The sequence below is a fragment of the Triturus cristatus genome, chromosome 3_2 (genome assembly GCF_964204655.1).
Source record: "Triturus cristatus chromosome 3_2, aTriCri1.1, whole genome shotgun sequence".
NCBI lineage: Eukaryota > Metazoa > Chordata > Amphibia > Caudata > Salamandridae > Triturus > Triturus cristatus.
Window position 1 is genome coordinate 298,608,498 of NC_140584.1, and position 144,179 is coordinate 298,752,676.

General features: G+C 48.4%; 1 protein-coding gene across 10 annotated transcripts; it reads right to left on the bottom strand.

Annotated features, from left to right (window-relative positions):
• Positions 1 to 11,522: 11,522 nt before the first annotated feature.
• Positions 11,523 to 100,537, bottom strand: MED18 (mediator complex subunit 18). 10 transcript variants are annotated; one of them, XM_085647677.1, is made up of 5 exons: positions 100,316 to 100,452; positions 33,501 to 33,601; positions 26,826 to 26,942; positions 13,775 to 13,858; positions 11,523 to 12,677 (listed from the first exon to the last, which is right to left on the bottom strand). In XM_085647677.1, exons 4-5 carry the CDS (start codon positions 13,845 to 13,847, stop codon positions 12,124 to 12,126), a joined length of 627 nt encoding a protein of 208 aa, XP_085503803.1. In that variant the 5' UTR covers positions 13,848 to 13,858; positions 26,826 to 26,942; positions 33,501 to 33,601; positions 100,316 to 100,452; the 3' UTR covers positions 11,523 to 12,123. The 10 variants fall into 10 exon arrangements, with proteins under 10 accessions (XP_085503803.1, XP_085503805.1, XP_085503802.1 ...); XM_085647679.1 differs by lacking the exon at positions 100,316 to 100,452 and adding an exon at positions 58,985 to 59,097; XM_085647676.1 differs by lacking the exon at positions 100,316 to 100,452 and adding an exon at positions 58,891 to 59,014.
• Between the last annotated feature and the right edge of the window lie 43,642 nt (positions 100,538 to 144,179).

Below are 144,179 nucleotides of genomic sequence, written 5' to 3' on the forward strand. Positions count from 1 at the left end.
TGGCGCCACTGCTTGTCTAACTCCTCTTGGATGATGCGACTTTTTAGTCTGCAGAGAGGGATCAAAGCGATGCAGGAGGACGCCATTCCCAGAAAGGATTTTAATATGCGGACTGAAACTGACTGCTTTGCTGCGATGGAGCTCGCAAGCTGTTGAATCCGTTCCTGACGTTCTGCTGAAGCGAAGGCCATGGTTGTGCTCGTATTGATACAAGCGCCGAGAAAAGTCTTGCACGTAGTCGGCGTGAGTTGAGATTTTTGCACATTGATCGACAACCCCAGGGACTGAAACAGATCGAGACAGCGCTGGGTATCGAGGGCCGCCTGGTGAGAGGATTGAGCTTTGATGAGGCAATCGTCCAGGTAGGGGTATATCTGAATACCCTCTTGTCGTAAGTGAGCCACCACCGGGGCTAGGAATTTTGTAAAGACCCGCGGGGCTGAGCAGAGTCCGAAGGGTAGGACTTTGAATTGGTAGTCCCTGTGGCCCACTCGAAACCGTAGGTATTTCCTGTGGCGTGGTAGAATGGGCACATGGAAATATGCGTCCTGCAGATCGATCGTTGTCATGTAATCCTCCTGAGAAAAGAATTGGAGGATGTCCTTCAATGTGAGCATCCGAAAGGACTGAGTCTTGAGAAATTTGTTGAGCAATCTGAGATCGAGGATCGGACGCCATTCCCCTGATTTCTTTAGTATGAGGAAAAAACGGGAATAGAATCCCAACCCTCTTTGATGTTTCGGAACCACTTCGATGGCACCCTTGTTTAACATTATTTGGATTTGTTTGAAAAGTTCTCTGAGATGGGCGGGTGGTGGCCCGGATGGCGGTGTGCGTGGAGGAACCTTCACAAACTCTAGGGCGTGGCCCCTTGAAATTATATCCAGGACCCAGCGGTCCGAAGTGATTAAGGACCAGGTTGAAAAGAACTGGGAGATTTTTCCTCCAACAAGAACTAGAGGACAACTGGGAAAAGGAAGTTCTTTCCGTACAGAGTCACTGCTTCTTGGTTGAATTTCCTCTGTAATTCGATTTTCCTCTGTATGACTTGCTATTTTGCTGTCTGTAGGACTGCTGCGGTTGTGAATAGTAGCGCTGTTGCCCCTGATTGTACGAGCGGTATTGGGACGAGGAGCCACGAAAGGATGATGATGAGGAGGTGCCGCGGCCGCGCGCACCTCGAAAGGGCTGCTTCTTAAACTGTAGAGTGCCGAGGGAACGAGCCGTATCCGTATCCTTTTTAATGGTTTGCAAGGCATCTTCTACATGCTGGCCGAATAATGACTCCCCGTCATATGGCATGTCCAAAATCTTAGCCTGGACCTCTTGCCGAAAAGAGGTTGACCGAAGCCAGCCCTGTCTTCTTAGGACGGCTGCTCCCGCCAATTGGCGAAAACCGGTGGATGCGATGTCAACAGAGCAGTCAATGATCTCGGATGACGCCCTTTCTCCCTCTTGCAGGATTTTCTGAGCTTCCGCTCTTGAATCCTCCGGTATAAGTTTGACCAATGCAGCCATGTCCGACCACATCTGTCTATCATAACGGCCGAGGATAGCCAAGGAATTCGCAGCCCGGACCGTTGTTGACGCCATGGTTGAAAACTTCTTGCCTATAGCATCCAGGCGACGGCCGTCGCGGTCCGGAGGCGCCGACATTGGAGATGATGGATTCTTGGAGCGGCGCTGTGCCGCTTGTGTGATCACTGAGTCCGGCTTAGGTTGAGACACCAAGCAGGCTGGGGAAGAATCCGGAGCTTTATATTTTTTCTCCAGGCGTGGGAGCACCGCCGGAATAGAATTAGGTGTCTTCATCAATTTTAGGCCTTCATTCCATATGAAGTCTATGATTGGCACAGCTCGTACTTGTTTCTGAGGTTGGGACTTGAAGTCATATAAGAAACAGTCCTCTTCCCTGACCACCATGGGAAGGTGAAAGCGTTGTGCTGCTCTCTCCATCAGCTGATGGAACCCTGTTATGTCGACAGGTGGCGAGTTGACTGGTGACCTTGGCGGTGATGCGGGCGAATTGATTTGGTAATCATCCCAGTCCGCCATAGTGTCGTCTTCTGGGAGCTCGCCCTCTTCCGTATCCGGATTGTCCATATTATCATCCTCTGCATTGAAAGGCAGTGCAGATGTGGAGGGCGTGGGTATCGTTGGCAATATAGGAGGTGGAACCTCAGATGGCGCTTCACGTGGAGTATTTTGAGGGGATGCTGGAAAACGACGATTATAGTCCTCCAACATATATTGGAGGTTGGAAACAAGCTGCACAGGAAGCTGCATCATAGGAACCGGAGCAGAGGTATTTTGCTCTTCTTCCTGTTCATAAAATTCATCCTCCTCAGACTCTTGGCATTTTATATGGAGCTCCGAAGGACTATGAGCATCCCGAAAAAGAGACTGATCGCCTTCATCCGAATCGTCCTCATCCCCTGAGGGAAATAGTTGACGAGGTGGCCGTGGTCCAGGTGGTAACATCACTGGGTCTAGCATGGCCTTACGACGAAGCATTAAGGAGCTGTCCACAGACCCCGGTGCTGGTGTTGACATTGGCACCAATGGCATTGTCGCAAAATTTGACCCTACCGTCGTCGAGGCGACCGTCGACGAAGCAATCGTCGACGGAGCTGCCGTCGACGAGGTTGTTGCCGTCGACGGGACTGTCGTCGACGGGGTGGCTGTCGTCGACGGGGTGGCTGCCGTCGACGGAATGGCTGTCGTCGACGGAATGGCTGTCGTCGACGGTGTGGCTGTCGTCGACGGTGTGGCTGTCGTCGACGAGGCTGTCGTCGACGAGGCTGTCGTCGACGAGGAAGATTTCCTCTTCTTCTTTTTACCCATCGTCGACGGAGTTGTGGACGTCAACGGAAGCGCCAGCTTCCCAGTCGTCGACGAAGAAGTGAGTGGTATCGTCGACGAGACAGTTCTAAGAGACACACATACTATCGTCGACGGAGAAGACGTCGACGAAGTCAGTGTCGTCGACGAAGGATATCTACTCGATACCGTCGTCACCGTCGTCGACGAGGCTGATGAAGTAGCCGATCTCGTCGACGGAGGGGCCGTCGACGGGCCCGTCGACGGTTTTGAAAGTTTCTGACTGGAAACATGTGCTGACGGAGTCACAGGCGCCTGAGAGCTACGTCTCGGGGGCGCAGACGTGGAGACAGAGACCTTGCCTGTAGACACTTCCTCAAGGTGAAGTCTCTTCTTTTTCAGAAAAGGAGATGGCAAGTCCTGGACACTTCCACGCTTTGAGGAGACTCCTGTTTTGACAGAGGCTACACTTTCCACCTCAGAAAGTGGGTTGTCTGTGTCCTTTAGTTTTTGAAGCCATATCAAAAGGCGACCTTCTCTATCTTTCAAAGTTTTGTGAGAGAAAGTTCTGCAGATCTTACAATTAGCCACCTTGTGATCAGGATACAGACAATAAATACATTTCTCATGGGGATCCTCAGAGAAAAGTCTTGACTTTCCGCAAGATGAACAAGGACGGAAAAGAGATTTCTTACTTGCAGACATGATGAGAGATAAAAAACCTCAAACCAGAAGAAGAACTGAGCAGAGCTCAGGGAGACTCCCTTCACACGACGTGCGGTAGAAAATCTGAGGGCCTGAGCCTCTGAGGAGAAGGTTCTAGAGGGTGCTAGCGCCTGATTGGCTGGAGTTTGGACTATAAAGTGACAGTGATATGTTAGCAAAGTGATTCTTTTTCTCAATGCTTTCCTATGTCTCAATGCTATCCTATGGTATTTTAACTTGATATGTTATTTGAACTATATATAGATGTTTATTTGGGTATGTATATACTCTTATGTGGTTAGGTATGTGTATACGTATATATACATGATACTTATTGCTTTTTATATATACCGTGGGACTCCCACTTCGACGACGGGGAATATTCAAGCATGTGAATCTATGAAAGACACCCCAAATACTGGAGAAAATGTGCTTTTCTTTCTGCTGTGTTCCAATTGATATAGCAAATCAAATACTCTCTGAATACTTTCTGTGACATTGTTGGAACGAACCGCGCTTACCAGTCAATATTCCCGGTGTGGGTATAACTGAATTGCTTCTATCAGTAGGTGAGCTGCCATCCTTACTGCAGATTTTATCCAAAAGTGCAATACCTTGAACTGGTAATGAAAGACATTCATGCCAAACCTGAAAAACGTATGATACACTGGATGCATGGGAATGTGAAACGAAGCATCCTTATTGAGTATTATACAGGCCTTGAATAATCTGCTCACTATGGCAAGCCAGGTTTTATCTAGGCGAGCTATCTTTTTGGCCTACTCGCCCATTCTGGCAAGAAAACTTGAGCTGGCAAAGAACATGTGTTCTGTTCATTTAGAAAGTGAATGCGCAATAAAGATGCCTTTAAATCTTATTTTTATCTTGTCACATTTGCTGTGTGTTCAAAGACAGAAGTTAAATGTTAGCTTTCGTCTTCTTACAAATTGCGGCTTGTTTTATCCCGGGAATAGGTGTTTACCTTTCTTTCTTAGACTGCAAACTTAGAGGATTTTCTTAAGTGAACTGTCTGACAATCATGCTGCCGAACTGGAAGTGCAAAACAAAAAGCTGTAGGATGTAAGTTTTATCCTAACACAGCATTTAAATAACTTGTAAATGAACAGTACACATATTTCAAAATATATATGATGTGAGGGAGGCAATTTTTTTGTAATTCAGAAGTGTGATGGAGAAAAAGGTTTTAATATGATCAAAATAAATCAGAGCACTTTACTTGTTGAAGTGCAAATGATAAACATATGTTGAATCTTTATTTCAAGATATCATTTGTAAGCTATATAGTTTTATCAGCAAAACTGAATACCAGTAGGACATTTTATGGCCATTTCAATGGAAAACGTGCTGTCAGTACATGAAAATGTGCTACCACATCATGCTTTCGCGAAAAATGCATTTAAAGTGAGAGTTTTTAAACATGAACTGAGAAACATTCCTACCTAAAACCTGATGACGATGCTGTTAGTGAACTGAAAGGGAAGTCAGAGGTCATGTGTACCCTATATGTGGACTAGATTCTTATTATACATGGAGCAAAAAATAGTTTTTTGTACTGCAGACATGCTGAGTTCAAATATTTGAAGATGTTCTAATGTGTGATAATGAGAAAGGAAAATTCTACTTACCAGTATGCATCTGTTCTTGGCATGTAGAGCTGCAAAATTGTATACTTGTGCATAGATTGACATCTGGTGCTGGGCTCGGGTGTTTTCACTTTGTTTTCGTATTAGAAGAAGTTCTTTGTAGTCACAAGATAGGTGACTACTCCTTAGGACGATAGTGCGCATGGGCATCGACTCCATCCTCAGATTGTTTTTCACCATAGAGGGTGATGATGGAGTTTGTGAGAAACAGAAAGAGATGTCCATGTGTGATGTATCTAATTAAGATAGCACTGCAACAGATAAAGGTACCCGGGGAGTATATAATTCTGCAGCTCTACATGCCAAGAACAGATGCATACTGGTAAGTATCATTTTCCGTTTGAGGCATAAGAGCTGCAGAATATATACTTGTGCATAGACTCTACAGCAGAATTCTCCCTAGTAGCGGTGGCCACCTGTATCTTTTGCAGTGGTTTGAAAAAGTGTCTTTAGTACAGCCTGGCCCACACTAGCCTATTGTTTTGTCTGCACATCTACGCAATAGTGTTTCGTGAAAGTGTGCGGTGTAGACCATGTTGCTGCTTTACAAATGTCATCTATGGGAATGTTCCCTAAGAATGCCGTAGAAGCCCCTAGTTTGCGTGGTAGTGAGTGTTGAGGTTGAAATTTTGTTATGAGAGCTTGCATGCTGGCTATCCTGGCTGGGTTGGGGTATGCAAGGGCTTTTAAAGTATCTATTTTGGCACCTAGATAATGTTGGACAGTTGCAGATGTGATCTGGTGAGGTTTATTGTGAATCGTCAGTCGTGCAGCAGCTGGATTGTTTTGTGCGTGTGGTGCACACAATCGCTGCGTGACTTGGCTTTTATGAGCCAGTCGTCGAGGTAAGGAAACACATTGATGTGTTGTCTTCGCAAGGGAGCTGCTACTACTGCGAGACATTTGGTGAAGACTCTGGTTGCTGCAGTTACTCCGAATGAGAGAACTTTGAACTGGTAGTGCTGACCATCTACTACAAACCGTAGATATTTCCTGTGAGCAGGGTGAATAGGAATGTGAAAGTAGGCGTCCTTGAGATCTAGAGTGGCAAGGAAATCACCTTGTTGGAGCAATGGGAGAGCCTGTTGGAGAGTGACCATGTGAAAGTGGTCGGATTGTATGTACAGGTTTAACGTTCTGAGGTCTAATATTGGCCTGAGAGTACCGTCCTTTTTTGGGATGAGGAAGTAAAGGGAGTAAACCCCTGTGCCTTGATGGTGTATGGGAACCGGTTCTATTGCATGCTTTTGCAAGAGAGAGAATCTCTTGTTTTAGAGGCGTGAGATGTTCTGTGGACATTGGACGTTGTTTGGGTGGTATGTGTGGAGGAGCAGAGGTGAGTTCCAGGCAGTAACTATACTGGATAATTTGTGTCACCCCCTGTCTGTGGTGATGGTATTCCAGACAGGTAGGAACTGTGATAGTCTTCCCCCGACCGCAGTGGAATGGTATAGGGGGAGTGGAGGGCAGTCACTGTTTTGTGCTAGGGGAGGTGCTGGTGATATTACCGTGGCCTCTTCCGTTGTTATTTCCTCTATAACCCCCTCTAAAATACCCTCTGTTAGAGGAAGTTTGAGTGGGGCTTTTGTAGGAAGAAGAAGTGTTGTCTGTTTCAATGGTTTTGGAGGCGCCCCTATAAAAGGAGCGGCGAAATAACCTCTATTTGGTGACTGTAAGGCCCCCGTGGATTTAGCTGTTTCAGTGTCTTTCTTCATCTTCTCTAAATATGTGTCTACCATAGGCCCAAACAAGTGTTCTTGATCAAAAGGTTGATTAAGAATTTGAGACTATACCTCTGGTTTAAAACCAGATATGGGTAGCCATGCATGCCTGTGCGGTAAAACACTTGTGTTAACGGCACGAGATGCTGTGTCCGCTGTATCAAGAGCAAATTTGATACAGGTGTTTGTAATTAGTTTTCCCTCTTGTATGAGGTCGCTAGCTTTAGACCTATATTGTTCTGGAAGATGTTGCATGAGTGTCTCAAGCTCATCATAATGCACTCTTATCATACCTGGCCATCAAAGCTTGGGCGTTGGCAATGTGCCAGAAATTTGCCACCAGTGACGCAACTCGTTTACCAGATGCGTCCAATAATTTAGATTCTTTATCCGGAGGAGGGGCATCACCCGTTGTTTGGTAATTTGCCCGTTTACGGGAATTTGACACTACCAGAGAATCTAGAGGGAGCTGTGCCTTGATATAAGCTAGATCATTTGGAGCTGGTTTATATTTTTGTTTTTCAACTCTGGGGTTCAGAATTCTAGCCCTGACAGGGTCTTTAAACACATCAGGGGCATGTTTGATCATATCTTTTAACATAGGTAAACTACTTGTTGACTTTTGTGAATGTATAAACGTCTCTAATACAAAATCTTCCTCCAAAGGATCTGAGTGTGATTCTACCCCATGAGAGGTAATGACGCTGCGATGTGAAGTCAGTGTGTTCCCACCCCCTTTTTCATAATTTAAAAGGCTCCCTCGAGCCGCTTGAGCTGACGAGCTTGGGAGCGCCTGCATGCCCAGAGTGGAATTGTGCCTGAGAAAATTAAGCGGCAGCATGTCCAGCAACCTACTATTTTTTCCCTACTGATGACGGAGAAATCCAGAAACACGTGTCTAGGGATACGCTTTGAAAATTATGGTATTGAGCCAAGAAACTTTTCGAACTTTGTCCTGTGCCATAAACAATGAACTACATCTACCACGATGCTCAGAGGTAATGACGCTGCGATGTGAAGTCAGTGTGCTCCCACCCCCTTTTTCATAATTTAAAAGGCTCCCTCGAGCCGCTTGAGCGGACGAGCTTGGGAGCGCCTGCATGCCCAGAGTGGAATTGTGCCTGAGAAAATTAAGCGGCAGCATGTCCAGCAACCTACTATTTTTTCCCTACTGATGATGGAGAAATCCAGAAACACGTGTCTAGGGATACGCTTTGAAAATTATGGTATTGAGCCAAGAAACTTTTCGAACTTTGTCCTGTGCCATAAACAATGAACTACATCTACCACGATGCTCAGAGGTAATGACGCTGCGATGTGAAGTCAGTGTACTCCCACCCCCTTTTTCATAATTTAAAAGGCTCCCTCGAGCCGCTTGAGCTGACGAGCTTGGGAGCGCCTGCATGCCCAGAGTGGAATTGTGCCCGAGAAAATTAAGCGGCAGCATGTCCAGCAACCTACTATTTTTTACCTACTGATGACGGAGAAATCCAGAAACACGTGTCTAGAGATACGCTTTGAAAATTATGGTATTGAGCCAAGAAACTTTTCGAACTTTGTCCTGTGCCATAAACAATGAACTACATCTACCACGATGCTCAGAGGTAATGACGCTGCGATGTGAAGTCAGTGTGCTCCCACCCCCTTTTTCATTACCCCATGATATTTGGCTGCTCTATCTATGAGTTGCGCAAAACCTATGTTGTCGTCTGGAGCGGATGGTTTAGATGGGTATGAGTCAGGTATATCTGGGATGTTATTATAATCGTCTCAAGGGTCTGGTGGAGGGATACTGTGGATATCATCATCAACATCATCCCCTAGTGGTTCTACATCCCCAAGTCATCTTCCTCATCTTGTGGTGCAGGTGAAGAAGGAAGCAGTGGAGAGTGTACTGGAGAAAGTGGTATAGTTGGAAGATTTGGAGGGGAGGAGGAGGGTCTGAAAGATAAAGTTGCTATGTCTTTCTTCTTTAAGGGTATATCAGGTGCCTCTGAGGTGTCCAATTTCCTCTTTTTAGGTGGTATTGTTGTGACATGACTGGTAACAGGGTCAATGTGTAGAGTTTTTTGTTTCTGATCCGAAGGATCTGGTTGAAAAAGTTCCTTTGAGCTATCGTCTTTCTTTGGCACCGACGACTTTGGTTCCGAGTGGTGCTTTGGTTTAGGCTCTGCAGCTTTAGGAGGGGTCTTGGTCTACTTATGCTTTGTTGGAGTTTTCGAGTCCGAAATTTTTTTTTTGGCTCCAAAGATTTGTGGAGTTTTTTCAGTTACGAGGGCTTGTCATCAACGTGTTTCGGTGCCGAAACGCTCGGCGTCGAAGCAGTCTTCGGTGTCGATAGAACAGGGCGTGGCACTGTCTGTGGTTTGGGCTTTTGTTTCGGTGCCTGAGATGGTTTTTCGGTACTGCTATGTGGCTGGCTCGATCCCGAGCCGCCTGAAGGCTTGTCTCTGGACTTCGGAGCCGAGCCCTAGGGTGGGACATCTGAAGTATTATCACTGTGTCGACCTGAGCCCGAAGGCATCACCGGAGCCTTATCTTTTGTTTTAGATGGGGCAGGGGTCTGGATCTGGGTACTCATGATCTGTTGACCTGGAGTAACCATCTGATCTTCGGCATCTGAATCATCGGCCTCGAAGACGCGGATGTCTTCATCCTCCGGTTCTTGTTCTTCTGGAACATCGGGGCCTGCATCGAAGATGTCGTCCGGTGCCGAGGTAGTTGATCAAGACGTTATGTGACGTCGAGCCCGACGATCACATATGGTCTTCTTTGATCTGAAGGAAGCACAGGCCCTGCAGTCTTTGTCCTCGTGTTCTGGAGAGAGGCAAAGGTTACAGATCTCGTGGAGATCAGTGTGTGGGAATTTTGCACCACACAGGGGGCATTTTTTAAATGGAGTTCTTTTCGTTGACTGCAGGGCCTGATGGCGCAGATAGGCCAAACGGCCCGCGTCGACGACTGGAATCGATGGTCTTGAAGAATTTTTGGATGTGTGTCGAAGGAAAACGCGATCGAAACAATACCATCGAGCAGTGAGGGATTGCGCGTCGAAGCGGGATCGAGTACGAAACCGACCCGGTGCACAGCAATTTACAACCGAACCCGATGGCGGAAAAAAACAATCTGGGGATGGAGTCGATGTCCATATGCACTATCGTCCTAAGGAGGAGTCACCTATCTCGTGACTACAAAGAACTTCTTCCAATACAAAAAAAAAGTGCAAACATCCGAGCCCAACACCAGATGGCGATCTATGCACAAGTATATATTCTGCAGCTCACTAAAATTAAATATTTGCCCAGGATCACACACATGGAGACCAATTTATGGGTCAAGAGCATACCAATAGGGTCGAGTAGACTGCTCAGGTGTGTAGACCTGCAGGTCTGGTAACATTTTAAGATGTTTCGAGGCCTGCCAGAGCCAAATAATCATTGTCCTCCAGTAGTGGAATACCTTCTTGGAGAGTTATCGCTAAAGTGAAGTCCTATTTTGTCATCAGAAAGTACACTCCTGTATCATGTTTGAGAAGTGGTCATATTTTACATCCTTAAGTAGTAGTTACTGAACTTCCTGTTGCAAGACTTGTATATGATCGCTTTTGTAATGCAACTTCATTGGTTTTATTGAGGAGTGGTGTCCTTATGAACTATATGCAATATCCAAATGTTATCACATTAAACCCCCACTAGTTATCCACGTTTTTCTACAGTCATTTATTTTGCCCAATACTGGAATTATGTGCGGTTACATGGAATGAGAATGGCACTTAATGACAGGTAGGTCCAGGTTTATAATATAGATCACTCATATTTCCCCTTCCTCTAAAGCTTAGCCTGTTTTTCGTGGTTTGCCACCGTGCCTGCTTATAAAAGGGTCTTTGAGTGGATGCTTTTTCAGGCAATGTTCTATAGGGACGCCTACCCTGTACTCTTCTGTCAAACAAAGCTCCTCTGGGAAAGGAAAAAAATATTTCCAATGTTTCTATTGCTGTCTTCTTTGCTTTTTCAGTGTTGCAGTGAAATTCCATGGTTACATGTCTCTGGATTTAAGACTTCAGTGCAGGCAAATGTAATCAATACTCCTTCAATAGGAGAACATTTATTTGGACCTAAAGTCGATGAAAGGTTGGAACACATGAAAAAGCAGATGTATGTGACAAATTCAAGTTTTAAATACAGTGATGCCAAAATATTTCCCACCACAATATGATGAAGGTACGTACATACAGGTAAGAGGAACAGAGCCCTTCTTTGACCAGCAGAGAACACCAAGTGATTATGAACATTTGACATCCATAATTGGCACGTCACCAATAGAAGAATGTTCAAATTCATTGTCAGCTTTTTTTAGAATAATAATTTAAGTTTTAATCGAAAACTGCACATTATGACTTTGTAACACTAACGTTATCGAGGTTAATGCCTCAATCAACAGCTTGTGAAGCCGAAGGCAAACCCTTGAATGGAAGCGGTCTTAAAAGTATTCATGCATGGGCTTTTAGCGCCATTAAAAGAACAGACCACAGCACTAGAACCTGCCACAGTACTGTCACTATTAACAGAGGTCGAGGCACAATCTACTGGAAGATTCACAAACACATCAGCAGTTGAAAAATATGAAAATAAAACTTTAATTGTGAGAACACATGTCCACACTAGGTCATGCTCAGGCACTGTGAGTCTCTACATCATTGCGTTGAGCCACATTTACAGCTTGAAAAGCATTGTTAAACATGTCCTTGCTCTTCCCTTCATTATTTTCAATATTCTTCAGAAGGCTAAAGCTGGATTTAGTCAGTGGTGGTTTTTAATCATTCACAAGGTTCCAGAACACTCCACTGAGGTACTCTTCAATCTATTGACTAACCCTGTGTCACAATTGGATTCTCCCCCCTAAAATCCATGTAATTCCCCTATACTCCTGTCCTTGCTCCCTTTTGACTTGTATTGTTCCACTATCAACTTTCTTCACCCATGACTCATACCATAACATGGTTTGTGTTCCAAAAGCCTCTTCGCCCAAGGCGTGCACCATTTTCCCTTACCTCACATCTTGTATTATTCCCATCCCCACAGTTTATTTTCCCAAATCACAGCTCACTACTTTCACCACCCCCATGGTTAATGATCTGCTCCACTGGTAGTGTAGTTCCATTGCAAATGGTATCCACCCTTCAGAGAGGATATCCTCTTCCTTAGCACCTCCACTCACATTACTCTTTTGGGGTCAATCTTCTCGAGGTGAACAAGAGGTTTCAGCTGCTCTGCGAAATTACGCATCTCATCTGAGAGGACATCTTGCCCAGCAGGGGCCACCACACTCACTTCCACCAGATAAGAGAGGGACAGTGCCTCAATGCTGTCTGTGCTCCCTGGAACTAGCAAGCGGAAGATCTTGTACACCACAAGCTTCATGCTGCCCCGCCGGTAGATATGCCCCTGGGCCACAAACTCATGATCTAGGCGGAAGCCCATCTCCAGCAAGAACTCTGTCAAGTTGTCTGATGTGGCAATGTCGACACAGTTGCGCACTAGTGCATGCCGGCTCTTGTCCCCCATCTCAGGCTGACCCAGATAGCGGAGGTGCCAGGGCATACTGGGTTTATCCATGGAGCGCCTTGCCCGCAGAACAAAAGGACTGCCCTGCTGGCCCTTCAGCAGAAAAACCATTTCATGGTCTTGGAAAGTTTCAGGCTCCATGTTGTCACAGAGGCCGCGAAGTCGGTGCAGGAGGCTCTCAAGGCTTTGATCCAAGACGCTTCCTGATGGAACAGAAACGACAATCCACTTTATTAAAGTATATTCACATTCATATTGAAATGTTTTTTTCCAAAGAAAAGATTAAGCTTTCTCTTAAAAGCGAGGGGTTTGAGTGGGTGTGTTTCTTAACATCTTTCACTGAAGCGGTTATAAACTAGAGGACCACTAATAGTCTAGCGGTAAAGTGGTAGGATGCAGAGTTCTACATTACACTTATCTGCTTAACCAAACTTATGCAACTATACAAAAATCACTGTGTAACAATGCATCAATTGCCTCAAATACACAAACTAGATGAGCTCGGAGGTAGTATGAAAACCACTAATAAGTGCTACACAACATTTTTCAAAAGAGGTAGTGTTTCTGTAATCCTTTCTAGTTATTAAATCATGCATACAAAAGGATTAATTAGTTACCAGTGACAGTGCCTAAATTTAATAAAATGACCCATCGTTACAGGCTGGAGACACAATTTACTTACTCTCTTTCCATCTCTGCTCCCAAAGATTCCATTTATGCTCAACCGTTGAGCACCTCAGAAGCCCAGAACTACATTTGGCATATTCAGAGATAGAATTAATATCTAAATCAAGACAGAGCGACAGCACACAGAGCCCACGAGGTCCTCACAATCCTGCATTTTTTGCCTTGTTTTCATACACGGAGCCAGTATGGCCTCAAACTTCAGGCTGATTTCTCAGGGTTTCAGTCTTGGGCTACATCTTTAAATGTGTTCAGTGTTTTGGTATCCCCAACCTCTGTTGGTAGTCTATCCTAAATGCTTTTACCCATTTCCATAAGCCACCATCTCCAGCCTTTTATAGTGGCCTTGAATTATAGGTGCCAGCATCTTTTTAAAAATGGAGTCTTTTTACTATGGTTATCTTCTTTTTCGATCTTTAAGACATCTATCTAACTCGCCCTCCACTCCCCCCATCACTGTGAAACATGCAAACCTTAGATGGACAGGAGTCATAAAAATATGCAGTGAATTGCCACAGTCGGCTAAATTAAGGTTTAGAAACTTGGCAAGCAGTAAAGGATCCATGAGCCACACTCATGTGGACGAGGATGGTAGGAGAGCAAGGGTATCGCTTACCTTGTAGTAAATATTCCATCATGTTAATGGCACCTCCAGATACTGGCATCACACTTACAGGGGGGGCCTCCATAGTGTATATGCCTGAAACAGAAAAGGAAAAACAACGTAATAAATTTAAAGCAGAATTAAAACAAAAAATTTAAAAAAACTTAATCTCCATGACTATGATTGATAATAGATCAATATTTACTGAGGTATGGATTACATTTACTTAACTGTGCCCTTCCCCTTTAAACTGTAGTAAACTATTCCATTATCAACATACACCTCAGGTATTAAAATCCGAAAGATAAAGACCAAAGATTTTTACAATGTAACTAGAGCAGGAAGATCCCAGATCCTTCCACGTTCTCTTTTTGGGAAAATATATTAGTGTCTCTGGTTCATTAGGGACAAGTACATCTGGTTGTCAAACAGCACCTATCACTTCCCAGCATCTGCAAGATCTTTTAAAGGTCGAGCCCTTAACTCACTGATTGAATGATAAGTTCACATGCAAAAGACCTTCCATGTGACCAGAAAAAATAAAAAAAATATTGTCAGGAGTGGTTTAAGGCCACTCAGAAGCACATGTATCCCTAGCCAAAGGAACAGACATTTGATGACAAAATATTAGAGCACATTGTTACACAACTTAAGAGCAGGGCTCGAAAAATCCACTCGCCCACTCACATTTGCGAGCCAGATTCAATTAGGCCGAGCTATTTTTAGGTCCTACTCGCCCTTACTGGGGAGTAGAAAGGTAAACTGACTTTTGACCTCTGTCTCTGAAAGCAGAGAAAATGTGACAAGACAGCAACATTTAAAGGCATCTTTGTTGCTCACAAAATGAATGTGCAATAAAAATGCCTTTAAATCTTGTTAACTTGACAGATTTGCTCCACTTCCAGAAACTGAGGTCAAGTGCATTTCAGTTAGGTCGAGTAAATTTAGTTAGGTTAGTAGACCTGCAGGTCTAGTAAAAATTAAATGATTTTTCGAGCCATAAAGAGTAATATGCAGGAACTGAATTGCAGAAGCGAGAAGCCACCTTAGCTATATGGTGAGTTTTTTTAATGAGAAATCAAAGGACTCCTTAAATGTTGATTCCACTAGTACCCAGTCAGCTCCCCGCCTCCCTATGATTCAATGGGTACTTCCCCTAAGGTACATGGTATTTATCCACTGATACAGCTACAGGAAGCCGCAGTAGGATTTGAGAATCCTTTGAAGTTGAGACCCCTTCACAATCCCCAAAGGGATCCCTTAAAATTGCTCCACAGATGTCAAAACCAAGACACACGAGTATTCCCAGACAGTAAGTAAGGGTGGGTGACTCTCAGTTTTCAGGACACTTAGAAGCGCGATTTACACTGTATTTAGAACCAGCTTCTCCCCAGGAGGGCAGAGGTGAAGAGCAGGAGACAGTGACGATCAGTCGCATGTTTCATCAGGCACATTGCATCTCTCTTCCGTAATAGATGCAACAGGAAGGATAGCTAGGGAGCTAATGTCTACTCCACAACGGAGAGATGCAGATGACGCTAGATGGAATGACTATGTAGACAGGGCTGTTAGTATGGCCAGTATCCCAAGAAAGAGATGAAGATTTTAGAAGAGCTAAAGATAATGTACCACCTTGGCAGAAGGGGAGTGGAATAGTTTCACCAGAAAGCGTTCAGGAATTGGTATAAAAAATTGAAGACAGAAGGGATGTGAGGGAAGTGAGGAGAGAAAAACATTGTGATTATCTTTCTGGACAGATTCATGAAGTGTTGGGATGATGTCAAATAGGGTAGAGTCAATACATAGGCGTGTAGACAACATGGGTGAAATACTTCGATCTCCAGAAGCTAGGTGCTCTATTTATGATATTAAAATTCAATAAAGGCCCCTTATTGATTTTAACCATACAAAGGGAGCTATGGGATTTCCTAATCGCACCAACACTAGAGGAGGAGAACAGAATATGTTCTCTAGAACTAGGAAACCCCGTGCAACTGAGCTTGAGCGGTTGCGGTTTTCAGGAACCTAGCCAGCCAGCCCCCAGGATGGGGTCTTGCAGAGATAAGGGAGGATTGACACTACATATTAGACCAACATATCAGATGAGTGTACCATCAGTTTTGCACAGCACTGATCTCACCCCTACTGAGATAGTTGCTGAAGGAGAAAACTGCTGGTACAATGTTGTACCCTATATAAGGGAAATTTAGCAGGATGGACTGAAGGTTTAGCTCCACAGATGAGCACATGACCACGAGAAGGAACCTTTGATCTACATGACATGGCACATGCTGAGCACTGCATTCTTTATGGTGAAGGAGATCTAGATTGGTATTACCCCTACACGAGGAAAGGTTTGCACAGATGACAAAAATATGCCAGGCAGCACAACCCCCAACATTCTGTCACTCCCATATATCAGATGCCCCTGATACACAAGGGACCTCTGGCACCTCATTATGTTCCTTGGCCACAAATGGACAAGGAGTATCTTAAAAAGTTATTACCACCACTTACAGAGGGAACAGGGAAAGGGATTAGAGCTTTTGAAAAGCAAACGGCAGGCATTACCTTGGTAGTAGGGGACAAAAGGTTTACTCAGCTCCCTTATAGGAGATGAGACTAAGCCTGGAGGAATGTTACACTCACTGATACTAGGTATGATGGTTCCCCATTCAACTTATATATTTTTTTTAACTTATTTTTATCTCGAGATACACTTACAATATACAGTAAGAGCATATACCTCATATATACAGTACATAATTTTAATTGTAAACATATGACAGTTGTATGCCAGAGCATGTATTACAGTCAAAATGCTAAAAAAAAGCTACACATTCCTATTTTTAGGTAAAGAAGCCCAATAAACACATAACCAACAAGCATTGGCATAGCCAATAGGTCTCGCCTTTAGGACCTTATAAGTGTTTAGCCATGCAACAGTTGATGTTGTTGCATCAAGGATATTGTGCTGAATAACTAAACACTTATAAGGTCCCAAAGGTGAGACCTAATGGCTATGCCAATGCTTGTTGATTTACCTAGCAGCCTCTAGAGTTAGGTCTTTCTTGGTGTTGTGGACGCTTGGGTTTGGCACCTTCTCCTCCACTTCTGCTTGGACACTGATGGTTCCACAGTGTGTTTGAGGTTTTCTTCAATAATTGAGCAGAGTGTTTAAGATGGAATGACACTCAGGGGTAGAATTTCAAACATTTTGCGCTGGATTAGTGTCACAAAAGTGATGCTAACCAGCACAAAATGTGTTTTGGGGAATTTAATTTCCAGCGCAAAACTTGTTTAGCCCTGTAAGGTACCCTAAAAGTAGCGCAAAGCACTGCTTCGCGTTAATTAGCGTCAAGGGAGGTGGTACATGGACGTAAATTGTAGTCCTAAATTACCGTTGTTCTGCTCATCTCCAAATTAGATGAGCAGTGCCACCATGTGGTGGACTGTTCTAAGTATGGTATTGACAATCCGCCTAGTACATGCCCACCTCATCCGACACAAAGTTGACATTTGTTTCCTCCAGGAAACCCACCTGTTACCCCTGACTGCTGCTAGGCTTCACTCTAGACATTGGGGCGAAATTCCCTCCTCCTTCTATTCTAGTTACTCAAGCAGGGTATCCAGCCTCATGCGCAGGGGATTTCCCTGGCACACATCCCAGGTTATTGCAGATCCCGAGGGGCGCTTCGTCATCCTGCATGGCACTCTCCTGGCCCAACCCCTGATCCTGGCAGCGGTATATGGCCCCAACTCCGATGACCCTGACTTCTTTGCGCAAGTATGGCGACATATCTCTTCCCTGGGCCCCGCAGCGCGGCTTTGGGGGGCGCGATTTCAACATGGCCTTCTGCCACTCTTGATCGCTCTGGACCTCGTGCTCTGCACTCGCGCGATACATCTCTCCTGCATTCCATACTATCCGACAACTCACTGCTTGATGCGTGGCGGCACACTCACCGGGAAGCACGCGAGGGCACTTACGTTACGGGTTTTCTAGGCTGCTGGTCCCGCCTGGACCTCTGGATCACCACTCAGGATGCTTTCGCATGGGTCACCTCTGTGGAGCACATGGCGCGTACCCTTTCTGACCACGCTTCAGTCCGCCTCAGCCTGCTCCCCCCCCCGCACTCCCAGCAGCGCATGTTTGCCTGGCAGCTGCCCCCCAACACGCTCCGTGATTCGGTGTTTTGCGACGAGATCCAAACCGCTATCGAGAACTATTTTGATCTTATCGCTGGTTCCGTTGACTCCCCTTACACATTCTGGGAGGGTTTCAAGGTGGTGATTCGGGGCGAGTATTTCCAAGCAGGCTGGCATCCTGCGCTCTATTCAGGGTACCCTCGAACGATTGGAGGGAGAAATTAAGTCTCTTGACACTTTACACTCTCTAAGCCCTTCCCACGACATCCTTGTGCAGCTCTGGGGTAAACTTTCCGATTTTAATGATGAGGCCGATAGAAATTCTCCTTTCTGGGCAGGGAGGCGAGGGTGCATTGCTTTGGTGAGGGGGATCGCCCGGGCAAGCCTTTAGCCAATCTCCTGCGATGGCCTCATGCCGCCTCCTATATTACAGCGCTCCAAGACGAAGGTCCGGAACAAACAGCCTCTCCTGACGAGGTGGTGGCTAGGTTCACCGCCTTTTACTCTCAACTCTACACTGTTGGATTTGTCCCTTTGCACGAAATCCTTGACCAATATTTCGACACTCTAGAGCTCCTCTGGCTGGGTAACAGCCATCGAGAATATCTCAACGAACCCTTTACTAAGGAGGGAATCCTTGCAGCGATCAATAGCCTAGCCGGTGATAAGGCCCCGGGTTCCGACGGTCCACCTGCGTCCTTTTACAAAACCTCTGCGCCTCTTCTCGTTTCATACCTTGCCGCTATGTATAACGACTCCTTTGAGTGTGGCTACTTCCCTCCGTCACTACGTGAAGCGCTGCTAACATTGCTCCTGAAACTGGACAAGTCCCTCGAGCTCCTTGACTCTTACCGCCCATTATCGCTCATCAACACCAACAATAAGATTTTCGCCAAGTTGCTGGCCTCCTGCTTCCTTCCTCTCATGCCCCTGATAGCTCGCCCAGACCAGTTCGGTTTCATCCCTGGCCGTGCCATGTCGCATAATCTCCGAAATATATCCGCTGTTCTCTACCAAATCAACCCCGCTCTTCCGGCCGTGGCTGCCCTTGTAGACACCACCAAAGCTTTTGACACTCGAGTGGCCCTTCCTCTTTTACCTTCTCCCTCGCTTAGGCTAAAGGCCTGGTATTTCTGCGCAAAGTCCACCTCCTCTATTCTCTCCCTACAGCTCGCCTTTTGATTAACCGCCAGATCTCGGAGCCCAGCTTGCCCTCTGCCAACGCCATGCCCATTGCATACAACCCAGCATTCCCTTCACTACATATGGCTGGGATGGTAAAATGCGTGACTGGCCTGGGGCTGTCCACGCTGTCAGACCTCTCCCCTGCCGGCGACTTTTTTTCTCTTCCAGCCGAGTCCGGCCCCATGGACACTAGCATGGTGAGCAAAAAAACGATGGATTTAGGCCCAGATCTCTGTACTGGGGTGAATGTATGACATTGTTCTACATTCTGTCCATCAATAGTTCTTTTTGCATTTGTCACCCCGAGTGGGACGGGTATGCTCAGACGTGAGTCCTGTGCTCTCCATGCCACTGGAATCAAGCTATCCTGGCTGAAGAGGGGTGAAACCCCGAAACTGGTCCTAGAATGCTCGTTTCCAGTCCAGGGAGGACCTGGCCTGGCAGTTCGGGGTGGACTGTTCCCATTGGGCACAGAGTCAAGACTGATTTGCATATGGCTGGGTCCAAACTGGAATGGCATGGTGAGCAAAAAAACGATGGATTTAGGCCCAGATCTCTGTACTGGGGTGAACGTATGACATTGTTCTGCATTCTGTCCATCAATAGTTCTTTTTGCATTTGTCACCCCGAGTGGGACAAGTATGCTCAGACGTGAGTCCCGTGCTCTCCATGCCACTGGAATCAAGCTATCCTGGCTGAAGAGGGGTGAAACCCCGAAACCGGTCCTAGAATGCTTGTTTCCAGTCCAGGGAGGACCTGGCCTGGCAGTTCGGGCTGGACTGTTCCCATTGGGCACAGGATCAAGACTGATTTGCATATGGCTGGGTCCAAACTGGAATGGCATGGTGAGCAGAAAAACAATGGATTTAGGCCCAGATCTCTGTACTGGGGTGAATGTATGACATTGTTCTGCATTCTGTCCATCAATAGTTCTTTTTGCATCTATTACCAACTTAGAGCGGCCTGCCGGGAGCTGCACCCCACGTCTCCCCAGCCCCCTCCTTCGATGGCTGCCCTCGACCTTGCATACACTTCCGCCTCCCCCGCAAATTGGTCTCCAGACTTTATGCTCTTACACTGGTGGTATCCCCGATTTCAGCTGACCGCACGCGCATGGCCTGGAGCGTGGACCTAGGCACCGATCTCTCTCAGGAGGTCTGGCTGTATTGTTGCAAGCAGACCAAACGTCTGTCCCCTAACTACCGCCTGCGCCTCATACATTTTAAATATCTGCATAGACTGTACCGCTCCCCTGTTCAGCTGCATAGAATAGGTCTCGTTTCTAGCGATAGATGTCTGCGATGCTCTGCCCCCGCTGCCTACTTTTCTCATCTGGCCTGGATGTGCCCCAAAGTCTCTGCTTATTGGCGCGAGGAGTGCACCGTCATCACTGAGATCACCTCCGCGCCTGTCATGCTGGACCCACTGATCTGCCTCCTAGGCTTTGTGAAACACTGTCCTGACGCCTCCAGTTGGCTCACTGCTATGCTGCTCGTTCTCGCACGAAGCAGGTTCGCCATGCATTGGGGTAGGAGACCCGCACCCAAAGTCAATGCTTGGCTTGAGGATGCTGCGCATTGCCAGGCGCTACTTTTCTAATTTTGGGACCGGACGCCGGCATTTTGCCGGCCGCTTGACATCTGGGGTCGCCTTGTTTCATACCTCCTACGTCAAGGCACTCTGCCCTCTCCGGCGCTCCCTGCTGGCTCATCGCCCGCGGCGGCCGTCGGTGCTGGCTCATGGGAGGATTATTTCCCCACCTCCGCGCACTGCTGGTTCTCTGCGGCTTTTCCCGCCTGCACCCTGCCTCTCCTGGGAGCTACTCCATATCCTTCCCGCCCCATCTCACATCACGTACTGTTGTGGGCTACTAATGTACAATATGTTCCTATGATGTGTGTAACAGATGTGGTTGTTCCTCTTTATTTGCGGATCCCCGCCTGCATACCTTGTAACTTAATGTGCAAGTTTCTCAATAAAGGTTTTTGAAAAATAAAACATAAAAAAGTATGGTATTGACAATTGGGTGCTTGTGCTGAGCACCGGAAACCAATTATGTGCCTGTGCTGAGCACTGGAAACCACCAGCTCAAATTAAGCACTGGACTGTGAGCAGCTGGACACTTTTACCATTGTAGGTGTGAGCACACTTCCATTCTGTAATACTGAGCCTTCATTCACTGCAGAGAATATCATGCTTAAGTAAATGCATTTTCACACATAATACCACCTCTCGGGAATGCCAAGCTATGAATTCGTACTTTTATACCAAATCATCTGTTGGTGCAAGTTAAACATCCATGTGCCAATGGCTTTGTGAATGGGACCTACAATATGTACTTCATGGGATGTTATTATTTTAAATATTTCCTTTTTTCGACATGCTAAAACAGGTTATTGCATGCTGCTTCTCACCAGAACAGACTTCCTGTGACTTCTGGCTTTGCTTTTCCCCCATGATCTACTTAGGTTTAGCACTTGGTTCAGAGTATGTGAATTGATGAAGAGCTACAATTCGACTCACTACTTTGTTAATTATGAGAATTTTAACTAGCTGAAAGAGTGCACCCTAATCTGATAAATGCCTTTTAATACTCCCTTCAAACCGTGTAGTATCTCTTCCTAGATGTGGGCGAGGCACTGCAAGCTCGAGTCTGAAGCTGGCTCTGGCTCAGCTCGACGTTCTGTTGGAACCTCGAGCCCATAACGAGCCGAGCTTTCATGTGGCTTCTGACTGCCTCCCTCGCTCTACCCACAATGTTCCATTATATCTAGAGCTGCCAATTTTGGAACTGGGAAACCAGGATTGAGTCTCGGTGTCAGGTCAACATCCTGTGATTTCTGGGCAGATCACTTAATATTACCATGCCTATAATCAGTGAAAGTGACCATGTGTAACATAACTGGTTCTCATGTAAAGCACTCCAATACCTTTGGGTTGTGTTAGTGATATATAAAAAAAAATGCCCTAAGAAATAAAAACAAAGCCTTAATACAAGGAAAGAGAAATGGATACCCATTTACTGGTTGATTTAGATAAAGTGAAACCACAAAACCTGGATAAATTGCGGCTTCCCCATTTAAAACGTTTGATCTTTGGCAAATATTTTATTTCACAAAAACAACTTTTTTTGATCCTCACGTATGAAAGCACTTTCAAATACACGAGTTAAGATGTACAAAAGCCGATGGTGTTTGATTTAATAGACTATATTGTTGCTCTGTGATAATCTGAGCCAGGACAAGGCTTACTTGACAATTGTCTTGCCTCTTAGCTCACTGATAGTTCATGTATGAAATGTAATAAGTAGCTTTTAAGTACTTTACAGTGCAGTGCTAAAATATGAAATTGATGTCAAAGCTATCACCTGTTACTTAAATACATTTTTTAAAGTTTTGGAGAGAGTGTCTCATGTTTTATGTGATGTATGTTGTATTATTGACATACCAAACATTTTCAGGGCGGGCTAGTGCACGGGCTCTAATAGCCTACCCAGTGCCTTGGCTAGGCTCTGGCTCGGCTCTCCAGCCCATCTCGATGTCCTCCAGCCACAAACAAGAAGAGGAGGGCCCAGAATGTAGTCACATGGCGCCCTTTTACTGGTTATCAGACTTCAGCACACGCAGGGAATATAGAAGCATACCACGTGGCTGAATCACCGGGGACTTGATTTCTTTATGGGAATGTATGTGTCCCGAGAAGCTTCGGAGCCCAAGCATAATACATTTTTGCTGTTGTGGTGCTCAGTTTTTTCTAGCAACAAAATCACAGCTGAGGCATTATGATGTAATCTGGTGCACCCTTGTGGTGAAAAAGGCTGCCTACTTGTCCTAATGTAGCACGAACGCCGTTTGGAAGGCACGAGCCAGCTACGAAACTATAACTATCGGCGCGTGAAGGTAATTTATTTTTGTACTTTTATTAAGTGCGAACTTGACCCAGAGGCATTAGAGCCTTTAAATAGGGCCAGATTACATTTAATAAAATATGATTTTTTGGGGGGTATTACGTGATTTGCGCAGAATAACAGGTTGTTGAATTGACGCCGGGACTCGAACCTGGTCCATCAACTCCAAATTCAATAGGCCTGGCCAATCGGCCGTATCAACTCACGATTTAAACACTTTTGTGTTTTAAAGCAGTAGTCATGCGCACTCTGCAGGCGGGGCAGCTCGAAAGGTAATGACTTCAAAGCTACCGTTCTAAAGTGCCGCAAGAGAATGCATATGTATATACATTTGCTGCGACGGCAACCTGCGCTTTCTCATAAGAGACGCATTACATACATCAAAGTTCCACAGAACTGGCATCATTAATGGAATTTCAGTGAATGGAAAGAAAACAATAGTTGAAATACACAGAAAGGCCCTACAGTAATCCATCAAACATGAACAAAATTGCCTGGTAAAACTGCTGACTCGTGACTGAACACAGTTATTCACTGGAAGTAAACAAGCGCAGCCACGCGGCCGCTAAAGTGAAAGCGACCATGATACAGAACAGATGGCACCCCGCGCGCCCCTTCTCGCTTCCGCAAGCTGCAGGCCGCCACACGTACGAGTGAAAGTCTGGAGTGATTGCAAGAGGCCCTCTCCTAGTGCAGCGCATGCGCGCTGCGCTAGGCGAGACCTAAAAAAGGAGAAAAGACAAAACTGGGCAGCAGTTGGCAGAGCAGCACTCCTCTCATATCTTCTAACATCAAGGACCAATGTGATTTTACAGTTATATCCATCCAGCCTCCTCCTCTAATGGGACTTTGGTGTACCTGGTAACGAAGTACCAAGGCCATGCCCCTGTGTATCCCCTGTAATGTGAAGTTGAGAGGCATCCTAGGCCATAGGAGATAGCTTGCTCATCCCATTCAACTTAGGACAGTAGTATGGGATCAGTAGAGGAAAAGTTATCCTGAAAGGCCAGACATCAGGTCCCTCATGGCTCAATCAATAAAGCCGAATAAGGACCCTGCTCAGTTTCTTGGCGGGATGAAGGAAAAAGCATTGGCATAGCCAATAGGTCTCACTTTTGGGACATTATAAGTGTTTAGCCATGCAACAGTGAATGTTGCACCAAGGATATTGTGCTGCAGAATTAAATACTTATAAGGTCCCAAAGGCGAGACCTATTGGCTATGCCAATGTTTGTTTTATATGCTGGTGAAACCTTATTGCACACTGGGGTGAAGCTGCATTAATTAGTATACATTGGAAATAGTGTGAGACCACTCAAACAATACATCCAGTAACATCACAGAGTGATTAAAAATGGTAACTTCGAGCTATCTGCTGGCAACACATTTTCAAGAAGTACATCCAAAAGGATGCACATTTTGGTTTCATTTAGTTGAACATATTGCAGCCCATGAAGGTGGAAGCAATAAGAGACTATGCCTAAGGCAAGGTGAAGTATTGTGGATGTGCAAAATGAGAATTATAGAATTTGGTATAATACATATTATAAGTCACATTACTTTAAAAGAATTTGTATATGCTAACATTTGTTGAATACATCAAAGAACATGTTTTGAATGACTCTGAAATGCTGTCATCTTATAGTTGAAGAATTAGTCATTCATAAGTGCTGCAATGTTTGAATATATCAGGATCACACAAGGAGAAGGTGTGTTTGAACAAAGCAGGTCGTTAGGACTGCCTAAAATGTAACTTGAGCAAGGTAGAGACAGTTCTCTCGTTTGTCCTCAATGGTTTGGTATTTTGGATAGGATTAGGAAATATGAACTTTAATAAATGATAAAGTAAATAATATCAATAGGTACAGAAAAGATCAAACAGCGGAATGTTGTTCACCGTTTGTAAACCATTTGTAATGAGTCAGACTGGGTTTCGCCAGATGATAGGACGGAAAGAAGGGGACAGGAAGGGAGGAGAGGGAAGAGAGGGCAAGAGATGAAGAGAAGAAGAGGGAGGGCGGGGCAGAGAGACGTACTGAAAAGCAGGAGATGGGGTGAGGAAAGAGGTGGATTGAGGGAAGGACTGGCAGAAAGAACTTGATTTTATATAGTGTCTCGGACTATACTGCAGTTGTTTCTAAGCGCTGTAAATAATGGGTGTTACAATTATACAATTAATAGTACTCAAAACAGAGCTTCAGGAGCAGAATGCAGTGGAAGTATAGGGCACAAGCGTAATTTATAGCAAGAGTAATGTGAGGTAGCGGAAGAGGCTGGGGAGAGGGAGGAAAGAGGAGAAAATGGACAAGAGCAAAACCAGAGGGGAGAGTGACGGGGCTGAGCATGCCAGCCAATGGAGACTGTAGAGTAAAACGATGCGCTATGAAAATGAAGCGTGGAGAAGATGAGACAGGTGAGAGGACAAGAGCTAATGGAGGTGCGTAGATTAGAGGAGTTGGAAATTATGGGCGCCAATGACCTGGAGAAGCAGGTACAACTAAGAAAGGAGGACGCGCGGTAAGGTGAAAGGTCAAGACACAAGGGAAGATAAGAAGGAGAAGGTGTAAGACAGAAAGAGACGTAATAAAGAATATATAGAGAGAAGGTGACTCAATGAAGCGTCTGGTGAGGGAAAGTAGAGAGGGAAGTTAAACGGCGAAGAAGAAAGTAGGCGAGAGTTGAGAGAAAGGGGAGGGGACAGTCAGAGCGGAAAGAATACAGAAAGGAGACAGAACAGGTAGAGGACAGAAGCCACAGCACAGGGGAGGGGGGAGAGAAAAATGATCCACAGAGGTGTGACAAATTATTTTAAACTATGACTTAGAGCAAAGAAAGTAGAGTGGGCAGAGTGTGTTGAAAAGTGACAAAAAGCGAAGAGGACAGGAAATGTTCAGATTGGCAGGGAGTGGAAGGGGTATGGAACAGAGATGGCAGTGTATGAATAGAACGGGCTGTGTGTGAGTAGAAGGGGTAGAAAAGGAAGGCAGTGAATGAACAGACTGGGCAATGTGTGAGCAGAGAAGGTAGGGTTTGTTCCAGGTGGGTACAAAGAATCTGTGTATGAATAGTAGGTGCTGGGAGCCGAGAGGAGTGTGTGACGAGAATGGGCAGAAGACAGTGAGTGTTCAGAGAGGGTAAGGATAGGAGGACCAGTGTGTCTACAGAAGGGGCAAGAGTGCATGGGGGAAGAGCAAAGATTTGGCATTTAAAGGCATTGATTATTCTTAAAATGAATGGAAGTGCATACAGTTCACAAGTGGATTAGCCGCTGCATTCCAGTAGCATCTGTAGTTCTACACAAGATATATTTGAAATGGGGTTATGCAAACTGTATCGGATCAATAATTGTCTGAACCTGGCTCCCATGGTAGTCCGCATACTAGCAGAGTGGGATTAAAGCTTTCCACTCGTGATATGAAGGTAGTAGGACCGGTTTAAATAAAAACAGGGAACATTCCCGTCTATAAAACATCTCTGAGGTAAGGGAATACTCTATTGTTTTAAGAGCATGCCCGTCCTAAATATCCATACTTCATTAACAGATGTATTAGTTGGATCTCGATTGTGCAAGTATTCTCGAGATTCCAAAGATTTCCCGTTGCAGAACGTGGAAATCTTAGAACCTTGACCTGGTCCCCAAGGCAGCGGAGACGGGAATGTTCCCTGTTTTTATTTAAACCGGTCCTACTACCTTCATATCACGAGCCCATTTTAACACGGATACATAGGATGGCAGATTAAGAGGCTTGTACCCTTATGTTCCCTATGAATCTATCGTACTCCCGCAAAGAAATATAAGGGAAGGAATCTACGAGTACCTACCGTTCGGATGTACTGGCTAAAATATAAGATTTTCTATACTTTGGGAGATCATAATTAACTGTCCTGAAGAAGGTGGTCTTCTATCCTTAGTTCTCCACCGAAACGCGTCGACGCAACCTAAAAGGGAGACGATAGATTGGAATGACATCTGTTCTCCGAGAAAATCAAACATTAAGTATCCATTGTAATGAGAATAGTTGATCTAGGTCATTTGTCTTCCTTTTGTATTTTGATTAGAAAACATCTTTCTTACGTGTGTTCTCCCTGTGTTTACAAATGGTTTTTAGGATGAAATTGTTTTAGTGTATATTTTTACTGTATATTTTTTTACTGTACATTCTTTATATTCTGATGTGATTCATTTGTGTACTGTCCAACAAACACAATATCAGGCGCCGACTTTATTGTCTTGTGATTACTATATAAAAATGTTTTTATTATGTCATTGTTTCTAATAAAATATAGAAATTTTTAATTACAACGAGTCCAGATTTGGTCAAGATTATGGTGTTTGTTCTGGTGATTGATTGTTTGGTTGTGAGTAAGAATCTGTGAGTTTACCTGGTGACGTGCCAAATAGGGGAATTCTTCTCTTGACTTTTGTCTATTGGTGCTCTACCCCTATTTGCGGCAGAGAGCCCCTCTCTTTTACGTTGTTATATCACTATAAGGAAACTACAGGTGGCACAGAATTGTGCAGCCAGGCTGCTGTATCACACCCCCTATCGGCAATCAGTCAAGTCAGTCCTAAAAAAACTTCACTGGCTGCCAATAAACTAACGGATCAAGTTGAAAGCTTTCTGCATAGCGCATAAAACACTTTGGGGGAAAAGGTCCCAAGATAAATCACTCTCTTATGACCTTCTACCACCCAACAAAATGTCTCCGGTCAGCCAGCCAGTTTCTGGCAGTGATACCAAAAATTAAGAGAGTACGATCAGGTGGTCGCACATTTTCTCACAACGCTGCCAAACTATGGAATACTCTTCCCGTCCAGCTGCGTGCAACTATTCACCATCTTTTCTTCCGGAGGCAGCTGAAGACTTGGTTTTTTCAGAGTCTGCCTTAATTAGTTCATCTTTTGCTCTGCTTGTCACTGATCGCGCGGGGATGCCTAAGGGTAGCCAGGTGCTCTATAAATATTAATAATAATAATATCCATTGAGCCAGGTAAATGGTTGGGGAAATACTGGATGATGAACTGTTTGATCATGAGTCCAAGAAAACAATTGTAGTCTTTCAGGATGACATACCGTTGAGGACAGTATTGGAAGTAAGGACACCCACATGAGGTACAGCTTTTGATTCTGTTAGGGATGCAGATCTTTCCCATGTATCAGACACCGTATGGACTAAGGGTCTCCATGGTGTAGGCCGTATTTGTACATATACACCATTCAGAATTACACTAAAGGAAGGTGCTATTCTTCCTAGCATGAGACAGTATCCTTTTTCTAAAGAAGCAGATGAGAGCATCGCAGCTACTATACAGGCCTCACTAGAGCAAGGATTGACTTACCCTCGAGTATCTCCCTGTAACATCCCAATTAATCTGCTAACGAGGGTAATACCTGGCGTACGTTTCAAGACCTTGGCTTCCCTGAATGATGTAGTAAAACCAGAATTTCCAATTGTTGCCAACCTTTCCATCATTTTGACAAATATTCCTCAGGATGCAAAATTTGTCTTTGTTATAGATCTCAAGAATGCCTTTTTAGCATTCCTTTCCATCCAGACAGCCATTATTTGTTAGCTTTTTCTTATCGTGGGACTCAGTATTTGAGTTTAACACAGTACATTGTAGCAGTATGTCAAAAAGCAGTGTAGGAAAGATACCATGTCTCTTTTGGTTACTCTCCCATAGACAGGTTACAAGGTAGCAAGCGAGAGACAAAGTTCAGTATTGTCAGGAGGAAGTCCATTACTTAGGACAATTACTGTCAGCTTCTGGTCGACAAGTGACTCCTGAGACAGCAGCATCTATATGTCAAATGACTGACCTAGAAACTGTTAAGGGAATGCAGAAGTTTCTTGGTCTCTGTAATTATGTGAGACAATGGGTCTTTGGTTACAGCACTTTAAATGGCGCCTTAGCTGGTTTCTATTAAACATGTGAAAGACAGAAACAATAAGATAATGTGGACACCAGAAATGAGGGAGACTTTCCAAAAATTGAAGACTGAAATAACAAATGCCCCAGTTTTGGGGACTCCTGACTACACCAGGCGTTTTATCTCTTTTGTCGTTGCAATGGTCAAGTGATGACAGCTGTCCTTTTGTAGAAATATTCCTTAGGGCATAATCCATTGTATATTTTAGTGGACAGTTGAATTCAGTGATGAGAGGACATTATCCTTGCGAGCAAGCTCTTGCAGTGCAGAAGAGAACCCCATTGTTAAGGAGGCACCTTTGACGCTCTATGTAGAACATTCAGTGTTTGCTATCATTCAGAAGGCTAAGACTACTCTAACTACACAGTGTGTGTCAGGATATGAGGTGATAATATCACTACCATCTTTGAAGATTGTCAAGTGTCATACAGTGAATCCTGCTACATTCTTTGCTCATCCTATATTACACTCTGAGGATGATGCGGATGACTGTGCAAAGTATATTCCTAAAGAATATAGTCAGGCAACAGAGGATCCTATTCCAGATAGCATAGTCTATTTTGTTGATGGTTCTTCCAATGTTGACCAAGATACAGGAGTAAGACATACAGGTGCAGCAGTAGTCAGAGCACAACAACATGATTTTCAGACACACTCCACATAGTAGAGTAATTAACACTACCAGCACATTATTCTGCACAAGCTCAGAGTTCATAGCCTTGATAACGGCTGATAAGCAAGCAGTGGTGGATGGAGACATTTGAAAGTGGTGGGGCGTAAAATGTTTGCCGTACTGCACTGCGGCGAACGAGCGAGCCCGAACAACCTACATGGGGTAAAAAGAGAGGATAAATGGTGCATTTTCAAGCAAATTTGAGGAAGCAGGAAGGTTAATAAAGCAATGACAGGCTGCTACAGTTTGTCTCAAACCCTTGCACCAGCTTCTCGAATGGTCACAGGAAGGTGGTCAAAACATGCTGTCCATCTGCTCTATGACAATCAAATAAGCACGGCTTCCTGTGATCAAGCCAAGGAGGTGGTGTTACGTTTTGCCTGACTTCGAATTTCATCGACAAATATCGATGTGTACAATGAGTGGCACCTCTAAAGTTGAACTACAACACATAATGCATAAAAGCTGCGAAGGAACGGTAAATTATTAAGTTCACCCAAAAAAACGTCAGAATGCAAGATCCAATCCACACAATGTCCTGCCAGACAGAATTGACTCAGGCGCATGGTGGATCGATTGGACTATAGCTCACGGCTCAGGTAAACAAAATCTTCGGAGTAAGCAATGCCACAGTAGAGCCACTCACACATGGTGTGTTGCAATCTTATAGTACGCTCAACAGTAAAATGGCGATGCAACAAGTGCACTCACCCTTAATTGTCTTCAGTCAAGTGTTCTAGACAACATGGGTCTGAGTAGTAAATATCACTGTATACGTTTCCTGTATGCACGCCACTATGTCTGTGTATTTTGTTCATACTCATCAATTAACTAATCAATCGAAGAGACCTGCACCACCGGAATTCCACTTTATTAAGTTTCACCCAGTGACTCACACTCCTACCAGCAGCTGAAATCTTTCGGTAAAACACCTTGGGCGTATGAGAAATTACCAGTGGAATCAACCTAGGTATTCCTGATTCCCACGGCAAATCCTCATTTGTCAGTAGAGCCCCAGGGTTCCACTTGTACTCCTTGTGAATTCACGACCAGAGTAAGCAGCACCTTAGTATCTCTAAACTGAAAGTAGGGCGCAGAGTTACCGGGTGAATTACCAGAGCACTGGGAATGAGGCTCTTTGCAGTCTATCTAACATCCATGAGATGTAATACGAGGAAGCCTAATGTGATGGTGCCTCTCTTGGCGGTGAGCATTCTAATGCAAGCTATTACCTAGCAGGCAATGGAATTAGCAATTGCAGAAAAAGGAAATCTTGCTCTAATCGTTCAGGAGAAGTCACATGCTGCCATTTAGCAGCCAGCAAAGCACCTGGAAAACTGTCATGGCGCACCGTAGACCTGCCAGAGTTCTAATGCAGCACAAAAGCCTCTTTTGAATTCAGATTTAGACTAAAATAAAGAGCATGAATTTTACGTATTTTGGATTTCTGTGGTGAGAAAGGTAGTAACCTTGTAGCAGACACTGCTCATCAAGGCCTGCCTACTGCAGCAGGCTGTTTTTCTGTTCTCTCTAGGAGTCGCGCTCGCAGGGGGTAGCTGTACCCGCTGTGGTGTAAGCATCCTTCGTTTGGCAGTGGTTAAAGTGCCAGTAGGGGAGCATTTGCAAGGAAGCCTCCTCTGACAGAGTGTAACTAAACTGCGCAAAAAGACGCGTGAAGCTGGGGTAGGGCCACGGACTGAGCAGGACAAATATCAATTCCAGCCAATGACAGGAAGAATACGACCATAGGCCATGAAAAAGAAATACACACTAGGATGAAATCAAAATAAGTGACAATTTTCATGCATGCTGAAAAAAGGAAAAGCGTTAAGCATACACATAAACATATGACCACGGCTAGTGATGGACGAGCTTGCAAATCTGAATAAATATCACACTGAAAAGATCCTTTGTGTTGTATACACCCTGTGTCTTCCCAACTGCGAGCCTGGAACTAGTTTTTGGAAGTTGCAGGATGGCTGCTGCTTTTAGCTAGGGCGATACTCACTGCATAAATGGAGGAGAGCGAAAACAGCTCAGAAGGATTTACACTGCAGTGAAAGTTGTAGGACATACATCTCAATTCCGCAAAGGATAGTCAAAGATAACATTATAAGAGGTTGCATTGCCCAAAACACACAATCCTACACTACAGCCGCGGCCGACATGCTCGCCGGTGGGGGGGATGTTCGCGGGTGGGGAATAAAAAAATAAAAATAAAACATACCTTACCGCCTGGTATCGCGACGCCTCCGCTCCTGGCCGGTGTAATGGTGCAGCAGGGGCCTGCACGTGTTCCTACTGCTTTCCTGCAGGAACAGGAAGCAGCCAGCCAGCCTCCCTCCCCTACCCTAAGCGAATCACAATGCTGCAATGGCAGCGTTGTGATTGGTGTGGCGCAGCAGAGAGCGCCCCAGCCGTTTGGCTGTTGGGTGGCCATTTTCTCTCTGTAGGCTGCATGCAATACTATCTCCAAATGTACCACATTAAGACACATAATTTGCCTTTTCTTGCCACATAATTTAGTCAAACGTGATGCATAATTTGTTCTTCAGCTATCGCATAATTACAGTGGCCCTGACCTTAAGTCTCTTTCTTAATGTCTTTCGAATCTAACCTGTCCTCTCTTGATTTTTTCAAAATCATGCAAACGCTCTCACGTAGGGCATTTCAGAGACTCTGTTTTGGTTAACTTTAGGATTCTAATAAAGAGCTAGAGTGCTAACTTACCTAGGAAAATGTGGCAGTAATGTGATATATAATGTTGAACAGACTAGCTTTAAAACGCTTGATCTGGTGGATAGTGTCATCATCGGGTCTTATCACTTGAGTATCCTGTTTAACAACCATGGTCCTGATGAAAGCTGCGAGACCTGCAAGGGTGCAAATTTGCCGAAACATGTCGACCTGAATACCAGGTGTTGTGGACTACTAATTTGCCCATATCAACATCAGATAGCTTTTAACCATACCCAGTTTTTATTAAAACATCTCATCATTTTAGACACATGCCACTGTTGTTACACAGACAGTCTCTCTTCTGGTGGAGCATGTAGTATCACTTGAAGAACAGGACACTCGAGTGATAATACCCGAAGATGACGCTATCCACCAGATCACGCAAGCAGAGATAAACACACACTGCAGGTCATGACAGCGTGGTTGAGGGTCTCAAGAACCCTTTTTTCAGAGTCTCTAGTACCAAGACACGTGTGGTTCATTCCCCCCTCTCTGCTTTATGGTTTTTGGTCAATATATGCAGGAAGTTGACTGGACCTCTGCTTCTCCCTCCCTCCGTCTTGATTTGAATGATAGCTTTAAAATGTCCCACATTCCTAAGCAGCAAAGATTCTAATCAGAGCGGGTACCAGGTTCCAGAAATAGGGGAGGCAGTAAAAACATATTCTGTGTGATGTTAGACAATAGTCATTAGAATTTAAAAACTAGACAGCTGCCAATTGGCCCATGTCTTCTGTGGCAGCATTAGCCAAACCTTGCTTTTAAATCAACAACTTCACATGGAAATTACCTGAGCATCAATCTATACAGCACTGCAGAACTATTTGCGATGTTCTCTCCATCACTGCAAAGATAGATCACCTTTGGGCACAGTAACACATACTCATTTGTCCTTGGTAACGGTTAGCCCCCTTGAATGAAATGCATCTTTTATGTCCTCAATCAATATTCTCCCCATATTTTATGATGTGCTCCGGTTGACTGGAGGACCTTCCAATCTGAATGTGAGCTATGTCTGGAATCCTGGTTTTGGGCTTGCGACAATGAGTCAGTGACACAGACACAGCCATGTGGAGTTTCCAAAGCAAGGCAAAACATACTGAACAAAGTTTATGTAAAGAATGTGTGACACCAGGTCACAAAGAGACTTACCTTAAGACCAAATTCTGATTCCTTGCTACGTGGTCCTGTTGTCTATCATGCAGATTTTGCTCTGAGTTTTTCGGCGGCAGCCTAGATACAAACCTTTCTATCTAAGAATAAGAAAGCACTACATTAAAAGTTCTAGTAGGCACTTATCACTCTAACATGAGTCCCAATTCACCAGTAAACAATACCAGCCAGCATTAGAAAGCCCTAGGAGTGTATACACTTCGAAATACAGTTGAAACTGCACCACCCACATCCAGGAAACTGGCCCAGAAAATAGTCTCAACTCAAGCGCAATCCTCAGCTTACAACCCACAAACTGCAAACAACTCAATCGGCAAACTGCTTTCAATATACAGGTAAGCTAAGAGGGGCTGACCTATGGTTAGCCATGACACTATATAGATATGCACTTCCATAGATCACTGTACTGGCCCAAAATAATACTAAAACCATAATATGCAATGGTCAGCAGCAAACTGTAATTTACACCTCTTAACTTCACTAAGGTCATATCTACCATGAGGGTTGTCAATAGTCAGCACTGTACAGCCAAAACAAAATAGACATAAAAAAACAAGCATGGAATAACTGGAAAGATCAGTCACACGTTGTAACCTTGTAGGACTTTAATATAATCAACCACTGCAGGTCCTCAATATCTATACAATCTGACAGCTTCTTTGCATTTCACAACAAGCATTGGCATAGCAAATAGGTCTCACCTTTGGGACCTTACAAGTGTTTAGCCATGCAGCAGTTGCATAACTAAATGCTTATAAGGTCCCAAAAGCGAGACCTATTGGCTATGCCAAGCAGCCGCGAAAGTGATCGCGATCAAACATCAAAGCGGCTGCGAAAGTGAAAGTAATCACGGTCAAGCGCGGCGCACGTACCCGCGCACATGCACTGTAGCTCTAGGCTGGCCTGGTAGCACTTTTTTTGGAGTCCTCTCAAAAAGTCTTGCCAGACCAGCGCATGCGCTGGGTCAGGCGAGACCTAAAAACACAGATATGGGATGAAAATTAAAAAGCCCATACCAACAGCACTCTCCAGTTCTCTCTCCCTCCAACCATGTCAACTCTGGACCACAACTATACACAAAATCTCAGATTAGACACAGTCCAAATGGCATTTTATATGATATATTGCAGGCTATCTCATATTAAATACCATAAAGGGACCAGCAGAGCTGCTCAACAGTACCAGAATACTGAAAATCATAAAACTGTGCATCTGTCTCTCAGACTTCATCATCCAACACACTGATACGCCTTGCAGCGCATAAAGCGATACCTCGCTTTGGTGTAATGACGCACGACATTTAAACACTTCCCACATAGGATCAAAACAAAGAAAACATCCTTCCAACCACACACCCTACACACTGTACCATGCTATTCATGAAGACAAGCACTTCAGCGCCCCCCTTTAGCACTATTTAAATGCTGCAATACCATACAAGCATGCTACCATACAGTTAAATACTCTTCACCGCTCATAGTGCATTTGAGAGATAGCATTTGTAAATTAGAACATACAAATTCAACCATAAGGTGATTAGAAAGGATTCCCTTTAAAAAACTAAAAAACTTCCTTAAGTTCTTGCCATTGTACACAACAAGAGACCCTTTTCATTTTAGTCACTATACTGTGTTCATAGAACAGCGATTCAAGCGAAACATGATCCAGAATTAACAGACAATAGCAGTTTGAACAAACACTGGTTTATCTGATTAGTTGCAGCTTGCAATAAACTCACACTAAGTTTCAACTGGTATAAACAGATTTAAATTGTTACAAATATCTAACTAAGTAATACGTATTGTTTAACACCATAACAAGGGAGAAATACCAAGGTGGCCTAGTAAAGATTTGAAGCTGACAGGTTACAGTTACAAATAGCCAGCTATTTACAACTTTCGATAGCGCCCTCTACATGTCCCCTGGCAGTCGAGAGCATGTGCATGCACAGTTCTTTTTCACTGTGGCCGTTTAGTCAGAAGAAGCAACAGATGGAGGCAGAGACTTCCCAGTGTGCAGTAAACAAAAGCCTGGAGAGTGATTACTGCAGCTCTTGCAGGCCTTTCAGCAGTCATGTTAGATCAAACCCAGAACACTCCATCCAAATGGGACTGGAAAGCTTCCCAAGACCCACTGGTCCTGAGGAGAATGGGGTGGGGTTAAGGGGGCACAGAGTCTCCTGGGTGACTACAGATGCCCTCCAGTATATTTAGGCTGGTATCCTCGGTCCGTGGCAGTAACTTCAGGGGAGGAATAACTTCACAAGGAAAGTACTTTAAGACAGCTGAATTATTTTCAGTATTGAAAGACCTCAAGATGCACAACCAATACATTGCTAATCAAGGTAAATTTTATTTAACTCTGATGGACCCCATTAGGTCAAGAAAATGGGGATGATCACACAAGGCTCTTGGAAGTGGGGGCCTTGATGTGAAACGTCTCGGCAAATGATGCATGGCATGCATTTTGCGGGCTGTTTTAGTAAGGCCTTATTTAACAAGCTTACCAATACACTTCCAGGCCAGGAAGGAGGACAGACTAATGAGGAACTCATCCCTCATTTGGGACTCAAGCAGCGTAGATGGTGAATGGTTCTTTTCGGTCCTTTTTGAACAGGTACCAGTTCAGGGAGCTAGGCTCTGGGGCTCCCCTTCTATGCATGGGCTCCGGTATCCCAATCCACAGCTATGAGGCGTCTTCCTTCAAAGCAGATTTGGGCAACGCCTTAGCTGTGGGTGACATAATGACTGACACTTTTATTAAAACATCTGGGGCCGGTCTCTATGAAAAGTTACCAGAGCTTAGAACAAAAAGTTCTTATGCACTGGTAGTCAGTTCAGTTGCATTAGGTGGTCAGAAACAGAAGTATGACGAGGGAGTTTGAGTACCAGTCATGCTACTGCATGTTGAACTACCTGCAGTCTGCTGATTAAGTATTTAGGTAAACCTTTTTTATTTTGTTATTATGAACTGCAAGCACAACATTTTCGTATGCAAACAGTACAAGGGGTCATGCACAGAAACCATCACACACAAAAATTGCAACATAAAGTGAATACCATTACACAGCAGTAAGGCTCATAGGTACGTGGCCACACAAATTAGAGTTGAAAATCTTTTGCCCAAAAACACACCACGGGGGCAGGAACTGGAAAATAAAGGAAAGGTGAAGGCCTAAAGCGTCATGGAGTGTCAAATAAAGGGGAAGTTATACATAGCATGACATGCATCGAAAACCCGAATACAGCTGTGGAGGGACAATACAAGGATTTAGGTAAATCTAGATAAAGACTTTTCCTTAATCAATGCACCACTATTTTAGGGGTCTCTAGTGGAAGAAAGTCAAGCAACTTCTACAATTACTTTTTCAATTAAAAACAAGTTCCTGTCACAGCAAGCATTTGCGAGTGAAAATACAAGTCCTCATCTAATTTCAATCCTAAATTCCTTGCTGCCGTTTCCCATGGGATGAGGGGTTGGCTAAATCCTCTGGACACCAGTCAGCGGCAGAGAATGCATTATTTCTTGCAAAAAGTACAAACTCCGCTTTATCTACATTACGTTTTAAACGGCTAAGATGCATGTATTCTATGACTTGAGTTAAGCATTCGCTAAAATAATTTCCTGTTCCTGCAAACATTTTTGTCAAGGGATAGAATCAACTGGGTATCATCATCATAAAACAGCAGTCCTTAACATTTTGACATCTGTGGACCCACAAATGGGTCACTACTGGAAGTTGGGAACTCCCCCCCCCCCCCCCCCCCCCCAAGCAATTTCTCTATTTCGACCCTCAAAACTATAAACCAAAATACAGCAACAGTATATTCGAAACAGTTGTGAATCCCCCGAGGGGTCCACAGACCACAGGTTAAGAACAGCTGGCATAAGAGATAACTGTGATTCCAAAGGATTCTATGAGTAAAGCTAACATGTTCATATAAATTCTAAATAGGGTAGGTCTTAAAGATGGACCCTGAGGCACCCCATACTCAAGTAGTTGGTCTCCTGAGTTAAAAGAGGAGACTGTCATCGCCCGTTTTCTGTTACAGAGAAATGATCAAAATGATTGCAAAGCGGTGCCACAGATTTCAAGGTCACTAACAAAAGAGCGTGTGACACCATTTAACATGCAGCCAATAGAGCCATAATGGTCAGGGCGGCGTTCTGACCTTTATCTAACATTCTGATGGATTTAGATAATTTAAGGGAAAAAACTACTTAAATGCAGTGTTGCGGTCTAAAGAGTGATTGGGAAGTGTGAAGTAAACAACTATTTCAAGACCTACTTAATTATAACATACCATAACATACTCAAAATCTTTGTGTTATGTTCATTTGTTCAATTATTCCTATAAAGTGTCATGTTAACTTCCACAAACGTAGTTATGAACGTATTAAATGCTAACTGTTGCTTTCTATTTGCTTGAAGCTTGCTCGGACATTGAAATGCTTGTAAAACGTTCAATGAATTAGCATTAGCAGGCCGGAAGCCATGTCTTGTACTTTGCACATTTTCTTAGAGTGTAGCTATGTTTTCAAACTTGGAAAGGTGAGTGGGATTTGTGAGAATAAGGAGACCAGTACTGTACACATAATGTATACCTTCCTCTCAAGCCCGTTCTGCACTTCTTTGAGTGTGAGATCCTGACACCTGCACGTTAAATATGTTTTCGCTGAGTGGCAAGTTTCTATTATGTGATCAGGAGACTTGTTTTGAGAGAAATTGTATATGTATACCAGCTGATCTTACATGAATTTTAGTTTTAACTGACCGTTCTCCATCAAGAGCCCTGGCGACTTGAAATGACAGTTTTCTTTGATCTTTTGCTACATGCCCTTTTGCATTAAACATTAGCTGGATGTTAGACCCGGCCCTCGTAACATAGCTAGACATGACCCCTGCACCTCACACCAGCCCCCAAACCCACGGCCTAGCCGATCCTCCCCACCAGAACTCACACGCACCCAACCCAGACTTCCCGTCCGTGGCCTTCCTCCCTTCGGCCACACCGGGCCCGCGTGCCCACTTCATGCATCAAGATGGCCGCCCGGCCCCAGCGCGACCCGGGCCTAGAGGCGCCACTCCGGCTGGAGGACACCACGCTCCCCTTGGGATGAGAGAGGGAGGAGCAGTTTCTATCACACCTCTGCGCTTCCCTGGGACGGTGGGTTTCGATCGACCTGCCGGCCTCCCCGAGGGCTGGCTCCACGCCTGCTGGGCGTCTGGGACTCCTCCCGACCCAGCCCTGAAAGGATCAAAAGACAATGGCAGGAAACCCCAACGAGCGACCCCCAGGTGACAAGACCCCTGCCTGCACAGACTCCGGACATCAAAGAGGAGTCGCCCTATAACAAGGGGTGCTCTGGGACTGTCCGGCAGATTCGCCTTGGAACACCTGAGCCCTGCTGAGTGACTCGCGGCTCCCTGAAGATCGTAAGACCTCCGAACTTGTGCTTGAGCCCTGCTGAGTGACTCGCGGCTCCCTGAAGATCGTAAGACCTCCGAACTTGTGCTTGAGCCCTGCTGAGTGACTCGCGGCTCCCTGAAGATCGTAAGACCTCCGAACTTGTGCTTGAGCCCTGCTGAGTGACTCGCGGCTCCTCGAAGATCGTAAGACCACCGAACTGGTAACCGAGCCCCGCTGAGTGACTCGCGGCTCCCACAGCACAGACTCTCTTGGTCCCGCCGGACCCCACGACGACAAGCGTATCCCCCAGCTCGAGGATTGTGAGCTGTGCGCCGGGTACGCTCCTGCATTTTGATTCTTATCCACAAAGACTGTCCCGCTACCTCCTGAACCCCTTCCAAGACTCTGTGAGCCCACGCTCTGCTTGTATATATTTGCCTAGCTGATCATAAAGATCTTACCACTTCGATTTGATAAAGATTTGCTCGTAAGAACTCTTCGTGTGGTGTCTCTCTGTCGTGTGGTGCAGAGTGTGCGATCCTAGATACGAGGTTCCTCCCCTGAGGAGTCTCCCGCCAGTGCCCGGCTACGATACCTCGAGGGTGGGTCTCAGGGCAGTCAGGGCCCCCTCCGGGCCCCTCTGAGGTCGCCTTCTAACATTGGTGGCAAGCGACGGGATTCGGGCCCATAATCTAGAGACTACCGACAAAGATGGCAGAAGGAAACGCCGTGGTTCTCGTAGAAAACGACGCCAGTACCGTGTTCCAGGTAGAACAGCTGGAAGAGTACACTCACAAGGAACTAAAACAATTCTGTAAGGAACTCAGAATCGCTACCACTGGTCTCAAAACCAAAGAAGATATGCAAAAGGCCCTGAAAGCTTGGGTGGATTCCGGAGCCTCCTGCCCAGAAGGAGCGGGGGAGCCCCACAACGAAGCGGAACCCTCCCAAGGAGAACGCAACAGCAACCAGGTGCGAGGCTTCGAACCAGACGGGGGCCTATCCCCGGAGGAACTCGCAGACAGAGAAAAAAGTCGCCATCACGAGCTCGAATTAGCCAAACTCAAAATTGAGGGCGAGTTGAAATTAGCCGAGAAAAAGCTAGCAGTAGAACAGTTGCGAGTACAAGGAGAACTAGAAGAGAAGAAACTCCAACGAGAACACGAGGGAAGGAGACTTCAACTGGAACATGAACGCAGCCTGAAGGAGATAGAATTGAAAGCGAGAAGCGAAGAAACGCGGCCCTCGGGGAACCGGGAGGCGGCCGCGCCGACGGAGCAGAAGGTCCACATTCCCAAGGATGTGGTCAAAGAATATTACAAGAATGATGACATTCAGCAGTGGGTCCGGGCCTACGAGGTCGCCATGACCTCCCATCGGGTCCCGCAGAAGGATTGGGGGGCTGAGTTATGGGGACGATTCCTGAGCGAAGGAAGAGACACCCTGCTCGACCTACCCACCTCCATGCAAACATCCTATGAACACATGAAAGCGGCCCTCCTCACAAGGTACGGCCTCACCCCGGAGATGTACCGCCAGCGGTTCCGGGACTGCAGAAAGATCCCGGGTACCACCTGGGTGGAATATGTGAATTTCTTCAGCCGCGCCTTCGATGGGTGGATCAAGGGCAGCAAGGTATCCACCATGGAAGAACTAACCGACCTTATGTTGTGGGAACACCTGGCAGCCAACTGCTTTGTGGAACTACGCCAGCATCTGCTCGACAGCAAGCTCACGGACCCAAGAAAGCTGGCTGTCGAGGCGGATCGCTGGACCAACACCCGGGTCTCCCGGGGCCTTGTAGGAGAGTACCCCCGAGCCAGTCAGGGACCACCCCGCCAGAGAGGGGGGGGGAACCAGGGAGGGCAGAGAGAGTCCCAAGCTAGTCCACCGAAGTCCCAACCTCCGTCTTTCCCGGCACTCCCACCAGCTGTATCCGGCCCCCCCCTTAGACGGGGGCACCGGGTAACCATCACTTGTTTCCGTTGCCAGAAGCCCGGGCATTACGCCAACGACCCTGAATGCCCCATGGCCCCACGCACCACTCCGGCAACACCCCCTGCTAGACAGATAGCCAATGTAGCCCTGGGGGAGGAGGTTGAGGAGGCCGAGGAGTGGGAACCCGCAGCTATGGCCCTAGTATCCCTGGGAGATAGGGAGATGGTCCCTGGGAGCCTCCTGCCCTCTAACACCAAGAAATATGGGCAGCTCGTAAAGATCAATGGCCACCAAGTAGAAGCCCTCCGTGACACCGGGGCCAGCATCACCGGTGTCCTCAGCCACTTAGTACACGAAGACCAGGTCCTCCCCAATGTCTTTTGCCCTGTCATCTCAGCCGACAACACAGAAAGCCTATGTAAGGTAGCCCTGGTGCCCTTTGAGTGGGGAGGGGTGGTCGGTAAACTAAAAGTTGCAGTGAGAACCTCCCAGCCCGTCGACTGTCTCCTGGGGAACGACCTGGAAAGTTCCCCCTGGGGACAAGTTGAGCGCAAGACCCACCTAGGGATGATGGGCCTCCCTGAGTGGGTGTGCGCCACCACTCGATCTATGACGGCTCGACTGACCCCCCTGAGGGAAGTCGACGATGCCCCGATCTCTGAAGATAGGATGGTCCCAGCCGAGGGTCCCCCCATTCCCCCACCAGCAGAGCCGATCGCCAGTGACGAACACCCGCCTTCCGACTCCACCCCAGTCACCGAGGTAGGCGACCTGCCCGAATTAGCCCATTGGCGCCACGAGGGGGGCCCCTCCCGAGAAGAATTCTGCCGAGAACAGGCTACCTGTCCCTCCCTGGTCGGGCCCCGGCAACAGGCAGAGGCCCAGGCCGCAGGCGACCAGACGGGGACGCACCGGGTGTATTGGGAGAATGACCTTCTGTACAGCGAACAAAAGTCGGTGGAGTTAGGGTCCGGCCGGGTGCTGGTGGTACCCCTACGCTTCCGAAACCTCCTCCTGGGCTTGGCCCATGATGTTCCCCTCGCAGGCCACTTGGGCCAGGACAAAACATACATTCGCCTCGTGACCCACTTCTACTGGCCCAGAATGAAAGCAGATGTAGGAGCCCACTGCAAGTCCTGTCCCACGTGCCAGGCCAGTGGGAAGAGTGGAGGGAAGAGCAAGGCTCCCCTCCAACCCTTCCCTGTCGTCAGTACCCCTTTTGAGCGGGTCGGGATCGACATTGTAGGGCCCCTGGACCCCCCAACTTCCCAAGGGCACCGGTTCATCCTCGTACTGGTGGACCATGCCACCCGTTACCCTGAGGCCATCCCCCTGCGCACCGTCACGGCCCCCGTGGTGGGCCGGGCGTTGATGGGAATCTTCTCCCGCATGGGTTTCCCCCGCGAGGTCGTGAGCGATCGCGGTACCAACTTTATCTCCCGATACATGAAGTCCTTATGGCAACAATGCGGGGTGTCCTATAAGTTCACCACCCCGTACCACCCCCAAGGAAACGGCCTGGTAGAGCGGTTTAACCGGACTCTGAAGGGGATGATCGCGGGCCTGGAAGAGCCCCTCCGGCGTAAGTGGGACATCCTGCTCCTCTGCCTTCTATTCGCATACCGCGAAGTTCCCCAGAAATCCTTGGGGTTCAGCCCCTTTGAGTTACTCTACGGGCACCCCGTCAGGGGGCCCCTCAGCCTGGTCAAGGAAGGTTGGGAGGCGGCGCCCCGAAGCCCCCCCCAAGATGTGTTCCGTTACGTCCTGGCCCTCCGGAATCAGACTAGAAGGTTCCTGGAGATGGCCGAGGCCAACCTGGAGGCAAGTCAGGAGGAGATGAAGCGCTGGTACGACCAGAACGCCACTCTGGTCGAGTTTCAGCCGGGCCAGCAGGTATGGGTCATGGCCCCCGTGAAACCCGGCGCCCTCCAGGATAAATGGACCGGGCCCTTCAAGGTGGTTGAGCGGAAGAGCCAGGTCACGTACTTGGTGGACGTCCAGTCCCCCTGGGACCCCCTCCGGGTCCTCCACGTGAACCGCCTCAAGCCCCACTTTGTGCGAACGGAGCTGAGCCTCCTACTGGCCACGGATGATGGGTCCGAGGAGGAGTCAGATCCTCTCCCGTATCTCCTGTGCACCAAAGAGAAGGACGGCTCCGTAGAAGGAGTGAACCTCGCCCCGTCTCTCACTCCCCAGCAACGTGAAGATTGCCGCCAGCTCCTAGGGCAGTTTTCGGACCTTTTCTCCCTGGTCCCTAGGGTCACCGACTGGTGTGTCCATGACGTGGATACCGGGGACAGTCCGCCAGTGAGACACCGGGCCTACCGAGTCCCTGATCGGGTCCGGTCCTGCATCCAAGCCGAAGTCTCGAAAATGTTGACCCTGGGCGTGATCGAACCCTCCGACAGCCCCTGGGCCAGCCCCGTGGTCCTGGTCCCGAAAGCAGCTGCCCCCGGGGTCGCGCCAGAACTCCGCTTCTGCGTGGACTACCGGGGACTCAATGAAGTCACCCGAGCCGAAGCCCACCCCATTCCCCGAGCCGACGAGCTCATTGACCGGCTCGGGGCTGCTCGGTTCCTCAGCACCTTCGATCTCACCTGCGGCTACTGGCAAATTGCGCTCACAGAAGGAGCCAAGGAGCGGTCCGCCTTCTCCACCCCGGATGGGCACTATCGCTTTCGCGTAATGCCCTTCGGGATGAAAAATGCCCCGGCCACCTTCCAGCGACTGGTAAACAGAGTCCTGGCCGGGCTGGAAAAATTCAGTGCCCCGTATCTCGACGATATCGCAGTTTTTAGCTCCGAGTGGAGTGAGCACCTCCAGCACCTTCGGAGGGTGCTGACCGCCCTGCGCCAGGCAGGCCTCACCGTGAAAGCCAGTAAGTGCCAGATTGGGCAAGGTTCGGTTAACTTACCTGGGGCACCAGGTTGGAAGCGGGCAGGTCGCCCCTCTACAGCCCAAAATCAACGCCATCCTAGCCTGGGAACCCCCCACTACCCAAACGGAGGTCCGAGCATTTCTGGGCCTCACGGGCTACTACCGGAGGTTCATCCGGAATTACGGCAGCTTGGTCGGTCCCGTCACGGGACTCACGTCCAAAAAACAGCCCAAGAAGGTGCAATGGTCCCCTGCCTGCCAAGAGGCGTTCGAGGCCCTGAAAAAGGCCATGTGTACTGCCCCCGTCCTCCAGGCCCCCGACTACTCCAAAGAGTTTGTGGTACAGACTGATGCTTCCGAGCATGGCATCGGGGCAGTCCTCTCCCAGGTAAATGACCAAGGCCTAGACCAGCCCGTAGCATTCCTCAGCCGACGACTATTGCCCAGGGAACAGAGATGGAGCACCATCGAGCGAGAGGCATTCGCCGTAGTCTGGGCCCTCAAGAAACTACGCCCTTACCTGTTCGGCACCCATTTCAAGGTCCAAACCGACCATCGCCCCTTGCGATGGCTCATGCGGATGCGAGGAGAAAACCCCAAGCTACTGCGGTGGTCAATCTCCCTCCAGGGGATGGATTTCACCGTGGAACACCGCCCTGGGACTGACCACGCCAACGCCGATGGCCTCTCCCGGTTCTTCCGCCTCAGCGAAGAGAACCCCCAAGAAGATGGGTAGTTCTCTCTAGCTTTCAGCTGGGGGGGGACGCGTGTTAGACCTGGCCCTCGTAACATAGCTAGACATGACCCCTGCACCTCACACCAGCCCCCAAACCCACGGCCTAGCCGATCCTCCCCACCAGAACTCACACGCACCCAACCCAGACTTCCCGTCCGTGGCCTTCCTCCCTTCGGCCACACCGGGCCCGCGTGCCCACTTCATGCATCAAGATGGCCGCCCGGCCCCAGCGCGACCCGGGCCTAGAGGCGCCACTCCGGCTGGAGGACACCACGCTCCCCTTGGGATGAGAGAGGGAGGAGCAGTTTCTATCACACCTCTGCGCTTCCCTGGGACGGTGGGTTTCAATCGACCTGCCGGCCTCCCCGAGGGCTGGCTCCACGCCTGCTGGGCGTCTGGGACTCCTCCCGACCCAGCCCTGAAAGGATCAAAAGACAATGGCAGGAAACCCCAACGAGCGACCCCCCAGGTGACAAGACCCCTGCCTGCACAGACTCCGGACATCAAAGAGGAGTCGCCCTATAACAAGGGGTGCTCTGGGACTGTCCGGCAGATTCGCCTTGGAACACCTGAGCCCTGCTGAGTGACTCGCGGCTCCCTGAAGATCGTAAGACCTCCGAACTTGTGCTTGAGCCCTGCTGAGTGACTCGCGGCTCCCTGAAGATCGTAAGACCTCCAAACTTGTGCTTGAGCCCTGCTGAGTGACTCGCGGCTCCCTGAAGATCGTAAGACCTCCGAACTTGTGCTTGAGCCCTGCTGAGTGACTCGCGGCTCCTCGAAGATCGTAAGACCACCGAACTGGTAACCGAGCCCCGCTGAGTGACTCGCGGCTCCCACAGACTCTCTTGGTCCCGCCGGACCCCACGACGACAAGCGTATCCCCCAGCTCGAGGATTGTGAGCTGTGCGCCAGGTACGCTCCTGCATTTTGATTCTTATCCACAAAGACTGTCCCGCTACCTCCTGAAACCCTTCCAAGACTCTGTGAGCCCACGCTCTGCTTGTATATATTTGCCTAGCTGATCATAAAGATCTTACCACTTCGATTTGATAAAGATTTGCTCGTAAGAACTCTTCGTGTGGTGTCTCTCTGTCGTGTGGTGCCGAGTGTGCGATCCTAGATACGAGGTTCCTCCCCTGAGGAGTCTCCCGCCAGTGCCCGGCTACGATACCTCGAGGGTGGGTCTCAGGGCAGTCAGGGCCCCCTCCGGGCCCCTCTGAGGTCGCCTTCTAACATTGGACTTCAGGCTGCCTGACGTTTTGTATTTTATTTTTAACTCTATCAAAGTTGTGTCATTGAAGTCCTAGGGATAGTGAAAAATCCAAGTGCTACACAAAGAACAAATAAAGCAAATGAGCCATTTTCATTCAGCAGAAAAGTGTAGGTGAGTACTGTATTCTGTGGTGCGTTTTGGAGCACATCGTCCCAAATAAAGAATAGTATAGTAGGGTACTGCCATTGACATAGACCACATTTCCCACTAAATTTACAGAACAAATGCTTTTAATTGCAAAACATATGATGCACAAATGCTAAAATGTAAATCGGGTTTCAACGCATAGTTATCCTTTGTACAACATACAAGTAAAATGTCTTGGATTGTTCGATCCTATTAAAATTTTTCTTTCCATCACACTTCAGAATTACAAAAAAGAAAAAAGAAAATGTTCTCATTTCTACTTTCTTTGATGCAGATACATTTTTAAATATCTGTATAGTTTATTTACATCTATTTACATTTTGGTGTGTATTAGCAAACATTCGACATCTTACAGCTGTTCCTTTTTAGCTTTCTGTACCCCAGAAAGATGGTCACTTGGTTCATATCACATAGTTCCCTCACCTTACAGTTCTAGAAAGGAAACGTAAACATCAATCTTTGTCAAAAAGCGATGTGGCAATTTGTTAGAAAACATTTCCAGACATTTGACCTCTGTGCATGAATGCATATCAAAAGTAACAAGATAAATACTGAACTGAAATCCTTCTTTCTTCCTCATTTACCTCCTGCAGTGTAATTCTGGGAACCTCTATTTCAAGGGGCCCTGACTTTGGCTGCCCCACCTGACCTCTGAACTGTGCTCTTGGTCTCAATACAAGTAATAGGAAGGCCTACAGTAATCTTCCAGATTCGTTGTGCTCATTAAGGAAAAAATCCCTAGGCATCCAGTGATATTTAGTGACTGCCACCAGATCGAAAGAGGGCTGGGGAGCACATTCTCCAGAACCATGCTGGGGACATTTCCATCCCAACTTATGCTAAAAAAGGCAAAGTATTTAATTTTTTTCCAAAACTCTTTTTATGTATACAATTTTCAAAGCAATGGATACACATAATCTTCCACATATTGAATATCAAGCAGGTGGCTATTACATGTGAGTTATAAAACAAGAACATAAACCATTCAGGACCATAAACGACAGCCCCAAACCTTTTAACACACAGTGTCACAGATTGTAAATCAAAACTCCCGTTATGCCCTGTCCGCCCAATGACAAGCCCCAGGACCATTGAAACTAAAACAACGACCCGTCCTACCCCTCTATGGGCCTTATGTAGGTAAATTACATTTACCGATTCTTAAATACCGAATTTTACCGATTCTGTATTTATGAATCGGTAAATGTAATGTAGGTAAACAAATACCGATTCGGTAAGTGTCAGTATTTTAGAATCGGTATTTACCGATTCGGTAATGGTAACCTGTATCTCATTGATTCCTATGGGCCAGGAGGCCCATAGGAATCAATGGGAAGCCAGTTACCATTACCGAATCGGTAAATACCGAATCGGTAATGGGGGGAGCTCAATCAAGGGTGGCAGGGTGTCACATTGACACCCTGTTGCACCCCTGATTCCTGCATGTGTGCACATGTGGCACACATACATGCCCTGAGGGCATGTGTGTCTGCCACATTGCACACATCTAAGGGCCAAATTATGCATTAACAGAGACATTCGTCATTTACCACCAACTTTCAGTTGGTGGTAAATAACGAATCCCCACACCCACCACACACTCCCCCTACATCTCATTTCTGTATTCGGTATTTACCGAATTGGTAAAATTACCGATTCGGTAATTTTACCAATTCGGTAAATTACCGAATACAGAAATGATCCCCCTACATCTCAAAAGCCTAAATACCGGTCGGTAACGGTATATTTACCGAAAATCGGCCGTTACCGACCGGTATTGGGTTACCTACATATGGCCCTATATGTTTTCATTGTCCGCAGGAGGTGGTGGCTCCAAATCCAGACCCCTAAAATCCACCCAACGTTTCCAGATTTTATAGTGCTTCTGAGGGCACCCTCTCACCTTAAAAATGGGCTGCTCCTGGCCCATGCTCCAATTGAGACCAGCCCTCCAAGCGCACAACTTAGGTGGGCCCGGATCCTTTCACCCCAGAGCAATATTCCTTTTACCTAGGGTGAGACCCAAGAATAGTAAATGTCTTTTGTAGATATTGCCCCCTATCTCATCCGTAATATGCAAGAGAATTAGCCTAGAGGAATGAGGTACTGCCCATCCTAGTACTTCAGAAAGACAGCTGATAACCCCTCTCCAAAACCGGCCCAGGGCCTCACAGCTCCAGGTTGTATGCAGTAATGTACCCTCCCCTCTGTTGCATCTAAGGCACATGGGGGAATCTATCATCCCTGCCCACCGAAGCCTATATCTAGTGAAATATGTGCGTTGCAAGTATTTAAATTGATTGAACCTGGGATGGGAGGCAATCGCTGCATATCCCGGGGATTCCAGGGCTTCTCGCCAATCACCGCTATCAATGGGGCCCAAATCTGTCTGCCATTTATCCCGGAGGGGATCTAAGGTAGCGGAGAGATTTGTTGCTAGCGTTTGGTATATCTTAGCGGTTTTGTGATCACCCAAGCCCCCCATAAAAACTTTTGCCTCGATCGGGTTGAAATCGGGAAGGGAATCTAGTTGTGATATATAAGGAGTTAAGGCAAGTCTTAACTGCAAGTATTTGTAGAACTGAGCATGCGGCATATCGTATTCGAGCCTAAGGTCCTGAAAAGATTTCATTGTAGTGCCACGCATCATGCTACCGAGCATGGAAATACCAATGGCGTCCCATCGTTTAAATCCAACTAGCACGGTCACCTGTGGCATAAGGCCACTCTGCCAAAGTGGGGTCTCCCTTGTCAACCGCTGCAGCCATCCCACCTGGCGTAGTGAGTCCATCCACACGCCAAACACAACCTGAGTAGCTGGCGGCAGCCTGTGCTGCTCTTTCCGCGCGTATAGCAGTCTGTGTGGCAGCATATCCCCCATCAGTCATTTCTCCACTCGATAGGCCGGGTCGTTACTAATACCATACCACCAATCGTTCAAAACCAAGAGGTGAGATGCCGCATGGTAAAATTGGAGATCAGGAGTCGCTATACCCCCACAAAAGGTTGACTGGAAGCACGTCTTGAGGGACACCCTAGCAGTCTGGTCCTGCCACAAAAAGCGGCTCAACCGGGTATGTAACTGTCAGAACCAGGAAGGTGCTATCTGGAAAGGGTGATTCTGTAATTGGTAAAGGAGACGAGGGAGGGACATTAGTTTAAAGATTGCGGACCTGCCTAGAATAGATAGGGGCATCCGCGACCACACCTCCATCTCCGCCTGTGTGCGCGTCCAAATAGGGGCGATATTTTTATCCCATGATATCGATGGTAAATCCGAAATATAGACGCCAAGATATAGATTTCAGACCGGTGGTAGCCACCATCATCTCCACCGTCCAGGTGCCCATATCCGCGCCCACACGCACGGGCCAAATAACGGATTTCTTGGCATTCATATATAAGCCGGTGTGTTGGCCAAAGATCTGCATAATGCGGAGAATACGTGGACCTGACTGGCGGGGATTCGTAAGAAAAAACAGGACGTCATCGGCATAGAGACCAATCCGATCCGAAAACCCTCCCAGCCACTCAAGGCCCATAACCTGTGCAGTGCATCAATACGAACCCAGGCGGCTAATGGTTCCATAGCTGAGGCAAACAAATAGGGGGAAAGGGGACAACCCTGTTGAGTACCCTGTCCGATAGGGAAAGGATCGGACACTGCACCAGCGATTCTGACCGAGGCCGAAAGGTCAGTGTAAAGAAGTTTAATATAGGAGATAAGGCGTGGACCGAAGTTTAACCATTGCAGTAGCGCAAACAGATAGATCCAACCCAGCTAATCGAACGCTCTATCAATATCCCGCAGGGCCCTGAAGGCGATCGATAGCTGCAACCGCGTCATGTACATGTCTGATGTTGGGATGGTTAGCCCGCTGGCGCATGAAGCCGGCCTGATATGGATGAACCAGTTCGGGCATATAGGGAACGATACGTTTGGCCAGCACTTAGAGCCAACAATTTGGCCTCAAAGAGTAACAAAGAGATGGGGCAATATGAGGAGTGCTGATCCGGGGGCCGGCCAGGCTTGGGAAAGACCGTGATTTTCGCATGCCGCCAGTCTGGGGGAAGCTTCCCTTCTTCAAGGACGGCATGTACCGTTGCCAAGTAAAGGGGAGACCGTGATTTTGAAATGATTTGAAAAATTCGCAGGGGAAGCCGTTCGGCCCCGCTGCTTTCCCAGACCACAAGTCGATCAGGGACTCACCTAAATCGTCGATCGTCAACGAGACGTCTAAATCTTCCCTTGAGCTGTCCAAAATAGCCTTAGGAGGCAAATCATCAAGATATTGGTGGACCAGAGGTTCGGGGAGGGCGTCCTTGGGAGCATATAGCTCCGCATAGTATGCCGCAAAACTGGCAGCAATTCAGGCAGGGTCAGTGAGCGTCCGGCCATCCCCATCAAGAATACCCGGTATGCTCACTGGGCGGTGCGCTTGTTGACACAAGTGATGTAGAAGCGAGCTCGATTTGTCTCCCCACTGATAAATTCTACTACGGGATGCCAACCAAGCCTGTCTGGCCTCAAAGTGAAGGGTGTCCACATAAATTTGTTGTAGAAGGAGCAATTGACGGCGGTGTGCCCCGCCATGTTCATCCCTGCATTTCTGTTCTAGGAGTAAAATCTGCGCCTCAGTCTGGCTCAAAGCCTCCCGGTTCCTTTTCCGTTGGGCGGCACAGTAAACGATGTCTACTTCCCTGATGGTGGGCTTCATTACCTTCCATAACATGGCCGAAGAGTCAACCATACCAGAGTTCTCAGCGAAATATGCCGTTAAGGGCTTGTTGTAAGTGGGACGTGTACTGTGGGTCTTGGAGATGCCACGGCGACAACTGCCATCGAAAGGGGGGACGTGCCACCTCCAGGCGGAGAGTGAGGGCCACTGGAGAATGATCGGACAGACCTCTAGGTAAGATATCTGTCTCTGTGATCCGAAAATAGTAGGAGTTTGGTATAAACACATAATCCAGCCTAGAAAACGAATCATGGACTGACGAATAATATGTGTAACCATATGTAGCTGGGTGCATATGCCGCCAAGTATCCAGCCACCCCATATCTCCCATGAACATGTGCAACCATGTGGGTCTCGATATCTCAGCTGTCCCATGCCACATTTGCCACATCATTCCAATCCCGGCCAAGAACCGAGAGGCCCCCTGGTATCTCCAGCAGTTTTGCCGATAAGCACTCAACAAACGTGTCCGAGAGTGGGGGAGGTGCGTAAATACTGCCCAGTGTAATAATTTCCCCATGCAATGTCCCTGAAATAATAACATATCTACCATGGGGGTCAGACCATGTATTGGAGTGAACATAGGGGATTCGACAGTAAATAAGTATGGCAACCCCCCCCGAGAACCCCTGTTAAACCTTGCGTGAATAACTTGTACATATCCAAAGCGAGCGAGACACAGGGCTTTAGAACCCAGCAGATGAGTTTCCTTCAATAGAAGAACATCGGCTAGGGCCCTCTTGGCATGTCGTAGGACCGCACCGTGTTTGACCTTGTTTAGTGCCCCCCCCATATGTTCCAGCTTACGACACGGAGCCTACCTGCGGGGTCAGTTACAGGACTGGGCATCTAATAGAAGTGTGAAATTCAGGGCATACAAACTATTGATGGAAGCAAAAAGGACACAGTGTAAACAACAACATTCAACAAACCCATCCTCCCCCCCCTCACCCACCACTCCCAATACCTCACAACAACTGAAGCATCTGTCGCGGCATGTGACACGCACTAACCCAACAGGAGCAGGGCACATCCCCATACCAAAAGTTCCCCACAGAACAGTCCCCAAACATTAAGAAAATTCTCAGATACTGAGAAAAGAGTTATGGGGGTTAGGCCTCCCGTGGGCCCGGGCACAGTAGACGCCGCTGGCGCAGCAACCATTGTTTGGAATGTTTTCCAACCTTAGGTCAAGTCGGCGACGGAGTTCGCCGAGTCTCCTCTATCCGCGATGTAGATGCTCTCCGTTATTTAGAGTGGCGTCTCGAGCGTGACCTCCAAGTCAGTTTCACCTTAGGCCTAACCATCTGTCGCGCCGACTTTCTGGACAATTGTTCAGGGTCGAAGAGCGGCGGAGAATGCGGCCTATGTCTCTGTCTCTCGTCCGTCCAGGCAAAGACCTCCTCCGGAGTATCGAAGAAAAGGGTGCGTGACTTGTATATGACTCTTAATCTGGCCGGGAAGAGAAGTGCATATTGAATTTTAAGATGCCGCAACCAGGCTTTAGCGGCAGTGAAGGATTGGCATTGTCGTTGCACCATGCGCGTATAGTCCGGAAATATCAGGATATGGTGAGAGTTGAAGGGGAGCTTACCAGCCAACCTGGCCTGTGAAAGGATGGCATCACAATCATGGAAATTCAATAATTTCGCAATAACGGGCCCCGGGCGTGCCCCAGTTGGTAGTTTTTGCATGAGAGCACGATGTGCACGTTCAGTTATGAAGCATGGTGACAATGACGTCCGGGTGATCCGGCTTGCGATCCACTTTGTAAGAAACTGCTCCTTGTTGTTGCCCTCCAGAAATCCTACAAAGCGGAGATTGTTCCTCCGAGCCCTGCCCTCCGCGTCTTCCGCCCTGATCGCCAGTCCCTTCGTGATGGATTCCAGGGAGGTCACCCACGCCTGGAGGGACGTGGTGGTATCTTCCACGGTGGAAACGCGAGTTTCGGCCTCAGTGATTCTATCCACCGCTTTACGCAGATCCTGACGGATAAGGGCGACGTCCGATCCAATCTCTCCATTTTTGGCCTCAAGCGCCTCCCGGGACAGGGTTATCGCCGCCATCAAAGGGGCCGAGCCTGACCTCTCAGGTGCGTGAGCCCCCGGCCCCACATATGGATCCAGGGTGCTCTGCATCGAAACTTTGTCCCTGGTCATCGTGAGGACGTCAATTAGGTGAGGGCCCAGCAGGGCGAGCTACGGCAACTCCAAGGAAATTCAGCCCCAAACTCTCGGCTCCGGTCAACACACGAAAGCAGCGTCCACCACTTCGTCCCGTGTCGATGAGAGGAGAAGACAGGCCCCGAGGCAGTCTGCACCCAAGGCACACCGGGACTAACCAGGTCGCCTCCAAGCACAGGTGCCCCAGAGCTCCCCTAGTGGGTGTCACCGATCCGCCTGTCCGCCCCAAATGTGCTGCAGCAGAGTCAAACGGGCGACATCAAACACCACCACTCCTCCGACTTCCCCTGGGGGCCAAGGCACTCACTGCCGTGTAAGTCCGGGGTCCACACTGGCTCAACCGCGGGAAATCAAAGTTTGCCGCCGGGGACAGGCGGCATCCAGCGCCCCCACTCGTGCTCAGCCAGGGTGTAGGAGCAGAATTCCTGAAGGGGGTCCGGCACAGATTTCAATCAGGCCCCCTCAGCCACCGGCCGCGGCGCAGTCCTGGATGATTTAAAATGGACGCCCGCCCTGGAGATTAATATCTGCCCGGCTGGCCTCAGCAGGTCTTCAGGGCGTGGGGCACGGCCAGTGCCAAATCAGCTGACCCCAGCCACAGCGATGAAGGATTAAGGCGGCCCGAACCGCCAGGCGCTCCTCCTGTCCTCACACGAACTCCAGGCCCCCGAGAGAAACAAGACCTAAGCGGCGGCCGCGCCGCCACGATTCACGGCAGAGAGACAATCTCAGGATCGGTGGCCGTCAGCCTCCAGATGCGGGCTCCCGGCTGCTCTTCACTGGTTCCGGCTGACCATGGGAGAGTTGGAGGGGGCTATTTCACGGCCAGCGACCAGGATAGCTAAAGGATTATGTTTGAGCCCACGGAGCTCTTCTAGGAAGCGTCCGCCATGTCGGACCTCTTGGCCACCAAACTGTTAAATTTTTTAGGTCTCGCCTGGCTATCGCGTAAGCGATCGCTCAGCGAGACTTATGTAGGGGCTTCAGAAAATGCTCCCAAAGGCGGATCGGGTGGCGGTTACGCGCACAACAACGCGCATTCCATTTGCCACCAGCTACTTCCTGCGCATGCGCTGCCTCACACATTCAGAGAGATTTAGTAAGGGGCACAAGACCTTAGGAATGCGGTTTATGGCCAGTGCATGTGAGGCATTCAAGCGCGAAGCTGGCATCGGACTTGAAAGCAGCAGACTGCTTTCGCCAGCGCGCGCTCGGCCTCACTTCCTGCATCCCCTCTTACAACAATTAACTTTCGTTATAACTCACACCCCATATGCTAGTTCTCTCCCACCCTTCCTTTGATGTCCGCTTTTCTTGTTGTTTTCAAACCACGCCACACACTGCTGCACGCCGCACACTGCTGCACGCCGCACACTGCTGCACGCCGCACACTACCGCACGCCACACACTGCTGCACACACTGCTGCATTACACACTGCTGCACGCCGCACACTGCTGCACGCCACACACTGCTGCACGCCTCACACTGCTGCACGCCGCACACTGCTGCACGCCGCACACTGCTGCACGCCGCACACTGCTGCACGCCGCCACACACTGCTGCACGCCACACACTGCTGCACGCCGCACACTGCTGCACACCGCACACTGCTACATGAAACACTGCTGCACGCCACACACTGCTGCACGCCACATAATGCTACACGAAACACTGCTGCACAGCACACACTGCTGCACGCCGCACACTGCTGCACACCACACACTGCATTACTCACTGCTGCATGACACTGCTGCACACAGCACACTGCTGCACGCCGCTGCACGCCACAGAGTGCTGCATGCCTCACACTGCTGCACGCCACACACTGCTGCACGCCGCACACTGCTGCACGCCGCACACTGCTGCACGCCGCACACTGCTGCACGCCGCACACTGCTGCACGCCACCACACACTGCTGCACGCCGCCACACACTGCTTTTATGCGAGTTTATGCTACTGACATTGTAAATGACAGTGCCTTTTGTTTTAAAACCAAAACATAAATAAAAGGCTGTGAGACCGGCCTCGTGGCGTGGGCCCTCCCGACCAGCAAGTCACACTACAAACACGCCGAACCTCGTGTGCACGGCCTTCCGGCTTCCGTGGACCAACATCCCGAGGGCCGACCAGATCCCCAACACGCATGCCCGGCCGAGGGAGAACGAGACCCCCCCAAACCAGACCGAGAGGCGCCGACTCTGTCACACCTCTGGTCTCTTCCCCGAGGGAGGTTTCGATCGGCCACCAGGCCCCCGGTGAGCGGGCGCCTCTCCTGCTGGGCGTCTGGAGTCCCTCCCGGACACATCTGAACAGATCAAGGGGCTGAGTGACAGGAAACCCCGACACACCGCCCCCCAGGCACCAGACCCCTCTCCGCGAGGACTCCGGACTTCAAAGAGGAGGGGGAGTATAACAAGGGGTGCTGAAGGGACGAGAGACAGAGAAGACCTGGACTGACGAGAGCCTGCTGACCTGGTCGCGGCTCGATCGCTCACCGAACAGAAGAACGCTACCCGAACTCTGAACCATCCGAGCCCTGCTGACGCCGTCGCGGCTCCCCGAACGCTGAACCATCTGAGCCCTGCTGACGCCGTCGCGGCTCCCCGAACGCTGAACCATCTGAGCCCTGCTGACGCCGTCGCAGCTCCTCGAACTCTGAAACCATCTGAGCCCTGCTGACGCCGTCGCGGCTCCCCGAAACCTGAACCATCTGAGCCCTGCTGACGCCGTCGCGGCTCCTCGAACTACGGACCTCCGGTGCCTGCTGAGTGACTCGCGGCCCGCTCCTCCAAGAGAATCGGCAGAGATTGCCAAGAGAAGCAACATCCCCTCAGCTCGAGGATTGAGAGCTGTGCGCTGGATACCTCGCAGAGACACTGATTGAAAAGACTGTCCCGCTACCCCTATCCCTCCATCACGAGATCGCTGCCACTTGTGGCATTAATATTGCACCTGCCTGCCGGATCATAAAGATCCCAGACAACTACCGATAAAAGTTTATTGCCTTATAACGACCTACTGTGTGGTGTCCCTCTATCCGAAGAGAGAGTAAGCGCAGCGCGTGCGATCCTAGGTGCGAGACCCTTCCAGGAAGGGCCTCCCTGCTCTTGCTCGGCCTAGATTCTGGGAAAGGTGGGCCTCAGGGTGGTCGGGAACGCATTCCGCAGCCTCCCCGGGGAACGCCTTCCAACAAAGGCATTGTAATTTTACAATGCCAATAGCTCAAACTCTTATAACTGTGAGACCTATTGCATTGCAAATGCTTGTTACTAGAATAACAGCACACATTTATCAGCCTCAGATGAAGGAATTTGGTAACATATGCAAGGATTCAAAGGTATGCATTTGAACGTTATGTGGAGAGGTTTGCAGCAAGCTTATAAGCCATTTAACTTTGTTTTACTATTATTTAAATCAGAACTGAAACTGTGACTTCCACGCACAAGGATCTCTGCATAAACATTTTAACCCACTGAGCTATCTTACCAGTACCCATATTGCCCCCATATTATAAAATAAATATAATTAAGTTTACAAAAAGAACTCTTATTTATAAGCTACAAAATGATGAAACCTGCTGTAACAAGCGCTACACAAAATAATTATACATTTGAAAAAGGAAAGAAAACAAATATTTCAGTGTGTGACAAGGTTGCAACAACCAAAATAAATCTCAAACTTAAACAAATTCATCATTTAAGGTGCTTTACTATAGGCATCAAACAAATGCCTCAACTCTCCCTAAATAATTCATGAAGTTGTGTCATATACTGAGTAACACTTGTGATTACTCAGATTTAGTTTAGGGTTTAGTTAAAGCGTGCATAATTGTTTTATTAAAGAGCACCTTAACTGAGTGTTTCAGGAAGATATATTTTTTAAGAATTGTGTTCTGAGCTCAATGTTCCTCTAACTCCAGTTCAACACTTTGGGACCGATTATCATGTGGCCTGTAAAGGCTCCAACCAACGGTCGGAGCCTTCCGGGCTGCATTGTATTCGGCCCCTCGGTTTACTTTCCAACCGCCGCATTAAAATGCTGGCAGTCGGAAACTTAAACCAGCCCATCATTCCGGCTGGCTTCCGACCAGCTCAAGGAGCCCGTCAGAACAGTGTCGTAATCCCAAAGGGCAAGCCTTTCCACCCTTGGTATTACGATGCATGGTTTCCATGCTGGCCTGTCGGACATGGAAACTATGTCGGAAAGTGTGTGTGGGCTCCAGCTGGGGGCCCTCCTGTTGATCCCTTTGTGCAGCTCCCATTTCCTTATGGGAGCATGTATTACGGACGGTTTACGGCCGTAATTCAAGCTCCCATAGGGAAATGTAGGAATGCGACAGAACAGTGTTCAGTCGCATCCTAACTAGGCAGTCGGGACTGCCGACCAGAGGTCGGTCGGTCCCAGGACCAAGATGGTGTCGGGTGGACTTAAGTCCGCCCGACATCGTAACCAGGCCTTTTGTATTAAGTGACTGATAATTATGTACTGCATAATACAGAGTTTTCCGGTCTGAACATTTTTCACGTTTGTTTAGTACAATGTAGGTGCAAGAAAAATTTCATGATTATGTTTAATGTCATTTGACTTGATAAATATTTATAAGTATTCCATAAATATTCTGTTGTGCAAATACTCTGTGAACACGTATTTGTTAAAGTGAATGTGCATACCTTGGTTTTAATGCACCTTCTGTGGTGCAAATGTAAATTCTAAAGTTGAAATCTACTTTGTTGTTTCAAATACACATTGGTTAAAATGAATCACTGTACACTTGACCTGATGTGCATACATTAGGGCAAACATACATTTGATCAGGCTTAATTCCATGTGTCTGAAATGTCTAAGGTATTTCGTAACAGCATATGTAATTTTGATTGGAAAGTGACTGAAACCGGATTCAAATTGGCTTTGTACACCGTGCACGTCACTTCTTGGGATACTTACTGAATATGGGTTGCTCCGTTTAAAGAAATGCCCTGGAAGCATTCAAACTATTTAAATTTACCATTTTAAAAAAAGCCACATGGACCTAGTAGATTATATGTGTACAATAAATTGTTTCATGCAAATTGTATTGCTGAAATGTGTACTTCAAGATGAACCCACGTTAGGACTAAGCTTTAAAAATCTAACTTAAAAAGGCGTGCTTTAAAATAGGAAATGCTCGATCAATGTTGACAAACTTCAAAATGTGTAATCACACGTGCTTCCAATGAGGCAACAAAAAATGTGGATAACTTAAGTCAAATATTTCAAAAGCTATTGCTAAGTGGGTTTTTAATTCAACACAATAAATGTACCTTGATCTTACGTATAGCGACATTATTTTGTCAATAAAATATTCAAATTAATGTGCATCCAGAAGAGCAATGATCGGCAACTTATCTATAACTTCCCCTAAGAGTTCTGGTGGCATGATAATCAAGCATAGTGCGCAGTTGTTTATAAATGTTGCCATAGCCTGTAACACGCTTTCTGTTATACATTCGTTTTTAAATATTATATCTTTTAAATAGGAATACATGTGTTGCAAATAGAACTACATAATATTGCTGTAGTATACACTCAGGCTTATCCTAAGTTAAAATCAATAATTCAAAGTAATAAAGTTGTTGGAATGTACGATAAATATAATTCGTTGAACTGACGTTATTCGCCTGAAATACAGGTCCTGCAGTCACTTCGTGGTAATGGTCCAAAGCCTAAATGGACAGTGGTTTCTCAATGTGTGCTCAGTAGCAGTACCATAGCACCCACTCAGTCACCCCTTGTGAATTTTAGAGATGTCTTATCCCTGCCTTGCAGATAGTACCTGGTTAACACGTAGGATATTATTAGACGCGTCAACTCAAAGCCAATTGTTGCAAGAAAGGGTTTTATGCTACTTAGCAATATCCTGTGATTCAAAATCGGAGAGTAAAATTCATTATTCAAACCTTGCGTTATAACTCGGAATGATACGTGCAAAAAAGTTATATTCTACAAATATATGTATCCAAGCCACTGGATGTCAACTACTACTATGGTGAAATAAAAGCGTCTATCTAACTGTAGGCTACTTACAGACACTGAGCGTCGGACCATCAGCCTAACTTCAATTGTCTGTAATTTTAGTACTTCCGGATCGCATAACAACCAATCGTAATTTACAGCTTACTTTGAGAGTCTGCTTGGTAGTAGAAGGTAATGCTGATGTATAAAGTGAACTGTGATTGGAGCACCCGTAAAACCTCAGCCAATCATAGTGTTCCGCACAGGATTCCAACGCGAGTACACAGTGTAGTCCGGATGTGACTATTGAGGCCGCGCTGCTTTTATCCAAGACGGTGCCACTGCCAGCCCGGCTAGTTTGGAGCGGGCTCAGTCTGCTTGATGGCCACCTGGGGTGAATTAATTGTAGTTCAGTCGATGGCACCCTGTGTCAGCCCGGGCCTGCCTAACCAGGCATCTGTAGCCTACGGTTGGGGAGCATTGCTGACGCTCGGTGGTCAGAGTAAGAGATATTTGGACTCTGTGCAGGGTCCAGTGGAATTACGGACTGTGTTCACAGATTATAGCTGACTGGGGAAGCACTGTAGGCTGCTGCACAGTTCCCCTGCCTTAGGCCACTGCACGTCGCTGTACGTGCACAACGGCACAAAGCAGTCCGGGGTTGGTTGGCAGCTCGATAAAAGGCACAGGAGAAATTTTTAGAATTTACAGAAACGGAATGTATCCTGGTCACCTCGAACTATGCCGCTGACCGCGGACCCCGCAGGGGGCCACTCGGCGGTCGGCGCCTTAGTGGCCCCGGGGCCCCGGTCACCCCTCCCCACTCTCTCCTTGGGGGGGGGGGGGCAGGGACTCAGACTGGTGCCACCCCTTCCGTGTCAGGGCCGGAAGTGACGCGCAAGGCGCGTCACTTCCGGGCCCAGGTGTGAGGGGGAGGCTATTTAGCCTTCCCCCACCCTCACTGGCGACCTCTTTGTCGCCCACCTCGCTTTTCGTCGGACGCCGAACCGTCTCGCGGGGATCGTCGTCGCCTTTGCTCAAGAACTGCGAAATACTTGGTGAGTTGCCGGATTGCCCCCTCGCCCCGGCCCTGTCCCTGGGCAGTACCAGGTGACGGGGCCCTGTGGTCGGAGTACCACGGGCGGGGGGGGACCGTGCACAGAGCATGGCTCGTGTTTTAAGTTTGCGGGAACGTGCGATGTTGAGGCAGGTGGGCGCGAAGAGACGATGACGGGACGCAACCCGCTGACCATCCCCCCCCCCCCCCCCCCCCCCATAGCTGGCTTCCATCTTAGGTGTGGGGCATAGCATGTTTCTCCTCGGCGCCGGTATGTACTTTATATATGTTGCGCCTAGGTTCCCTGGTTCGATATTCCTGTAGGCGGCGGGTATGGGGAAATTGTTCCGGGGGGGGCCCCACGTTATAGGCCCGCGTCAAGCGCCATATGTTACGGGGTGCTGGTTCCACTACTGGACCGTGCGTCTCGTTCCGGCCGATGCAATCCGGGGCCCGCTGTGCATTATGGGGGCTTTGCGGGAAGAGCAGCGTGTTTTCAGGTAGTTTCCCCGCGTGGGGTCAGTGAGAGTCCCTGTCCGGGCACGTGTGGACGAGGAAGGCGGACTGAGCCCGCTGCATTATGGGGCTGCGCTGGGACCGAGAACGCGATCGAATTACCTCAGCAACCCTCACCAGCGCGGGTGATTTTAGAGCGCGATTCGGGTCATCGTGTCCACATATGTTTCCTGGGCTCCTGCTCCCCGTCCCTGAATGCGTAATGTAGAGGGCGCGATTAATTTACCAAATGCGAGTGCGCGTGGGTACTATTACGCTAAATACGGTAATTAGGAAAGTAAGTTTCCCGCGTTTGGGGCCTCTGGTGGACTCGTAATGTGTAGCGCTCTCGGGGCATCGGGACATCGTGTCCATATCCTTTTCCTCGAGCTACTGCCCCCCGTGCCTGAATGAGTACTGTAAGGCGCGCCAAGAATTCTCTAGCTGCGAGAGCGCGCGGTACAATTGCTTTAAATGCGGTAATTTGAAAGTCCTTTTTCACACGTTTGGGGGATCTGGTGGAATCGTAATGTGTAGTGCTTGAGCTCCTGCCCCCCGTGGGGTAGAGGCAAACAGGGTGTGCGTGGTTAAATGTGATCTGTAATAACAGCGCCCCTTTTTCCTGTTTGCCTGTTTGCCTATTTCTTGTGCTTATGCTGGTTTCTCTTTCAGTACATTCGTCCGCTTGCGGTGACTGGAGGTTTATTAAGTGGCAACAGGGAGACGCGAGCCAAAACATCCTCCGTATTCGGGGCTCGGACGGGAGTAAGTACGGGCAGGTGGGGGAAGGGGGTACTGTTCGGAGTAGCATGTGGCACTCTGGAGCAACGAATCTGCCTCAAAGGGGGCGAACAGGCGGTAATTTTCTCTCTTTCCCAATTGCAGATAAGAGAGAGCAACTGTTAAGAGATGGACAGCCAAGGATTATCCCCCCCCCCTTTTCACACCAGGGACACAGGTTGAGGAGTCCGTGCCGGGCACTTCGGAGGAAGCCCGGATTGCCGCCTTCTTGGAGCTGACAAGGGCCAAGGGTTTAGCCTGGGCAACTGAACTATTGAAAGCCAGTACCCCCCCAGACTCTGGGATAGCGATGGACGTTCCATCTACAGATAAGGATGTAGGGGAGGGTGCGGGCCCGTCTCGGTCGAAAAGAATTCGCCGCCCCACGAGCAAAGACTTTCCGGTTGAGCAACCGCCGGCACGAAATAGAGCGGCTCCCCCACACAGGGCCTCAATGACCCCCCAGGCGGCGGTTGGTTTGGGGACGGGGACGAATATCGGACTGCCTTGCCCTCCCCAGGCGACATTTGCATCAGCAGAGGAGCTGGGTAAGCTTTCAGATACTTTAAAAGACTTCATGGCTGAGGTCAGATCTGGTCTGTTGCTTGCCAGGTCCCCCCTGGTGGGCGGCCCGTCCGCCCCACCACCACCGAGTGTAACCCCGGCGCCGGGGGGCTTCACGCATGTCTGGGGTCAGCAGCCGGCTGCGGTGGAACTCCCGCGGCCCCCACCCCCAGCTGCTGCTGTGGCTGAGAACGCGGCAAGTGCGGCCAATCCCGCAGTAGTGGTTCCCCCGGTGGTACCCATGCCGGCACCAACACTAGCCGTTGTGCCTAAGCCCCTAGTTACTACGGCCCCGCTAGTGTCGGGCCGCTGCTCACTCGCTTGGATGGTTCCTTTAGTCGCCAAAGAAGGGATTTGGCGCAGGGAATTTATCGATATCTTCACCCTTCTCATGCATGGGGCTGAGGGGGTGGATACCAGGAGGATGGGCAACAAGGAAGAGGACAAGAGGGTGCGGTATCATTTATATCCCGCAAAAAATATTGTGACCTGGGGTCAGGCCTTTGCCATCTTTGCGGCAGTAATAGTGGAGAAATTCCCAGACGAAGGGCCAGGTCTTTTTCACTATGCAAGCATGATTACAGAAGAGGCCGCTAAGGGTGGAGGCATGGGATGGTACCACTATGACTGTGACTTCCGCAGACAGAGAGCAATCTGCCCAGATCTTGAGTGGGACCAGTTGGAGGTCCGTTTATGGGTAAAACACATGGGCAAGCATACGGAGGGGTCTACGACAAAGTCAGGTACAGAGAGTGGCGTAAAGAGCAAAGAGAAAGAGGATAAACAGGAGGGGAAATGGCAGAACAGGAAGTCCTTTCGGGGTGGTCGTGGGGGGGGCCGCAGGCCTGGGTTCCGGGCACGGTCTTCTGGAACTTGCAGGCTCTTCAATGCAGGGTTCTGCTCCTGGGACAAAACATGCCGTTTCTCACACAATTGCAGTGTGTGTGGGGCACCCCATGCCGCCACCGCATGCTCCAAGCGCGACACTCCAGACAAGCCTTCCTCGAGCAAGTAGCCCAGGGGGGTTTCCCCCTCCTGCGCTCTGGCCCCCTGCGAACGCATCTGCCAGCGCGCATCACCTTGCCCCACACGACCATGTGAAAGGGCCCTCTCCCATCTGCGTAAAGAACCTCTCAGCGCACTCCGCGGTTACACTAGCAGGGAAGGGTCCCTAATTTCTGAGGGTTTCTTAGACGGTTTCCGCATTCCGTATCAAGGCCCCTTAGTGAGCAGGGATGCGGAAAATCAGAAATCAGCTAGGGAACACCCGGAGGTAGTGCGGGATAAAATAGCGAAGGAGGTGTCTTTGGGCAGGGTGGCGGGCCCATTTTCCTCCCCCCCCCCCCTATGCCCCACTTTGTGATTTCTCCCCTGGGGGTGGTACCAAAAAAGGAGCCAGGGGCTTTCCGACTTATTCACAACCTATCATACCCAGAAGGGGACTCCGTGAATTCCTGGCTGGACGAAGGTAGATGCTCAGTGTCTTACTGCTCCCTAGACCTGGCAGTCGACATGATCAGGAGGGCTGGGAAGGGAGCCTGGTTGGCCAAGTCGGACATCGAATCGGCTTTCAGGCTGCTACCAGTACACCCGGACAGCCAACACCTTCTGGGCTTCAAGTGGGGGGACCAGGTCTTTTATGATAGGTGTATGCCCATGGGTTGCTCGGTGTCTTGTGCGTACTTGGAGGCTTTCAGCTCCTTCCTACAGTGGGCCTTAACAAACAGGTATGGCATTGAGGGAGTGACCCACTACCTGGATGATTTCCTGTTCATCGGGGGAGCTGACTCGCAAGAATGTGCGCGGGCGCTGCAATGTTTCAAGGAATTGGCAGGACACTTGGGCGTACCTTTAGCTCCTGGTAAGACCGAGGGTCCGGCGCAGGTTTTGGTATTCTTGGGCATCGAGTTGGACACGGTAAAGGGCGTGTCCCGACTCCCTGCGGATAAGGTACAGGCCTTGCGTCAGGAGATCTGCGATCTACTGGGTAGGGACAAGGCTACTCTGGGTGAAATCCAATCCCTGCTAGGGACTCTGAATTTTGCGGTAAAGGTCATACCCATGGGGAGGGTCTTTTCCCGCAGGTTAGCAAGGGCAACCGCTGGTGTAAAAAAGAAACATCACTGGGTCAAGCTGGGGTCAGGTTTGAAACAGGATCTGGTCGTGTGGAGCGAATTCCTGGCCCGCTTTAATGGGACGGTAATTTGGAAGCAGCCCTGGATTGGCAGTCAGGAACTTTGTCTTTTCACAGATGCCTCAGGCAGGGAAGGTTTCGGGGCTATCTTGGGTGAGGAATGGTGCGCTCAGGGATGGCCCAATGTTTGGCGCAGGCGTAGGATCACCAAAAATGTTACTGTGCTGGAGCTCTTCCCGATTGTTGTTGCATTACACCTATGGCCGGCTGCATTGTCAGACAGAAAGGTGGTGTTCTGGTCTGACAACATGGCGGTCGTTCAGGCAATTAACAACCAGTCCGCCAGGTGCCGGCTGGTGCTGTGTTTACTAAGGGAGTTGGTCCGGGCATGCCTGCGCATCAATGTGGAGTTTAAAGCCAGGCACATTGAGGGTATTCAAAATGTGGCAGCTGACGCTCTTTCTCGTTTTCAGTGGCTCCGATTCAGGGAGGCCTGGCCGCGGGCGAGAGCGCAGATGACCCCATTCCCGGACCATCTATGGAGGATCCTGCAGTGGGACTGAGCCTGAAAGCGATGGGAGAAAGAGCTCTGGCCCCAGGTACCAGAAAGCGGTACAGCGCCCACATGGCAACATTCAGAGCAACTTCTGTAGCGCTGGGTACTTCGGGGGCATCGTTGGTGTCCCAGGTCCGAGCATTTCTGGTGTGGGCGAGGGGACAGGGAAAAAGCCGTTCATGGGTGGGCAGTCACTTGGCAGCCGTAAGCCACGACACTAGGTTGTCTGGAGGGGCGGATCCCACTAATTCCTATCCCATCCGGGCCGCCTTGAAGGGTTGGGCTAGGGAGGAGCCCAGGGCCCCTGATAATCGAGCGCCCATTGATTTCGAAATCCTGAAAGGCATACTAGGGGCTCTCGAGTTAGTCACCTACTCTCATTACGAGGCCACGCTGTTTTCAGCCACATTCTGCTTAGCATTTTTCGGGGCTTTCAGAGTCAGTGAGTTAGTGGCTAGGTCCAAGGTTGACTGTTCAGGGGATGCGCTGGCAATTTCAGATGTGTCTATTTCCGGGTCACTGACCATTCATTTACGCAAGTCCAAGACTGATCAGGCGGGGCGGGGGATCAGGGTGGTTCTTCAGCCCCTAGGTGATCCCAGGTTCTGCCCAGTACAATGGGTAAAGGCGTTTTTGGAGCACAGACCGCACGGCCCTGGTTATCTTCTGTTGCATTCAAATGGTACCCCCGTAACTAGATACCAGTTCGAGCAGGTAATCAGGGCCAGCTTAGCCAGGGCGGGGCTCGCCCGGCCGGACAGAAGGTATTCCAGCCACTCCTTCCGCATTGGCGCAGCCACTGCCGCTCACCTGGCGGGATTAGAGGCCGCACAGGTGAAGAAATTAGGGCGTTGGGAATCTGATTGTTATAAGATATATGTTCGCCCGTGAGGCAGCCTTTGGTTAACGTGCTTTGTGATTGTATAGTGTGTATCGTTGGAATCACCCTTTCTGATTAAATAACTTGTGTGTACACCATGTCTCCTCTTTATTAGGACGAGTGGTGTGGGTGATCGGGCATTCATTTGTCGCTCGTGCTGCCCAATGGGCATCGCATCGGAATTGGATGCGACACTTCTCTCAGACCAAAGTGGAATGGATGGGGGTGCCAGGGATGAGATGGTTCGAACTCAGGAATAAGATTGAGCAGAGACTAAGAGCACACGGATCCACCTTGCCCCACCTGTTGGTGATCCACCTGGGTGGGAACGACCTTGTTACCCTAGGGAGACGATTGCTGCTATTAGCCATGAAAAGAGACTTAGGGGAAATCGGCAAGCGTCTGGGCGAGTGTGAGATCGTGTGGTCGGAGATCATTCCCCGCAGGTCCTGGCGTGGGGCTAAATCCTTAGAAGCGGTAGAGCACTCCAGGAGGCGCATTAATGGAGCAATGCGTAAGTTCACGTCCCAAAGGGGTTTGGGCTTTCTTCGCCATGAGATGATTCGGGGGAATGTGAAGGGGTACTTCGACTTAGATGGAGTACACCTCTCCCAAATAGGCATGGACCTGTTTTTATTGGATATAAGTGAAGCATTGGTGAACAGAGGGTGCAGGTAAGAGCTAAGTTGGTGGGGGGCCCTGGCTGCGACGGTTAGCCGCCTCCAGGGCTGTGGCGGAGTTACAGGGCGATCTGGAAGCAGGCCGGTACAAAGGGTACCTCTGCGCGGCACACGTGGTGCCTGAGCCAAAACGAGGAGCCTCCAGAGAGGTCCCGGAAGCCGGTCGGCGCCCCGCTAGGCCTGCGGGCGGTTGTGGGCCTGAACAACCGGGGGCTTGCTATGCGACGCTCCGCCCCGAGAGGGGGGGTGTGAGTAGAATTTCAACGGCACGTGATCGTAAAAGAATCACTTGGGGGGCAGCACTTGCGGGTCGTTCCCGTGCTGCCCGGCTCATCAGGCGGGCAGGTGAAGTAGATGGCCGCCTGCCCTTGGATCGCCCGTAAGATAACCCACCTATTACATACCCTGGAATTATGTAATAAACCTGCAGCATTTGTTACCCACTTACAACTGTTTCTTGTGTTTTCATTGGGTAACCTATTTTGGGGGAGGGGGGTGAGCGGGGTGCCCCTGGGGGTACTATGCTGGCTTAAGTGTAGAGCATATCAAACCGCCTGTTAAACTTTGTGAAATGAAAGAGTGGGAAGGCCCCATTTCTTATGCGAGCCAACGATATAAGCAGGGCTTTAGGTTGTCCGAGTCACATATTTTAGAATGGACATTGAAACGGGTACCTACCTCACGCCCTATATTCATGTCCTTAACGTTACTGGGAAAACACTGACTATGAACAACGAATGTAAAAAAAAATGCAGGTAATCCATGTCAGTGATGCAGCTCCGTTTAAATTTCACATTTTACTGAATCTTGCACTCTATTAGAGTGTTATCCATTCTCAGGATGTTGTGTTTGTGTATTTTATTTTTCGTATAGCATTTTACTCTTGTGTAGTGCATACTCTGAACTGAGTCACCTTCAGGTGTTTATAATGGGCCGCGATTGAGAGCTCTGGACATAACTGCCCAGGTTTCAGATTGCTTGTGTAATATTTTCATAATTTCAGTGTAATTATGAGTGACACACAACGCTATGAGTGACACTTCACAACCCTAATAAAAATCATCAAACAGCTCAGCACTCTGCCCTGTTTGGTGCGCCGCTACTGCCAGGCCTTGCAGCGGAATCACATCTCACACCAGCGGCAGCCTGTCATAGAGCTACAGTGCAACTAATGCTCTGGTCGCAAAAAACTACAGTGATTGTGAGCACGGACTGACTGCAGAGTTCTGCTGCAACACAGCAGGGCACACACAGGCAGTTGAAGATGAATGATCATCATGATTGCGCGCTATTAAAAACACATTTTTATTAGAAGCAGAGATACCTCACACCAGGCACTGCCACTTCTTTGCGAGGCAAGCGGCAATTCGGTAAGCGCGGTATCATAGTGCCAATATCGCCCAACACTCCCTATCCCCCATACAGCAATCTCCTGGAGAAATAAACAGACAAGACACCTTCTTTGTGGAGAAAATCGCTGCAGGTTTATTTGCATAACAAATATGCCAACATGGTGGGTTATCTTACGGGCGATCCCAGGGCAGGCAGCCCCTCGCCGCCTGTCCACCAATCAAACACTCACACCCAGTCAACAGATCTGGGTTTGATCCATCACCGTTCTTTAGCCCACTCTGCCACCCCAGTTCAAGCCTGGCTGAAGACAGCTGAAATGCCAGAAACCGGTCCTAGGAAGCTTGTTTCCGGTCCAGGGAAGGCATGGCTTGGCAGTACGGGCTGGACTGTTCCCATGAGGCACAGGGTCAGACTGATTTGCATATGGCCATGTCTGAACTGGGGTGGCAGAGTGGGCTAAAGAACGGTGATGGATCAAACCCAGATCTGTTGACTGGGTGTGAGTGTTTGATTGGTTCTGATGCTCCGTCCATCACCACCCCCTTTTGTACAGCTTTGTTTGCCACAAGTTGGCAGGGTATGCTCAGACGTGAGTCCCTTGCTCACTTTGCCACTGGATTCAAGCAAGCCTGGCTGAAGACGGCTGAAATGCCAGAAACCGGTCCTAGGAAGCTTGTTTCCGGTCCAGGGAAGGCATGGCTTGGCAGTTCGGGCTGGACTGTTCCCATGAGGCACAGGGTCAGACTGATTTGCATATGGCCATGTCTGAACTGGGGTGGCAGAGTGGGCTAAAGAACGGTGATGGATCAAACCCAGATGTGTTGACTGGGTGTGAGTGTTTGATTGGTTCTGATGCTCCGTCCATCACCACCCCCTTTTGTACCGATTTGTTCGCCACAAGTTGGCAGGGTATGCTCAGACGTGAGTCCCTTGCTCACTTTGCCACTGGATTCAAGCAAGCCTGGCTGAAGACGGCTGAAATGCCAGAAACCGGTCCTAGAAAGCTTGTTTCCGGTCCAGGGAAGGCATGGCTTGGCAGTTCAGGCTGGACTGTTCCCATGAGGCACAGGGTCAGACTGATTTGCATATGGCCATGTCTGAACTGGGGTGGCAGAGTGGGCTAAAGAATGGTGATGGATCAAACCCAGATCTGTTGACTGGGTGTGAGTGTTTGATTGGTTCTGATGCTCCGTCCATCACCACCCCCTTTTGTACCGTTTAGTTCGCCACAAGTTGGCAGGGTATGCTCAGACGTGAGTCCCTTGCTCACTTTGCCACTGGATTCAAGCAAGCCTGGCTGAAGATGGCTGAAATGCCAGAAACCGGCCCTAGGAAGCTTGTTTCCGGTCCAGGGAAGGCATGGCTTGGCAGGTCGGGCTGGAATGTTCCCATGAGGCACAGGGTCAGACTGATTTGCATATGGCCATGTCTGAACTGGGGTGGCAGAGTGGGCTAAAGAACGGTGATGGATCAAACCCAGATCTGTTGACTGGGTGTGAGTGTTTGGTTGGTTTTGATGCTCCATCCATCACCACCCCCTTTTGTACCGCTTTGTTCACCACAAGTTGGCAGGGTATGCTCAGACGTGAGTCTCTTGCTCACTTTGCCACTGGATTCAAGCAAGCCTGGCTGAAGATGGCTGAAATGCCAGAAACCGGTCCTAGGAAGCTTGTTTCCGGTCCGGGGAAGGCATGGCTTGTCATTTCGGGCTGGACTGTTCCCATGAGGCACAGGGTCAGACTGATTTGCATATGGCCATGTCTGAACTGGGGTGGCAGAATGGGCTAAAGAACGGTGATGGATCAAACCCAGATCTGTTGACTGGGTGTGAGTGTTTGATTGGTTTTGATGCTCCGTCCATCACCACCCCCTTTTGTACCGCTTTGTTCACCACTAGTTGGCAGGGTATGCTCAGACGTGAGTCCCTTGCTCACTTTGCCACTGGATTCAAGCAAGCCTGGCTGAAGACGGCTGAAATGCCAGAAACCGGTCCTAGGAAGCATGTTTCCGGTCCAGGGAAGGCATGGTTTGGCAGTTCGGGCTGGACTGTTCCCATGAGGCACAGGGTCAGACTGATTTGCATATGGCCATGTCTGATCTGGGGTGGCAGAGTGGGCTAAAGAACGGTGATGGATCAAACCCAGATCTGTTGACTGGGTGTGAGTGTTTGATTGGTTCTGATGCTCCGTCCATCACCACCTCCTTTTGTACCGCTTTGTTCGCCACAAGTTGGCAGGGTATGCTCAGACGTGAGTCCCTTGCTCACTTTGCCACTGGATTCAAGCAAGCCTGGCTGAAGACGGCTGAAATGCCAGAAACCGGTCCTAGGAAGCTTGTTTCCGGTCCAGGGAAGGCATGGCTTGGCAGTTCGGGCTCGACTGTTCCCATGAGGCACAGGGTCAGACTGATTTGCATATGGCCATGTCTGAACTGGGGTGGCAGAGTGGGCTAAAGAACGGTGATGGATCAAACCCAGATCTGTTGACTGGGTGTGAGTGTTTTATTGGTTTTGATGCTCCGTCCATCACCACCCCCTTTTGTACCGCTTTGTTCACCACAAGGCAGCAGGGTATGCTCAGACGTGAGTCTCTTGCTCACTTTGCCACTGGATTCAAGCAAGCCTGGCTGAAGACGGCTGAAATGCCAGAAACCGGTCCTAGGAAGCTTGTTTCCGGTCCAGGGAAGGCGTGGCATGGCAGTTCGGGCTGGACTGTTTCCATGAGGCACAGGGTCAGACTGATTTGCATATGGCCATGTCTGAACTGGGGTGGCAGAGTGGGCTAAAGAACGGTGATGGATCAAACCCAGATCTGTTGACTGGATGTGAGTATTTGATTGGTTCTGATGCTCCGTCCATCACCACCCCCTTTTATACCGTTTTGTTCGCCACAAGTTGGCAGGGTATGCTCAGACGTGAGTCTCTTGCTCACTTTGCCACTGGATTCAAGCAAGCCTGGCTGAAGACGGCTGAAATGCCAGAAACCGGTCCTAGGAAGCTTGTTTCCGGTCCAGGGAAGGCGTGGCTTGGTAGTTCGGGCTGGACTGTTCCCATGAGGCACAGGGTCAGACTGATTTGCATATGGCCATGTCTGAACTGGGGTGACAGAGTGGGCTAAAGAACGGTGATGGATCAAACCCAGATCTGTTGACTGGATGTATTTGATTGGTTCTGATGCTCCGTCCATCACCACCCCCTTTTATACCGCTTTGTTCACCACAAGTTGGCAGGGTATGCTCAGACGTGAGTCCCTTTCTCACTTTGCCACTGGATTCAAGCAAGCCTGGCTGAAGACGGCTGAAATGCCAGAAACCGGTCCTAGGAAGCTTGTTTCCGGTCCAGGGGAGGCGTGGCTTGGCAGTTCTGGCTGGACTGTTCCCATGATGCACAGGGTCAGACTGATTTGCATATGGCCATGTCTGAACTGGGGTGGCAGAGTGGGCTAAAGAACGGTGATGGATCAAACCCAGATCTGTTGACTGGGTGTGAGTGTTTGATTGGTTCTGATGCTCCGTCCATCACCACCCCCTTTTGTACCGCTTTGTTCGCCACAAGTTGGCAGGGTATGCTCAGACGTGAGTCCCTTGCTCACTTTGCCACTGGATTCAAGCAAGCATGGCTGAAGACGGCTGAAATGCCAGAAACCGGTCCTAGGAAGCTTGTTTCCGGTCCAGGGAAGGCATGGCTTGGCAGTTCGGGCTGGACTGTTCCCATGAGGCACAGGGTCAGACTGATTTGCATATGGCCATGTCTGAACTGGGGTGGCAGAGTGGGCTAAAGAACGGTGATAGATCAAACCCAGATCTGTTGACTGGGTGTGAGTGTTTGATTGGTTCTGATGCTCCGTCCATCACCACCCCCTTTTGTACCGCTTTGTTCGCCACAAGTTGGCAGGGTATGCTCAGACGTGAGTCCCTAGCTCACTTTGCCACTGGATTCAAGCAAGCCTGGCTGAAGACGGCTGAAATACCAGACACCGGTCCTAGGAAGCTTGTTTCCGGTCCAGGGAAGGCATGGCTTGGCAGTTCGGGCTGGACTGTTCCCATGAGGCACAGGGTCAGACTGATTTGCATATGGCCATGTCTGAACTGGGGTGGCAGAGTGGGCTAAAGAATGGTGATGGATCAAACCCAGATCTGTTGACTGGGTGTGAGTGTTTGATTGGTTCTGATGCTCCGTCCATCACCACCCCCTTTTGTACCGCTTTGTTCACCACAAGTTGGCAGGGTATGCTCAGACGTGAGTCCCTTGCTTACTTTGCCACTGGATTCAAGCAAGCCTGGCTGAAGACGGATGAAATGCCAGAAACCGGTCCTAGTAAGCTTGTTTCCGGTCCAGGTAAGGCATGGCTTGGCAGTTCGGGCTGGACTGTTCCCATGAGGCACAGGGTCAGACTGATTTGCATATGACCATGTCTGAACTGGGGTGGCAGAGTGGGCTAAAGAACAGTGATGGATCAAACCCAGATCTGTTGACTGGGTGTGAGTGTTTGATTGGTTCTGATGCTCCGTCCATCACCACCCCCTTTTGTACTGCTTTGTTTGCTACAAGTTGGCACGATATGCTCAGACGTGAGTCCCTTGCTCACTTTGCCACTGGATTCAAGCAAGCCTGGCTGAAGACGGCTGAAATGCCAGAAACCGGTCCTAGGAAGCTTGTTTCCGGTCCAGGGAAGGCATGGCTTAGCAGCTCGGGCTGGACTGTTCCCATGAGGCACAGGGTCAGACTGATTTGCATATGGCCATGTCTGAACTGGGGTGGCAGAGTGGGCTAAAGAACGGTGATGGATCAAACCCAGATCTGTTGACTGGGTGTGAGTGTTTGATTGGTTCTGATGCTCCTTCCATCACCACCCCCTTTTGTACCCCTTTGTTCGCCACAAGTTGGCAGGGTATGCTCAGACGTGAGCCCCTTGCTCACTTTGCCACTGGTTTCAGGCAAGCCTGGCTGAAGACGGCTGAAATGCTAGAAACCGGTCCTAGGAAGCTTGTTTCCGGTCCAGGTAAGGCATGGCTTGGCAGCTCGGGCTGGACTGTTCCCATGAGGCACAGGGTCAGACTGATTTGCATATGACCATGTCTGAACCGGTGTGGCAGAGTGGGCTAAAGAACAGTGATGGATCAAACCCAGATCTGTTGACTGGGTGTGAATGTTTGATTGGTTCTGATGCTCCGTCCATCACCACCGCCTTTTGTACCGCTTTGTTCGCCACAAGTTGGCAGGGTATGCTCAGACGTGAGTCCCTTGCTCACTTTGCCACTGGATTCAAGCAAGCCTGGCTGAAGACGGCTGAAATGCCAGAAACCGGTCCTAGGAATCTTGTTTCCGGTCCAGGGAAGGCATGGCTTGGCAGTTCGGGCTGGACTGTTTCCATGAGGCACAGGGTCAGACTGATTTGCATATGGCCATGTCTGAACTGGGGTGGCAGAGTGGGCTAAAGAACGGTGATGGATCAAACCCAGATCTGTTGACTGGGTGTGAGTGTTTGATTGGTTCTGATGCTCCGTCCATCACCACCCCCTTTTGTACCGCTTTGTTCGCCACAAGTTGGCAGGGTATGCTCAGACGTGAGTCCCTTGCTCACTTTGCCACTGGATTCAAGCAAGCCTAGCTGAAGACGGCTGAAATGCCAGAAACCGGTCCTAGGAAGCTTGTTTCCGGTCCAGGGAAGGCATGGCTTGGCAGTTCGGGCTGGACTGTTCCCATGAGGCACAGGGTCAGACTGGTTTGCATATGGCCATGTCTGAACTGGGGTGGCAGAGTGGGCTAAAGAACGGTGATGGATCAAACCCAGATCTGTTGACTGGGTGTGAGTGTTTGATTGGTTCTGATGCTCCGTCCATCACCACCCCCTTTTGTACCGCTTTGTTCGCCACAAGTTGGCAGGGTATGCTCAGACGTGAGTCCCTTGCTCACTTTGACACTGGATTCAAGCAAGCCTGGCTGAAGACGGCTGAAATGCCAGAAACCGGTCCTAGGAAGCTTGTTTCCGGTCCAGGGAAGGCATGGCTTGGCAGTTCGGGCTGGACTGTTCCCATGAGGCACAGGGTCAGACTGATTTGCATATGGCCATGTCTGAACTGGGGTGGCAGAGTGGGCTAAAGAACCGTGATAGATCAAACCCAGATCTGTTGACTGGGTGTGAGTGTTTGATTGGTTCTGATGCTCCGTCCATCACCACCCCCTTTTGTACCGCTTTGTTCGCCACAAGTTGGCGGGGTATGCTCAGATGTGAGTCCCTAGCTCACTTTGCCACTGGATTCAAGCAAGCCTGGCTGAAGACGGCTGAAATACCAGAAACCGGTCCTAGGAAGCTTGTTTCCGGTCCAGGGAAGGCATGGCTTGGCAGTTCGGCTGGACTGTCCCCATGAGGCACAGGGTCAGACTGATTTGCATATGGCCATGTCTGAACTGGGGTGGCAGAGTGGGCTAAAGAATGGTGATGGATCAAACCCAGATCTGTTGACTGGGTGTGAGTGTTTGATTGGTTCTGATGCTCCGTCCATCACCACCCCCTTTTGTACCGCTTTGTTCACCACAAGTTGGCAGGGTATGCTCAGACGTGAGTCCCTTGCTCACTTTGCCACTGGATTCAAGCAAGCCTGGCTGAAGACGGCTGAAATGCCAGAAACCGGTCCTAGTAAGCTTGTTTCCGGTCCAGGTAAGGCATGGCTTGGCAGTTCGGGCTGGACTGTTCCCATGAGGCACAGGGTCAGACTGATTTGCATATGACCATGTCTGAACTGGGGTGGCAGAGTGGGCTAAAGAACAGTGATGGATCAAACCCAGATCTGTTGACTGGGTGTGAGTGTTTGATTGGTTCTGATGCTCCGTCCATCACCACCCCCTTTTGTACCGCTTTGTTTGCTACAAGTTGGCACGATATGCTCAGACGTGAGTCCCTTGCTCACTTTGCCACTGGATTCAAGCAAGCCTGGCTGAAGACGGCTGAAATGCCAGAAACCGGTCCTAGGAAGCTTGTTTCCGGTCCAGGGAAGGCATGGCTTAGCAGCTCGGGCTGGACTGTTTCCATGAGGCACAGGGTCAGACTGATTTGCATATGGCCATGTCTGAACTGGGGTGGCAGAGTGGGCTAAAGAACGGTGATGGATCAAACCCAGATCTGTTGACTGGGTGTGAGTGTTTGATTGGTTCTGATGCTCCTTCCATCACCACCCCCTTTTGTACCCCTTTGTGCGCCACAAGTTGGCAGGGTATGCTCAGACGTGAGCCCCTTGCTCACTTTGCCACTGGTTTCACGCAAGCCTGGCTGAAGACGGCTGAAATGCTAGAAACCGGTCCTAGGAAGCTTGTTTCCGGTCCAGGGAAGGCATGGCTTGGCAGTTCGGGCTGGACTATTCCCATGAGGCACAGGGTCAGACTGATTTGCATATGGCCATGTCTGAAGTGGGGTGGCAGAGTGGGCTAAAGAACGGTGATGGATCAATCCCAGATCTGTTGACTGGGTGTGAGTGTTTGATTGGTTCTGATGCTCTGCCATCACCACCCCCTTTTGTACTGAATAGTTGTTACAGCATGAAAATAATTGGCAGCAGTGGGACCCAAACCCCTGCCTTTAAAGAAACTGGAGCCCTAACCCTGCGGCTTAGGTTGCCAGGCCACTTTCCTTTCCCAAATAGCATCCCTTGTACACTCTGTAGCCCAATTTTGACTCTGGCTAATTTGAGATGCACGATTGCCTAGTCATGTAATTTGCTGTAAAATGTAGACCCATGCATGAAAAAGGAATTCTGTAGTCCGTCTGCACGCTAGAGGAGGTGGTAAATAACTCCAGAAACATAATATGCTGCATGGCACACGCCCCACCCCCGGGCTCTCTAATTTACTTGCTCTGACCGGCGGTAGGAAACATGCATGAGCAAAGTATAGCTACATGCAAGGACAAGGAAGGCAAGCCGGTGCTGCCCTACTCCGACTTACTGAAAGGCCAATCCGTCCTGTCCCGCACAGGTACATACCCTGTCCTGAGGCAGCAAAACCGTGCCCGCCCCAAAGCCAAGACATCAAAGCACCTAACGGCATCTTTCAAGTGCCCTCACAATCAGTCTCCGCAATAGTCTATGGAAGCGCCATCACCAGCATATCCACCCGGGGGGAAGGGCTCTCCACGCTGTGCCTATCAGGCACTCGCAGTGCAACCGCGCCAGCTAAGGAGCACAAACAGAGCTCACCTCACCGCTCCGTACTACCAAGGCAGGCGAGGAGAACGGGCATCCATTAGCAACCCAACAGACAGGGGCCACGAAAGCGACACCACCAGACCACTGTACAACAACACCACCCCAGATCCGCAACACCCACGCAGTGTGTGCTGCTATACCCACAGCGTCAAGCACAACTTCCCCAGACCGCCCACACACATGGCAGCCCCTGTCCGAGGTGCGAGCGCAACGTGGACTTGCTGCCCCCCCAGCCGCCACTCAGAGGGCATGCAGTCTACCAAGAAATGCCTGTATCAAAGGGGGGAGGAGGAGCAAGCACTCTCCCCCCCCCCCACAACCTCTGGCCTGCACGGGCCGGGGCCCGAACCCTGGTGCCAACGCACTTCCGGCTCATTCTTTCCGCGAGTCGTGAATGACTGGTCACAATGGCAACTAGGGACTCCTGAGCCGCAAATGCCCAGCAGAGAGCCATGAGAAGTACCCCATGAGAATGTAGGGCACCACCACACTGCCGAGTACCACTCTCGCTCCTCGACCGCCCCCCCCCCCCCCAGGAGCCACGCAGAAGACCATGCCCGAACCAGGCCACGGGCCCTTTGCCCCCTGCTTTCCCAGCAACACCACACAAGGCAAAAGGGGCTCGGTGCGCGCCCCGAGCCCCTTCCCAGCTCGATCCGTGCTCCCAGGCTCCAACACGAGGTTGGAGCCACAGCCAGAATGACAAAGACCTTGGGGGGGTGACAATGCTCTCACACTCACCGAAACAAATCCGACGCCAGACCAGGATAAGACGACGTCACCAGGATGAACCAAACGGCATCAGGGTTGTGGGCAAAGAGAATGCCAAGTGGGCGGGAGAGGTATTTATACCTCGCACCCGCCCACTGCTGCCCGAACGAGACTTTGGCGAGCGGACCCCTAGGGGGTCCCCAACACTGGGCGGCTGCCTCGTGTGCCCTCATGTGGCACTAAGGCGGCCGCCCTCTTAGGAGGGTCCCCTACGTGGACCCCGGGCAGCCTGCATACCCGCAACGACTCACTCCCGTGGCAAGTCCAGGCATGATTCTGAGGGCAGCTCAGCTGCCTACACAGTGGACTGTGGTGTGTCCTGGGCTGCTGAGGAACCACTCTTGCGGCTGCCGCAGTCCGTGATACACTCAACTGGCCGCCATTGGGTGACGGGCCCGGTCGCAAGATCATTAGAAAGATTACCAACGTGGTGTGAGCAGTGACGAGCTGCACTGCCATTTCCAGCAGCCAAAACTAACTTTACTGAACTGCTGCTCGCAGAGCTCCAGCTACTGGCAGCAAGACGTCCCGCCCATTAAAGTGTGCCTGACAAAACTGATGTCCTGACCCCACCTCATCGATTGGCTTGGTAGTAACCATTGGGCACTGACTCCTGATGTCAGTCATTATGTATCTTTAATTCCGCGCAGTGACCCGAGTGAATCTTTATGTGTTACTTTGTAACAGAGTAGCAGATAGAGGAGCTGAGCCAGTCCCCATACATGCCGTGAGCAGCATGCGCTGCCATTGCATTATCAGCGCTCCGGCTTGATGGCTGAGGAGGTGCTATAATGCGTGACTTTACATTTCAGTGCAGTGATGCTGACCACCACACTGAAATGTGCTAGTCTAGCGCTTGATGCGTTGTAGTTGGCAGGGCTGCCTGGAGTCGAGGCTGAAGGCAATGCGCAGTGTTCAGAAAACATGGACGTCCAATCCGTTGCTTCTCTGCAGAGAGCACACAACAACCTTCGACAAATCCAGTTGCCCAGGCTGGTTTTGGGTGTGTGTCAATTGTGTTCTTAAATCTGTATGTAATAACAGATGGCCCAGAGGGACACTAAAATACCGGTCGAATGGCACACTATGGGGATCACAAATTTAGCTTGTGTTTTCAAGCCAGGGCTGTAACTACATAGGCCATGCCCCTTATAGAGACCCCCTCACACTTTTTTTCACCCCACTTAATCCTTGGAGAGTTCACATGAAAATGACCACTGACCGGGGTGCGTTTTCAGTTTCTAGTATTACACTGGACAAAAATACTAATTTAATAAACAGAAAAATACTCAATAAAGATACGTATAAATACATCTCCAAGAATGTTATCTAAATGTGGTGGTAAACAGCTGTTACCAAAATCAAATGTGCAGGTCTTCCTTTCATGTCCTAGGCATTTCAGTGGAGTGCAGCATGACATTGAGACAGACACTTGGAGTCACACTCACCAGCCCGAATAAAGTCTTTATTCCGAGGTGATTTGTGGGAGTCAAGCATACACATCAGTACCTCTGCAACCTGGCCTTTGTAGTGATGACTGATACTGAGAGGAGGCTCACCCTAGACCCCTATGTAATGCGGCTTACGTTCTCTGACTATGTGAGACAGTGTATTCACTATTCTACACAAGTCGACCCGGTAGTTCGACAACACAATATTTTTCAGGATATCAACAAACGCACAAGTATAACGGCCTGGTGTTTCAACGGCCTGACAGTCTACCGCAAGTATGGCCACAAGGGTTATTTTCTGCAGCGCGTCCTTGGACCATTATGAAATGGGGTACATGGTTCTTTGACACTTTCAGATACACAGCAATATTGCCGCCATGGTCCATATCCGAGCGTCCTACAGAAAGTCAGGAAAGGCGTACGCATCAAAGACCCACCCCTAGCACGCTTTGAGACTCATAGCAAGGTGTCCGAAAAGGTTAGCACTCCAGCTCCTTACAGGGATGGCTCACGCACTTAAGACCCGCCCTTGGCACGTCCCACTACGGGAAACAGAGCCGGGGTAGGAATACGGCTAGGTGCCACGTCGCCATGTGTGAGTATGAGGACATTCAACTATACATGCAGCTCCCGGTAAGACGACGCACACCTGGTTTTTGAATGCCTGTCCCTTGTACCATTATTGTCCACTTTTAGGTCGTGAGTAACGACTTGCTCTGCTTATTATTTATTAGGGACCCAAAGAAAGGGATTAACAAGTTTTGGCAAGCCTGTCAAGAAAAGCACCTTGACATGGTGGATCCATTAGAAAAGACATTGGACATGGCGGAGAAGGCAATTTTTTCTTGCACGAGTGTCCCTCGGTGGGCCCTAGAGAGTCGTGGTCCTCTAGGGTGACACATTCAGAACCCTCTCTACCAGGAGGTGCTGTTCTCTTTAGATAAAGGTGGCCCCCAAGCTATGGAAACTAGCAACTTTAGAGGCAGGGGGGATTGTCTACGGGTACCTCTTCAGGTATCTGTTAGTAAAGTAACTAGGCAAGTTTGTATCCACCTTTACTTCACTGAAAATTCGCAAGCCTCTGTCAAAAAGATGTCTGCAGAGATGGTATTCACTGGGACTGATAGACGTAAGGGTTGAATGGGTAGCTACTACTCCTCCCAGATCTCCTCCTCTCAACAGATCAGAACAATAGCTGGCAAGACAGCAGGCAATTCAGAAAGAAATCAGGTTTGAATTCCAGCTGCTAGCAGAACATTTTCCTGAGAAAAGTTGGGGCTGCCCTCAGCCTTCCAGTGAAAAAGGTTGCTGGGATAAAGAAGTAACTTCGATGAGTGCTCGTACAGGGCAAATTTTCTGTCAGACAGCTAACCAGGATTGTGGGCCTACTATATTCCATCCAGGCTATCTTTCCAGGACATTTGCATCAGGGCCCCTGCAGATGTCAAAGGCCAGCCATTAGAAACAAGCATTGGCATAGCCAATAGGTCTCGCCTTTGGGACCTTATAAGTGTTTAGATAGAGGTTAAATCTGATAGCGTCTCTGAGACATAGGCATCACATGTGACTGGCTGCCCAAGACTTACTGACCTTTCAGGAGCCTGATAAGTGAGTGACTGTAAAGGCCCCACCAGTCAGAGAAAACACAGCCACAGAGACAGGGAAAGCACAGACACAGCAAATTCACTAAAACTGAGACAGGAAGAACACAGACACAGAGAATACACTGAAACTAAGACAGGGAAAACAAAGACAGGGAATAAACTGCCACTGAGACAGGGAGAGCACAGATACAAGGAATACACTGACTCTGAGACAGGGAGAACACAGCCACAAGGAATATACTAATACTGAGACAGGGAACAGACAGACATAGGAATACACTGATGCTGAGACAGGGAACACACAGACACAGAAAATAGACTGACACGGAGACAGAGAAAACACAGATACAGGGAACTCACTGACACTGAGACATGGAAAACACACAGGGACCACATTGACACTGGCACATGGGGGACAGTGAGACTGGGTCACTGAATTCAGTGACACATGGAATAGAAATACACTGGCACTGAGACAGAGAACACCAAGGCGCACGGAGATCACCGATACTGAAACAGGGAGTGCAGTGACACTGGGGCATTAAATACAGTGGCACAGGAAATAGGAAAACACTGGCACTGGAGTACAGAATACATTGACACAAGGAAAAACCTGACACTGAGTCAGGTAATACGCGGGGACAGGGAATAAACCGACCCAGGGAATACATTGACACTGGGACAGCAGATACACTAACACCAAGACAGGGAATACATTGACACCAAGTCAAGTTACAAATTGAATGTGAAGGACAATGTAGTGGGACATGGAATAAATTGACACTGAGACAGGGGGTACACTGACACGGGGAACACAGTGAGGCAGGGAATGCAGTGGAATACAGAGGGACAAGAAAACCAACGACAATGAGAGAGGGATACACTGAGACAAGGAGAACACTTACACTGAGACAGGCAATATAGTGAGGCAGGAGACACATTGACACTGACACAGAGACTACGAGATAGAGAATACACTGACACTGTGTCAGGGAATATACTGGCACTGAGACAAGGAATACACTGAGACAGGGAATGCAGACAATGGCAATCGGAATACACTGACTTGAGACAGTGAATAAACTGACACTGAGACAGGGAATAAAGTGGCAAAGAAAGGGAACACGCCAGCACAGAGACAGGAGACATATCACCACTAAGACCAGGAATACATTGATACTGAGGCAGTGAATACACTGGCACTGAGAGAGGGAATAAAAGGCGAAAGGGAATACAATGGGGCAGAGAAGACAGTGACACTGAGATACAGACTACACTGCTACAGAGGCAGGATAAACAATGACGCCAAGACAGTGAATACAATGACATAGAATACACTGAAGCTGGGAATATAGTGACACTTACAGGATACCCTGTGACTGGCAAAACAGTGACGTAGACTACACCGAAACTGGGAATGCAATGACATTAACAGAATACACTGAGACAGGGAATATGATGACAAAGAGCACACTGAGGCAGAGACAGGGAATACACCGCTATAGGGAATACAGTGACACAGAATTCACTGAGACTGGGAACATAGTGACACTTACAGGATACACTGAGACTGGGAAAACAGTGACATAGAATACACCGAAACTTGGAATGCACTGCCACTTACAGAATACACTGAGACGGGGAATACAGTGACACTGAATACATTGAGACTAGGTCTAGGAACATAGTGACACTTACAGGATACACTGAAACTGGGAATACAGTGATGTAGAACACACTGAAACTGGGAATACAATGACACTTACAAAATAAACTAAGACTGGGGATACATTGGCACTGTGACAGAGAGTACACTGACGCCGAGACTGGGAACACAATGCTATAAGGAAGACAATGACACAGACAGGGAGCACAGTGAGTCAGGTAAGGTACCGATACAGGGAATATAGTTAGGGAATAAAGTAGCTTATAGACAGGAATTACACCAGAGGTCTTCAAACTTTTGTCGGCTGAGCCCCCCCATCTAAACCTTTTTACACGTGGAGCCCCCCCTCCCACCACCTGACAAAAAAGTTCTGGAAGCTGGTACTCTGCACCATTGATGGCCATTCCCTCCTACAGAGCCCAGGTCGTAAGGGCAAATAATATTACATAAAGAGCTCCACTTCCAGTCTTGAGCAGTACCTGGAAACTGGAGTGCTCACAAAATGTTGTAATATATTTTTTGCAGTTTTATATAGCGCGAACATGACCCAAAGGTATTGGGGCGCTTTACAGGAGCATCTTTTACATTACACAAGCACACATTCATTTTTTGTAAGCACAGGGCAATAAAGTGATTTTCCCAGAATCACAGGATGTTGAGCAGACACCAAGAATTGAACCTGGTTTCCCAGCTCCACAGTCATCAGCTCTGGCTGTTGCGCCACATCCTTGCCCTAGACAAGATATCAGAGCAAGCATTGGCAAAGCCAATAGGTCTCGGAAATCAGATAGCTATAGGTGATCGCAATGTAAGTGCATTTGAGTTTGGCTCAGGGGCTGTTTTTATTGCTATACACAAATGTATTACCACTTATTGCTGAGACCTATTGGCTTTGCCAATGCTTGTTTTAGAAACAGCAAACGTGTCTGGAGTTGTTCTCACTAAAGGCAGGTGCCTTTTGGAGGGGGAAGGAATGGCCTTTTCAGCACAGAGATATGAGGGCTCAAAGACACAAGTGCCTGTGTCTTTGAGCCCTCACACATGCACATCTGTGCATGTGTGTGAAGCCCACACATGCACAGATAGATTATCACAATCCCTCAGCAGAGCAAAGCCCTCTTGCCTACACAGAGGGATGTTCACAATCCCTCGGAAGAGCCAAGGCAAACTCCCACTCTGGCACAGAGTGCCAGGATATTGTGTTTGTGCATCCATTTTGCTTCTGAAACAAAGGCCTTTTTCACAAACAGCAAATGTTTCTGTAGTCGTTCTCTGTCAGAGTGAACTTCCGAGTGAGAACCCAAGCCTGCATGTGAACATCATCAGGGCCGGCCTGGGAACCAAAACCGGCCCTGGCAAACTTCTCGGCCGCCCCCCCCCCCCCCCCCCCCCCCCGGCGGTTGGGGGTGCGGCCGGGCTCTTTGCCAGGGCCGGTTTAGGCCCTGTAACAAAAGCGGCCCCCAGGGGCCCAAATCCGGCCCCCACCCTTACAGCCGACCGGGGGATTGCCCGGTGCCCGCTACGGCCAGTCCGGCCTTGAACATCATGCTGCTCAGTGTCGGCATACTGCGAATTTGCAGGAAATCTTTGACCCTGATGGCTGGTGGGAATTCCGTTAAAACAAACATTCCCAGAATTCCCGTTCTTTGTGCACCTGTGTCCCTCGTGTTCCTCTTTGCTTTAGGCATTTGTGTAGTCACTGAAGCTAAAAAATAAGCATGGTCAGTTTCTGTGTTTTTATTTAACGCTGACCTCTATGGAGAAAATAATATGTTGGATCTCTAGCTGCCTCTAGTTGTCGCCCCAACCTAGTCTAGGTGTCATGCAGGGGTTGATGGTGCAGAGCTCTGCCCCCTTGGATTTGTGCAAGAGGGCAGCAAAGATTTGTGTGTCTGCCACAGTTGGCGACTCAGTGCACCAAGCGTTTTTGACAGCTGTAATGAATCTAGCAGCTTTAGAATTATTTAAATTGGATTGTAGTGCTGTAATTGCATTTATATAGCGCATACTACCGAAGCGTTGAAGCGCTTGTCTTCACTCCATGAGTAGCCCATACGTGGCTCCAAAAATATGCGCACATGCATTGATCTGTTCCTGAGACATATGGTGCATAGTGTACATGAGACCCTTGTATCTAGTTTCTGTCCTACGCTATGAAAGAGGTTTTAGGGTAGGAGAGGCACCCAGAGGTGATAGCCAGCTAGGCTGTTGAGGCAGGAGTAATAGCAAGCGTGCCCCTGGGCTCCACTAACTTGAGGTTTATTTTAAAAACAAATGCCCCAGCAGTAGGCACCCACATAGAATTCCGACACCTCCGCCGCCCCGGTGAATAAATATACCTGATCCGATGTCAGTATTAAATAAGGAGAGCAGTGGATTTCCAAGACTCGCATTTGCCGTTTCCTTGTAAAAACTGATGCGCACAATGGCCCTGCATCCGAAGTCTGCCTTGGTGTCAAACGTAAGGAAAGGGCAGAGTGGGGGCCCAGGGGGTACTGGAACCAGAGAACAAACTGCCTCTGTAACCAGTTTACAATAGTATGTAAATATGCACAGGGTCTTTAAAGACCTGTGAAAGGCTCGGGCATGCCGGAGATAAGACTCCAGACACTGCCAAGCAGAGCCCCCAGCAGCACTAGCTGCAGCTGCAGCCCGGCTGGCTGAGACACATGACGGCGGGGCTGAAGCCCTTTCAGCCTAACAGGCATTGCGCGCCTGGAAGCAACAATGAAAGGTGAAGTGGTGGGGTGGCGTGCGCACCCCCCCACAGTTTGAAGACCTATGAATTACACTGAAATTGGTAGAAGGAATCCGCCAGCACCAAGGTAAGGAATAGAACGAGACATGAAATTAAGATACCGAGAGTGGAAGTACATTGACACTGAGACAAGGAACTCACTGACACTTAGACAGAAGGATATGCTGACACTGGGCACACAAACATATCCGAAGAGGGAGAGGCATACATAAGGAGAGGGACTACACTGATACTTGGACAAACAGGTAACCTGGGTCAGGGTATACACTGTCAGGAACACAGGAGATGCAATGAGCTAGAAAAAAGAACACACTGCTGGTCAGAGAAAGCTGTACACTGAAATGTCACTATAGTCCTGAAACAGGTAGGGACATCACAATAATGTGGTCATGGAGAGCAGGACATGGAAACTGAAACTCACCAGCACCGGGATAAAGCCCACTGATTTGCACACTGTAACTGAAACACAAGAACAACACAGATGTGGGGGAACAATTCAATGCCCAACGCCCGTACACAGCCTCCATTAATGGAGCTGTGGGCGGTGTGCTGAAATATTTTGAGAGGATTTTTTTAAATTACCTATGGGCGGTCATCGAGGGATCTGCGTGTTATGTTGGAAACGAATACCAGAGAGTGCACCGCCAGTGCCCGGTATCGCAGCTGACCAGCAGGAGCAGAGCTGTGGAAACCTGGGAGGGAGTGTTCTAGGGAGCAGTGCCTATGAGAGCCAGGTCCCTCCACTTTTCTGAAGTGCTCCGCTGCAGGCGGGACGTCTCAGCCGGCCTGAGGGAAAGTGTCTGGTGGCATCAAGATATGGCAGAGGCAGCAGGACCTGGACGCCAAAGCGCCGTGGAGGAGCCGGCACTGGCAGGTGTCCCAGAGAGGCAGCATGTCATGCCTGCGCAATCAGTAGTCACCAGGTTTCACAAGGCAGGTGGTGGCTGAATGGGACAAGTGCGGAGAAGGCAACAGGCCGAGTGAGGACTGCTCAAATCCACACGGCCGGTGCCTGATCAAAGTGAGGAAGCAGCGCCCCACCCACTGGAGTGCCTGGTACAGTGGAGGCAGTAGGACTTGGGCAAACGAGCGGTCACTGGTGCGTAGCCTAGAAAGGATACGAGAAAAGCCATGCTCCGCCTCGACACAGGCACAAGGATTTAAAGGGGCAGGTCGCCGGGACGAGTGCTAAGAAGACAATCTGCCATTTGAGGGCTACTCGAATCCACACGGCTTTGTACTTGCCAATATTATTTACATTATTTTTAATTCTGACCATACTTTTGGTTACCTTCATAAATTACCTGTATTGCTTCAAAGCACTGGCACGCTCAGCTGACCTGTTTGTGAGGTTAAAGCAACACTCTAATAACAGTGTTCAGAAAGTGCCGTATTGCTGTTAAATGCTCGGCATTAAACCACAGATAAATTGAAAAGACTTACTTCTCTTGATGGCTGCGCGGATGGACTACAGGGCTCCCTGGCTGCAAACAAACAAGACTGCAAACTTTTACGAAAGTGAAAGCTAATAAGACAAGCCCGGGAGTGGTGCGCGCGCTTGTGCCCACCGCTGCAGGTGAAAAACCAACGCGACCAGCGCTGACCGCCATCGCGCCATCTGTTTCCAATTAACGCAAACGTGATAATTGGAAACAGATGGCATTAATGCTCGCTCCTGAGCACCCTATGCCAGGGAACAAAGAAGGCGGGACAATCATCCGCCTTGGACCAATTGCGTGTTGTCCTTTTAAGAAAGACGCATGCACAGGCCAATTGCGGGTTAATAAAAAAAAGCACACACACGAGCATGTGTTCTGAGTTCAAAAGCCCTTACTAAAGCCTCGATGAGCAGTGCATGCGCGCTGGCTCAGGCGAGACCTAAAAAGGCCTCACGTATATGGAGTGAGTGTCACTATTACAGGTGGCCAGGACAGAGATCCAGATGGGGTTAGACGACATAAAGTCTAAAATGGTGGTGACAGATATGGAGAGATATCCAGGGGAAGGGAGGAAGAGCTATACCTTCATTTCAGTTGCTTGGAGTTGCTGGCAGAATCGTTTGTGATCACATTGATGGCTAAAGACAGGTTGCGGTGCTCCATCTTGCTGAACATGGACTAAGTGGTGGCAATGCGTTACATCAACTGGTTGGAAGGCACCTTGTTCAAGATGCTAGCAGAGCTGGCAAAGGATTTATGATGTTTCCTCCTAAAAACTCTGGATTCCGATTACAGTGCAGTTAGTTTCAGGGTGCTGAATGTGGTGGCAGACTGGACTCCAGCAACTGCATACTGGAATGTGTTCAAAGCCCTGATGGAAAGATGGGGCGAGGTTGAACCATAAACTACAAGCATAATTCAGCTGGTGTCTGCATCCAGGGGTCAAGGCAGTGGACACATTCATGCTGTATTAGTTATGGAACGATAATCTGATTACCCCCCTTTTGGGATAATCGCAATATTCACTTCTCAGGTGAGATGCCAACGGACCAACATTGTTCTAGTGATTAAGATTTTGGGATCACAAGTTTGGTCCCGGGGGACGAGGGGGAACATATAGGCACATTTAAGAGACCTGACCAACTTCTTTAGATCATGTACCCCCCACCACTACAGTACACAAACGTACAGCTGGGTTACCAAAGATGCAAACTGGTATTTTTCAGAGCTCAAGTTTCCTATGCTGTGAGAGTTATTAGGGAGTATGCCCACGGTGTTCTGTTCTCAGACTTTCTGCTGAGATTCAAGGTTAAACCCGGGGCACGAAGAACTGTGCTATCATATATTACTAACAAATGCCTTATTGTTTCTCTGTATTTACTGTCTGAGAATTTCCATTGCTTGATGAGGGTATACCTGTCCATGCATAATGATGAACTGTGAGACATGCGGTAGCCGAAGCTGGTGTAAGATGTCCTTTCAGCTGGAAAAAATGCCTCGCTCTAAACCTCCTGTCTATGATTGTTTATTTATTTTTTATTTTACAGAGTTTTATATAGCATGAACTTGACCCGAATCGGGTATCAGAGCACTTTACATGAGCACCAGTTGCATTACAAGAGGACACATTTTTTTGTTCGCACAGGGAGATTAAGTGATTTGCCCAGAATCACAGGATGTTGAGTGTCATTGTCGAGACTCGAACCCAGTTCCCCAGATTCGAGGTCGACCGCCCTAGCCGTTAGAATCATTGAATCATGCCTTCACTCTGGGTGGAGAAGTGCAAGCATGCCATCGACACTTGTCATCGGTTTGGAGGATCTGCCGCAGGCAAATCGTGCTGAACCTGGCAGACGCGCAAGGCGCACCGATATTGGGATATTTGATTATATTTTTGACCTTCACCTGTGGCCCCACTTGGCAGTTTTAGTAAGTGGCACATGTGTAGCCATAGTAATTCTTTGAGAGCGACACAGGCAAAGGGTAGGGGACGGAGGGTAAAGGTTAAGAGATTAATAGATTGCAGTTAGGTTGTGGTAGTAAAAATAATTTGCCAAGGTTTCCCTTCCCCATCACCATGGAATGAGAGAAGTTGGTAGATTAAAAGGAGTGGTAGTTCTCCAGGAGTAGGTGTGAGTTTAAGAAAAGGGGTTGGTTTCTCTTCAGTTGTATGAGTGAGTCTGCCGAAGGGACAGGCCATTCAAGGATGAGTGTCGCATTGAGATAATAGGCAGGTGTGGGTGAGAACCATCTCCTTACCAAGATTAACTCACACCCAAAAGTAAACAGGTGAACTGTGCCGGGTTCCTTCCTTATAAAGTGTGAATGTGAGTTCAGGTGCAGAACAGAGGGCTGTGGTGTTGGGTAATTCCCCAGGAGAGGCATGGAAGTGAATGTGTGGTGGGTCTCTCATTTGAAGTCATGGGCAAGTTTAACAGTAAAGCCAAGATAGATGAGGCACATCCGTCATCCCCTGCCTCACTGAAGAAAAGCTGAGACAGTTGAAGAAATGTTATTATATGCAAACCATTGCAGTGAAAATCTTCATTGGAAACAAATGAAAGACAAAGATAAAGGGATGATGGTACAAACTGAATTTTTTCAGGCAGCAGAGTTACAGGAACAGTTGAGAGGAATTGGGAGGATGGGTCCTGGGGTGAGAAGAAAGGGACAGGGAGACGTAGGAAATCAATAAATGCTTGCTCTAAGTGTGGAAAGATTGTACGCAGAAGAACACATGTCCCGCGGTAGGAAAGGGAGGGGCCAGGAGAATTATAGCATATTCAAACTGCTTCTTCTAGTATGTTAACTGCCACGACCCAACCTATTGCTCCTGCCCCTTCATTTGTGTCGCCACCTCAGTTCTGTCTTCCAAAGCCTCCCCTGATCATGATGCCTCCACACCAGCCAATGTCTGCCTTGAGTTATGTACTTTCCCATTTTGCCACAACTACAGGGGTTCTGACAGACCTGGCTATGCATAGTAGGGCTGCCCAGGAGGGGATGACTGCTTGCAGGCTCCTGTGCTTTCAATGGATCTGGAAGGTTCTTATGTAGAGGGTACAGTTAATGGATACCTTACAAATTTGCTAACTGATACTGGAGCCGCTTGATCTACTGTGCGTCCAGCAGAAGTTCTCCAATTAACTGTTTTTTGTGGAGAATGGTGCAAGCAGTCAGCATTTCAAATTTTGTTTCTGCCCCTGTAACTATAGGGAGTATTATGGAATAACATGAATTTTGATCAGTTATATCAGCCCTATAAATCTGTTAGGGAGAGATGGCCTATGTAAATTGGACTGCATTGTACCCCTTAAGGTGTGTTCTTTTAGACAGGAGACCCTGATACACATTTTAAAGTGATGCCAGGTTCCCAAAGATTTACAAAGTACTATACCACTCGAGCTTTGGCATGTGAATGGAGGAGAGATGGAAAGGATGCACATTGACCAATAAGTAACAGTGGAATTGGAAGATGGAGTGAGGTTCCCCCGAATTTCTCAGTATATACTGCCTTAGGAAAAGGAAGAAGAGATTGAGCCAGTGATGCAAGACAGCAGGGCATTATTAAACAGATATAAGCAAGCCCCTGCAACACCCCCTCTTCCCTATTCGGAAACAGAATGATGTTTCTTGGAGAATGGCTAAGGATTTAAGAGCTGTTATTGATAGTGTGGTACCCACTTTTCCTGTTCTCCGTAATCCCTCTTTAATCCTGTCCCTGATATGTGTTACAGCAGAGTAGTTAACAGTTGTCGATTTGTGTTCAGCATTACTTTCAGTACTCATGCAGAAGGAAGGTCTGTACTTATTTGCTGTCAGGTTTAAAACACTGGTGTTCTGTTGAGCGTGACGCCCCCAAGGCCAAACCAAATCCCTTTCCACCCGTAGTGAACAAGCCACTTTTGTGGTCTGACACCCTATGATGACCCTCAACCACCACCATTTTATACTGACTTTAGTGTGTTATGTTACCCTAGCCTTAATGTAGGGTGGTTTTGCATATGCCTGCTTCTCTTCTGTCCTGTAATCTTGCTGTCTTTTAGTAGAATAGTCTTGACAAGAATAGAAGGTGTGGGATGTCGAGGTGCAGTGTTGTGGGTGATGGTGGACACATGTGCTCAATGTTGGATACTGAGGGTTTAAGTGTATAATGTTATTTGGGTTAGGTGAATTATGACTTTGACCTATTGGCTTTGACGTGGTCTAATGTCATTCTGTTTTCTGACTTTACCTTGCTTTATGGCAGTGCTGACTATTGCCTTTGACATGTTCTCATGTCATCTTGCTTTTCAATTTCATCTTGCTTTGGGCCTTTCTGTGTGCATGGCTTTACTAACTCCATTTTCATGACTGAAGCCATTTTCTGTGCCTGCCTGCACGAAGCTGCAGAGGTGGGGAGGGCATGTTTTGCTCTTCTCCTGTTTTTCGCACTTTACTGACTAGAGAGAACTGGTTCTTATCAGAGGAATGTACATGGTCTGTCTCGGAGCCATAGCAAAGGCCTGATCAACCGATGCAGTGGCCTCGGAGCAGGATGGTACGGGCTCTCATGAGAACGAGGGGGCGAGGCTTGCTAGAAGCTTCGCTGTGTTTGAATTTGTATTATAAAGGGGAGCCTACACTAGCCTGGTGGAAGTTCACGCTGTGGAGCAGACGTGTTGTCACAGAAGAGTGGGGGCTGGTGTCACCTCTGAGCTTTCACCCGGTTCAAGCAATGGATTCCCCTTGAGCGAAGTGGGGTGAAATGATGAAGCAGTAGGTGAGGTGTCTCTGCTACTAACTGTCTCTTGATTCTTTACTGATTCTTTCCTTTTCTTCTTATTTCCATACATATATATTTCTACATATCAGTCAGTCAGTTAATAAAACTTTATTCAGTTTTTTACAACCATAAAAGTATACAATAAGCATCATCTCATTCAATTAAATATAAACAAGTCAATATCATAAAATATGTAATACATCTTCTGCAAGCCTATAAAACAAATTTTCTTTAAAATAGGAGATAAATATCGTCTTAAAATATGTTAAAACCAACTATTCCATTCTTAAGGCACATAAACCTTCAGGTATGTCTCGCCCAATACTTCTATCCTTTAATAATTCATTCTCCTGATAGCTTAAAAGATCTAGATTTCATCAGTACTCTTTACATTTGAGGAACACTTAAACTTTCTTTATATATTTCCCAATGGCACAGGCTATATCCAAGTTCATCATTCCCACTAAGAGATTTACAGCTTGCTTCCTGTTTTTAATATCGTATTTTTTTTTAAATCGGATCTAAAATCTCTTTTCGTATGTCTAAAATCTTCAAGCAATCTAATGAAATATGTCAAATATCACAGGAAGTACCCAAAGTGCAAGTGCATTTTCCATTGCTATCTATCATTAAGTTGTTTAACCCCTTTAGTCGCGTAACAGGGGTTTATCCCAATTCTCAATCTTAGCACTTCACGCCGTAACATACAACTAGGTAATCTGTCTATATAAGGGTAGTGTAAATCATTTTCCCATGCCGAGGCTATATGGGAAGCTGAGTTTTTCCATAAGAGATACTCCTGATCATGTGTTCGAGACACTTCCATTCCCAGTGACCTAAGTTCTTTCTTATCTATCTTTAAATGGGGAGACTGAGGGCACAACTTTAGCTTTAACACACCATACGCTTCGTTTATTGAGGCTCTTGTCTCTTTTGCCCAGGTCAACTCACTATTGGATATTTCATTTTTACACCACTGTGAAATTTTTTGGTCCTCACCTGATCCTAAACACTGCCAGAAGCGTAATAAAGCCATGCAAGCTGTTATAGCCCAAGAGGTGATTCCCAATTCTAGTCTTGCTGCTTGTACCATAGATGATCTAGGCAGCAAGAACAAACTTTTAAGGATATTTCCCTCCTCTTTGTCCCATCCATTTTTGCCACTTAAATAGAGGACCTCTGCACCATACAGGAATTGTGGAGGAACCATTGCTAGATAGGCCTTTAGAACCGGCCTATCGGACATTTCTCCATATGCACTATTACATCTTTTTAGACCCTTCACGGAAGCCGATGCCCTTATTTTTAATGCATCAAGGTGAGTATACCATTGCAGGCTACTCGCAAACCACATCCTCAGATATCTATATTCTGTTACTTTTTCCAGCGTCTCTGTGCCCAGATACCAGGAGAACTTTGTTTTTCTTCTTCCAAAGCATAGGATTTTGGTTTTCGTCATGTTCACAACTAATTTTTTAATTGGACAATATTCGTTAAACATGTTTAATTTTCTTTGTAGACCAATTTCCGTCTGGTCCATAATTACCAGATCATCTGCATATAATAAACAGGAGATATGGTTTCCTCCTAGTTTCGGGCTGGCCCCTCTAATCTTTCTTAATTTTGAGGGCAGGTCAGCTATAAACAGGGAAAAAAGTAAGGGGGCAAGTACGCACCTTTGTCTCAGACCATTACCGATCTCGATCCTCCCAGACAATCCTCCGTTTAGCCTGGCTATTATACTTCTAATGTGACTAGGGGAGAAGTGCTCTTTTACTTCTTCCCTTACGCCTGGCCATGTGATGGTGTTTATTTCCACCATCCTTGGCCACTTCCCATAAATTTCCTCTAGATAATCGACCCACTTGTCCTCCGGTACAGAGCACTGCAAGGACCCTACAACTTTACCAGTGCTTTCTTGTATTAGTTTCCAAAAGCCTTTCACATTTTTCTCTTTAATTGCCTCTAGTAACTTCACCCAGTATCTATCCTTATAGGTTCTTTTTTTTATCTCTAATGATTGTTTTATATTTTGACCTTAGTTCCTGAAGGTTAAGTAGGCATTCATCATTGTATCTCCCTCTCAGACTTCTTTCCTTTTGCCTAATGCTGGCTTTTGCTTTGCGACAATCCTCATCAAACCATGGCTTATTATTACTTTGTAATTTTTCCTTACTTGCTAACTCAAGTTTACCACATTTAATTTTTATCCTGAGGCATTCGACCAATTGCCTTATCATCTCTAAATACCAGGTAATATCCTCCTCTGGTAATACATTTTTTAATGTGAATGTCAGCTGGAATGCACTTAGTTTTTTTGATATATTCTTCTGTAATACGAGTTGTAAGTCGCTTTGGATAATCTACCTGTACTAATAAGGCTCTTTGTCTCTGAGGAACCCTTTTTACATAAAGTTTCATCAGCAATGGGTAGTGGTCACTATCTTCAACCCTTACTACTTCAAAATGTTTGATTAGATCAAAACTCCAAGCCTGTATAAACACATAATCTATCGGACACATTTGCTGCCCTATTGTAAAGGTGCGCTTTGCAGGCCGATCTGCGTCCTTTCTTCCATTTACGCAGACCAGGCCCATAGAACCCAACATTTGTCCAAGCGCCACATCTTGGGGTGAGGTGTCACAGCTGGGGAACTTAGCAATCTCTATATTGTAGTCCCTTAACAAGTCTCTACACCATAAATCAATTTTTAAAGGGTTTAATCTATGATTGAAATCGCCCAATATCAAAAGCACATCTCTGGGGTAGATATCACATAAGCCCTCCAGATCCTTTTTTAAGCATTCCAGGTCCACCTTATAGTCGTTTCCTTTTACTTTCTGAATATACACATTGGCAATACATATACCTTCTTAACCTAAGTTGTTATTCAACGTCAACACTCTACTACCTAGCACCCAATTACATTTAAATTCAAGGGATTCTATATTCCTAGCAATCTTTGTGGAAACCAGCATTAGTTTTCCACCTGATGGTCTGTCTAATATATTCTTTCTTGCTGGCTTTACATGATGGGTAAATCCTTCTGTGACTAGGGTTTCGTCGCACAGCCAAGTCTCCTGTAAACATATAATGTCAGTATTCTTAAGTATGTTTTTAAAGCTTTCCTGGCGCACTATTCTTTTATAACCATTGACATTCCACGATAATATAGACAGGCTGTGCGACGACCCTAGCTCCTAATCAATATCGCTCAAATACCCATTTTCTTCACATTCCATATATGCAAGCTCTCTATATCTGTTCCCAACCAACACGTCTTTATCAACCCACCCTAGGTCCTTGGGGGTTATTGTAATTTCAAGATCTTCCTTCTTACCCCATTCGGAGTTGATCATTCTTATTTGTCGATCTCCCAGCCCAGCATGGTTCCTGAGAAAAGGTTCCCCCTGTTTATCCATCAACATTTCCTCCCTTTTTATTATTCTAATTCCTTTTTTTAACATCTCGGTTTCTGCTTTTTCCAATGCTACTTTTACTAATACAGAATAAAGTAGAACCTTTGTTACTTCTTCTCCTTTGGTGTTTACTACAAACCCTACTTCTTTTAGGTCTTCTGAGCTAACGTATCGTAGGCTTGGACATTTCGAAAATGAGGAGAGGAGTTGGGAGCGATTTAGGGGGTTTAGTTTCTTAACTCTTTTCCCACCTTTTCCCTGTCCTATAGGCTCCACAAAGAGCCAGAGGTCCGCACGTCTTTCTGACTGTAATCCTGGTGGGCGTCCATCTATCATATCTTCCCTTCTTTGCCTGTGTACTTCTTCGATATCTCTCTTCTTGAGGCCCCTCCCGGGGTAGGGGTTGCTAGGTCCTACACCTGAGAACATACCCAACCCTCTTTCTACGACTACCTCTTTATTTTCCCCAGAGTATTTCCTCAGGGAATCATTGGCACTTTTTACGGTTCTTTTACCCTTTGTCCACCTAAGTTGTGATTCAGGACATTGGGTAGTTACCCCTGTATCTGCCAAGCTTATCATTTAGATTCTGGGGTCACTTATAATAACAACAATATATTTGCATTGATTGTGTATTTCAATCGGTTATTCGATATGTGAGAGTCTGCCATGATCAAAATATATTCGGCCTGCCCGTGATTGAAGTATTGTGTAAATAAATGTATATATTCCATATGTTTGAATTTGTCTTTTCCTTGTCGTAGGAGGTGATGAGTGTGCCCTCCTGGCAAGTGATGTGCAAAGTATATCTCGCTCTAGAGAAGTGTTGTGTGTGTTACCTTGGTCTAGAGGAGACTCATGTGATATTGTTTTCTTGCCTTGCCTTTGGGGGAGTGTTGAAAGTTCGCCCACCTTAGGAAGTGCTGTGTATATGTTATATTCCATAAGTTTGGAACTGATATTCTCGCCCTAGGAAAGTGACGGTACATACCTTGGTCCAGGGGAGATCTGACACCTTCCATTACACCATCTTCTCACAGGTTCATCATCCTTGAATCCAGAATCCTTGCAGCTTACATATGGGCCTGTGCTGGTCCCATACTTTGAAGATTTGTTGGTTTCCTCCCCTACTAGGGAAGCATGCAAATGGGACACTGTTGCATTGATGAACCAGTTGGCCCCAGTGGGCACAAGGTCTTTTCTCAAAGTTAAACTGTTGCTTGAAGAAAGTGATTTATTTGGGACTAGAGGTGGAGAAAGGAATGTAATGCCATGTAAGGTGGATTTGTAGAGCTTTTCTTGTCACCCGTGAGGGTATCCGGGTGCTGCAGAGTGTGTCCCAGGAGAGGATATCAGCTGTTCTGCAGATTGTGCCAACCCATTCCCAAGGAGAAGTAAGGGGTTTCTTTGAATGGTAGGTTATTGTATGCAGTGGATACCAATTTTTTCTCTCATGGCCAACCCTTTACAAAGATTGACCTGCAAAAATGTATCTGACCCCTTGTGCTGGTCAGAAGAGCACCAGAAAGTATTGTTCAAATTAAATCATGCTTTGTGTTCTTTCCTAGCCTTAGGAATGTCTTGGTAGGATAAGGATTTTTCCCTACATTGTACAGAACAGTAAGTGTGCTAATTGTCTCTACTGACACATCATTTTTATTTTTTTATTTTGATAGTTTTTTTATAGCATGAACATGAATGACCCTTGCGGGTATCAGAGCGCATTACAAAGGTATCAGAGCACTTTACAGAGAGCAGAGCAATAATAACATATTCAATAGAGTAGTACCCACAAAAGGGAGGGTACGTTTTACAATGTTCAGAGAGCAGAGGAGATAAACCAATCAAAACAACAGTATCATAGTCCAGAAAACTGCAGACTCAGGCAGTGTCAAGAAAAGAGAGAGTAATGCCAGGTCTGATAAGTCGAAAAAACTAAAGTAGCCGTTGAGAAGTAATCATGAGTGTGATTGAGGAAACCGTATCTTAATATCTAGGGAAGGAATTTGTTCATGAGGAGTACTTTGACTTCAAAGATACAGTTGAAGGATTCCTTCTGAATCCAGGAGGCAATATGTCCCAAATTCCAATGCCCAGTTGTGTATTTTTTAGCTGTGCTGGATTCCGTTATCTCAGGCCTTTTGCATCTGTCGCATTGGTGATTGCAGTCTGATAATATTGTGTTGGGGTTCCCCCTGACACTGTATGTACCTCATTCAGTTGAAATTCCACTGAGTAAACCCAGCATTAGAGTGATGCTTACTTGTTATGAAGTAATATTGCTGTCCAGCCTAACAATATCGAGTTAAAGATGTACTGTTCAGGCTTTTGCCTTCGCAGGTGGCGAAGGAAGATCATGATTGTATTCAAGTAACAGAGCTGTGTTCCAAGCTCCGATAAGACATTCAGATGAACCCTTGAAAAATTATGAATTTGTGTTATTTGTAATTGGCTCCTGTTTGAGGCATAATGCTGCAATTGTAATGCTGTTTGTACAAATGAAAAGACTATTGAGGCTTCTTTAGCAAATGTATAATCTGCCCAGACCACTGAACTGATAGCTTTCATGTGGGCCAGCTATCGGGTCTGGCATATCAATGTAACCAATTTTACTGATTCACGTTAAATTTTTGGAGGGGGAACGGCCGGAACACAGCGGGCAGAGCCACCTGTGCCGAAACACCGCAAGCGTAACCACTTGTGCGTGGTTAAGGCAGATAGCACTCTAGTGTTGAATATACATGGGGAAGTGTTGGAACAGGAAGCTCTGGATGCAGACAGGTAAGTGGGTCTGGGACCGGGTTTGGGTGGGATTTTTTAAGTTTGGGTTGGGGCAGTTTTTAAGAGTGGGGGCGGTTTTAGGGCTTTGGTGGGGGCGGAATCAGGGTAGTTTTTTTTAATTGGGGGTAGGGTTTTAGGCCCTATGGCCGTGGAAGGGGCTGGGGTAGTTTTGTAAAGAGAGAAGCCTTTAGGGCTCAGGGCGGGGGTCGTGTCGTTTTATGAGCTGGGTTGGGGGGAGAATTTAGGAGTGGGCTGCGGTTTTAGGGCTCAGTGCTTGGGAGGGATTGGGATAGTTTTTAAAATTGGGGGCAGGGTTTTAGGCCTCAGGGCTGTAGAAGGGGTTGTGGTACGTTTAAGGACAGTGCAGGGGAGTGGGGGCAGGGGGATAGTATATGGTAAGGGGCATGGTTGTAGGTATCAAAGCAGGGGAAGGGGTAGTTTTAAGGACAGGACAGGTTTTAGGCCTAAAGGCGGGGGGTGAGGTTTAGGGTTCACATTTTAGGGCAGGGGGGTCAGAGTAACGGCGACCTTAGCCATGCATACACCTTTACCATTCATGCCTTTACAACAGAAATGTGTGGTAAAGGCATACATGGTAAAGGAATGCGTGGTTAAGACACATTCGTGATTCGGGCTGTGTGGTAGAGGCACGCATGGTTTAGCCATGCGTGTCTCTGTCATACAACAGTTTTTGGAGTGGTCCATGATTGCAGCCAGTTATGGTCATGGAGAGGGTACATAACTTCTTCTGATACACCAATACGCAATGGCCCAAGAGTGTTAGATTTGTTTATGCTCTGCAAATGCAGGCTCAAATAGCTGTTGTGAAGTGTGCAGGACATCGGTGAAGGTCAGATGAAATTTCAAGAGGCAATAATTTCGCAGATGCTACGGCTCGCTATCATGCATTGAAGGCCTTAACGAGATAAGCTGCTTCACTTGCAGCAATAATACTCCCTGGAATGTCTGCACAAAAGTTTGAGGCGATCAGAAACATACAGGAGACACGAGAGGAAGGTTGGTACTATCACATGCTTTATTAACATAGATGACTAAGTTGTTCCATAGACCCAACCACTTAAGAAGAGTTGCAATTACAGATAGCTTCCAGAGGATATAGTTAAATGAAGATTTCAGGAAAGTTGCTCAAGATTATTGTTCACAATGCTTAGTGAGTCAATAGAATAACATAGGGAAACTCTAGTCACAATGAGTCATTCTCCTCTGCGTATGGACCTTTCTTTAGGCTCTAACTTGATTTTATCGCACTGCCACGCTGTCAAGGATACTCCTATGATCTGGTAGTGGTGGTGTTCATGTTTTCAAAATGGGTGGAGACCTACCCATTGCACAGATGTGATGCATTGTCTGTGGAAAAGCGTTTTCTCTAAGAACTGATCCTACAGTACGGTGTACCGATGTAGTGGAAAGTGATCAGGGGGCATTATAAAAACGAGGTCATGAAACTGATTTGTGAGCCCATGGGCATAGTGGAGAGACTTGATGAAGTGGTTATGAACCCCTTTTGGCAAAAGCATGCGCACCTACTACCTTGAAATTACAAGATGCTCTTCCTCTGGTGCTCATGTCTATGTGTTGTACTTCAAACATAAAGTATGGACTGAGTTCTCTTTAGATTCTCATGGGCAGGATGATGAGTGCTTGGTGTACCTGCTACTACATTGATTTCGGTTTCCGATGACATTGTCTTGGGCTATTGCAAACTATCTGATGTGGTGCGCTCCATGGCTCACCAGGAACAACCTTCTGCCTCAGTCTCTTCAACTGCCTTGTGCCACTGTTTGGATCCTGGGTGCTTGTCCCCCATGAAGAACCATGCATGCTATAACTGTGTGCAGCCCATGTAGAAAAGGCTGCATCAAGTTCTTGTGGTCACAAGGATTGCCTTAAAATGTGAAGTGTTGCCTGCCTAGCTGCCCGCATCTTGTACAAAGAAGGTAAAGGCACCAGAAGAGAGGAATAGAGACTCACTATACACTGACACATACTGGTCCAGTCTCAGTGAAAAGAAGAGAAAAATAATGGAAGCTGAGGAGGGCAGCCAAGTCACCTGGAGTCAACAATGAATAAAATCACAGCCTTACTAAAGGAGAGAAGATGAAGGGCGAGGAACGGCAAATAATTCTAGTCATCATGAGAGCTGCATCTGCTAGTTGCATAATAGAACTGGTTTTGGCCCTGCTGATGGAAATGATTTTTTAGAATTCCTTAGATTCATGACCCATTCAGGATGTTCATACTAGAACCAAAAAAGAGATTTCTTGCATTTTTCATCATCTGATATTTTTTTCAAAGCCTCAACCCCCTAATTGTCCATACATTAGAGTTCCTTATGAAACAGCTGAGTTAGTGGTGTGAGCAAATGTGCAGCAATGCTCTTGCTATATGGTGTTTTGTTTCCAGACACCTATGGCAGGGCTTTAAGTGGGATGAAAAAACGGAGGGGGGGGGGGGGTGTCTTAAAGGGGCGTGGTCAATGTAATTAAGGGAGTGGCTTAAAAACACGTAAACTAAAAATCTGGGCTTAGCATAGTGTGCCGCTCGACTTGTATTTTGCTGTTTTTGTCATTGTAGCCAGATATATGATACAACAAGTAAAATCCTCCCTACAACAAGTCAGGACTATTGGCTTTGTCAATGGTTGTTTTGTTTCATAAGATAAATAAGCAGCAATTGTGGCTTGTATATAATATTTAAAAAGCATTCACTTAAAGCCCTGATGACACCACGACAATGTTGCTGCTCCTGAGTCTCAAAAAGAGAAGGGAAATCCAGAGAGAAAATGACCCTCTTTAAAGGATTTCCCTTCCCTACAACGCTCACCTGGCATGACGTCATGCCCTAACTTCTCCACTAGATGATTTGCAGGTCCAATATCCTCATGGCCGGCCGTGCGCGCATTCTACCACACACTGTGTTATGCTAAGGCCTGAAGATCTGGGAAACATATCAGCTAAAGGTACTTTACTCTGGGCTGATTAGAAGTGTCGCTGTTCAGCTACAGGTAAACGAAAAGAGGAAATATGTAAATAGGATGGTTTTGGAGGAGCATACATTCAAGCTTCTACTAAGTAGAACTGAAGTATTTTTCATCTATGAGCTTGTTGTGTTACAAACAACTTTTAAAGTCGGTAATTTGTAAACTCTATGAGGCTTCAATCAGCCCAAGTTTCTGTTGCACATACCTTGCCACGCATTTGTGGTGAGTAAAATATGCACATACATAACAACAGACCCTACTCAGGCAGGAGACTCCTGATTTTTCAAGCCAAAAATGGCTTGTAGCTGTCTCCTGCCTAAAATGCTTCTGCTTCAATATGGGAGTGCTGGCTCACAAGTATTTGTGTAGATATCTAGAGATAATCCTGTGTGTGAATTGTGGTACACGGGATGTCATGTGTGGAGGTGCAAAGGTAAGGTACATGTTTCGTGGTAATCTCACATGTGAGGCGATGGCAGGAGTATGAGTGCACATTCATTGATAATCTCAGGTGTGTATAGGTCAATGCACAGATTTTTGTCTCTGAGTACATATAAATTCGAGAATGTAAATGTTGTAAATTGCAGGTGAATGAGCGCAGATTATGAGTGCAGACACTAAGTCCGCTGCTGTGAGTACCATGTACGTAGTGTTGACTGACAGTGACTCCTCCGAGAGTATACTTTAGTTTTCACCATATAATGCTTCTCCACCTCGGCCAGCCAACAGTGAAATGCACCGCCAGTTTGCTGCCTGTCCACATGGCGACAATTTTGAGAACAAACAACCTTTTACAGTCATCTCTGCTGAAGCAGGATCTCAAAAGATCTGACTGCCTCCAGTGCTGTGCTGAAACACAGCAAACGTTTTAGTGTTTAAAAATAGTCCCTCATGAATTACAAAGGAGGAGGGAGGGAAGTCATTTCTAATATTTTAATGTTTCCCTCGTCTTCATTGCTTGATTTTGCTTGAGACAAAGTGTCACTCATAGTCGTTGCAATGTCACTTGTAATTACAGTGAAATCATAAACATGTCACTCATAGAGATCTGAAACCTTGGCAGCTATGAACTAATCTGTTTTAAAGATCAAGTAGCACTGCAGCCGCATTGTGCTAATTGAAACTAGGGGGGCTGGTACTTACTTCAAGTCGTTTGCCACCTGCTTCTTAGTCATGGCTGTCCTCAGAGTATGCTGCAGTGTTGTCCAATGACAGACAATGTCCCGGGCGGCCGCTGCAACTCCATGATGTGAGCTTGGTAATGAATAATTGAGACAGCACACAACGGCGGACCTGGCAGGTGTGAGCAGAAGGCAGTGCTTCAAGCGCCCGCAAATCCAGCCCGAGCCGTGGCCCGCTTCCTCCGGAAAAAAAAACTCCCCGCCTTTAAGTAGCAGGACGTGACGCCACCGCCCCCCCCCCCCCACCCCCCACCACGGCGGCAGTCGTCAAATTACACTGGGCACTACCGTGAGGCTGTAAGAACCGCGCCACAGGAAATATTGTCAGTGAAACATTGTTGCACATCAGTGAGCCAGCAGACTTAACTGCAAGACTCAAGCCTGCATGGGAACGGCGCGCCCACCACCGGCGGCGCGCTGCCAGCTGCCCAAGTCACTCCATGATATAGTTTAGGTAGCGCTTCAGTGAGGCTGCTGAGGCACTATGCATATGTGTGACAATGCTTTTCAGTGTGGTGATGCGGATCACCACACTGAAATGCGTTAGTCTAACGCCTGATGCGTGATACTTGGCAGGACTGCAAGTGTCACCATTGTGTTCTTTAAAAAGAAAACTATAATTTGCTGCTGGGTCATTCCATTTTGGAACTGTAAATGAAAACAATAACCAAAATGAGCACCATATCATTACCTTTGCCTGTTGATGCTGAGGACGCTGTCATTTTAAAACTCATATGTCATGCAAGCATATTCTTCATCACATTTTTTTGTTGGTGCAGTTCAGCATCAGCCATACACCGATGACCATTTGTTTGTGTTAGCAGGGCCAAAGCCAATAGGAGTGCATTAGCAAAAAAGTAAGACCTATTGGCTGTGCCATTGTTTGTTTACAAAAGCAGGTCGCCTGCTCTTTTAGAAACTTGCAGAAACAGTTTATATTTTTTCTCTGCTGTTGTGCACAGTTGTCTGTATCTGTAGTTCATGCAGAGTCTCTACAAGATCTCTGATGTTGGAAACAGGCGCTTGGTATTGGTCAATTAAGAAAGCAGATGTCAGGAGCCCCCTGAGACCAGCTTTTAAATAACTAACAAGGAGAGACACGGGCAATGCATGGGCAATGGATATTAGGAGGAGCAGTTTAGCATATACAAGGGATTACCTGAAACTTGGAAGAAGAAAGATGGGTTAGAAGCTCAAAACTGGAGCTGGTTGAAGTGCCCTGGGATTTAAATATTGAACATAAACTATATAATGCCTACAAAAAGCAAAAATGACAACAAGAAAGCATGAAGCAGAAGATCAATAGACAAACTATCATAAATGATAGTCTATATGCTCTCTGTGAAATGATCTGTCTGTGACTGTAAAGCGATTATAATAGGTAAGCAACAGTTATTCTCAAAGAGGTATGGAAGACAAGACAGCCGGCAGATCATATGGAGAAGAACTCTAAGCGAATCTCTGTGTATGACGCACCAAGCCTCTGAACTCTCTGGCACCCTCTGGGTATAACTAAGATTTGAACACAAACACCAGGTCAGAGAAAGGGATAGGAATCCAGAAACAGGGCTCAGGAAAAAGGACTGGATTCTAAAAACATGGAATGGTGTGATGTGAGATGAACAGAGGTCAGGGCTCAAGAAGAGCAGGACCAGACTGTAGGAAATATAAAATAGAGAAGGCAAGACCGAATATAGAAAGAGCAGACAGACTAACCTAGCTAACTGCATGCGAACCCCAGGTAGACACACTAAACAGGACAAGGCAGATCTGAAGAACAATGATTGGCAGTATGCAAATAGGACAAGGGACTCTGGAATACAGGACAAGGAATCTGGATTGCTAACAAGAACTGAAGTGGACATATGCAATATGCATATGTTAGAACAACAAACAAGAACAGGACTGGATATATATAGTCAGAACAAGAAACATTGGAATATCAGAGAATGAATCTGCATACAAGCGAGAACTGATTGGACATACAGAACAGGAAATGTAGGACAAGGAATCTGAATACAAACAGGAATGAGGGCATAAGAAATAAGGAAGAAGGGCAGGTACTGAGAAGTCAAGTAATGGAGAGACACAGCACACTGAAACTAAGAAAGGGCCTTCATGAGAAGTAGCAGGACGCACCAGGTTCGCTCAAAGACTCAGGTGTAAGACTGTGACGAGAACTCGAATCACTTAGAGCCATATGTACGAACACATTTTCCCATAGACATAGAATGGGTAAAACCCTTTGATACATCTGACCCTTAGTTGATAGGAAAGAAATAGCTTACAGCTAAAGGAAGAAGAAGCACAGGTGTTGAAAGAGTGTTCCTAATTACCCATGTGCTGGGAATCAGAGCTCTACCAATATAATGAAGGCTGCACTGCAACTTGGAGAGGTAAAGAGGACGGAAACTAGGAGGCACAAGAAAGGAAACCCAAATCATGGTGCAATCAAAGCTCAGAGAAAGGAAAATCCATGAAATATGATACGCGTAGTCAGTGAATCCATAATAATCAGGAAAAATGATTTTCAGCCCCCAGGAGGTGATCTTGGATAGCGTTAACAACTGAAAAAGTGCATGAACCATAATTCATCATTAATTGTGGCATGGAAACCGGAAGTGCAGTTACATGTGGTGGAAGTTATGTCGTTTTTCAGCTGTAAACTGGGTTGAAGGCAAGACCCCCAAGAGGTCCTCCTGAGTGGCACCAGCAGAGCGGTAGAGTCCTTACAGCATTTAGGTGACTTGCTGTGTGGGTGCTTCTGCTTCTCACCAGCGCCCCCTGCGAGGGCGGGCGAGCAGAATTGCCAGGGCTGATTTGTGTTCCCAGTCCGGCCCTGGTGTGTGCACGTCATTCTGTATCCCTGTGTCAGTGTGAGTACCAGGTGGTTGGAGCAGGGCCTTCTGCATTGAGCATGCTTTCGAATTACCTGCCTTGACAAGTCCCAAAGTGGTTGCGGCCGAAACCACATCAGCCCTGACTTTGTTTTCCTTTTCTTCGCGTGTCCAGTCCCTTGACCCAAGAATGTTAATGGTTGTGCTGTTAGTCACTAGTGCACTCATCCTCCTTACTATCTTCAGCTTTCCATGAAAGCCCTTGGCTACTGCTTGCTGTCTTGTGTGCTTGTATGTGGCCTCTAGGTATCTGCTATGCTGTTCTGCACTCACTGTGGGCCTTCTTAACTTTCCTTAGACTAAGTGCTACAGACACCTTTCCTTTTACAATCCTGCCAGCATGAAATCAGTTCCCTCTGGTCCCTCATAGTGTAACTGCTAGTGTCCATTTGTATTCTTCTCCCTTCCCCATTCAAGCCCACGCCTGGATAGGGCCACACCTCATCTTCAGACGCAGTAGCCCACAAGGGGACACGGACCCAGGAACATTGTACTTTCGTCAGCTTTATTTTTATGTAAGGTATATAGGTTGATATGTGTGTAATTAAACCAGTGACATCTTAAGGATTTTGGGGACCCTGGGACAAACTTATTTTGGGGGCCCTTCTTGGGAACAGTTTTGAATTTAGGATCCAGTTTTAGCACTTTCCTGCCCTCTTTGGCCATGTCACTGACAGCGCACAGGCAAACTCGTCCAAATACTATATATGTTTACATCTAATATTCAGGGATAGTGATGTGTGTTTCCAATATTGTAACACAGCACCAGCTCACTAATATTACTTCAACTTGTTCCTTCCTGCACATAAACAATCTTTAAATGCAGTTTTGTCACTTCTATGTGTGCTGCTTAATGCAGCACACATGAAAGTTACAAAATGTCATTTTTTTAAAGATTGTTTTTGGTCAGGAAGGGAGACAAGGCATTTTTCCATGTGAGCTGCACAAGGCAGCACACATGGAAAAAGCAAAGACGAGGAGAAATAAAGCAATTCTCCTTGTTTCGCCAAGTTAAGACCAGGTTTTCCCTGGTCTTAATTTTGGCACTGCCTCCTATTTATGCCACCCTTGTAAATAGGGGGCAGCGTAAAAATCAATGAGTGTTGCGGTGGAACGCCCACGCAACACCCACTGCCCACCCCTTTCACGCTAAGCAAAGCGTGAAAGGGGGCCTTATTTACAAGGCAGTGTTAAGCCACGTTAAGTAGCTTAATGCTGCCTTGTAAATAAGGCGAAGACCCAATCACCACAGGAACGTCGGAAAAAGTGACGTTCCCTCGGCGATAGGGGCTTGTACATATGCCACATAGAGTCAAATGAGATATGCATTGGAGTAAAGGAAGATAGTCAATTTACGAAGAGAACGACTTAGCAGCAGCAGTTTGGTTTGGGTTGGTCAGTGTTAGATATTAATCCGAGTTGTAGAACCACTTTATGCATTATTATTTTTTATTAGGGTTTAAAACGTTTGATGAAGGCAAGTAATGTGGGGGGAAGTTCTTCAGCCTGGTGATAGGGCGTTCCAGAATGTTGTAACTGCCCCAGGGAATGAATAGCTTTGTGCTTGTGAATATTTGTAACTTGGAGAGTTGCAGTGAATCTTGATGAACTGGGGAGCCAGGGAAGTTGGAGGCTTTACTTTAATTACTTTGTAGGCTGATTAGCCAATATTGGTCTTCACTACAACATCTAAATGTAGCCAGTGCAATTCTCTAGGTAGTAGGGTTATTTTACGTAGTCCTAGTGTTTTGAAACAGTAATATGTATTGCCGTGAAGTGTAAGGAATCATTAAAGGAAGTGATGGACGACTGTGGTAGGTACATTAATGATGCATGACCAACATCGAGATGTGAGATGACCAAGAAATGAGTTACTATTTTCAGATGTGTGGGTAGAGATGTTCAACCTTTATTAGCTACAGTATCTTGGGGTGTAAATAGTAACAGAGTGGAATCAAGGGTGAAGCCAAGGAGAAGTGGTGACGGGGAAGAACTACTACTACTTTTAGCTTTTTGATGGGTGAGGGGGTCAACGTTATTTTTGGGACTCTGTATAATGAGTAAGAATTGAGTATGTTTAGATTTAGCAACAGGAAGTTGTTTGACATCCATGTTTGGTCAAACAGATCTGAAGAATCAGCACGTCATTATTTGAGGAAGTCTCCAAATAAATTGTGTCATCTGCGTATTGCTGAATGCGGACAACTTCCCCTGTGAACAATGAGTTTTCCATGGTTGATCATATCAATTGCTGCCGAAAGTCCAGTGACACCGAGGCGAGATTTGCTTTGACTAGGGTGTGGTGTACATCATCCAATATTGTGAGGGCCTGTCTCAGTGCTATATTTGGCGTGAAAGCTAGATAGGAAGTCCACCAAGAGTGTCACTTTGTAGAGGAAGAAGTTTATCTGATTGGTGACAGATATATTTGATAGAGACATCTAGCAGTACATTCTTTATCTTTGAATTTCACAGACGTCAGACTGGATCCGAAAGATTTGTCTTCGAGCAATACCCTTGCACTGTTAGGTGGAGATGGTTGGCTCCGCGTGATGTCGTTGTTGTCGTCTCTGCCGTTGTGACGTCCGCATCACCTATATAGGTGCCACCCCGGCGCGCTGACAGCAGTTCTTTTCTTTGTGCACAGCCAGCGCAGATCCTTGAAGAGAGCTACTCTCGGTCACTTTTTGATAGACTTTTTTCAATACTTTGTCGAACGTTTTGTGGTGTGCAAGTTTTTTCACCCTGTCCAAGAAACATCTGATTGAAGCCGTGCGGCGCCTGCCATCATGCCAAGTCGGTGACAGATCTGCACTTGGTGACCCATCTTTCCACACCAATCAACCTATCCCGAGAGCTTGATAGTCCAAGCGTCTACATCCCAAGGTGCGTTCCTTCCACAACCCCAGAGAGGGGATCCAAGAGGATGGATAGTTGGGGTAAGAAAAAATGTTCTTCATCCAGCCTGGCATTGTGTTCGGTGAACACTGCGCGCTTTTTGGGCTGTTATTCCCACACTTTTTGGGAAAAGGTTGCGGAAGGGCTGCCGCAGGTTCCGGAGGAGGCCTGGGCCCTCCTTTTCCAAGCAGTGTCAGACAAGTTTGCCACCCGTCATGGGCTCAAGACCACTGACTCATGGGGCAGAGCAATTTCAACGACAGTGGTTGTTAAGTCGCCATGCTTGGTTGAAGACTTCTGGCATTTTGGGGGATGTTCAGCCTCTGTCATGGATATGCACTTTGATGGCACCAGTTTGTTTAGAGAGAAAGCAGACATAGCGCTGGAGTGCTTTAAGGACTCCCAGGCTACGGCTAAGCCCATGGGCCACTCAGCGGGCACACGCCCCATCTCTGCTTTTTGCTCCTTTTGTGGTTACGGAAGGAGCTTGCAGCCGTGCTAGCCATATCCCAGCCACAAGACCGCGTAAGTCCAACAATATCTGTGAACCTCATTCCAGCCCCGCGGGTCGGGCGGCCACAGGTCGGGTCAGTCCACCCCCCCCTGCACACTCAGCTTCCAAACCTTCCTAGTCTAGCCCTGCCAGATCATGGATGGCCAGTTGGTGGCAGGATCAGCCATCACTTCCACCACGTCGAATATGCGTGTTCTTCAGATAGGACGAAGGGGCTACTCCCTGCCCTTCAAGACTACCCCTCCCTCCATGCCTCCAAGTTACGACCAGCTGATGGAGGATCATCTAATTTCACTTCAAAAGGAAGTCATAACACTCTTGGCCAAGGGAGCCATAGAGAGGGTTCCAGAGCCAGAAGTAGGGTGTGGTTGCTATTCCCACTACTTTCTGGTGAAGAAGAAAAGGGCCTGCGTCCCATTCTAGATATGCGAGCCCTCAACTACTTTCTCAAAAAGGAAAAGTTCAAGATGCTCACTCTAGCTTAGAATATGTCTGCCCTAGACTCAGGAGACTAGATGCTAGCGTTGGATTAGGAGGATGCCTATTTTCACATTCCCGTCCTGCCTGCCCATCAGCGCTACCTGTGGTTTACGTTAGTCCACAAGCACTTTCAGTTCACCGTGCTCCCCTTTGGCTTTAACAGCACCCCTCTGGTGTTCACCAAGGTGATGGTGGTGGTCGCAGCTCATCTGCGCAGATCAGGGGTGCCAGTCTTCCCCTATCTCGATGACTGGCTGTTGAAGGCGAGTTCGCCCCAGGCTGTCATCTCTCACTTCCAGACTACGGCAAGTCTTCTGCACTCACTGGGGTTCTCTATCAATGTGCCGAAGTCACACATCACTCCCTCTCAGATGCCCCTTTTCATCTAAGCTGTTTTGGACACAGTGCAGTTTCGGGCCTATCCTCTCGAACGGCGAGTCCATGATATTCAGGCTATGATACTGATGTTTCAGCCTCTATCCTGGATTTCTGTGAGAAGGACTCTAAGGATGCTGGGCCTCATGACCTCCTGCATCCTGCTAGTGACACATTCCAGATGGCATATGCGGGCTCTGCAGTGGTACTTGAAGTTCCAGTGGGCACAGTATCAGGGGAATCTCTTTGACATGGTCCAGATCTCGGAGAGAACTGCACAGGACTGGTGGTGGTGGCTAACAGACTACTATTGGGTCAAAGACAGATCCCTATCCCTTCCCCAACCAGACCACACAGTAGTGATAGATAAGTCACTCCTCGGATGGGGCAGTCATCTGAAAGAAAGTGGGGATTAGAGGACTTTGGTCTCCGGTGGAATCAGTACTCCACATCAACTTGCTAGAGCTCCGAGAGATTTTCATGGCATTGAAAGCCTTTCTTCCTTCACTGACGGGGAAACTGGTTCTAGTGTTCACAGACAACACCAAGGCCATGTGGTACTGCAACAAACAGGGCAGGGTGGGGTCGTTAACTATTTGTCAAGAGGCCCTGCATCTCTGGACGTGGCTGGAAGAGCAGGACATTTCCCTGGTGGTTCAGAACCTGGCTGGTTCTCTGAACACCAAAGCGGACAAACTCAGCCTTCGATGCCTAGCAGATCACGAATGGCGTTTCCACCCGGAGATGGTACAAGGTCTCTTTGAGCTGTGGGGAGAACTTCGGTTAGAACTGTTCGCCTCTGCTGAGAATGCGCAATGTCAGCAGTTTTGTGTGTCGGAGTTTTCAAAGCAGCACTTGCTCAGCAACGCTTTTTATCTCCAGTGGAGCTCATTCCTTCTGTGTGCCTTTCTGCCAATACCACTCCTCTCCAGAGTACTCAAGAAGATTAGGAATGGCTTGGCCCAAGTCATTCTTGTCACTCCAGACTAGGCACGGAGAGTCTGATATCAAGAGCTTCTCCATCTGAGCATCAATCCTCTGCTCAGGCTGCCCCTTCGGGAAGGTCTTCTGTCGCAGCAGCAGGGGAGGGTCCTCCAACCAAACCTTTCAACTCTATGCCTTCTTGCGTGGAGATTGAGTGGCGGTAGTTGACAGCATTCGCCTTCCTCCCGAAGTCTGTAATGTGCTTGTGGCAGGCTAGAGACCCTCTACCAAGACCGTGTACACCTGCCGGTGGCACAAATTTGTAAAATATTGTACAGAAAGATCTCCTGATCCTCCTTCTGCTTCCCTCTCTAAAGTTCTTCTCTTTATTTTAAACCTTGTCCAGCAGGGCTCTGCTCTGGGCACTCTCAAAGGGAACCTTTTGGCCCTATCTGCCTTCTTGAGGCTGCCAGACCAGGCTTCTCTATTTAAATTTCCTATTGTAAATAGATTTCTTAAAAGGCTTGTACATATGTTTTTACCGGTCCCTTTCATCATGCCTCAGTGGGACTTTATTTTGGTTCTCACTTTCCTGATGTGTGCTCCGTTTGAACCTCTGCTCAACTGCCCCCTCCGGCTGCTTGCCATCAAGATAGCCTTTCTAGTGGCAATATCTTCTGCCAGGAGGGTAAATGAATTGCAGGCTCTGTCATCCAAGCCTCCTCACCTGACCATCTTTCTGGATAAGTTGGTGCTTCACTCTAGGACGTCTTTCTTACCATATAATGGTGACAGTTTTCCATGTGGGGCAATTGGTCACCTTGTCCACTTTCTACGATCTTCCGCACGCCTCCAAAGAAAAGGAGCGACTTCACTGTCTGGACCCAAAAAGAGCGTTGTCGTTCTACCTTGACCGCACTAAAGCCTTCCGGGTGGATGACCACTCTTCATGGGGTACGTTTGATCTAAGAAAGGTTGTGCAGTGCAGAAGAGGACTATTTCATGATGGGTCATCCTCTACATGAAAACTTGCTATGATCTGGTCAAGAAACAGCCTCCTGAAGACTTAAGAGCTCATTCCACCATTGCAACGTGTTGTTCCAGTCCTTGACATTTGTCAGGCAGCAACATGGGCATATTTGCACATGTTTACCAGGCACTACTGCAAGGACAGTCAAGTCCGAGGGAACAGCCTTTTTGGCCACCCTGTCTGACAGGACTTCCTGGTCTAAACTTGTATACCGTTCCTCCTCCGGGGATTGTATTGCTTCGGAATCTATTCAAAGGTGAGGAATCTATGGCTAGATGTCTCTATCAGATGAACAAGTTACTTACCTTTGGCAACACCTTATCTGGTAGAGAAATGATCTAGCCACAGATTCCTTACTGAATCACCCATCCTCCCAGCACTGCGGACAGGTTTCTAGGGTCATTGCTGATCCCTTTCAAGGCCCTATTTGTTCAGAAACACACCAATGTCAGTGCACTTTGTGGCTCTGCGCTCCTGGTGGGGAAGGTCGTGAAAAGTAACTGACGCCAACGCAACGGGGAGGTGCCTATATAGGTGACACGGACGTCACAACAGCAGAGATGATGCCAACAATGTCATGTGGAGCTGACTTGCCACCTAATGGCGCACAAGGGTATTACTTGAAGAAAAATCTTCTGGATCCAGTCTGACACCTGGGAAATTCAAAGGCAAGGAATTTGCGGCTGGATCATGTCTCTACCAGATATGGCGTTACTGAAGGTAAGTAACTTGTTCTTCAGTTGTTTTCGTGAACCATAGTAGATTGGAGCCCGGCTTAAAAGTGGATATTGTGTTATGGTCTTTGTCAGGTTTATTTGCAAGCAGAGTAAATTGGCTAGTTTTTAGTTTATCTGGAATAATTCCTTCGGTTTATGAGGCTTTGTTCTAATCACACCAAGTGTACACCAATAGTTAAAATGAGCTTCTTACAATGCGGGATGACAGAATATCAAATTAGTAGTTTAAGGGATTTAGGTATTTTATGACAGTTGAAAGTTCTTATGTATCAGGAGGGAGGGACTCGGAGCGTATAAAGGTCAAGCATACGTGCTCCAGGTAACTAGTCATGGTCAGAAGGGTATGCAGTTCCTAATGAGATGTGTTTGTCTACTCAGGTCTGTTTTGTTCCACGGAGTCTGCTGGGAGCACGACTCTGTAGGAAAAAATGCCCTCACACACCTGAATAGGTGTCATGCTTCATCATTGGGCTTTTGCTTCATGTCGGAATGGAGCTGCAATGCCCGACGGGCATCCTCAATGCAGGCTCTTTAACAGAGATCTTTACATAAGCCATTTGGTGAAGTCTGGGTGTGTGAGTCTAGATGTAAATTGGTGTATTCAGTGTATAGGTGCAAAATGTGAGGTTAAAAATAGGATTGGGGGTACTCCTCAAGATAAATTTTAATGACCAAGTCCTCCTGCCTCTGTTAAAATGCATGGCGCTATCTACTAGAATTGATTATCTAAGATAGCTATAGGTTGACATGTTTCAAGCCAAACTTTGTCATATAAATGATCTAGCATCTTTTCTCCAGGATCATCTAATCTACGAAGTGATTGGAGTTTCAATGTATCGATTCCTATGTCTACTCCCAATCACATATAGTTCTCTGGGCATCAACTTAAAAATCTTTTTTGCGATCGTTTGGGCAATATTCTGGCTACCGTATTAACTGTGATAAATCCTTGGTATTCACCTTGACGGGGGAGCCACCGGCTCTGACGTCGGCATGCAGTGAGCTGGTCCACAAAGACCTATTTAAATACCTGGGCATATGGATTACTAAAACGAAAGAGGAGTTAATGCAATTAAAAGTACACTCACAGCTAGAACGGTTGAAAGGGGATGCTGTCCATTGGCGGGGTTGGCCGGTCTCCCTTATGGGGAAAGCGGTTTTATTTAAAATGATGGCTCTACCGCGTCTTTTGTATGCCATACAAAAGACCCCATTCCAGAGTTCAGAAATTGTCTTTCATCTGGTTGAGTCTGAACAGCGGACACTTATATGAGGGGGTGGTTGCCCTAGGATTGCTCTGAAGAAACTACAGAGGGGGGTTTACGAAGGAGGGCTGGCGGTACCGGATATAAGGAAGTACTACTGGGCATCGCAGCTGGTTAATGTTAATGGATGGGTCTTCTCACCAATCGAGGAACCGGCTTACCGAGTTGACCGTCATGCTATGGACAGGGGTAGCTTTCTCTTGATCATATACGGGCGGAGAAAGGTGATTTCGTCCCTCCCGACCCACACACAGACCGTGATTACGGCCTGGTGGAAGGCAACCAAAATGATCGAATGGGAGGCCCGGTTGACTGAACAGACCCTCTTCTGGGAGGGAGATTTCTTGAGCGAGGTTAGACGCCTTAGGGGGTTCCACGGCTGGAGCAGCATTGGCATTGATCTCCTGGGAGATATTTGGAAAAAAAGGAAAATTATTCTGTTTCATAGTCTCCAAGTGGAATTCCAAATGAAAACGACTGAGCACTTTCGGTATTTACAGTTGCGGCATGCACTTCATTGTCACCTAAAAGAAGGAATCTCACTGCTGGAGTACACACCACTTGAAGACAGACTCCTCCTCGACCCAATGATTGACAAAGCAATATCCCTTACGTACAAAAAACGTATAAATATTACCCCTGACTGTTTGGGACCCCTGCGGGTGGCCTGGGAATCAGACGTGGTTCTCCTGAATGATGATGATTGGGGGAGGTCCTACAGAACCCTAGAGAGATAGCTGTACGAGCAAGATTCAGGCTGATCCAGCTCCGCATTCTACATAAATCTTACGCGTCACGGTCAGTACAATACCGCATGGGCCACTGCATGTCAGCGCAGTGTGTATGGGGCTGTGGGGAGACAGGAACGTTCTTTCATATATTGTGGGACTGTCCCAAGATTCTGACATTTTGGAGGCAGGTGGCTCAAGTAATGGCTGCGGTCGTGGGTGAGCAGGTCCCAGTACAGGCGAGATGGCATATCCTGGGGGTGACAGGAGATATAGTTTGGCCTAAATGGGCCACAACGTGGCTAGCCCTAGCGGGAGTGGTGGCTAAGCGAAATATCGCCCGAGCATGGGGTGCCAGTTTAGCCCCAACACAACACTCCTAGGAGAACGATTTAGACTGGTGCCAGCGGGCTGAGCAGACTGTATACCAGAGATGGGGTTGTCCACATAAATGGGAGAAGATATAGGGGGCCTGGATGAACTACAGAACTGACCAGTCCACAATATAATAAGAAACATTTTCGACATTTTAAGGTACACGGTGTGCGGGTGTACTCTCTGTTTACCTAGTTGGGAGGGTGGGACACTTGGAGGATTGCATTGCTCTGCTCGCTCTGCATTTGTCTATGCCAATCTCCATACTATGTATACTGTAATGACTTTCTGAAGCAAATGTTCTTGTTTTTCTTTTTCTGGTTAATAGAAAGAATTAAAAAAAAAAAATCTTTTTTGGCTATGACCCAACTTGGGTATTGCTCAAGACTCTTGGGTATGGCTCAGTGGACCGGCGCACTGGAAGACCTACACTCACCAGCTGACTCCGAGTCAATAAGGCCTTTAGTCACTTGCTAGCTCGGCATGGATGCACTAATCCTATGCCTAAAAACGTTGCAAGAAAAACTGTCAGTTGAGGTGAGCAGATTCAGAGTATCGCTGGTGTTGTAGGGTGCTCTATATAGGAGTTACTCTCCACCTAAACTCGGAAACTACCCAGAGTTCCATAATTTCTGGTTTTTATATGTAAAGCATATGTATGTATATATATATATATATGCCTCAATTTCCAAAAACGGAATGCCGACGCTGTGTCGTTTGGAGAATTACTTTAATGTCAGCTGGAAAGAGTCAGACGCGTTTCGCCTGCCCAGCAGGCTTGCTCACTAACAACTCCAATAAAGTTTTGCCACCATTTTAACCTGTGCATATGTTCCGTGTCACGTGATAAACTACAACCATAAAAAGCAAAGACATACTCGTAGTTCTTTGATCATTACATGCACCGATCTAATTTCACTATTTCATATGAGGTTTAAATTGTGAAACCATTATTGGACAATTGAACATATATTATAATTAGCCAACGGCGACATTGTAACCCATTTAATTAGATTTAAAATTACCTGGTTTGCTTGACATACACATGATTTATATCTCTTTGTTATCATCACTGTGCTTATATCACTATCAAGCTGGTCATCGACTGAATGAGCCTGAATCCTTGCCCGTGCATGCTGCGATCAGAAACATCTTATGTAATGAATGGAAAGAAGGGGATCAGCAGACTTTTTCGAGATTTCACACACAAAGATACCCAGTTTCTGCCTATGGTCAAAGTGGATTCCCCAACGGTGGGACTGTCTTATCAGGTATTATTTTTGTGGGGAAGGTAGTCCTCCTAGATTCTGTAGACAAAAAGGTGGAGTCTACAGTGGAGAGATCATATACTGCCTCGAATTTTGCAATATAGACTAGTACCTATTCAAATTACCCCATCCAATCATTCTTTACGGACTCCCAAATATTGTAAAAACAAATATAGAAGGAAGCAGAACTAACTACTACTGTAGCAATGATGGAGCAATAGGTCAATTTCCTGTCAGATGGATTACTTGATTTGCTGAGACCAGTAATCACTTTTTCTGTAGCAGCCGTGGCAGTCAGGAGCCACCTCTGGATGTGCTCTTAGAAGGCCAAAGCTTCTCAGAAGTCCTCTGTGATGCACTTTCCTTTCTCTGGATCCATACTCATGGTCCTCAGTTCGACAAACTAGTCAAGAAACCAGCTGAGGACTGGAAGTTGTTGGATCTGGTCCATTCAATTTTCACAAGAGGAATTCTTTACATGAGGTTTTTGGTTCAGGTCCTGGATCAAAGAGGCCAACCCATCCCTTTCTGGGGAGTGGTTGTATCAGGGGAAGGGGCGAATCAATCCCCCTTCGAACCCCACCCACCTAACCCCCCTGAAAGTATGACTATTGCTGGATCAAAGCTACTTTTCTGGTTGGGCTGGTGTGGGGTGGAGGGGTTGGTTAAAGTTCTTTGCATAAATCTGTGAGCAGAAAATGTCCTACCAATGGGCAGTAGACATTGTTTGCCCAGGATATCAGGTGCATTTTTTCAGAGCAACCAGAAGAATGTTTTTAGCAAACTCCTCTACTATGAGACTCTGTTCAATGGAAGGCATTAATAGACGGAATCCAAGACCTACTGAGGAAAGCTGTTATAGTTCCAGTAACAGAACAGGAGAGGGAGAGAGGCTGTTGCTCATTTTATCTTGTACAGACATTATCAGGGAAGTACAAGCCATTACTCGATGTAAAGAAAGTGAATTCCTTTGTTCCCTACAAGAGATGCAAAATAACAATCTTGACAAACATTATTCCCCTTGTAAATGAGGGAGATTGCTTGGCATCCATTGATCTTCTGGACGCTTATCTTCATGTACCAATGTTCAAGATATAGGAAAGATTTCTATGCTTCTGTTTCCAGAAGAACTGTTTTCAATTTCAAGTCCTCCGTTTGGCCTGGCGTTTGTTTCAAGAGTAGTTTTTACAAAGTCCTTGGTGTCAGTGTTAGGTAGAATCCATGCTCTCAGGATTTATTCAGGACAGACGAGGGGGAAATCTATTTTCCAGATCACAAGTTAAAATTTAGTGTACAACTGTAGTCAATTCCACCCAAAACAGAGGTCACAGTACAGGAATTGTAATGAGGGTAAATGGATATGGCTGCCACAGTATTTCTGGTCCCTTAGTCACGACTTCACTTTTACCCTTCATGTTTTGAAGATGTATAAGCAGTTGGTACCTGTTGCATCTCAGATTACTTGCAGAGTCCAATGGTGGCTTGAACAGGAGAACCTGAGCGAGGGGTGTGCTTTTCAACTTCCCTTTCCCAGGATAGTTACTACAGATGCGAGTGGTCTGGTATGGGGGAGCAACTCTGGGCACAAACTAGAGTCAAGGCAGGTGGGAGGCACACGATCAGGGCAGATCACCCAACTGGAAAGAACTGAGAGGAGTTTTCCTGCTCTGCCCCATTTTGCTCAAGATATGAGAAGTCATCCAGTCTGGTCACCAGATCTGACCTGAATCAACATGGAGGGTCACTGTCCATAGAGTTGTTTTTGTTAGCCCAAGAGATTTGTCTATGGGCAGCGACCAATCTCATTCATTTCAGAGCAGTTTATCTGCCAGGGAGAGAGAATTTTCAGGTGGTTCATCTGAGTCAAACCTTTCCAACCTTGACTTTATAGTGTCCCCGTCTAGATGTGCTCAGGCTAACACAGAAGTTTGGAGTTCCATGGATGGACTCATTTGCAACAGAAATAATGGTTGGCTTCCCCTGTTTCAGTCTCTAATCCACTCTAAGAGCATCTGGGCAATTGCCACCCTATTGTATGGTCTCCGGGTCCTTTATATGCAGTGCAACCCATTTCCTTAATCACAAGGACAATTCAGGAGGATCATGTTTTGGTGTTGTTTGTAGCTCCCATTAGCCCACTGCAACTGATTCCCTCTCTTTCTCAACACTGTCACTCAGTCCTCACCGAGTGCTTCCAACAGATCCCTATCTTTCTTCAGATTGTCTGCAACCTTGATGGTTTACGCAAGAGATTGGGCTTCGTTCATTGTGTGGTGTGATGCTAGCTGTATGCAATTAGCTTCCTATGACCTAGCTTGGGTTTTGGACTTCTTAAGTCAAGCTTTCAGTGCTATGGTTAGCAGTGTTCACTTTGAGAAGCGAGTGGGCAGCAGTGTGAGCCTTCCAGGGTTCTGACTGTTCTTCCATTGACTCATTACATGTTAGGCTTTTGAAAAGTTCTTTAAAAAAAAAAAAAAGGCTGAGGATGAATTCTCCAACTGAGAGGTGGATGAATTCTCCAATTGAGACGTGGGATCTAACTTTAGTCCTAAGGTTTCTGCAGCCTTTACCCTCTGAACGTCTTGAATCAGTAGACCTAAAGTTTATTTCATCGAAGCTCTTTTCGTGGTGGCAATCTTTACACAAGACAAAACTGGGATCCTGGGGACTTTGTTTTGCACTGACCCTTTTTTACAATTCTTTTCAGCCCTAGTTGTTTTGTATACCTGACATGCCATTGTTTATCTAAAATTCTTTGCATCCACATTGAGCAGGTGACTGAACAATTATCATTGCCTATGAGAAACAGAAGAAGGATCTACCTAGAGTGGTTCAAGATAAGTAAAGTTGTGGAGTGGCTACACTATGGGGCTGATAATGAATGTTGGCGGTGCCGGGCGGGTGGTACTCCACCGCTGCACCCTCACACTGCCGAGACTCACCGTCGCCCACCCGTCCGTGCAAGTTATTTGTAGTATGGCAGGCGGGCAGCGTGGCGTTTCCATGGCGGTGCCTCTTTTAAAGGCTGCAGTGCGTTTGAAAAAGGCACCGTAATGGGAACGCCTCAAAAGGTCCCTGCAAGGCATGGACTCGAAAGTCCATGCCGTGCAGGAACTTTTGTGCATGCACACAGGGGGGCACATGCTATGCCCCCCTGTGTGCATGTTCAAATGGAGGAGGCGCAGGGGGCCCTGTGGGGCCCCTTTTGTTTCCTCTCCTCCAAGGTTTACATGGAGGAGGAACTGCCATGTAAACCCTGGAGGAGACGAAACTCGTAATATGCTTGGCGGGACCACGGCGGTCCTGCCAAGCATATATCGTCCTCTGACCGCCACGCCTCCTCCAGGGAATGGCGGTTCCCTGGCGGAGACGGTCCTAGGGTGGTCTGACTGCCAAACTCGTAATGGGGCCCTAAGTTGAGACTGATAATCGGGCCCTATGTGTTTAAGAGTGCCGCCATGAAGGACATCTGTATAGCAACCACCAGTACAACACCTTGTACATTCATGACTCATTATACTTCAAGTAGGTATAGGTATTTCTTCAGACCTTGGTCGTAAAGTTCTGGAATCTGAAAACTGCTTAATAATTCTATTTCAAATTAAATTTCATTGTTGTTTTTTACGGATAGTGCAGAAGAGAAAAAGCCGTCAGTGTTCCCCAAGGTCAGACTGGCCTCAGTTATAGAGTTGGATAAACTCTTTTCCTGCTTCTTCATAGAATGGGCGCAGGACAGTGACAGCAAGCCTGCCTCTGGGAACTCCACAAGACCCATGATAGCTTGCTTTCTTTTTTTTTTTTTTTTGAAACCTTTATTACAGAATTCAAAAGATATACAAAGATGGGCCTACAACCTTCGGGCCGGCCGCTAGCAAACAGTATGAGCATAGAATACAGTCAGTAAACAGTCGCTGCAGCGTGAGAGAGGTCACAGGAGTTGAAAGAAGCGTTGGCGGCCACACCGTCCGGACCCTCCACATGGCGGTTCCATTTTTATATAAGAAACGACAAACAAATCTACAAGGCAGCCAAAAGTCAAAGCAACAGTATGAGCTCCCCTGGGGAGGACCCTACCGATCCACAGGAATAGCGGGGGGGGGGATAGAAGACAAAGTGGACTCAAAGCCCAGAACCAAGGCGACAAGCAGACTAAGGAGACGGGGCCAGTGCCAGGTCAGGCGTCAGCGGCGGGGTACAAATTCCGCCACGGTAGGTGTTCCAGGGGCCCCACACTTTAACCCATTTCCCAGGCTTACCTCTCGCAACATACACTACCTTTTCCCGAAACATACACCAATCCATGTTGTCCTTCCACGCCGAGACCGTTGGCAACCTCTGGGAACCCCACAATTGCGCAATGTCACGCTTGGCCACCATATATCCCAGAGTCACCCACCACGTCTGCGGCACTGAGTAGTCAGTCGGCTCCCACACATTTAGCAGACATCTCCTCGCCTCGGGAAGCAGCGTCACATGCGTGACCGCCTGCAACACCGAGTGCACATCACGCCAGAATCGCGCCACCTCCGGGCATTCCCACAAAATATGGAGGAAGGTCCCTAAAGAACCACACCCACGCTTACACAACCCATCCACGGCATATCCCATACGCCCCGTAACATAGACCCTATGGAGTATCTTGAGCTGGACGAAGCGAAGGCGAGCCGGTATGGCCACCTCTTTCGGGGAGGCCACCTCAGACACCCAATCCTCGTCATCCAGCTCCAATCCATCGGCCACCCACACCTCACGAAGGCTAGTCAGCAGTCCCGAGCGATCGTTGATGAGCTTTTTGTAAATCAATGAAATCGTGCCGTCCGGTACATGCCCATCTAGCACTCTATCTTCCAGAGGGGAATACTCCGGGATGGAGGCAACATCCGGGAATACGGAGCACAGCGCGTGACGGACCTGAATATATCGAAAGTACTCCCTGTCCTGCAACTGGAATTCAGTCTGCAGCACATCGAACGTTTTGAATCCCCCCCTCGTCCAGAGATCGCCCACCTTGCTGATGCCTATCATGTCCCACTTCTCAAAGCCATTCGAGGTCCACAGAGAGCCCAGTCGCTCAGATGCATACAGCGGCGTCGCCCGGGTCAACCGATCCTTCCACCCCATCGCCGAGTTTGCCGCGTGCCACACCCGTACCGCGACCCGCGTAGGGCCCGTCAGACGTGCGTCGAGCGATCTAGAATAAAGCGCCCGATTATAGTCGCCACCCGGCAGTAATAGTTTATCCATTTCAAAGGCCGGGTTAAGAGCGGGCCCATAAAGGCCGTGGTTTATAGCAGCCAGCTGGGAGGCCCAGTAATATCGTTTGATGTCTGGGAGGGCGACCCCCCCGTCATACCACGGGAGCGTCAGCTTCGCAAGGGCGATACGCGGCCTACCCTCCCAGAACAAGCGTCGCTGCAGACTCTCCACCTCGCGAAAGTAGCGCGCCGGGACAACGTCCATCGTGTTCTGTAAAGCGTATAGGAAACGTGGCAGCGACATCATCTTAAACAATGCCGCACGGCCGAGCGGTGAGAGCGGCAAGCGCCTCCAACGCGCCACGTCCTCCTTTAGGCGCTGGAGGGGGGGGGAGCAAGTTCTGTTTATATCGGGTCTCAGCGTCCAGGGTAATGAAGATACCCAGGTACTTAAATCCCTGCGGAGCGATCTGGATAGGACAACCCCGCGGAAGGATAGGAGCCTCCCCGGAAAGGACATACACACAGGATTTAACCCAGTTGATGACTAAGCCGGAGTTGCGGCCAAATGAATGCAAAACATCCACAAGTACAATCAGCGATTTACGAGGGGAAGCAAGGTATAAGAGAATATCATCAGCGTAAAGGGATACGCAATCCTCATACTCGGGGGTCCATCGGAGACCACGGATAGAAGGGTGCCACCGCAGCCACTCCGCCAGGGGCTCCAAGGCAAGCGCGAAGAGGAGCGGCGATAGCGGGCAGCCCTGCCGCGTGCCCCTGCCCAGCTCAAACGGAGCCGACACTCTACCGTTTACCGCCACCTGCGCCAGCGGTCCGGAGTATAACAGTTTCACTCAACCAATAAATCCCGGGCCAAAACCAAACTTAGCCAGCGTCGCCCAAATATATGGCCACTCAAGCGTGTCGAACGCCATAGTGGCGTCCAGGGACGCCAAAATGGCCGGCTCTCGTATGAACGGGACCCGCGCGAGCACCCCATGCAAACGCCGCAGGTTGAGCGCGGTGTTGCGATGAGGGATAAAGCCGGACTGGTCCTGGTGAATCAGATCGCACACCACGCCAACCAGCCGATTAGCCAGCACCTTGGCGAGAATTTTAGGTTCCGCATTCAACAGCGAAATGGGCCTGTAAGACGTGACCCGATCCCGCGGCCTCCCCTCCTTATGAATAACCACGATAGTAGCCAGACGCTGGTCCAGCGGGAGGGAACCCGCCGAGCAGGCTGCGAGGAACATAGCACGGAGATGCGGCGCCAGCGTATCCGGTAGTAGTTTGTACAATTCGATGGGAAGGCCGTTAGGACCCATGGCCTTGCCGGAGGCGACCGAGCGTATGACGAGGGCAATCTCCTCAGATGTTGGGGTCGCGTCCAACAACACTTTATCCTCCTCCAAAAGGGAAGGCAGCGCAATGTCTTTAAGCAGGGCGTGTGAGTCCTCTTCCGAGCGGGAAGATACCGGGGAATACACCCCACGGAAATATTCTGCAAAGCAATCAACAATTTCTCCTGGTTCAGTGACACACACACTATCCAATTTCTCAATCGACGGGACAACTCGACTCGCTCTCTCCTTTTTATCCAGCCACGCAATCAATTTACCAGCCTTATCACCCACATCATACAGTCTCCCCTGTTGCTCTCTACTGAGGCCCCTGGCTGCCTCCGTGACGAGGGCCTTGTAGTCCGCCTGCTTGAGTCGGAGAGCATGCAATTTGTCGTCCGTCACCCCACACTCCAAATCACCCTCCAACTCGGTTATCTCAGTTTCAATACGGGTTACCTCCTCCCGCTCGCGCCTCCGGGAATGGGAAATAAGGGACAGGGCCTCCCCCCGGAGTACCGTCTTAAACGCCTCCCACAGAGAAACCGCGGACGACACAGACCCCACATTGTCTTCAAAATATCGCTTAAGAGATTTAACCAAATCTGCGCGAATTGTGGGGTCACGCAGGTACCAGGGATTAATCGGGGCCACCCTCCCCTCCCCCCTCGGGACAATGTCGAAGTGCAACAGGAGCGGGGAGTGGTCTAAAATACCCCGCGCCAAATGTCGTACCTCCCCAACCCGCCCCGCCTGTACCGCTGGCATCAGGACATAATCAAGTCTCGAAAGACTGCCATGAGCCCCGGAATGAAAGGTGTACTGTATCTGCGTAGGATGTTTCAACCGCCAACAATCCACCAGCCCCAAGGTATCCAAGAGGCCGGACAACCACGCTTGGGCACGGGGGAGATCCCTAGGAGGGTGACGATCCTCAGTCCCGGAAACCACAGCGTTAAAATCCCCCCCAACCACTAGAATCCCCTCCGGAAGGCCAAGGAGGAGGCGCCCCAGATCCGCAAAAGTAGTCGTTTGCAACCCTGGCGGGACATAAACAGAAACGAAAACAATCACTCTACCCTCCAATCTACCCACCAGAACCGTGTATCGTCCCCTGTCATCATGGAGCACCTCATCAACTTCCAACGGGAGCGAGGTCTTAGCCATAATGCCCACACCCCTCGACCCAGACGTGAAGCCCGAGTGGGCCATAAGGCGATAGCCCCGTCTGTTCATGGCACGAAAGGAGTTTCCAATGAGGTGTGTTTCCTGCAGAAAGACTATATCTGGTGAAATTCGTTTTAGGAACTGCAGGACCACCCCCCGTTTTATCCTGACCCCCAGTCCATTAACATTCCAGGACAAAAGACTCAGTCCCCTACCCCCCATCATAGCCGAAGTCGATCAGTCGCCCCCCAGAGAGCACATTAGAAATAGCACAACAATACTTCTGCCTTGTGGTACAAATAAACAATACCCAACCCCAACCCAACAAAACTCCCCCCTCCCTGCACCCCTGCATGAGCCCAAACAGCCCCCCCAACTTGCAGTGTGCCTGTCGCCCCTATGTGATTTAAACTACTAAGACCCCCTAGAGGAGGAAGGAGAACCCCCTCGAGACCCAGCACCTCCTCCAATGGAGGGGAGACAAGACACAACAGACAAAAGACCCTAAGCTTGGCCGAAAGTGGCATCATCCGGAGTGAGCCCCCGTGTCAGTACCTCAGACCCGATCCGGTGGGCACTCTCCTCCCGTCCCCCCCCCCCATCCCGACCATGACACCCAGACAAAGTGTCCAGCCAGTCCCCGGCCGTTTCAGGACGATCAAAAAAGTGAGTGCGACCATCCGCCTCAACCCGCAGCCTGGCCGGGAAGAGCATGGCGTATTTTAAGTTCATGCCTCGAAGCCGCCGCTTGACGCCCAGGAAACTCAGTCTCTGCTTCTGGACCGCCTGCGTGAAATCAGGATAAAAGTTCACTTCCATGTTCTCCAGCTTAATCGGCCCTTGCAGTCTGGAAGCTTGCAAAATCGCATCCCTGTCCCGAAAGTTGAAAATACGGGCAATAAGAGGCCGCGGAGGGGCTCCGACCTTCGGTCTGCCTCCGGGAACTCTATGGGCCCTCTCCACAGCAAAGAATTTACTCAGTCCTCGAGGCTGGAGATGGGTAGAGATCAGGTCCTCCACAAAGAGATCCGCCGCCGACTCCTCCCGTCCCTCGGGTACTCCGATGATACGGATATTATTCCTCCGGGCCCGGCTCTCGGAGTCCTCCAGGCGCCGATCCATGAGCGCACTTGCCTGACGGAGCCGGTGCACCTCCGTTTGAAGGGCCGCTACCTCAGTCGTGAGGCCCGACGCGGTGTGGGCCAAGGAGTCGACCCGGTCATTCGTCTTGGAGAGATCAGCTCTCACAAGGTTGACATCAATGAGGACCGCGTCGAGTTTGTGCGCCAAAGTGTCGAATTGCTGGCCCACCGAGGTCTTCATCTCAGCAATGGCGCCCATGACGTCTTGCAAAGTCAGATCAGTAGGCAAATCCGGGGCATCCGGGGGGCACTCGGAGGACTTGTGCGATCCGCCGGGAGACCCCTTCGGGAGGGTGTAGCGGTCCATGACGTTGGCCTGATGTGTGGTGCCACGCCGGGTCGACTTGGCCTTCAACCGATCCCCATCCTGCTTCGTGGCCATCGTCGTGTATCTCGCACCCGCACCAGCCACGCAGTGGAGAGCAGGCAATCAAGGCCGAGAGCCTCGGGGGCCACCCCAGGACAGCAAAGCGGGCCACCGCAGGCAGGCAGGCAGGGTCTCCCAGCGAGGCCACCCCAACACAAAGAAGCGCTGTGAACCCACCCGCGATAATAGCAAGGGGACTCAAAAGCGAAAGTGAAAGTGTGGGGTACGCGACTCGCCAGGCCCAGCCCGCCGTTGTTGTTCACTTCGCCACAGGGTCGCCCCCAAACTCGAGTCCGGGGTCAGGCGAGAAGTAGGCCGCAAACTTCAGTCGGTGCTCACTCCGGCACCCGGGGTCCAATTCGAAAACGGAAAACGGGTACCACCTCGGCTCAGGCTCACCGACACAGTCCCCTCAACCGATTCAGGATGAAGACAGGATAAACGTAGGAGGTTGCGGAGGTCCTCGGGAGCCTCGCACCTACGCGGCCATCTTGGTTGCGCTCTAGGCTCCTCCCTAGCTTGCTTTCTTAATTACAAAAATAGACACATGATCCTTAGGGAAGTCAGAACTAGGGAGGAAGTGCTCTTTCACTCAAAGTAAATTCTGTTCTTCCCTGATTACACAAAAAATGTCTAGCATCAATGGAAAAGGTACAATCAAGTAAAACACAAGCTACTTGCCCTTGGACGCAAATATATGCAATGTAGCCATCCAAACTAAAAGTCATATTCCAGACCAAGTCTCGCTTTTTGAAATGCTCGATGACTATTTGACCTGGAGCATCCACCAAGAAATCATGAACCTGACATGAGGACAGAGTATCCACTGGCAGCAAGACCTAAACAAGCATTTGTAATGACAATGTTTTTTAATTATTTTTTTTTATTTGCAGTTGAGTAATTTTATTTACATAGCGCTATTGCCATTGGTATAAAAAAAAGTGAGAGTAAAAAACATTGTCATTTTTAACATCAATAGCTCTAACTTTAACAAATGCGAGACCTATTACAGTGCAAATGCTTCTTTTCCGAGCCATGCTGCAGGGTGCAGTACCATATGTGGCCAAAAGATTAATATGGATTTGCAACACAAATGTGTTTTAGGGATTAAAGTGTGAAAATAATGTAACTGCATATTTATGACACACCGCGAAGAACAGCAATAAAGTGTAACCTAAATAGTAAGTATAACACATATGACTTTTAGTACTGGGATGTTATATAAGATAAACAGCATATTACAGAACATGCACATTATGCAGCACACCCAAAACCAACATCATGCAGAGTAAATTAAATATATATAGCTATACTAGAGTAGAATATGCTTTATTTTTAGCAAAGAAACAGTATATTTCAGAACTAGGATGAAAAAAACATTTGCAGAAATAAAGGGATGAAGGTTGCCAACTTTGAAGCTGGGGATTAAAGTTTGAGTATTGCTGTGGCCCCAACATCCTGTGTTTCTGGGCAAATAAAATAGTTTCTTTATATGTAAACCGTCCTTAACTGCTGCTATATATAATCACCTTAATACGGTTGGGGGACTTTTTTGCTATAAAATCAGGTGTTAATGATTCATTGTCATGGTGCACAGCTGAAATAAAGCACTAGTTTAAAGGTTAAAATTGTTTAAATAAATAAGTGAGCGCACATTTACACACCCAGTATGTTTTTTGTTTTTTTTTAAACTAGTTTAACTCTAAGTCAGATATACAGTGCGGAGGAAAAAAAATACAAATATTATAGAACGCGCATGTTAAACAGCACGCTGACGCACAACATTGCGAAGAATAAAGAAAATATATATAGATAAAGTAGAGCAGAAATACGTTTTACTTTACCAAGCAGCATATTACACAACTCAGATGAAAAGAAAAATCGGAAAAGATAAAGGGAGAGTAGTGCCAACTTTGAAGCTAGTGATCAAAGTTCGACTGCCTCCAACTGTACGTAGTAAAAAAAAAATGCACACCGTCAAAAGTAACTTTTTGCTACAATACATTGACACCAATCTGTGGCTGCTCCTCCATAGAGGCATGGTGGCGTTGCCCCACTGCTTTCTCGCAGTGCGAGAAGCCAGAAACATAAAATGGTAAAATTACCATTGCCTGGAGTGCCTGGTTGTGGGCGGGCAGGTGGGCGGTCCTGCTCGAGGGCAGGGGGGAGTGGCTTACCAACTGTTGTGGGTACTGACTGTTTGGTCGGCCCCAGGGCCGAACAAAGCAGTCATGCGCACTCCCTCCTTTTAGGTCTCGGCCTGACGTCAGCAGCGCATGCGCTGCATTCATCATACAAGACTTCTTGGAATCGATACGATTCCAGAAGCCTCTTCCCAGCTCTGCCTTCAGCTTTCATTTGTGCGCGTCGTTTGGCGTCACAAATTATGCCAAAGGCAGTGCAATGATTGCACTCAAGGCATGCCAATCATTCCTTGTTGCCACCGTGTCTCCTTTTAGGCACGCCCACCGAGATTGGATCGTTTATGGGCGGATTTACACTCTTTCCTTTAAAGGACTCGAAGCACTATTTTTTTCTCATTTGCAGCGCCGTCCACACACTTGTAATGGCCTCTGACAGCCTCTCCTGCTTCAGCCCCCCACCCTCGCAAAATGTGGAATTCTGCTGCATCATCAACGCACCTTTACTCTCTGGTGTTTAGCTTTTTAAAGCAATCTATTCATGCATTCATTTCTGCATTATGATGAGCTGACGAGTATATTTCGTGTGAGGCAGTGTTGCACTACAGAGGTATGTTTGATTGGTCCCAGTTAAGGATACAATGTATATTTGTAATACATGTTCTGGTTTGCGGACATGAACCAGTGGTCTTCTGGGTAGTTAGCCAGGCCTTGAAAGAAACGTGGGCTCTTGTCACACAGGGAGTACAGCGTAATTTTAGATCTTGCATGGCAAGGATGCAATGAGCCCCAGTGGGACACTCATCGCTTAGAGGTGATGCAGACTCACCACAGAATGAACACAAGTGCCTTTTGTGCACCCCGCATGTGCGTCTGTTGTGACTCCTCGCTTGTCTCCTGGTGCTGTGCACACGGAAGCAGGGCAGCGCGAAGCAGGGCTGTGGGAACACAGGCGCCTGGAGGGTACTCGGCCTTTGTGTACATTATCATGATCCTCTGTCGGGCAGCAGCTCAGTGCTGTATTTAACGATTGGAGGAGATGAGACCCCCTGATTTACACACACTCGCTGTGCATCGAGGCAGAGAACCAGGTCAGCAGAGCTGCTGCAGAGCCAGAGAAACCAGGTCAGCAGAGCTGCTTTAGAGGGAGAGAACCAGGTCAGCAGAGCTGCTTTAGAGCCATAGAACCAGGTCAGCAGAGCTGCTTTAGAGCCAGAGAACCAGGTCAGCAGAGATGCTCTAGAGCCAGGGGGCATATTATCAAGACAGGCGATAAAATTATCGCTGCTTTAGCGGCAGAAAACTGCCGCTAAAACGGTGATAATGGACTTGATATTATGCTCTATGGAATTCCAATTGAAGCTCAGGTTAGATGTCCTTCACATCTAACATGGGCTTCAATTGGAATTCCATAGAGCATATTATCGAGCCCATTATCGACGTTTTAACGGCAGTTTTCTGCCGCTAAAGCGGCGATAATTTTATCACCTGTATTGATAATATGCCCCTTGGTACGCAGAGCTGCTCTAGAGCCAGAGAACCAGGTCAGCCGAGCTGCTCTAGAGCCTAAGAATGAGGTCAGCAGAGCTGCTTTAGAGCCAGAGAACCAGGTCAGCAGAGCTGCTTTAGAGCCAGAGAACCAGGTCAGCAGAGCTGCTCTAGAGCCTAAGAACCAGGTCAGCAGAGCTGCTTTAGAGCCAGAGAACCAGGTCAGCAGAGCTGCTGTAGAGCCAGAGAAACCAGGTCAGCAGAGCTGCTCTATAGCCTAAGAACCAGGCCAGCAAAGCTGCTCTAGAGCCAGAGAACCAGGTCAGCAGAGCTGCTTTAGAGCCAGAGAGCCAGGTCAGCAGAGCTGCTGTAGAGCCAGAGAAACCAGGTCAGCAGAGATGCTTTACAGGGAGAGAACCAGGTCAGCAGAGCTGCTCTAGAGACTAAGAACCAGGTCAGCAGAGCTGCTCTAGAGCCAGAGAACCAGGCCAGCAGAGCTGCTTTAGAGCCAGAGAACCAGGTCAGCAGAGCTGCTCTAGAGCCTAAGAACCAGGTAAGCAGATCTATTCTAGAGCCTAAGAACCAGGTCAGCAGAGCCGTTATAGAGCCAGAGAACCAGGTCAGCAGAGCTGCTCTAGAGCCTAAGAACCAGGTCAGCAGAGCTGCTCTAGAGCCAGAGAAACGAGGTCAGCAGAGCTGCTTTAGAGGGAGAGAACCAGGTCAGCAGAGCTGCTTTAGAGCCAGAGAACCAGGTCAGCAGAGCTGCTCTAGAGCCTAAGAACCAGGTCAGCAGAGCTGCTTTAGAGCCAGAGAACCAGGTCAGCAGAGCTGCTGTAGAGCCAGAGAAACCGGGTCAGCAGAGATGCTTTACAGGGAGAGAACCAGGTCAGCAGAGCTGCTCTAGAGACTAAGAACCAGGTCAGCAGAGCTGCTCTAGAGCCAGAGAACCAGGCCAGCAGAGCTGCTTTAGAGCCAGAGAACCAGGTCAGCAGAGTTGCTCTAGAGCCTAAGAACCAGGTAAGCAGAGCTACTCCAGAGCCTAAGAACCAGGTCAGCAGAGCTGCTCTAGAGCCAGAGAACCAGGTCAACAGAGCTGCTGTAGAGCCAGAGAAACCAGGTCAGAAGAGCTGCTTTAGAGGGAGAGAACCAGGTCAGCAGAGCTGCTCTAGAGCCAGAGGACCAGGTCAGCCAAGCTGCTGTAGAGCCAGAGAACCAGGTCAACAGAGCTGCTCTAGAGCCTAAGAACCAGGTCAGCAGAGCTGCTCTAGAGCCAGAGAACCAGGTCAGCCAAGCTGCTGTAGAACCAGAGAAAACTGGTCAGCAGACCTGTTTTAGAGTGAGAGAACCAGGTCAGCAGAGCTGCTTTAGAGGGAGAGAACCAGATCAGCAGAGCTGCTCTAAAGCCTAAGAACCAGGTCAGCACAGCTGCTCTAGTGCCAGAGAACCAGGTCAGCAGAGCTGCTGTAGAGTCAGAGAAACCAGGTCAGCAGAGCTGCTTTAGAGGGAGAGAACCAAGTCAGCAGAGCTGCTTTAGAGTCATAGAACCAGGTCAGTAGAGCTGTTTTAGAGCCAGAGAACCAGGTCAGCTGAGCTGCTCTAGAGCCTAAGAACCAGGTCAGCAGAGCTGCTTTAGAGCCAGAGAACCAGGTCAGCAGAGCTGCTTTAGAGGGAGAGAACCGGGTCAGCAGAGCTGCTTTAGAGCCAGAGAACTAGGTCAGCAGAGCTCCATTAGAGCCAGAGAACCAGGTCAGCAGAGCTGCTCTAGTGCCTGAGAACCAGGTCAGCAGAGCTGCTCTAGAGGCAGAGAACCAGGTCAGCAGAGTTGCTTTAGAGCCAGATAACCAGGGCATCAGAGCTGCTCTAGAACCAGAGAACCAGGTCAGCAGAGCTGCTCTAGAGCCAGAGAACCAGGTCAGCAGAGCTGCTCTAGAGCCTACAATCCAGGTCAGAACAGCTGCTCTAGAGCCAGAGAACCAGGTCAACAGAGCTGCTTTAGAGCCAGAAAACCAGGTCAGCAGAGCTGCTTTAGAGGGAGAGAACCAGGTCAGCAGAGCTGCTTTAGAGTCAGAGAACCAGCTCAGCAGAGCTGCTCTAGTGCCTGAGAACCAGGTCAGCAGAGCTGCTCTAGAGGCAGAGAACCAGGTCAGCAGAGCTGCTCTAGAGGCAGAGAACCAGGTCAGCAGGGCTGCTTTAGAGCCAGAGAACCAGGGCAGCAGAGCTGCTTTAGAACCAGAGAACCAGGTCAGCAGAGCTGATTTAGAGCCATAGAACCAGGTCAGCAGGGCTGCTTTAGAGCCAGAGAACCAGGTCAGCAGAGCTGCTCTAGAGCCTAAGAACCAGGCCAGCAGAGCTGCTCTAGAGACAGAGAACCAGGTCAGCAGAGCTGCTTTAGAGCCAGAGAAACCAGGTCTGCAGAGCTGCTTTGGAGGGAGAGAACCAGGTCAGCAGAGCTGCTTTAGAGCCAGAGAACCAGGTCAGCAGAGCTGCTCTAGTGCCTGAGAACCAGGTCAGCAGAGCTGCTCTAGTGCCTGAGAACCAGGTCAGCAGAGCTGCTCCAGAGGCAGAGAACCAGGTCAGCAGAGCTGCTTTAGAGCCAGAGAATCAGGGCAGCAGAGCTGCTCAAGAACCAGAGAACCAGGTCAGCAGAGCTGATTTAGAGCCATAGAACCAGGTCAGCGGGGCTGCTTTAGAGCCAGAGAACCAGGTCAGCAGAGATGCTTTAGAGCCAGAGAACCAGGTCAGCAGAGCCGTTGTAGAGCCAGAGAACCAGGTCAGTAGAGCGGCTCTAGAGCCTAAGAACTAGGTCAGCAGAGCTGCTCTAGAGCCATAGAACCAGGTCAGCAGAGCTGCTTTAGAGCCATAGAACCAGGTCAGCAGAGCTGCTGCAGAGCCAGAGAAACCAGATCAGCAGAGCTGCTTTAGAGCCAGAGAACCATGTCAGCAGAGCCGTTATAGAGCCAGAGAACCAGGTCAGCAGAGCTGCTCTAGAGCCTAAGAACCAGGTCAGCAGAGCTGCTCTAGAGCCAGGGAAACCAGGTAAGCAGAGATGCTTTAGAGGGAGAGAACCAGGTCAGCAGAGCTGCTTTAGAGCCAGAGAAGCAGGTCAGCAGAGCTGCCTTAGAGCCAGAGAACCAGGTCAGCAGAGGTGCTTTAGAGCCATAGAACAGGTCAGCAGAGCTGCTTTAGAGCCAGGGAACCAGGTCAGCAGAGCCGTTGTAGAGCCAGAGAACCAGGTCAGTAGAGCTGCTCTAGAGCCAGGGAAACCAGGTCAGCAGAGTTGCTTTAGAGGGAGAGAACCAGGTTAGCAGAGCTGCTTTAGAGCCAGAGAACCAGGTCAGCAGAGCTGCTTTAGAGCCAGAGAACCAGGTCTGCAGACCTGCTCTAGCTGACACTAACTGACTGACACTGCCTGACTGACACTGACTGACTGACTGACTGACACTGCCTGGCTGACACTTACTGACTGACACTGACTGACACTGACTGACTGACACTGACTGATTGACTGACTGACACTGACTGACTGGCACTGACTGACTGACATTGACTGACTGACATTGACTGACTGACACTGAATGACTGACACTGAATGACTGACACTGACTCACTGACACTGACTCACTGACAATGACTGACACTGACTGGCACTAACTGACTGACACTGACTGACACTGACTGACTGACACTGACTGACTGACACTGACTGACACTGACCGACTGACACTGACTGACTGACACTGACTGACTGACACTGACTGACATTGACTGACTGACATTGACTGACTGACACTGAATGACTGACACTGAATGACTGACACTGACTCACTGTCACTGACTCACTGACAATGACTGACACTGACACTGACTGACACTGACTGACACAGACTGACACTGACTGACACTGACTGACTGACACTGACCGACTGACACTGACTGACTGACACTGACTGACACTCACTGACTGACACTGATTGACACTGACTGACACTAACTGACTGACACTGACTGACTGACACTGACTGACACTGACTGACACCGACTGACTGACACTGACTGACTGACACTGACTGACTGACACTGACTGACACTGACTGACTGACACTGACTGACAGACACTGACTGACAGACACTGACTGACTGTCAATGACTGACTGACACTGACTGACTGACACTGACTGACACTGACTGATATTGACTGACTGACACTGACTGGCTGACACTGTCTGACACCGACACTGACTGACTGACACTGACTGACACTGACTGACACTGACACTGACTGGCACTGACTGACACTGACTGAAACTGACTGACACTGACTGAATGACACTGAATGACACTGACTGACACTGACTGACTGACAATGACTGAGTGACACTGCATGACTGACAATGACTGACTGACACTGACTGACTGACACTGACTGACTGACACTGACTGACTGACACTGACTGACTGACACTGACTAACATTAGGTCTCGCCTTTGCTATACAATACCATTAGCAAAGAAAACTTAATCAAAGGCGAGACCTATTGCATTTTCAATGCTTGTTCTCTATGTAGGCTGCTGCATGCAGCCTACATAGAGAAAATGGCCCAGCTGGGGCGCTCTCCGCTGCACCTTACCAATCACAAAGCTGCCATTGCAGCGTTGTGATTGACTTAGGGGAGGGGAGGGAGGCTGCCGCGGCAAAACGCGACCAGGAGCAGCGGCAGGCAGGAGCTGAGGCAGCAACGCTGCTGATCTGGAGGTCGAGTAAGCAAGGTACGCTTTTTATTTGATTTACTGTCCTCCCCGCTCGACCCTCCCCCCACCCCCCCACCTGGCTTGCCGGCTGCGACTGCTACTCAGGTGTCAGATAATCACACAATTCATGTGAAGGCTGTTGGTGTTAGCAATAAACATACTTTATCTATAGACCAGAACACCAACAGATTACCTAGAGCTGACACTTTTTGAACTAAAAAGTTGGAGCTATCGGCGGCTCTTATCCCTCCTTGGAAAATAACAGTTTTCTGCCTTCGAGGGAAATTCTCTTTAGATCTCCTGCCTCAACATATGATCTTTAAGCTGCTAATAGTTGTTTGTAAGTTATTTAAGGCTTGTTAAAGCACTCCCTTGCATTGATGCTGGGTTAGCGCACTATTTTACATACATTGCTAGTGCCCAGCGATACCTCTTCATGGCGCGTTATAGATTAGACACAAGTATGGCCTCTGCCCAATGACCTGCGCTCAACGTGTAGTCGTGTAAAGAGGGATCCAGACTTCGGATAAAGCAGTGAACCCTTACACCCGAAAGAGCTATCAGTTTCCACAGAGATTACCAACTTTTTATCAGCCATCGAAGCTGTCTTTGAAGCTCCCTCAATGTCCTATGAAGCTCGTTATATACATGGCCCACTTGGCCCTCGAACTCTGTCCGAATATTTAATGTTCTTAAACTGTTAAGGAAAGTGGTTTGGGGGAGGGGAGTCACATGTTTTTCAGGTTTCTTGGATGCCGCCCACAACCACCCCCCCCCACCCTTTGCGTGTCTCCAATCCCAATACACAACAAACTACCAAGGTCCATTTCGTTTACACTCTTCAGAAGTGCCGCTGGCCGCGGCACCCGCAGGGGGCCAATAGAGCGGTCGGCGCTCTAGTGTCGTCTGGGCACCAGAGCCCCTACCCGCCCCCCCCCTTGGGGAGAGGGACTCCAGTGAGTCCCCCCTCTTCCTCCCTGGGCGTGACACGATGGGCGTCACTTCCGGGGGCATCGTGGCCTGAGGGGATGCTTTATAGCCCTCCCCCACCATGAGGTCGACCTCTTTGCCACGCTGGCCGCATTTGTGCCGGACACGCCGTCTAGTGGGTTGCTACCTTTGTTGCCGTTCTTCACGCCATCTGGTCGTTCCCTTGGTCGGGTCCTGGAGCTTTTGGCGCCGTGAGTCCTTAGCAACTCCCCACCCCCCCCTTTTAATGGCGAGTGTGACCAACACCTGGTCATCGCCACAGTTGGGTGCCTGCATGGAGGGAGAGGGGGCAGCGCCCCCTGTATGGATCTCCCACCCCCACGGGGGCATGTATCTCGGCTAGAGGGGCGTTTAAGGCAGATTGGGTTAGTGGCTGGCCCTCCCGCACGGAGGCCGCGCGGCCTGTGGTGCCCTGCGCCTGCCGTCCAGCCCATGTTGGGTAGCACTGGGTGCCGGCAGGCTCGGCGGCGTGAGGTGGCGCCTTCGTTTTGGGTCCGGTATATGGGGTGTTAGCTGTTCCCCAGTATGCAGGCTGTGTGTTTTCATTTGTATAAGGGTTGATGGCTGTTCGATCCCAGGGGTAGAGGCTACGCACCATGCTTGCTGTCACATGTTCAGGTGCTTTGAACGGCCTTGGATATACTTTGGTGCTGTTCTGCTATACAGACGGCTGCCGCACGCGAGGTAGCGGGATGCTTCCGTGTTCCTAGGTGCTACATTGTAATTGGCTGACTCCAAACGATACAGTCGATGGTGTTAGGACACGCGGACCGGGGGATGTCTTAATGTAGAACATCCCTCCTCCCCCACACCCCAACTCGTTCAAACTGCGCCTGGCTTTGTGGTGGGATGTCAATAGTCGAACCCCGATTGTAGTATAGAGTGCAGTCGCAATTGTGTTGTTAATAATGACCACGGTTAGGCCACCACTGGGGTGCGCAGGTTGTATACCTTACAGTCGTCGCGTCGTCGAATTAGGCAGTGAGTGCGGGCCTGGAGAGGCCGGGGGCCTTTGTCGGGGCCGGCCAGTCCCCCCCCCCCTTGTGTTGTTGTCCGGGGGTTGAGGATGCCTGGATTCACGGGTCAGATTGTATGCCAGAGCTGCATGTATTTGGGCCCAGGTTTGTGGGAGGCCTGTGCGATCTGAAGTGAATTAGTTGGGCTCGGCTGTGCCCATGATATCCTGGGGGCCTTCCTTTCAAACTCGGACCTCATGCGGACCGAAAGGCATTGGGCTGTGGGAGGCCTGACCGGAGAATTGGCACTCTCACAGTAGCTCGCCTGGTGTTTGATGGGTCGTCTCCGTCGTCTTCAGTCCACTTCAGGAAGAAAGATGTGAATGACTGTGACACTGGCTCGTTTATAAATAACCAGAGGTTTTACATGGGCTTTGGTAAATCATAAGTAAGACTATCTCTTTTAGTCTGCAATAGATCACCCTAAAGGGTGGCACAGAATTATTGGCCTGGGGAGATTTATGGGTGTTCCAGTGCGGAATGTGGAAAGCCATGGGTCCCCGGGGCCGTTGGAATACTTGAGCACACACCCCTATGGAGTGTGACGAATGCCTTGTAGTACAGATAATTGAAGTGACTAATGTGTCCCGTCGCGGAGAAGAGATCTTTCAATTTATGATTGTCTTCAGAAGATTTTTATGTTAAATATTCATGCAGTAAATGTTGGTGTGTTCTAGTGTTCAATATCGCTAGTTAGCAAGGACCGGGCGTAGCCCCCCCCCCCCACGTCCCAATACAGAGATTTGGTTCCAATAGATCTGTGGATGGAGCACCTGCTGCAGTGTCCGCTCCAAAACATTTGCGAGGTGCTCCCTAGGGGCTCGGGAGCTGGGGGACTTGTGCCCGCCCCCTCGCAGTTACAGGGGGGGGCCCACCGCCCACGTGGCCGCAGGCGGGGGGCGCTACAGTGTGCGAACACATTGCGACACAGGTAAGGTTCACGGATAGCATGTAGGACCAGCTCCTCGCCGGGTGAGGAGAATGTTTAGAAATCGAGGTAAAGAGAGTTTACAAAGGAGCTCTTACACCACCAATCGTTTATGTAGATTCCTGGTGCAGTGAGGTGTTTAGGCCACTGGATGGCACTGTCCCTCGGTTTTGCGATTGTTCTCTCCTCGTCTGAGTCTTGGCATTACCACTAAATCGGTTTTCCTACTGCATTTTATCAAGAGGCGTACCTTGGGCCTAGAATCAAGTGGTAGTGGTAGGAAGAAGGGTATGGATAGTTAATCAGGTTTGGCAGATTTAATGTATACAGTTAAGGTGTTAGCACAGCAACACTGGTTCATTAGAATACAAGAGTCACCAGTGGATGTGCAGTGGCGGTATCACGGCCGCTGAGGTCTCCCTAGACAGGGGGCTGTGTCCTTAAGCTGCTCTCCCGAACCTCCCACGAATCTCTAGGAGTTTTTGGTAGAGGAGTGTGCCGGAATATTGACTTTGCTGGTAGGATAACCGAGGGCCGCCGGCAGCGTAGCCGGGGCCTGCTGTTTTTGGCCGGGTGGGGCAAAATGGGGCCCGCCTCTCGCGGGAATTGCAACTGCGGGTGGTTGTTGGCAGCACTCCGTGGGTATTGTCGATGCATTTATGATCGCAAGCGCTTTCTTTCTGGGGTCAGACTCTGGTGCAAACGCTGTGTGTACCTGTTTATGCACAAAGCCCTGGTTAAACCGTAAGCAGTTACACTACGCTCCCAGCTGAAGGGGCCAGTGGTGAACAACCTTGGTGTGTGGGGCAGCACATGGGGTGATCACTAGGTGATCGATGCCCGCATCCGAAAAAAGTGTTTGCACGGGAAGTGCGACTCTGCCCCTCTTCATTCGGTAAACCTGTCTGTGCATAAGTCCTGGTACAATGTAGGGGGTGCTCATGTAAGGCACTCCGATACATTCAGCTCGAGTATGTACTAGATCGAACTGTGAAGAGTCAACCAATAGCACTTCGAATTTTAGTAAAAGGGAATGTTAAACAAGCAGGCATGTGAAGATTTACTAGTGTCACTGAAATGTTGGAGCTAGTTGAGCACAGGTTGGGATTTGGCTCTTTTCGTCATTTATTTGTTACTTTCGGATACCTCCCGGCCGGTGTTAAGGGTACGGACTGAGTAGCAGCAACCAGACGCAGAGGGAAGCTGGGTCCTTAGTAGGCCATTAGCCAGTGAGGATGCTGTGACTTCTCAGCCCTAGATTCCGCACAGCCCGCTAAACCTTGTGTAGGGTGGGCTGCACCTGGAGTAGCGAACGTTGCGCAGTTCCATGGACGGCCATGCTTTCATTTGTAGTGGACAGAAGGATAGTTGTGCTGAATAGGTGAGTTAACAGGCACTCTTGTATTCCATTTCAATACCTCTGCGTGGCTCCATCGAGCCAAGCCAAGGTCACATGACTGCAGACGATGTGAAGGCAGATAAAGATAGCACCGTTTGAGAGGTTCCCTCTGATAGCTAAGAGCCTTCGCACTGCAGGGGACTGTTACAGCAGACAGTGGCCTAATGGTAAGGTATCTGCCTCTGAACCTGATGGTTACAGGTTCAAATCCAGGTGTTTCCATGGTTTTGATATGCCCCTTTTTAAGTCACTGGGCATTCTGTTAATGATTAGCGAGTTTCAGAGTGAAGGGACAGGTTGACTAGTATATGATACGTTAGGGGTTTTGTAGTATTTGTCTCGGAGGCAATGACAGAAGCCGTAGAATACCAGCTAGCTGCTCACTAAGTTTAGCACTAAATGCCAGCGCACCTGTCAGCCATACCAGATTGCATTGCCGCGCGACCAGGAGGTTGCCAGTGGGGCACTGTGCTGCAGGAGGACCGAGACTGAGGTAGCACAGGCCTTGTGTGAGACAACTGTTGCCCATATAGAGTGGTCTCGCCAACTGGGAGGGCCTACCATCGTAGTGATGGCTTAAGAAGCGAGGAATGCGTGGTGCTTGGTCCTCTCGCATTGGTAGGCGAATTCTTGGGTGGGCTTAGCTTGGCGTGCCACCTTGTAGTGGTTTCACTGACCCTGGCGATATTGGCTGGCGCAGCACTTGGTCATCAGTCTGTACCCTCGTATTGGGGAGCATCCAGGGAAGGGGGAACATTAGGGCTTAGTCACCCTAGAATGATATGCACAAACAGGCACACGGTGCGTTAGGGTTGGTGTCGCACAGAACTGTGGGGTGTCTCGTGGGGCACACTCACTGCCTGTGATAATGGTGTGGGATAATTATTGTTTTACTCTAGGAAACTGGTCTTATACCCAGGTTCTGTCTGCCTATGCCACCGGTTACCAGCACAATGGTGGGAAAGTATAATTTTACACTGACTCGGGAAGTGGCAATGCAAAGAGGCGCTGCGAAATGAGGAGTCTGCATTGGGCAATTGGCTACGTGGGCCTTTTATGAGGAACACCTGCTGGCACCATTTAGAAACAGGTACCATGTACACTGGGTGGGCATTCCTCTGCAACCAAGGGTAGGTTTCAGGTCGCTTCAGTTTAGACATATTCGTCCGCACGTTAGCCAGGGCAGCAGGTGGGTTGTGGTAGTTGACATATAACAAGTTTGCGGCAGTGCATAAATGTTTGGTAAACACTGTGTAGAGCCAAATGGCGACAGGGTTTAGAGACAAGGGGGCATTCCCCATATGCAGGAAAGGGCAGGTATTTGCACATAACTTTCCCCTCTGGTACCACAAACTTGGCTGCCCCCCTGGGTTATCCTTCTGCGGGCCAGAACCGGACAATAGAAGGGGCATCCTTTGGAACTTGGGTCCCTAGCACATTGATAGTCAAGCGCTGGGGTAGATGTAACATGAAAGGCATGGTCACTACTTGGGTTGTCCCCAAGTTCTGGGGTTGAACTGGGTTGGAGTATTAAGTCTTCAGTCCTTAGGTAGCAACCAGCAACCCTTCCATCCAAGTAAGGGCAGTGAGGCATAGATAAGTTTCAGCAAGGGGGTAACATACACTGCAAAAACCAAAGGAAATGATGGACGGAGTGTTGAACATTGCAATCACTCACCCCCAGTCAACTGATCTGGGTTTAATCCATCACCGTTCTTTAGCCCACTCTGCCACCCCAGTTCAGACATGGCCATATGCAAATCAGTCTGACCCTGTGCCTCATGGGAACAGTCCAGCCCGAACTGCCAAGCCATGTCTTCCCTGGACCGGAAACAAACTTCCTAGGACCGGTTTCTGGCATTTCAGCCGTCTTCAGCCAGGCTTGCTTGAATCCAGTGGCAAAGTGAGCAAGGGACTCACGTCTGAGCATACCCTGCCAACTTATGGCGAACAAAGCAAAAACCAAAGGAAATGATGGACGGAGTGTTGAACATTGCAATCACTCACCCCCAGTCAAGCAAGCCTGGCTGAAGACGGCTGAAATGCCAGAAACCGTTCCTAGGAAGCTTGTTTCCGGTCCAGGGAAGATATGGCTTGGTAGTTCGGGCTGGACTGTTCCCATGAGGCACAGGGTCAGACTGATTTGCATATGGCCATGTCTGAACTGGGGTGGCAGAGGGGGCTAAAGAACGGTGATGGATTAAACCCAGATCAGTTGACTGGGGGTGAGTGCTTGCAATGTTCAACACTCCGTCCATCATTTCCTTTGGTTTTTGCTTTGTTCGCCATAAGTTGGCAGGGTATGCTCAGACGTGAGTCCCTTGCTCACTTTGCCACTGGATTCAAGCAAGCCTGGCTGAAGACGGCTGAAATGCCAGAAACCGGTCCTAGGAAGCTTGTTTCCGGTCCAGGGAAGATATGGCTTGGCAGTTCGGGCTGGACTGTTCCCATGAGGCACAGGGTCAGACTGATTTGCATATGGCCATGTCTGAACTGGGGTGGCAGAGTGGGCTAAAGAACGGTGATGGATTAAACCCAGATCAGTTGACTAGGGGTGAGTGCTTGCAATGTTCAACACTCCGTCCATCATTTCCTTTGGTTTTTGCTTTGGTAACATACACTGGCCATTAAGCGACCCCGTGCCCCAGGGGCATGCGCGCTTCACAAATACTCAGAGCTGCAACCAGAAGGGTGCCAAGTGTCTAAAGAAAGTAAAGAGGTTTAAGATATGTGTGTCTCTGACGTACAGCTGGGTTGAGCCAGTCCCAATTAGATGCAATAAGAGGCACAGGGTCCAACTGATTTACATTTGGCCATGTCTGAAATGGGGGGGCGGAGAGAGCTAAAGTATCATGATGGATTAAGCCCAGATCAGTTTACTGGGGGTGAGTGCTTGCCATGTCAACACTCCGTCCAACATCCCCTTTGGCATCGCTTAGTTCGTCCTAAGTAGGCAGGTTATGCCCAGATATGGGTCCCTTGCTCACTTTGCCACTGGTTTCAAGATAGCCGGCTGATGAGGGCTAGGAACCCGAAACCGGCCGAGGAGGCTTGTTTCAGGTCCAGGGAAGACAGGGCTTGGCAGTTCGAGCTGGACTGCTTCCATGAGGTGCAGGGTCAGACTGATTTGCGCATGGACTTGTCTGAACCGGGCTGGTGGAGTGAGCTAAAGAAGGATGATGGTTTAAACCCAGATCAGTTGACGGGGGGGAGTGTTTGATGTGCTCAAACGCTCCGTCCAACCCCCCTTTGGTATCAGTCCCATTTAGAGGTACGCCCGGGTGAAAGTGGTGTGCTCCTTCTGGTCCCATGACCTAGGCGGTGCGTGGCATCTCCCACATCAAATGTTATGCACCATACTACAGACAGTGTGCCCTGTATCGAATCAGACAGATTCTCTAAGTGGGTATGCTTAGGGGGCTTCACCAGAGGGAGCTGAGCGGGTGAAATTCCCATAAAGAATAAGGGATGCAGGGCAAGTGCTGGAGGGCAGCCTTGCTCATTGTCTCATGCGCATAATATGGACATTCCTGTGCGCCTTGATTTAGCAAGTAAAGGGACTGGGACAAGGTTAAGTATATCCTTCTCGCCCTAATAGCCTAAGTATGCAAGCGGGGGTGTGAGCGGTCTCCTGACAAGTGAGCTGCTGTCCCAGAGATGGGAGACACAGGTGTTCAGATGCACATGGTGCTAGAAGGGCGGCAGCTAGTGTGATCAGAAATAGGTGGGGCATTGTGAGCCAGGGTCTGAAACGTCGTGGGGTGAATACTTCACAGGCCACAAGGGCCTTCTTGTTTCATCAGACACTAGCTGATCCAAGCTAACGTCACAGGCATACTGCTTAAATCAGACAGATTCTCTAGCTTGTAGCCTAGGGGGTCCCACCACAGTGGAGAACTGAACGGGCAAAATTCCCATAAGGAATAAGGGATACATGGCGAGGGCAGGAGGGCCTCGTGCCCATTGTGACACACTTCTAGCTATGAACACTCCTGTGAGTCGCGATTCAGCAAGCATAGGGACTGTTCAAAGGTTAAGTATACTCCTCCTCGCCAAAATAGCCAAAGCAGGCAGGCAGGTGGGGGAGTGGTCACCCAGCAAGTGGGCTGCTGTCCCATGGATGAGGCACGCAAGTGTTCAGGCACACACGGTGCTAGAAGGACGACAGCTAGGTGAGATTAGCAAATAAATGGGGCAATGTGAGCCTTGGTGTCTGCATTCCTCCCGCTCAGTTTGGCTTGGGGCGAGGCATGTATGCAGTGGAACTTTCCCGCATGGGGGTAAATAGTTCTTTGCACAACTTCTCAGGCCAAAAGGGCATCATGTTTCATCAGACACTAGCTGACCCAGGCCAACGTCAAGGGCTCTTGGGATATAGATGGGATCATCTATAACCAGTAGAGATGGTTCTCTTTCATCTAGATTTGCAGGAGGTTCCAGATAGGAGAGGTTGCGGGTAAGACTATAGCTGTTTTGGTGGGGGGCTCTGGCGGCGACGGCGGCTGCCTCCAGAGCTGTGGCAGAATTACAGGGCGATCTGGAAGCAAATGGGTACAGAAGGGTACCTCTGCGCCGGCACCATGGTGGGTGCCAGAGCCAAATCCTAGGAGCCTCAGGGGAGGTTCCTGGAAAACCGTGTTGGCGCCCCGCTAGTCCTTTGGGCGGTTGTGGGCCTGAACAACCGGGGGTTTGCTATGCGACGCTCAGCCCTGGAAGGGGCGTGAGTAAGAAGTTACCAACGGTCACGTGATCCTGTAAGAGAATCACTGGTAGGGCAGCAGAGGCGTGGTTCGCTCCAGTGCTGCCTGGCTCATCAGGCGGCCCAGTTGGTTCCCTGCCCTTGGATCGCCCGTAAGATAACCCACCATTACATAACGGTGTATGTAATAAACCTGCGGCATTTGTACCCAATCTAACAAACTGTGTTGTGTGTTTATTATTGGGAAATGTATATATGGTGGGAGGGGTGGACAGTGGATGCTAATGACGATACTATGCCTAGAGGCATCGAAACTTCCAGTTCCTGAATAACAATATTCATTCCGACTCTGTCGTGTGAGGTGCTTAAGACTGAGTGAGATTCGTTCTACAGCTCATACAGCACTAGGAAATTATTAGACAACATGCGTGTCCCTATGTGAACCAGCAATACTTGGCTAGCAGCCACCCGCCAGAGGTTGTACCTGCCCCTCACTGCGCCACCAGCCACCACTGGAACAGCTCCGCTCCCGTGCACAGATGCCTCGTGCATTGATGGGCTAAATCCCCGTCACATTCCCTCCGTGAGAGTAATAGCGAGCAGAGCGCCTAATAATCTTTCCTCATTCTCAAACTAAATGTCTTTCTCAAGCCACTGTCATGTGAGGCCCCTAGGACCACAGTTCAAAGGCACCGTAAACATTCGCTGGCAGCTTGTAGGTTATACAGCAATAGTGGCATGTGCTGGATGAGAACAGAAAGCAAGTTAATTAAATCAACACCGACCACAAACCTCATGGCGCCTTCCTTGTCCCCTCTCACACTGTTGCAGTGAAAACCAGCAGAGTGCGCACAGCAGTGGCCAGTACGATGGTTGCCACCAGAGGCGTAGCTAGAGCTTGTGGCGCCCGGGGCTATCCCTCAGATTGCCGCCCCTGGAGAGGGTGATGAGGGGTGCTGGGGAAAAAGGACCGAGAGACACATAGTATCGCCGCTAATAGTTACCTTGATCATGCAATTTACATGCACATACATGACACGGTCCAACGCTACACAGTTAAATACACCGGTGACCGGCAGTACAAAGGAGAACACACAGACTGCCACCCTGCAGGATTTCAGGAAGGGCCTAAAAACATGGTTATTCGATTAACGTCCCTAATCAGCAGCACCGCCCCCACCCTCCAGCACCTAGATACCCTCACAGGTGATAAGTAGCGCTATGCAAATCCTGTTTGTTTGATTGATTGACACCCGATTCCCACACATCGTTTGTGCGCTACATTAGTTTTATCTGTAAAATTGTATGTCTTTGCAAGTTAAGTGACCACTTCAATGGAGATTGTGCTGTCTATAAATGACACTGCGCGAACACACCATGCTTTAATGATATATGTTCAACAGTGTGAGTTCAGTGATGAAGCACTGATGGCAGCAACGCCACTCTGAAAATTGTTCGAGCACCACTGGGTGTTCCCAATCCTGTTTCTCTTGGTTATTACCTTCTCTGACTCAACGAAATTCTAGTCCCCCTCCCATATGACTGTGGCACAAGCCCTCTGGACATTATTAAGGCAGGTATTGGCCCGATAATGTGGTAACCAGATATTTTACTCATTTGCATTTTTAAAGAAGGGTGCATGTTGTGTGTGTTTTTAGTGTCTCACCAGAGTGACCAAAAAGAGAATCCTGCTGTGGTAGGCCCTTTATAGTTTTCAGAGCTTGTTACAGTCTCTGACAATTCTATGTTTATTTGTAAATTGCTGGCCTTTGTGCTAAGGCTGGGTGTTAAGCAGTCTGGATTCCTCCTTGCACAATTGTTGGCTCAATTACTTTAACTGTAACTCTAAACCTAGAACACAAACCCTAACCACAAACCTGCGGTAAGACCCAATCGAAACACTTGTGTTCATCCAAACCTTAAAACTAACCCGCAATCTAAGCATAATCATACATGTATCTCTAAACCTATTGTTAATCCAAGCGATGCTAATAACTCCAGTCCTCGTTCCACCCCATCCCATTCATCTAACCATCACCCTCATCCTAGTTGTAACCTAATTCTTTCTAACACTAATATTGACTGTCACTCCAACTCAAACACTAATACCAGCTTTAAGGCAACCCCTATCTCGTGCCCTAACTCGAGAATAGCAGATCTTGTTTCAGTGCAAGATTTGTGCATGCTGTGGTGCCTTATGTTAAAAACAAGATCTGCAAACTTTAGTCCATTCTCTAGATGTCACCAGGTAGGTATGTGAAACTGCCCTACTCACTGGCCTATCGAGCCTGGCTTCCCCAACATTATTATTAATCTCAGCAGCAAGGCTTACTGCAAACATGGAAAAGGGCAGACCACAGCTCACCAGTTAGAGAATGTCTGAGCTCGCTCCCAGTAGAGAAACACTGCATACTCAGGACAGTGTGCATAACCTTCAACGCCCTTCACCAACCTACCTAGCATCAGCAATTACACGTCACTGGGCAAAACAGAAACCCCAGAAACAAAGAAGCACTGATGCTTGTAGCTCTGAAATTCAACATAAAAAAATCGTATGGCCTTATTTAGAGATTGGTGAATGGAATATTTTGCCACACAGTGGCACATATCCTGTGCTCTGTATTCAAAGGCTATAGGCTACAATGCACCTGTAATATATTTGTGTCTGAGCATCCCATCGGCAAAACTCCAAAGTAGGCCCTTACTCCATCTCAATAACAGCACCCAGAATATGGATTTTCTATTTATCCAATAAAACTCCATATTCATGCCTCATAACACCTAACACTTACGTTTGTGACATTTAATTGCAGCTCTCTCCAGCACCTGCACCACCACATATGCAGTGTCATTCTTAAATCAAATATTGTAGTGTGAAGAACAAACTGACTACTTAACGTTCACTATAAGACAACACGTCTTTACTAACATGGATTTATATGACTTGGATGCATTTCTCAAAATATGTATCTACAAATTGCAAAATGCTCTGACATCTTCCTGAACATTTCTTTGTAAATATGTATGTTTATTATTTGGAATCATTTTTCACATTTTGTTGTAAAAATAAAAAACTGTAGAGTACTTTAACATCGTCTGCGTGTGGTATAAAATTTCAAATAAAGAAATAAAATCGTAGAAATTACCCCAGGCATTATCGGAGCAGCTCAGAGGAGGGAAAGGCCAGGCACCCTTGTCGCCTCCCCAGGCAGGGGATAATCACGCAATCGATCCTTGTGCGGGCCCAATTCTGGTCAGTGCCAGCGTGCTAATAGGCCCAAAGCGCTCCTCCGCACTCCTGTGGGAGCCGCTCCACAGGCCTTGTGGTTTCACCTACGTTGGGCCTCCGCCAGATGCCGGCGTGCGCTGTTTCAATGGGGTAGCTCAGTGTGCCACACCCCGCCCTCAATCAGTACACATGGGCAGCTCAATGCAATCGTCCGCAGCAGGAGACTTCGGAGAGTACACCTCAGCCAGGCTCATGCGGTGGTCACCCTCCCCACCGCCATGACACAGACATGCCAACCCTCCCGGTTCAGGCGGGAGACTACCGATTTCAAGGCTAGTCTCCCGCCTCCCGATTCCTGCAAGCAAAATCCCGATTCCTCCGGGTTTCAGCTGACAGGGCCTGGTATTGTGTAACTGCTAATTCTTCCAGCAATAGTCAGAGTGGCGATGCAGGGGCTCTAGAAGAGGTGAAAAACCAACA

Coding starts and splice junctions, on each gene's coding strand:
- MED18 (XM_085647682.1), bottom strand. CDS start 13,847: ATGGAGGCCCCCCCTGTAAGTGTGATGCCAGTATCTGGAGGTGCCATT. Junction 12,678..13,774: donor GATGGAATATTTACTACAAG/GTAAGCGATACC, acceptor CTGTTCCATCAG/GAAGCGTCTTGGATCAAAGC.